This window comes from Pogoniulus pusillus, chromosome 4 (assembly GCF_015220805.1).
Source record: "Pogoniulus pusillus isolate bPogPus1 chromosome 4, bPogPus1.pri, whole genome shotgun sequence".
Classification (NCBI taxonomy): Eukaryota; Metazoa; Chordata; class Aves; order Piciformes; family Lybiidae; genus Pogoniulus; species Pogoniulus pusillus.
This window is the reverse complement of record NC_087267.1, coordinates 35,527,977-35,670,151: the sequence shown is the minus strand read 5'-3', so window position 1 is coordinate 35,670,151 and position 142,175 is coordinate 35,527,977. Positions and strand designations below refer to the sequence as shown.

The 142,175-nt window shown below is 40.4% G+C and overlaps 1 protein-coding gene across 1 annotated transcript; it reads left to right on the top strand.

Annotated features, from left to right (window-relative positions):
• The first annotated feature begins 21,311 nt into the window (after positions 1 to 21,311).
• Positions 21,312 to 88,708, top strand: HGF (hepatocyte growth factor). Its single transcript, XM_064142566.1, has 18 exons — positions 21,312 to 21,587; positions 37,576 to 37,741; positions 44,059 to 44,171; positions 44,781 to 44,895; positions 49,952 to 50,094; positions 52,667 to 52,787; positions 56,370 to 56,488; positions 66,606 to 66,780; positions 68,826 to 68,953; positions 70,523 to 70,625; positions 72,815 to 72,954; positions 75,719 to 75,757; positions 76,208 to 76,304; positions 79,399 to 79,473; positions 80,072 to 80,218; positions 81,833 to 81,939; positions 84,590 to 84,735; positions 88,109 to 88,708. Exons 1-18 carry the CDS (start codon positions 21,512 to 21,514, stop codon positions 88,277 to 88,279), a joined length of 2,181 nt encoding a protein of 726 aa, XP_063998636.1. The 5' UTR covers positions 21,312 to 21,511; the 3' UTR covers positions 88,280 to 88,708.
• The last annotated feature ends 53,467 nt before the right edge of the window (positions 88,709 to 142,175 follow it).

The following is a 142,175-nucleotide window of genomic DNA, read 5'->3' as shown; positions in this document are numbered from 1 at the left end:
AAAAAAATACTTTGAAGAAAGCTTTTTAAAGGCCTAACTGGATAAACAAAGATCTCATAAAAAGAATACTAGAAGTAAACAGGGAGCTTCTCTGGACTGGGAAAAAGTCTGATCATTAAAGGAAGATATACTTTAAAGGTCAGAAAGTGCAAGTACAAAGTGACAATTTCAAAAAGTCAAGCTGGGTCTGACTTTACAAAGGAAAATAAAACAAGTCAGCAAAACCTTTTCTAATAGTGTCTAAAACTTGGAAGTCTGACTTCTGTCCAATGAAAGGTAGAGATAACAGACAATGTTAAGTGGCACCAAGCCCCAACATTCAGCAGAGTAACTACTGTAATGAGAAGATAGACAGGGCTTCAAAAAGTGCCACATGTACAATGGAAGTGAAGCCCAGAAATAAGGTCAGTCAGGGCTGGATGCTCCCTAGGTCAGATGCTGAGAATGTCAGTAACTCTCCAGGGCAGTAGGACTGGGTCTGCTAACCAGGGCAGGGCAAGAGAATGGGCAGCAGAGGCAGTCCCAGCCCCAGGATTTGGCCACTTGCTTGTGGACAGTGACAGGCCAAGACTGAGACAGGACTCTCACCTTCAGGCAGGGGTCAGGATCTAGGTCAGTGAGGAGAACCAGCATCAAACTCAGTCTAGGATGTAGAAAAAGGGATGAATTGAGGACAGGTTGGGACATGAGCCATGGGGTGGGTCCAGCTGAATAGGGTAGCGCTGTGTCACAGTTCCAGACAGCATTCTAAGGCCTCTCTAGGGCAGGCACTACTGGCCCTAGGACTTGAATGGGGTCCTGGGCTGTGGGCAGGGCAGGGGGACCCCCAGGCGTAATCAGGGACACTAGGGCTACTAAGTGCACTCAGGGCCCTGGCAGAGCTTTCCCAGTGTTAAGCGCTTAAAGCAGTCGGAAGCCTGCTTTTCCCACGCTCCTTTAAAATCAATGGATAAAAGCCTCTGTAAACAGCAATTCAAAGCCCATAGATCCAGTCTGGTGTCTGAAAATTCACATCTCACCATCCACTAGTAAAAGGTCTTTCAGGAGTGCCTGTGTTCATGTGTCGTGCAGATAAAAACTTGATTTAGGAGGGCTGGTAAGCATCATCTCAGACCTTTACAAAATCTGACTTATAAGATGCAGTAAGAAGTAATTAATAAATTATCAAGCTCCAGTGTCCTTTATACTTAGAAGTTATACAATGCAGAAACTCTATCTAACAGCAGAATAATGAGATCTTGGGAGGCGGCAGAAAAATTGTTTAACCTTTGTAATGTGGAACACCTGGAGGAAAGAGTAATTGAAGATTTCACAATAAACAGAAAATGATATAATACACAATGAGTTTATCAAAGTTAATTATGCTATGCCAACAGGAACCTTTGGATATCACTGTTTTCTAGGCAGTGTGTATATCCAAAGCACATTTGATAGTATATCACATAGGAATCTATAAATTTTAAGGATACAGACTGTCTCTGAGTTCCTGTAGAGATGAACTTCATAGCCTGATGCCCTTCCTTCAAACACTTTTTTCTTTTATACTGTGTGATGGTTTGGGTGTTCCCCACCCCCCCACACTTTAGAAATACCCAGACTAGACTCAGCTGGCTCTGGGAATATAAATGAAGCTATTTATTTACAGCTAGCACAATATACAAGCAGATGTTTACAGTATATACAGTTATAGACAGAAATATACAAGGTAAAAGGGAATACAGAAACACAACTCCCCTCCCAGAAACCTGAGTCCCCAGGAGAGGCTCTCAACCACCCCTGCACCTTCCCCCTGCCCCTCTCAAGCTTACCTCAGTCCCAAGGAAGAATGGAGGTTCGGCCAAAAGGTTAAGAAGCAAAGATGGGTTAGGCCAAACAGAAGGTGAGGTTAGGGAGATGCAGCTCAGTCAGCAGCCCAAGGCAGAGTGTGAGTGAAAAAATGGCAAGAGTGTTATCTAATGTTTTCATTTCTCCTTCCCAAACTCCTTAGTAAGACTCTGAGGGAAGTAGACATCACCATTGTTTTCCTTTCACAGCCTGTGATCTAGTTCTTCTCACCAAAACATTCTAGCTTGCTTCAAACTAGCACATACTGAAATGGATAGCCTTAGGCTATGCCAAAGGGACCCTCTTGTTTCTTCTTTGTGTAGATCACTTCTTTGAAGAGAGCTATGTCCTTTGTGTTGTCATTTTCACTGTGTTTTGATATTAAAATATCATGTAATGCAAGATTATCTGAAGAGGAAACCTAGATTTTTTTTTTCATTCTTTAAGAGCAGTCTTAGTCCCTGGTAACTCATATTATGGAGCAGGGCTGGGCAGGTGTTCTGATCCATTTCCCTGAGTGCTATTGGCTGCAAACCAGGAGCTGAGAGAAGAGAGGAACATGGTGTGTATCTGTCATAAAATGAATGCTATTGCACTTGTGCTAGTTTGAAGCTAGCAAGAATGATTTGGTGAGAAGAACTAGATTACAGGCTGTGAAAGGGAAATAGTGGTGATGTCTACTTCACTCATAGTCTTGCTGAGATGTATAAGAACAAGAATCCAAACATAGATAAGGCACTTCTGTTTGGGAGCTCTGGGCTGCATTTCTCTCTAGCCTCTCTGCTGACTCCCTGATTAATCCACTCTGCTTCCTAACCCCCTGGACGAATCTCCATTCTTCCTTGGGACTGGGGTAAGGTTGAGAGGGGTGGAAGAAGGTGGAAGGGTGGTTGGTAGCCCCTCCTGGGGACTCAGGTTTCTGGGAGGGGAGTTGTGTTTCTGTATTACATTTTACCTTGTATATTTTCTGTATATAACTGTATATATTGTAAATATCTGCTTGTATCTTGTGCTAGCTGTAAATATAAGCTTCATTCAAATTTCCAGAGCTGGCTGAGTCTAGTCTGGGTGATTTCCAAAGTGTGAGGGGGCAGGTAACACCCAAGCCATCACAGCACTGAAGAAGCAAATCTTGCATTATTTGGCCAGCAGCTAGTTTTATGGATAGTTTCTGAGTCACAGAATCACAGTTCTTTAAGAATTTAAGTTCTTCAAGGTGGAATTTTTAAAAGCTCTTGCAAGTGTGTGCAATAAAATCAATTGGCAGGTTTATCCTAGCAAGGTCTGCTGAGTGGCAGAGAAAACATCACAAAACCAAAGAAAATCTTTCTGGAATGGCCCTCTGTGCAAGCTCAGGATTATCACACATTGCTGAAAATATCGGTGGGAATTTGCTATGATTACAAGGAATTACATTTCCATTTACTGCATATTTCAGCAGCAGTGACCACTCAGATGCTGTATTTTGTGTATTTGCTATCTCCTGTTTTGCAGGTTACTGCCAAATAAAGAAACAGCATATCATAAGGGACTGCATTATCAGTGGTAGCAATAGCAAATAAAACCTGCAAGGTGCTGTGATGTAAATATATTTTTGACTGCAAGATCCCCTGTTTGGATTTAACAAATTAGCTTCTCAGAAATTCCCTCATCTGAGCAGTAGCTGTTTGCCATATGGATCAAAAAAAAAAATCCCATTTGGCAACTGGAATAATTTTCTCATACCATCTGATTTTCATGTGCAGTCATGTAGTTGAATGTTTAATGGAGGGAGGAGTTTGCTGTCTGCTGAGGGTACTTCAGCTGAGAACTGTTTATTTATGGTCTCAGTTTTTCTTGGTTTTTTAGTGTTTTGGTTTGGTTTTCCTTTTTGTTAAAAGTTTCTTCTCCTGGAGAAAACTTTAAGCAAAAATTTCTAACCTCTAAATTTAATAAAACAATCTGAAAAAAAATAAGCTAAGGAAAATGATTTGAGTGAAAGTCTGACTCTGGGGAAGTAAGAAACGTTTTCTATCCTGGGTTTTCTAAGTATTTGACTACTATTAATAAATAATTTAATAAAGGAATAAATGAGAAAGACTTCCACTTTACCGTGTTAGTGTAAGAAAATAGCAAACATAGAATGGTTAGGTTGGAAGGGACCTCAGAGATCATCTACTTCAACCTCCCCAGTGTAGGCAAGGACACCTCTCAACTAGACTTGGCTGCTCAAGGTCTCATCCAACCCAGCCTTGAACACCTACAACCTCTCTGGGCAACCTATTTCAAAGTCTCAACACCCTTGTACTGAGGAACTTCTTCCTAAAATCCAGTGTAAACCTATTCTTCCTCAACTTCAAATCATTTCCCATTGTCCTATTGCTAGACACCCTTATGAAAAGTTCCTCTCCAGCCTTCCCGTAAGATCCCTTCAGGTATTGGAAGGCAGATCTAAGGTCCTAGAATCATAGAATGGTCTGAGTTGAAAGGAACTTCCAGAGGTTATCTAGTCCAGCCCCTGGAATCTTCTCTTTTCTGAACAACCCCAGCTGCCTCAGCCTATCCTCATAGCAGAGGCGCTGCAGTCCTGGGATCATCGTTGTGGCCCTCCTCTGGACTTGCTCTGACATAATAGTTGCAATACTTTAAAATGCTGACAAGGAAGTTCCAATTTACTTAATTATGATTTAAGTCTGTTAAATAGGATTATGCAAATATGAAGAAGTATGATTTCCCTCCATGAGATATAATCTTATGATTATATATCTATTTCAGCTGCAGGATCTAACATGGCTCATATAAAGCTATCACAGCAGATTTCATGGTTTTAGTGAATGAACAGAGCCTCAGAACACCTTCCAGATATTATGGGTAGGAACTGCTGGATCCAGTAACTAAGGTGAATGAGATTAAAAATTTTATTCATGGGCATAATGCATATGTAGATTTACACTTCATGTTTACATGTTCCCAGATGTATTCCTACATAGAACCACAGAATTACAGAATCAACCAGGTTGGAAATAACCTCCAAGATCATCCAGTCCAACCTGTCACCCAGTCCTAGCCAGTCAACTAGACCATAGCACTAAGTGCCCCATCCATTCTTGAACACCTCCAGGGTTGGCAACTCCACCACCTCCCTGGACAGCCCATTCCAATGGCAGATCATTAAAAAACCCCATAAAACCCAGAAATCACAGAACATCAGAGAGATAATAAATACATCAAAATGAAGTAAAGCCTAATTGTGGATTACTTTAGAGCTGTGGTGTGCTGTTATGACCAGAAAGCTGTTTTCTTTAACCTCCTGAGCTCTTGGCTCACAACTTCACTAATCAGAACCATACCTACCCAGGAAATTACTTTTCATTATCATAAGAATTTAATTACTTTTTTGACTTTTCTACTTTTTTTTCCCCCTATTTTTGATGAAATATCAAAACCTGGTGTTTTGGGGAACAGTATTTAAAAAAAAACAAACATACAATTGCAGCAATTAAGGTTTTTTAATTGTAAATTCATTCTGTTCCTATTTTATAATTCTGTCTTATTTTCATTCAAGAAAAGAGTTGATGAGACACTTAGTGCCATGGTCTAGTTGACTGGCTAGGGCTGGGTGCTAGGTTGGACTGGATGATCTTGGAGGTCTCTTCCAACCTGGTTGATTCTATGATTCTATGATATCTAGAAACTTCTTCAAACCAGAAAATGTAATTTAAATTCTGACATCTATCAAATAGTTCTGATTCTTTTGCTACTTCAGAAAGCCTATAAAATAATAATAAAAAAAATTAAAATGGGCTTTATCTTCAGTTTCAGGTCTGACTGGATTCTAGTTTAAAAATATCTGACCTGCAAATCCCCAGTCAGTTTTAATTAATGTTCAGGAATTCTGTGAGTAGTTTGATACAACTTTTGATAGCAGTATGTGTATTAGCAGTAAAGATGATTTATGTAACGATCATATTCTGGGAGTTTAATGCATTCAAAGTAACACTGGCATTTGACCATATCAATGTTTCAATTCTCCTAATACATTTTAAAGGCAAAGGCTGTAGGTTTTTTTGTTTGTTTGCTTTGATTTTTTTTTTTGGGGGGGGGAGAGTTGGGGTGTTTTCTGTTGTTTTTGTTTGTTTGTTTTGATTTTTTTGGGGGGGTGGGGTGTTTTCTGTTGTTTTTATTTGTTTATGTTTTTGATTGGTTGGTTGTTGTGTTTATTTTTTTGGATACTCATCCCCTTAAAGGAATCTATAAACCAGAGCTGGTCACCTGAGCTACTTCAGCTTTAAAAGTTGTGTCATCTTCCAAGTATTCCCTTAGCTCCCCTTGATCATGTTGATGCACTCACAGAACAGAGAAGGATGATTCAGAGGCACTGCCTCTGGCTCCTGAAGATATATCTTCATGTTTGCATAGGAGAATCATTGAATCATAGAATGAACCTGGTTTGAAGAGACCTCCAAGATCATCCAGTCCAACCTAGCACCCAGCCCTAGCCACTCAACTAGACCATGGTACTAAGAGCCTCATCCAGTCCTCTCTTGAACACTTCCAGGGATGGTAACTCCACCACCTCCCTGGGCAGCCCATTCCAATGGCAAATCACTCTCTCTGGGAAGAGCTTCCTCCTAACATCCAGCCTACACTATGCCTGGCAAAACTTGAGGCTGTGTCCCCTTGTTCTATTGCTGGTTGCCTGGGGAGGTGAAACACTAGACATTTAAACTAAACACTAAGGAAAGGTGAGTTAACAGCTCGTTTCCCCCCTCTGCTCCCCCCCCCCCCCCCCAAATTCCTACTGACAAATTTAGACTTAACAATTCTTCATTTCTGCTTGCTGAGTGTTAGGCTGGACTCAAAACTGAGTGCTGTACTAAGCCATTGTGTTATCTGTCTTTAAAGTCAGAATTCTGGCCAGACTGGACTATTCTGTGATTCTGTGTTACATCATAAACATGTGAACAAGGCAATTTCATGTGAGTCCACTGATTTCAGGATGGTTTTCTAATTTATTGAAGCTCTTCTGCTGTACTAGGACAATATAATGTCTGCCCTTTAACTACTTTTTGCCTCACTGAACATAATTGTTTAATTCTTAGCTTTTTTTCCCTACTCTCATCAGTTAATTCTATTATCTCTCCGTAGTCAAAAGTAACGAACTAATTTAATCTGAATGCAATTATGTTGATGCCAACTCAATATAGTAGGCATCTAACTGAGTGGAAGTAAATACCATCCAACTGAAAGCAAATAAATGCTTGCAGGATACTTGAGGGCAACCTGAAAGCTGCCCTAAAATTTTATTCTACTCAGTCATATTAGTTGTGTCCCAAAATGCCTATTTCTAATGATGTTATAGTGAAATAGTGGAGAAGAGAAGGCTCCAGGGAGACCTAATAGCAGCCTTCCAGTACCTGAGAGGAGACTACAAGAAGACTGTAGATGGACAGTTTACAAAGGCCTGCAGTGATAGGATGAGGAGCAATGGTTTGAAATGAGAAAAGAAGAGATTTAGGTTGGATGTTGCGACCAAATTCTTTAGCATGAGGCTAGTGGAACACTGTTGCCAAGGGAGATAGTTGAGACTCCATCCTTGGAAATGTTTAAGGTCAGGTTCAATAAAGCTCTGAGTGACCTGATCTACTGGAGAGTGTCTGCTCACTGAAGGGAAGCTGGACTAGATTGCCTTTGGAGGTTCCCTCCAACCCAAACCAATCTCTGATTCTACGAAAGGACAGCTCAACACAACACACACAGCAAACGTATTATCAATTTGCTGTGGGATGTGCCAGGTAGTTGAAGGCAGCACAAACACTGTGTTGTCAGGAGCAGGCACGTGTACTCAGGAAGGTGGGCTTCCTTTGTTAAGGATGGAAGACTACAAGATAGAAATATGTAGGAAATATGAGATGTAACACAGCAGAAACTCAAGCAGAAATATATTTTCCCAGCTATTTATGATAGAATTGCAGGTATCAATGATTTGTTTTCCTTCTTCTTATGTATTTACAGATTTTATGGACTCTAGAACACATCTGAAAGTTCTTTTATGCTTCTTATTTTCACTGTTGGTTCCCTGGTGTGTACATAAAAATGCCTTTTAAAATGGATTTGTGGGTAGGCAACCTTCCACTCCAAACACAGATGGTACATCTGCATTTATTATTTAGACATGCTAAGTGGAAAAGTTTTTCTACAACCTATTGTAGCTACACTTTTTCCCTCTGACATATTAAATTTGGATATAACACAGTGTCCCCTTTATTTAAAATATAACATATGTGCTCTATTAACTAGTTTAGAATAATGAATAAACAACCTGCTTTATCCCTTAGCTGCAGTTGCTGTTCCACAGCCTTCTCCTTTGCAGAGATTTTTCTCATAAAGGAGGTTGTGTCACTGACACATTGTTCATCTACTATGTGATCTGTCTTGGCTTAAACAGGATGATGCACTGCTGAAAAATGCTTTTCCTTCCTGTTGCAGTTACAGCATCTTTGAGTGAATGATTATACCACCATGGATGCTACTTCACTGGAATTTTTGCTGGCTAGATGACCTAAAATGCTCAGTTTAAATGTAAAGACTGGATGAGGCACTTGGTGCCATGGTCTAGTTGACTGGATAGGGCTGGATGCTAGGTTGGACTGGATGATCTTGGAGGTCTCTTCCAACCTGATTGATTCTATGATTCTATATTTTTCTGTCTTCATTGAATGACATCACAAAAGCCACCTGTTTATTCAGAATTGATTTTACAAAGCTGAGATTTGTATTTAATGAATTTTGTTGTGTTTTACCTGAGGATAAAATTAAACACCTTTTCCACTTCACTCTGATCACTTGATCAGTAGCTAATAAGTTATTTTGAAGTCAAAAGTCCTCACAACTACCTTCTAATAATAAATAAATAAACAATAATAGACTTAATAAATTCTTTCAAATACTTGTCTGAAAGTCCTACAGATAGAAGAAGGACACAGAGCTGCTGGAGTAAGTCCAGATGAGGGCCACAAAGGTGATCCAAGGACTGGAACATCTCTTCTGTGAGGAGAAACTGAGGGAGATGAGGATGTTTAGCATGGAGAAGAGAAGACTCTGGGCAGACCTTAGAGAGTCCTTCCAATGCCTGAAAGGATCCTACGGAAAGGCTGGAGAGGGACTTTTCTGAAGTGTCTAGCGATAGGACAAGGGGCAATGGTTTGAGGAAGAGTAGGTTTAAACTGGATCTTAGGGGGAAGTTCTACAGTGTGGGGGTGGTAAGACTCTGGAATAGGTTGTTCAGGGATGTTGTGGGTGCCTCCTTCCTGAGGATGTTCAAGGCCATGTTGGATAAGGCTTTGAGCAGCCAAGTCTAGTTGAGAGGCATCCCTGAGGTTGAAGTAGATGATCTCCAAGGTCCCTTCCAATTTAAATCTTCCAATTCTATGAAATGAAAGATAAGCAAAGATTTAAATTGTGAATATGTTTTGCTATCTTTTTATATATGTCACACAAAACAACAACTAGTTTACACTACTGATGATGAAAAACTAAGTTTTGGGCAAACCTAATCATTCTTTATGTTATTATACCTGTCCTAAAGCATAGCATTGAACATTCATGAGTATTAGTATGTTGGTTGTAGACAGGTGAGGTTGGTCTCTTCTCCCATGCAACCAGCAACAGAACAAGGGGACACAGTCTCACGTTGTGCCAGGCAAGGTATAGGCTGGATGTCAGGAGGAAGTTCTTCACAGAGAACTGGCATTGGAATGGGCTGCCCAGGGAGATGCTGGAGTCACAGTCCCTGAAAGTGTTTAAGAAAAGACTGGATGGGGCACTTAGTGCAGTGGTCTAGTTGATTGGATAGGGCTGGGTGCTAGGTTGGACTGCATGATCTTGGAGGTCTCTTCCAACCTGGTTGATTCTGTGATTCTATGATTTATATGCTTTTATGAAGCTAAGATTCTGTATAAGAGAGAGAAGCAAAATTTACAAGCAAAATTTTGATAACTCTGGTGTTGCAGTTACTGCTTTTTGGTCTGAAGAATGCTACAGAGCTTATACAATATACCAACTGGGGAGCACATTACTGATTTGGCCCACTGTAAGGCCTGCTACCAACTGTAACAGCCTCAGATGTGATCTTCGTGACTGGTATAAAAGCTGCTCACTGATATTAAACCCTATCTTTTAGGTTACCTGTAACAGGTGATCCTTGGAAATAAAGATTTAGTAGGCTGCTCGCTATTGTGCCATTACTTTACCTGTACTAGATGGACACACAGGAATGACAGAACATTTTGTGCTGTTGTTACTGTTTTACCTCCTTAAAAAGTTTCTTTTAAAATCTACTGCACTTTGAAGAAATACTTTTTCTGGTTCTATTTTCAGTTCATGTTTCAGCATTTGTTCTGATGTCTGCAGAGTCAGAAAAGAAGACAGCATGTTGATAGCCTATCTCCATATGCCACTTAAAACGCTTGCTAGCTGGAGTTGCAGTTGTTAGTTTTTGGGGTTTGTGATGGCTTGGGTGGTCCCCGCCCCCCCACACTTTAGAAATCACACAGACTAGACTCAGCCAGCTCTGGAAATTTGAATGAAGCTTCTATTTACAGCTAGCACAATATACAAGCAGATATTTACAGTATATACAGAAATATACAAGGTAAAAGGGAATACAGAAACACAACTCTCCTCCCAGAAACCTGAGTCCCCTGGAGGGGATCCCAACTGTCCTTCCACCTTCTCCCACTCCCCTACCCTACCCCAGTTGTTGCCTTGTGCCTCAAGGAAGAATAGAGGTTCAGCAGGGCGGGTTAGGAAGCACAGTGGATTAATCAGAGAGACGGAGGGTGAGGTTAGAGAGAAAAATGCCCAGAGCCCAGACAAAGAGTGACTCCCTTATCTATGTTTGGATTCTTGTTCTTATAACTCTCAGCAAGCCTATGAGTGAAGTAGACATCACCCTTGTTTCTCTTTCACAACCTGTGATCTAGTTTTTCTCACCAAAACATTCTATCTAGCTTCAAACTAGCACAGGTTTTATTAAACTTCTGGAAGACAGGAAAGAAAAAGAAAGAAAGAAATAAAATCAGAGAGGCAACAAGAAATTTAAAAGGAGAGGTTGACTGAAAGAGAGAATACAATTTTAAATTCCATGCACAATGTCAGCTACTGACCATGAGGAGGGTAAGTGGTTTACCAGAGTAATTAGTGCTCAAAGATTTTAAAAACGTGATATAGAGCATTAAGAATTTTAGTTAATTATGAGTCCTGTTAAAATTGGAAGATTATTTCCAGAAGCAGAGTCAGATTTTTACAGCAGTCCTTTCGACGGGACTGTATCAGACATCCTTGTCATAAAATACAGATCGTTGATCTGATAGTGTGCTTGCTATTTTAATCTAGGGGCAAAAAATACCACAGTTGGTTTTCTTTCTTTCTTTCTTTCTTTCTTTCTTTCTTTCTTTCTTTCTTTCTTTCTTTCTTTCTTTCTTTCTTTCTTTCTTTCTTTCTCTCTTTCTCTCTTTCTCTCTTTCTCTCTTTCTCTCTTTCTCTCTTTCTCTCTTTCTCTCTTTCTCTCTTTCTCTCTTTCTCTCTTTCTCTCTTTCTCTCTTTCTCTCTTTCTCTCTTTCTCTCTTTCTCTCTTTCTCTCTTTCTCTCTTTCTCTCTTTCTCTCTTTCTCTCTTTCTCTCTTTCTCTCTTTCTCTCTTTCTCTCTTTCTCTCTTTCTCTCTTTCTCTCTCTCTCTTTCTCTCTCTCTCTTTCTCTCTCTCTCTTTCTCTCTCTCTCTTTCCTCTCTCTTTCTCTCTTTCTCTCTTTCTCTCTCTCTGTATCTCTCTCTCTCTTTCTCTCTCTCTTTCTCTCTCTCTCTTTCTCTCTCTCTTTCTCTCTCTCTTTCTCTCTTTCTCTTTCTCTCTCTCTTTCTCTCTCTCTCTCTTTCTCTCTCTCTTTCTCTCTTTCTCCCTTCCTTCCTTCCTTCCTTCCTTCCTTCCTTCCTTCCTTCCTTCCTTCCTTCCTTCCTTCCTTCCTTCCTTCCTTCCTTCCTTCCTTCCTTCCTTCCTTCCTTCCTTCCTTCCTTCCTTCCTTCCTTCCTTCCTTCCTTCCTTCCTTCCTTCCTTCCTTCCTTCCTTCCTTTCTTTCTTCCTTTCTTTCTTCCTTTCTTTCTTCCTTTCCCCTGAAGAAACTGTAAGAAATGTAGTTTGGGTTCTGTTTGTTTCGATCAGAATGACACAGCCTTCCATTTCCTGTGCGTACTTCATGCAGATCCTCAGTGGATTACCTCAAGTACTTCCATAACTGAAGGAGATATGCATTACATAATCTCAGGTAAAAGTGGAGCTAGCTTATTGCCATTGCTCTTTAGTATATGAATTGAAATCACTGCTATTTTATCTACTGGAAATAAATGATGAAATATATTGGATTGGTAGAAATTGCCATGTGAATCTAAGTATTTTCAAATTTAATGGCTTTTATTTTCTTCTTAAAAATTATTTCAAGTGTTTACATGAAAACCATGCAAAGGACAAAGAGGTTCTTGAGTTTCAGATTTTTTATTCACTTTGTGGGGTTTTGTTTGTTTTGGTTTATTTTTTCACCAAATTACAGAATTAACCAGGTTGGAAAAGACCTTCGAGATCATCAGGTCCAACCTATCACCTAACACCTTCTAATTAACTAAACCACATCGCTAAATGCCTCATCCAGTCTCCTTTTAAACACCTCTTCCAACCTGAGTGGTTCTATGATTCTATGATTCTTGTTCACCAGCATCCCCAAGTCCTTTTCTGCAGGGTTGCTCTCAATTTCATCATTGCTCAGCCTGTATTGATATTTAGGATTGCTCTGCCTTAAGTATAGGACCATGCACTTTGCCTTATTGGATATCAAGAAATTCTCCACATCTCAACTCTCCAGTCTGTCCAAGTCCTTCTGGATGGCATCCTGTGATTCAGAAATTTGGTTATGGGGGTCAAGAATGGATTTTTTTTTTTTATTTGAGCAAAACTGATGCACATGAACAAGTAGACAGGTTTAGAAGTGACATTTGAATTATGTTTAAATTTTACATTTGCTTCAGAACTTGGTACCAAAATCCTCAGTACAATATGCTAAGGTAAAAATACACTCAGACACTGTTTAATGTTCAGTGAAGCCTAATCATCCATGCTCAAATTTCACTTACAAGGAAAAAGCTTGGCAACAATTAATCTCTGCGAAAAGTAGGGGCTGGGTGAAAAGGGATGCCATAATGTTGAGGTATGCAACAGTAAAAACAGCACCAAGAAAAAGTGGATGTTTTTATTGGCGTAACAAATGAAGAGCAATCTCACTGTTACCAGTGTCACTTCAGTACCAGCATTGCAATTCCTGTAGTAAGATCCTTAAGGGACAAAAGTTTATGGAGAAAGGTTTCTTTTTAGTATAGAAACTCATGGAAACAGCAAAGAACTATAACTGTTTGCATCAGCCTTCCTTGGAGAGTTCCTGTCTGGGTTCTGTAGCCACATGTCCCATTTCTCTACTGGATTGTTTTCCAGTAGCTGCCTTCCAAAGCTCATATCGCAAACAAAATGAACATTTCAACTAAAGTACCTAAAGCTTGTTCTTGAAAAGAAGTCAGGCTGAGATTCCTCCTCTGATAACATCTTTTCTGATCTTTTGGAAAGCTTTCAGTCTCTAGGATTACAAACCTTAAGCCAGGAAAGATCAAGAATGTTGAGGTTTGGGGTTTTTCGTTATTTGTGTTTTCTCATGTCTGAGCGCTCTAGGAAACTACCTATCCTTATTTAGGTTTCTTTCTAAAATCTTTCACAGCACCCTAGGTAGAAATTCTCTCCTTTGATAGGAAATCCTAGAGAATTTACTCTTGACAAGCAAGTTCTGGAAGTCTTCATTCTCTGGAATTCAAAGGGCTAATGTCTTTGGGTTTTCAAATTACTGAACACAATTCACAATGAGCAGCATACCTTTAGTCTTGGTTACTCTTAAACATATTGAAAATACATTTTTAAATGTCTACTGTCCTGAAAGATATTAAGAGTATTTTTAGAGCAATACCTCATACAGATCACCTGTTTAAAACTGTTCCCAACCTCAAAGCACACACTGAAGTTAAATACAATAATGCATTATCCTGCATCAACATCTCTGAATTATGATTTTTTTGTTTGGGTTGGTTTTTTTTTTTGAGGGGATTGGTTTGTTTGTTTTGTCAATCTTTTCCTGCAAAACCTTTTTTGTCTGTTTATTTATTTTTTCTCCCCCCACATTATTATTTCTTGTAATATATAGATTAAGATGATGATTTGAAATCCTTCAAAAGTGTTTTTTTTTCTAATAGAGGTAATTACTGGGGAGGAGGGGGAAAAAGAGAAGAAGAAGAAAGAAGAGAAAAAGAGTGCTGTGGAAAATCCAAAAACTTGTTCTCCTATTTGGAATTTAACACATGAAAAGATCTTTGCAAAAATAAAAGCAGGGTCTTTTCTTAATGTTTAGCCAGTTAATTGGAAAAAGTATCCAGCCAGATATCTTTGGTGGTTTTACTTAAGTACACTCTTGGTTTCCACCGACTTAAAAAATGCAGAAGGAAGGGTGAATTATCTATACATATAAAAGTTTCAGAGTAAGCACTACCACATTGCCAAAACCACACATATACAAACTTTACTCCAGGCCCTGAAAATTGTTAAACTGCTTTAAAAAGCAGGTGTTTTTTATAATCAATCTGATTTGGAGATTTCCTTAGCTTTTGAACATTTTGGGTTGATATTTTCAAAGTTTTCAACAATAAAAAAGATTAAATATATACACACATACACATACAAATATACAGACAAATGTAGATTTTTATGATAATCTTTGTAGTTAATATAAATATGCAAAAGGATTAAAACTGTCTGAATCAGGGTTCTGCACTTTGACCACAACAACCCCAAGCAGTGCTACAGGCTGGGAACAGAGTGGCTGGAGAGCAGCTAGGAAGAAAGGGACCTGGGGGTACTGGTAAATAGTAGGCTGAATATGAGCCAGCAATGTGCCCAGGTGGCCAAGAGAGCCAGTGGCATCCTGGCCTGTATCAGGAACAGTGTGGCCAGTAGGACAAGGGAGGTTATTCTGCCCCTGTACTCAGCACTGGTCAGGCCACACCTTGAGTACTGTGTCCAGTTGTGGGCCCCTCAATTCAAGAGAGATGTTGAGATACTGGAACGTGTCCAGAGAAGGGCAACAAAGCTGGTGAAGGGCCTTGAACACAAACCCTGTGAGGAGAGGCTGAAGGAGCTGGGGTTGTTTAGCCTGGAGAAGAGGAGGCTCATTGCTATCTACAACTACCTGAAGGGACGTTGTAGCCAGGTGGGAGGTGGTCTCTTCTGCCATGCAACCAGCAACAGAACAAGGGGACACAGTCTCAAGTTGTGCCAGGGGAGGTCTAGGCTGGATGTTAGGAGGAAGTTCTTGCCAGAGAGAGAGTGATTTGCCATTGGAATGGGCTGCCCAGGGAGGTGGTGGAGTCACCATCCCTGGAGGTGTTGAAGAAAAGCCTGGATGAGGCACTTGGTTCACTGGCTAGGGCTGGGTGCTAGGTTGGACTGGATGATCTTGGAGGTCTCTTCCAACCTGGCTGATTCTAAGATTCTATAAAAAAAGGTCAACAGCTGGAAAAAAGGAGATCTGAAGACTGGCTGGTAACCACAGATTGATTTCTCCTAATCTTTGATTTTCAAACTACTTTTTCCTAGAGAAGATACCTTTAAATAAGCATGGGAAAAAAACACCTTTATTTGCTAATCATGGAATACTTATAGAGATGCACAAATTGATGCATACTTGACTGGTTCAATACTACAGAGAGGAACTATCCTCAGAGAAGTAACTCAGTAACTATGGCATGAAAATTAAAGGCTTCAAGGGCTGTTGCTTCATATCAAAGGGATTCAGCTTCTGGTTTGTTTGTTTTTTCCAGTGACCAGTACCATAACTTGATTTAGTAAACTAAAGTCAAAGAGATTTTTTTTTACATTCTTTCACACACACAATAAAGGTAAAATAAAACCTACTGTAAAGATGTTGCAGATCAAATTAGGCCCTAAATAATAAAGACAAAGTACCTTAGAATCTATTTGCCAGTGCTGCCAATGGTCTTTATGCTTTCTAGACTTTTTTGGCACTGCAGAATTTTGGGAGAAACAAACATATGTAAATGTCTTCAGCCAAATATATCTAAATTCTGAGTACATACAAGGAACGATTCCTCCAAGCAGAGCAAAGGGTATTTTGGATTCTCCTTGTGTGGATATCTAAATTTTGATCAGATTAAATTTGGTCAGATATTTCCTACTAATAACAATGTGTTTTATATAGATGTTTGCGTTTTTGTTTTATCCTTGTGTTTCCCAAACTACTTGAAAGAGTAATTTCTGAACTGATCTTGAAGGGCTGCATTATCATCAGCTGCCATTGGGCACCGTGCCACGAACGGCTTTAATAGCTTCCATAACAAAACTTTTTCACCTAGTTAGCATACAACATACATGTGAAAACCAGTTACAACATGTCTGGCATAGGAAAGCCATAAAGAATTTATCTTATTAACTAACTGAAGGGATGGATGCTGGATTACCTGACTAGGGCTTAAAAATCTAGACCTAAGCACTTGGGGGTCCGAGTGCTGCAAAAGTTGTGAATTATGTGTTTAAATACAATAAACATTGCAATGCTTGGAACCAGCATAAACAGGTCAGTTTGGAGCTAGATGAGGCACTTAGTGCCATGGTCTAGTTGACTGAATAGGGCTAGGTGATAGGTTGGACTGGATGATGTTGGAGGTGTCTTCCAACCTGCTTGATTCTATGATTCTGTGTTTCTATGATTATGTTCTCTTTTAATCTCAGAAACTTCAACATCATATTTTTCTTTGCCTAGGACCATGTATCTATGTATAAAGCAATCATAGACTCGTAGATTGGCTTGGGTTGGAAGGGACCTCCAAAGCTCATCTAGTCCCAACTCCCCTGCAATCAGCAGGGACATCCTCCACTACATCAGGCTGCTCAGAGCCTTGTCCAGCCTCGCCTTGAATATCTATGCAGATAAGGCCTCAACTACATCCCTTGGCAAACTGTTTTAGTGCTCCAGCACCCTCATGGTAAAGAATTTGTTCCTAACATCCAATCTAAATCATCTCTAATTTCAAACCACTGTCCCTCATCCTACCCCTGCTGGCCTTTGGAAACAGTCCCTCTGAAGTCATCCTGTAGGCCCCCTTCAGATATTAGAAGGCTTCTATTAGCCCTCCCTGGATCCTTCTCTGATCTAGACAGTTTTGTAATTTCATATGCTGTGCATTATTTTACATGCTTGTGCCTTGAAAGTGTTCATCGAGGTGTGAAACTTTTTGCACAACTCTGTTTTGAGGTAGAGTGCAACTGTATAATTCCAAGCCAAACTGTACCACGCCTTGTGCCTACAAAGCCAGGTAACAGCTCCTGATAAACTCATTTATAAGCTCTGACTTGGGCTGAAGGAATAAGAAGCTTTTTAAAGCTAGACAGTTTAGATTATTAAATACACAGAGAATTTTACTTATAAATGCCATGTTTGCAGAGGTGACTGACTCAGGATTGTAGCTTAGTGCTTACATTGCAGAAGCAAGTGTGGCTCCTTAGGTTTCCCTGGTGGCTAATCAACAAGAAGCCTCTACTCAGAAGCCACACTCTCCTGCTTCACTGCATGGGGCTTCTAAAAACTTGACTGGTGTGGTCAATTTGCCCTCTGGGATTAGCAGTTCAGGTCTGCAGCATTTAGTACGATGACATGCAAAATCCTTTTGGCTGAATCTAAAACAGTGGACTCAGGGGAGTTTCTGAGCTTCTGCTTTCAACTAGACATTAATCCTTGTGCTTGGATCTTGTTATCCCCTTTCTTCCCCCTCTTCCTTTTAGCCTTCCTGCCCTATTTAACTTCTTTCTGCATAAAGGAGGATTGGGCATTGGGTAGGAAAGTTCTTTGTGTCCAGCTGGGCCTCTAGCTGAGGTGCTTCAAGCAAGTATTGAAACCTGGCATGTGCTGTAGCTTTCTTTAAACTCTGCCTTTCCCAGCAGCCTTGAATCTCACAGTCCCTACCTGTCTTTTCTCTTTCTGATCTTAAACTCAGTTTATAAAAACAAAGCAACAAAAAAACCCCCAAACAAACAAACAAACAAAAACAAAAAAACAAGCAACAACAGCAACAGAAATATCCAGACAATGAAAACGTGTCCTGCTTAAACTGTGAAGCACAATTGCTTGATTTAAACTTCTTAGACAGGCTGAGACTTTTTGTTTATCAACTCAGTATTGAACAATAATTACTATATTCACTTGATATTTATTATTATTATTATTATTATTATTATTATTATTATTATTATTATTATTAAAAAATATAAGATCTTGGCAGAGTTATACCTATAGCAGGTAAACCAAGGATTAAGTAGATTTCCTCTGTACATGAGGTAATTTATACAGTAGATGTTGCTTGATCCAGAAAAGCTTTCATAAAGACTAACTATGACAATATTATTTTGCTTGTGTGAACATTCCCACCAGAACTGTGACTATTTAGCATTTCTGAATAGTAAGTTACATCTGAAAAAATGTTCCAGCTGTAGTTATGGTCAGAAAAGGGGATATAAATATAGCAGTTTCTATGTATTTGGTCATGTCTGCTTAGTTTTCCAATCAAAATAAGGTTTTTCACACTGTTTTACTCATGTAAGCAGTCCAGAGCAAATACATCTTGGGTAAAGTGTGCAGTAACATTTTTCTTTCTAGATACTTTCTACAGAAATGTTATGCTACTTACCTAATACAGGGCTACACTGATTTGAAAGTCAGGTTATCAGCACAAGTTTGTACAGCTGCCAGAAAAAATAGGGAAAAAAAAAAAAAAGGAAAAGAAAGAGCCAAAAATCCCTACTCTCAGTTAATCCCCCAAAACATAAGAAGAGAAACAGATTTACAGATCAGAAAACATGCCCTCAAAAGGCCAGAACACATAACAGCATATTCTTGCATAAACCCTACAACTTTTTGTTTATCCTGATTATTAGATCTTTAGTTTCCTATGTGTAGACTGAAATTTAACATGAAATGCTTTTAGAAAACTTACTAATGAAATGCAATTTTGCAGCTTGTCTTCAAATTGAAGTACATCTCAAGGTAAAATTTGATTGACCTGAACTGAAATTCATGCTTCAGTTGAAAAATACATGGGGCATGAAGACAATACGTACTGCATCTCCCAAATCCAGCTGCAAACCTTTGTTTTGACTGCCTAGAACTAGAGCGTCTGAATCTATAGGATCTTTCTCTTTCTGCTCCTCCTTCTGTCCCTGTCCCTTCACTCTGTGTGTCCTAGTTTCTACTAAGAGTAGATATACAAGACTTAAAAGGCAGAGGTGTCTTCCAGCAGGTCTCTAAAACTGGTCAAATAGAGAACCAGAACTATGGAGTGGCACCTGCCCAGCAAAATAGATGCAGCCAAAGGAGCTTGTGGCTATGGCTTGCTCTCTCAAGCAGAACTGCAAGTACATCATGAATAATCTACATGACTATGTATCAATAATAGAAATCCAGATAGTAAAATATTTTCTCCATTAAGAAGCAACCTCAAGAGACACAACAGAAATATTCCTAAAATTCAGGAGAAATCTGACTCCAGGCCAAATATTGTCCCCAAGGAAGGCAGTGGCACAAAAGTCTGCTTGACTTCAATGGTTTGGGATAGAGTAATGGATTTTGTGCTTTACACAAAGAAAATCACTTATCACATGCGTGGACCACGAGTCAAACACATCTGGTTAACAGAGTGTCACTATTTTGGGGTCACCATGGTGCTGTTTATTTTTGTTGCTTATTGTTTATAATTTTGTCTACCTTTAAGCATAGGAAGAAAAACAGAAAACAAACAACAAGTGAGATGTTCATGTTCCATCAGTTACAGAGGACAAGGATTTCACACCAGGTCAGTGGGATGCGTTCCCTTTTCTCAGGTTGTGCATCTCTCAGGAACCCCTGTACATTAATTTTGATTCTTGAGAGAAAAACAAAGACAGAAAATAAACCAAACCAAAGCAACCTAGAAATTATTTTCATGTGCAGATTTCAGAGAGTTGAGTTTCTTTTTTTTTCCCCTTCTTTTTTTTTTTTTTCCTATACAGGTTTTTTTCCCCCCCTGCAACATCAAAAGTTCAAAATATTTTCTTCACAGGCTCTCTCTCAACCCCTTTCTGTCCCACTTATTTCACTTACCAGGACAGCAGTTTCCAAATTGGAATTTCATGTTTTGCTACTAGATATAAATTGGGTTTTAAAAAAAAATATTAATAAGCTGGGACTATGAGGAAAAAAAAAAAGTTAAAAATTAATATTTGTGGCTTGGGAAACAACTAAATTTTAAGGAAAAACTGTTCCACTCCTAGGTGTTTCACAGTATCACAGTATCATCAGGGTTGGAAGAGACCTCACAGATCACAAGTCCAGGAAAGTAAGTCTGGGCAAAGGAGTCTAGGCTGGAGAAGGAGACCTCTTTTCTGACTCACATGGCATGGGACCACATGCAGGTCTCTGCTTTATTTGTGGAAAAGGGAGGGTAACGTTTTCCTGTGTTGTCACATACTTGTGGTGTAGATGGTAGATGAGCACATGGGAGAAAGGAATGGTTTAAAATAAGGCAGAACTTTTCCTGAAATGTTTATTTTCAAACACTCACGTGTCACGAAAGGCCGGTCCCGTGACTTGAAACACAAACCAATGTCATTGCTTCCATCAAGTTAAAATGAGGTGCAGCAGAAGAATTACAACCACTTTGCCTATGACAGAAGGAAGGTCAGGCCTCGCTTTAGAGCGAGGCTCGTCTCCGTGGAATGATGCCAACCAGCTGATATTTGACCTTTAAATTCCCTAGAGTTGCCACAATTTTGAGGAAGTGGCGTTTGTCAGATGGCCAAAGAGGGTGATGAGAAGGTCAGGCTAGTGTTCAGAGGCAGCCATGGGCAGGTTGGAGGAAAATTGTCTCCTTACTGGGAAAATTGGTCTTGCTTTGTCCCTTGCCAGATGATGAGGGAGTCCACAGCTGAAAGGGCTGTGGACCAGGATGCTACCTGTGGGTGGGGCTCAGGGACAGGTGGAGAAACTAGAAGCTTGTGAAAGGAAATGTTTACAGGGAGGGAGAAGTTTGTTCTGGCTGCAGGTGAGAGGGAAAAGGGTTCTGTAGGGCCAGAAAGTACTGGGAGAGGCTCCAGGGCTCTTCACGGCATCAGACGCCAGCCCCAGGGCAAGACCTGAGGGGCTTGGCTGAGCCTGGCTGCGCCTCTTGAGCCTCTGAGGGATAGAGGGAAGGCGGCAGAGGGAAAGGAGAGAGGGAGGGAAGGTTGGAGGGAGGGATGAGGCGGTGGTAGCCCTATCCTTGGGCTGGCCGTGGGGCGGGAGGGGAGGCAGATCCTGGGGAGGGGAGGAGAAGAAGACACAGAGAGGGGATGTTGTTAAACAGTTTCTTACCGTAAGAGGGAGTTGGGACCCAGATCTTTCCAGTTAATCACACAACAAACTTAGATCATCGCAATAAAAAGCAGCTCGGCTCACTCTGCCTCCTCTAGTGACCGGTTGTGCACAGGGTCTTTCCGAGGAGCCATCTCCTCTTCTCCTCCCCGCCAGCCGCCGGGGGAGCCGTCAACACCATGTGGGCCACCCAACTCCTGCCAGCCTTGCTGCTCCATCAGCTGCTGCTGCTTCCCATCACCATCCCTGTGGCAGGTTAGTTTTTCTATCACTTCGCCAGCGACCCCCCTCCACCTCAGGGCTGCATCATTTTCCCTCTCCTTCGCTTTGCAGTGGGGAGGGTGGGTGCTCGGGGCGGTGCAGCGGGAGCACCCCCTCGCAGGTGGAGCAGGCGGGGAGACCCCGCCGCCTCCCAGCGCCTGTCATCTCCTACCTGCTCGGTGGGGCAGGCACCTCGCACCGCAGCCAGCAGCCGGGCGGGGGCTGAGGGGCTGAGGTGCGCCGGTGCCCGCCCAAGCGCCTGCCGCGCCCGGGGAGGGCTGCGGTGCGGAGCGGAGCGGAGCGGTGCGGAGCGCGCAGGGTCAGCGCGGCGGGTCGGGACAAGCGGCGCTCTGCCTGCGGCGGGGTGCCCGCGGTGTGCGGGCAGACGCGGCACCTTTGGGTGCTTTGCGGAGAGATCTCTGCTTCCCGTCGCCTCCTCCCCGGGTGAAGGTGAACTCGGGGCTTGCTCAGGACGGGGACCCCTGGAGACAGTGAAAGCGGGAGGTAGAAATCTCATCGTTGCCCATAGGTGCCCCTGGCTGTTATCAGGCTATGAACGTGTGTCACTCCTTTCCAAGCGGAAGAATTCACGTTAAATAACAGAAGTTGATAAGGAGTCCCCAAACACAAGACAATACCTTGCTGAAGGTGAATGTCCTTGCTGAAGTTCAGCAGCATGAACGTGCTATTTCCAGACTGAAATACTTGTAATTTCATTAGATGTTCCGAATGAAATCCGGGAGATTGGAGAGAGGCCGGGGCGGGGAGGGGGGGGGACGTCGGGGGGTGTGGAGTGGGGGTGGGGTAGGCAGAAACAATAAGTAATCAAGTGCTGGAAGTTCTTAAGCTGAATTTCTTTCCTGAAGTGTCCCCCTTGGACTGGATATCTGAAGAAAAAACTCTGATTCTATTGGTCCTCGGGAGACGTTTTAAAGCCAAGAAAAAAAAAACCCCAAACCAAAAAGTTTGCGAAGGTTTCTACAAACCTCTCCTTCCTTCCTTCCGGCAACATTGTGAGGGTCAGACCTTTGAACAGACAGAAACAAAAGACAGCCACAATTCGGGGGGAAATATGCAAGGAGAACGCAGAGTAACAGCAGACACACGCAGCATCCTGGGGCAAAGGATGAGGGCATCAGGCAACGTGTATGGCAAGTGATGTTGATGGCTTCAGAGACATAGCTTCATTCTCATGCAAAAACCAAAGAAACCTCCAAAAAAACCCAACCCAAACAAAACAACAACAACAAATTCCCAAAACCAAACAACCACCACCACCAAAAAAAATCTTAAAAAGATTTTAAAGTGATTTTTTTTTTTGTCTGAGTGTGCAAGTAAAAAAAAAACCCAACAAAACAAACACAGAAAGATTGGTAGCACCATGTGCAGTACAACCTGTCATTTCCCCCCTACCGTGAGAGTGTTGTTCTGTAGGATGCTGAACATCTCACCAGAGCTCCTATGCTTGTCTACTCAATGCTGACTTTGCCTTTGTGGGCATTCTTAGCAGGTGACACAGAGATGCAGCCATTATGTTACTATACTTTCTAAACTCCTTTTCCATGCACATTGCAATTTTGTTTATATGGACACAACATCTCTCTGGAAGGTGAAGATTGAAGTTGGACAGGAATTTTCTCAGATTTCCTCCCTCTTCCCCCCCCCCCCCCAAAAAAAAAAATGCTGACCTGTCAAAACTTTTCACAAAAATAATTCCTACTGAACAAAACATTTTTTTTTGTTTGTTTTGGTTGCCCAAGTCAAATGAAAGCAGTTTTCTGCGGGAGACACTCACATCAGCTTGTGCTATTTGGTGCTGAGAAACCCTCATGCGTGGCAGAAACCCATCGATTGATGGTCTAGGTTTGGGACAATAGGAAAAAAAAAGGGGGGGGGGGGGGGGTCAGAATAAATGCCCCCCAGCTTTATTCCATAGGCTAAAGATACAAAAACTGGTTTCTAGCCAAGATCATAAGAAGCTAAGCCATGTTTACTTTCTTGATAGTTAGGATGTTTTTCTTGAATGAAAGTCCTTGCTCTCCCTGACTGTTGGCTCTTAGTGTTTGTCTGTAGTTTACCCAGGCTCAATGGATATTTCATCTCTCTAATATTCCAACACAAGAGATTGAGCGACAGCCTCCACACTGCCAGTATCAGTAGGCTGATGGATAGGGTTGTACCATAACCAATGGGAGTGGATGGTTCATCTTGATGTGGATGAAAATTACATGTCCAAAACTTCAGAATTTTTCACAGAGTAGAAGTTGTTTTCTGGCCAACTTTCAAAATGACAGCTTCTTGGCAACTCTCTCTTCCTTAACTTTCCTCCCCCTCCCCCTTGAAGTTAATAAATCCTATTGTTTGCCTTATGGGCAAGGAAGATGACTTTTACCACGCACTGCCAATATGATTACCTTGCTTTTAAAAATACACATCTACAACAAAAGTGTCTGGGCTTTTATAATGTAGGCAAGGGAAAGTTGTGCCATTCCTTTCAGAAAACATTTGTTTGCTTTCTCAATACACACAATATCATTGTATGAGATGCTGACATTTTTTAAACAGGAGATTTTTAAGAAAGATTAATATTTACCTGGATATTTATTTTTATACATAAAGACAAGCTAAATGATGAAATTAGAATTTAAAAATAGGGGGGGTAAAGTCTTTTTCTAACAAGTAGCCATATTTTTTCTATTACTGTCCTGTCAAAGCTGATTTTAAATGCACTGAATGATGAGTGCTATTGCTTCTGTGAATTAGCCTTTTAGGTTTGGAGCCTCATGACCTAAATTTGGTGTGAAGATGATGTCCAGTCCAGGTTGCTGACTTATACATTTAGGTTGTGCTAATGGGTAAAGAAAAACGAGGGTGAAGAAAACACTAAGAAATCTTAATGTCAGCAAGCTGTCCACACTATCATTTTCTGAGTTACTATTTAATATATAAAAGATAAGATGGTGATTGGTGAAAGATAAATATGCAGGGTTCCTGTAGGCTGCTTGCCTAGTCAGTATCAATATCTTCTAAGTCTGTCACTTGCACCAAGAAATTAATCTGTAACTAATAACTTTATCAGAGAGTTCTCTTCCTTGCTCAGATATTATTCAGTATTCTTAGACAGTATCTTTTTAATAATGTTAATCTAGTGAAACTCAAGCTCTCTGTTTAATCAAAACAAAAAGTAGACTGGTAGAGACTGTTCTAGTGGGAGGTGTCCCTGCCTGTGGCAGGGGGTTGGAACTGGATGATCTTTGAGGTCACTTCAAACCTAGACCATTCTATGATTCTATAGTGTGAAAGAGTGAATACTAGAGAGTTATTTAATTTAAAGAGATTTTTTTTTTCTGTGAAGAGACTGTTGGCCAAGTGTGTTTATTCAAATGTGTCAGGGCTTGCTGTAGTCTGGATGATCTGAAGCCACTGCTAATGAAGATGTAGGAGTTGTGCTTAGTTCCTATAAATAACTATTGCTTAAAAAAAAAAAATAACCCCCCATAAAATCCCATCCCCATAATCGATGCATGAATGTTGTGTATTCCTGTGGTCTGCATAGCTAAGTATATTTTAAGAATTTAATATGATTTATACTTCTCCATCCCAGCTGTAGATAATCATTATACTATATACTGTCAACAAAGCGAAATGGTACTCTGCCAGTTGGAAGACTGTATTCCTTCTGTTTAATGGAATCCTTTTGGTGCTCAGTGCCAGGGGCTGCTTGTTTTGCTCTCACATGTAATACAGCACTTACCCTGCTTAACAGATTTTCTATTAATGCCATTTTCATAAGCAACATAGCAGGAGAATATAGAGTTGAAAGATACGAGATTAAAATGTTGCATAAAACTGGAAAATTGTGCACTGAAGTCAAGGAAAGGAAAGCCTCTTATTGGAGGAGCTCATCTGTCATTATTGTAATACTTCAGCTGAGGCCAGGGTTGGAAGGGAAATGTGCAGTCTCCCTTGGAGAGCATAATATCTCCCCTTTGGATCTTTATGCTGAACATTAGTTTGCCACTTAAGCATTTCAAACTTTTCCAAGGAGATTTGAAAGCAAGATAACTGGGCCTCTTGATGGGTAAAAGCTTGATGTGGGGAGGAGAGAGTTGCTGTGAACATTTTGCAGTTACTTGTACTGGATGAGTGTTGGAATTTCACTTTCTCCCTGTCAGCATTGAGGTGGGGTTGAAGGACGGAGGCTAGAAGGCAGAATGGAGGTGAGAAAGGATTGATCACCACATTTGCTTGGGAAGCATGAATAGTAGGAGAAATGGCATGATATGAGCAGTGTTTTTGCCTCCTAGTTGGGAAGTATGGCAACTACAAAGAACTAGGAGTGGGTGAGGACATTTTTGCTGTCACCTCATCTTTTGGTTTTATTTTGTCAGTGCCCCTGGAGGATAGCAGAGCTGTTCCTAAAGTGGTTAGTACCTACGTGTAAAGCATCACTTCAGCAAAGCAGAGCTGGGAACATGCTCCAGATTAGTCAGATATGTTGGCAAAATTTAGCTGCAGGAGTTTTCAATGGCTTGCAGGCCTCCACCCATGTCCTCTCTGATGAGCCCAGCCATGCCTGGCAGTCTTCAGTGCTGCTGGCCCAGCTGGAGACTGGCTGCTCCCTCTGTCTCCCCTCAGCTCCAGCTCTTCCTACACTTCCCAGTCTTGGCCAGCAGCACTACTTTTATGTATACAACATGCAGCAAGGTTTTCTTTACTCCTCCCAAGGGCTGTTTATCTGCCCTCAGCAGCCTGAATCTCTTTGTTTTGCCCAAATCCTTTCCCTACCTGCTTGGGGTTTTCATTTTATCCCCTACTTCCTACTGGGTGTCCTCAGTGGTGGCTGAGACCCCATTTCAAAGAGCACAACATACTGGGTGCTTTGGTGGAGGCAACGAATGCTCATTGTGATTGTGAAATGAAATGTGAGAAGGTGAGGATTTAATTCTTGTGCAAAATGCATAAGAAGACAAATCTCAGAAGAGAAAATCCTCTCAGTAATTTAACCAGAGGTAAGCAAGTCAGAGTATGAACTGCAGAACATTTGTTTCTGTCAATGGGTCCCAGCATCCTGCTAAGCAGATAACCTTTTCTTGGAAGAAAAAGTGCTGTTCTTTTGCATCTGCCATCCATTTTTAGACTATACTATCAGTTGTTAGCATTATCCTTAGCTTCTTGAGCTTTCATGCTGACTACAGGAGAGGGTTACAAAGGCAGGATTTAGCATAAACACAAAGTTGGGTTCCAAGTAGCATGGCAATATTTGAGGCTGCTAACAAGGGGTATGCGTGCGTGGGGGCGTGTGGGTGAGTGGTAATATGCAATGTAAAGCCAAAAAGAAATATCTTCTTGATTTCCTGAAACTGCTCAACAGCTAAGCAGAAAGCCAATGGAAAAATAAGGAAAAAATTATCTCTAAATTATATATATCTATATTTCAAACTGCTTTCTAAAAAATGTAGATTTTATTTTCTCCCCACGATGACTCTTTTTGCTAAGAAAATAAATTCCAGAAGTAATCACATCATCCTCCAGATATCTTTCTGAGAAGCTGTTTAATTGTGACAAGTTAGAGGTGCCTCCATGGACAGCTGGTTTTGTTTTGGTGGATTTCCATCTATACAGTTGACTGCAGTTTTTATGGGTATGGTTGGTAAACTTCTTTCACACCAAATTAGTGTCTTACATAAATTAACCACAATAAACTTAATCTGGCAGCTGAGTCTATTCAATCTACAAAGTTTGTTTCTTGGGCACATTTTAGAATTGTTTCACCTTCTCACTATGTTTGCCTTTCTTGACTTTTTTTTTGTCCCCAAATAAGAAGTCATTTGGAAGAGATTTTCATTTTAGTCAAGAATTTGGATATTTCTGGTACTGAAACAGGCATAAGGAGAAGTAAATGAAAGTAAGTTAAAAGTAAATTGACAGTGCTCAGCATTATTTCTTTTTATCATAGTAACTCTGTTAGGACATGGTTCAAGAAAGAAAATTGTCTTGAATTTAATCATAGAATCATAGAATCAACCAGGTTGGAAGAGACCTCCAAGATCATCCAGTCCAACCTAGCACCCAGCTCTAGCCAGTCAACTACACCAGGGCACCAAGTGCCTCATCCAGTCTTCTCTTGAACACCTCCAGGGACAGTGACTCCACCACCTCCCTGGGAAGCCCATTCCAATACCAATCACTTCCTCCTGACACCCAGCCTATACCTCCCCCAGCACAACTTGAGACTGTGTCCCCTTGTTCTATTGCTGGTTGCCTGGGAGAAGAGACCAACCCCCACCTGGCTACAATGCCCCTTCAGGTAGTTGTAGACAGCAATGAGGTCACCCCTGAGCCTCCTCTTCTCTAGACTGAACAACCCCAGCTCCCTCAGCCTCTCCTCATAGGGTTTGTGTTCCAGGCCCCTCACCAGCTTTGTCTCCCTTCTCTGGACACGATTCAGGATCTCATCATCTCTCTTGAATTGGGGAGCCCAGAACTGGACACAGTACTCAACTTGTGGCTTGACCAGCATTGAATTCAGGGGAGGAATAACCTCCCTCATTCTATTGGCTATACTGTTCCTGATCCAGGCCAGATTGCTATTGGTTCTCTTGGCCACCTGGGCACACTCTTGGCTCATGTTCAGCCTACTATTTACCAATACCCCCAGGTCCCTTTCTTCCTTGCTGCTCTCCAGCCACTCAGTCCCCAGCCTGTAGCGCTCCTTGGGGTTGTTGTGGCCAAAGTGCAGAACCCTGCACTTGGCCTTGTTAAATCTCATCCCAGAATTTATTTGTTTAAGAAATACTTCCTAACTATTCACATAGATAGCAATCCTTTGATGAGCCTATTAATGATTTTAGTGTCAACATTAACCTCTGACATATATATATATATTTTTTTTCTGTTAGTGTGACCATACTGTTAACTTAAGCATGTAGTGTCTGAAATCACTTAGTAACATCTACTTCCACCATCTGGTCAAGTTTTGGCTTTGTGTTGGTTTTTTTTGCTTTGTTTTTTTTCTTAGCAAATCCAGTATATTTATGCTGTCAAAGAGGGTCCTGCACCAACATGAATCTACTCTTGATGTTTTATTTCCTTTGAAAAGCATTGCCTTGAAAATACTTCACTGAATTTGAATTATTCCTAGAACCATGTTTTCTGGGCAAGTTAAACACCTCCTTGCATTTATATGCTGTTTTTTATAACAAGCATGTTGAGAACTGTTGTTTTATTTCAAATTCTACTTATTGATTTTTCTGTCACACAAGCTTTGTCAAATGCAATTTTATGTGTTTAAACATGCTTTATTTTTCATTTTCATCATAAATTGTCACTGTTTATACTGAGATACACATTCAGCTTTGATATCACTCTGTCCAGTTCTGGGCCACTCAATTCAGGAGAGATGTTGAGATACTGGAACGTGTCCAGAGAAGGGCAGCAAAGCTGATGAAAGGCCTGAACACAAACCCTATGAGGAGAGGCTGAGGGAGCTGGGGGTGTTTAGCCTGGAGAAGAGGAGGCTCAGGGGTGACTTCATTGCTGTCTACAACTACCTGAAGGAAGGTTGTAGCCAGGTGGGAGTTGGTCTCTTCTGCCAGGCAACCAGCAACATAACAAGGGAACACAGTCCCAAGTTGTGCTGAGGGAAGTATAGGCTGGATGTTAGGAGGAAGTTCTTCCCAGAGAGAGTGATTTGCCATTAGAATGGGCTGCCCAGGGAGGTGGTGGAGTCACTGTCCCTGAAGGTGTTGAAGCAAAGCCTGGATGAGGCACTTAGTGCCATGGTCTAGTTGACTGGCTAGGGCTGGGTGCTAGGTTGGACTGGATGATCTTGGAGGTCTCTTCCAACCTGGTTGATTCTATGATTCTATAATCTCTTACAAAAAGTGTTGTTTGACACTGTGATAATCCATGGTTTCACAGATATTTGCTTTGTACATTTTATTGGGATCTAGCATTTGTTTCTTTCTTCATTTTCTATTCAGACAGGAATACATTTGCTTGGGAGTTACCATGCAGTTTTTGCCTTGCATGGTGTTCACTGATAATACATTTGCTGTTTGTTGTGTTGAACTCTACTTTCATAGAGTTATAGAATGGTTTGGGTTAAAAGGGGCCTCCAAAGGTCATCTAATCCAGCGTCCCTGCAGTAAGCAGGGACATCCTCCACTAGATCAGGTTGCTCAGAGCTTTGTCAAGCCTCATCTTGAATATCTTCAGGGATGGGGCTTCAACTACCTCCCTGAACAACTTGTTCCAGTGTTCCAGTACCCTCAAGCTAAGGAACTTGTTCCAATCTAAATCTCCACTTCTCTCATTCCAAGCCATTGCCCTTCATCCTATCACTGCAGGCCTTTGGAAACAGCCCCTCTGCAGCCTCCTTGCAGACTCCCTTCAGATACTGGAAGGCTGGTATTAGGTCTCCCCAGAGCCTTCTCTTCTCCAGGCTGAACAACCCCAGCTCCCTCAGCCTGTCCTCATAGTAGAGCTGTTCCAGCTCCCCCATCATTCCCTTGACTTTTCTTTGGACCCACTCCATCAGGTCCATGTCCTTCCTGTGTTAAGTACTTCAGATGAGATCTCACCAGAGCAGGGTAAAGTAGCAGAATCATCTCTCTCAATCTATTGAATGCTTTTAATGTTGAGCATTTTTTTTTTTTTTCCTGAAAGTCTTTCATATGATGACAAATTTCTGTTTTCTCACACCCTTCTTTCCAAGCCTTAAATCACATGAATTACAGCTTTTTTGGTTTTTGTTTTAGTGTGGTTTTTTTTCTTCCTAGCTCATTGGGGAAATCCAGTTTACTCTGGCTTGCAGTGATGATTGTTTGCAAAATTAAGTTAATAACTGATCTCATTTTGACATTCTGACCTGGTTATCAATTTTAATGCATATAATTCCATCTTTAATTAGTCCATCTGTTAAGTGCTCAAGGTCAAATGAGTTCATTTATTAAAACCGTGATGCAAAATATTAAAGAGAGATCTAAAATACTGATTGATAATACTGATTGATACTAAAGAAAACAATTATGCCTGTTTCATATTTCTGAAATAGCTATGTTAATTTATATGACCATTTTTCTTCTCTGAAATATATTTTGGATCTTCCTCTTATCCTCCTACAGCATGGAGACAAATTCTCCTCTGTTTTTTTTTTTTCAACCCAATGACATTTTATTTTGGATTTTTTTTTTTTTGCACTATTCAGAAGGATTTGAGTTGATTCCTGCAGTTCTCTGACATAATTTACCATCCTGAGGAATTTAGACATCTTTAATATCTTTTTTTATCCCAAAGACTTAGTTGAACTCAGGTAGTGTCAAGCAGTGGTGATGCTATGTGGCTGTCTATACATCTTTCAAATCTGAAAATTTAAAAGGGTGGGGTTTTTTTTTCCACTCCACAGTAGGAAGATCTGCATATCCAACTTACTTACATTAGTTAATGAAAGTAGGGAAAAAATGATTTTGATCAGTCCAATTCTGAAGTCTGGCAAGTGTAAACAAATAAGGAAAATCAATCTCTTTACTTAAACACTAAACCTTTAATTTAGATGTATTTATCTTCTCATTTGGAAAATTTGGTGTTGAATTTTGATATCTTTTTTTTTCTATAATATTAAGTGGGATGCAAAACTGGAATAAAACAAAAGGAATGAAGCTCTCTCACATCACAAAACTTCACTCTATGCGTTCCATAGACTACAGGGAAACTTGGAATCCTTGCAAGCTGACATACTGAATGCATCATAGCTCCTGTTTAATAGAAGACTCTTAGACTCTATGACAAGTCCATAAAAGCAGATTTTTCAAGGGGAGACAGAATGTTACAGTTGTACTTTGTAAGACTGTAAGTCTGAAGAGTAAATATACATCTGTATTAGAAAAAGATGGACTGGTGAAGTAAGGAGAAAGGGATTACCAATGAGGTGAAGTCAGATAACTTCATTGTACAGTTTTGCTGTAGACAATGAAAGTAGTGGTTTGATCTCATTATAAAGGACAAAGGTGATCTTTAGGCCTGTTGACATCCTGTATGCTATTTTCATTACCACAACAAAGGCATGTTGGCTATATTAGTTTTCTGCTACTAAAAGTTAATGCACAACTAAATTCTTTCTGTGGTCAAACTAAGAATTGAGAGTCTGAAACCTAACTTGCTTAAGCATTTGAACTCTCAATGGCTTGAAACTACAATTGTACTTAATATCTTGACTCTTGACTATAGCTTGACATCAGACCTATTGTTTTCTGCAAGGTGTGAATTTTTAACTGAGATTGTAGAACATAATCAGGTAGTTTCAGGGCTGAATACTGTGGTGCTGGGGAACCCAAAGCCCTTTTTGATGCAGGGAACAGGCCAGAAGAAAAAAAAATTGAATTACTTTGCTGCCACTTTCCCTTTAGCCCAATGATTAGGAAATATTTTCAGAATGGGTGAGATATGAATACAAACATTTTTACTGAATCAATCTTATTTCTCATGTTAGTTGAGAAAGTATTTCCCTTTCTGGTACTGAATATTGTGGCATCCCTTACTCTCACTGCTTGGTGTTTTTCTGATTCTGTTTTGTATAAATAGAAATAAACCCGTAGTTAAGTATGTTCTAGAATATAGGTATTGCAACCTTCTATTGAATTTTCTCATTAAAATGCCATAGAATTGCAATTTTCATTGTCTCTAATTATTAATTTACCACGGACAGGAACTACTCCAAGAAAAGGTGGTACTGAAAATCTAGATGCTAGATGCTGTGTAGTTTGAGCAGTCTCAGTTAATGCTTCATAGCTGAGAAAATTATCAGAAACCTCATATAAAAATGTAGTAAGGCAGCCTACAGTTGAGTTCTTATAGCCCTCAGGTTGATGACTTTCATTTTTGTGAGGAACTTTTTTTCTTTAGTAAATATCTATTTCAACAAAATAGAAAAGCTCCATCAGAGAGACTGTGGAAATCCCAAATGCAATTGTAGAGTACCTGTCCAAAGCTACATCCTGCAGTTGCGGTAGTTTCAGATTCCTTGGACATTGAGTGAACTCTTCTTTTTCTGCTTAGCCAAGGTTGCTATCGTGTTAGGAAATAAAAAGTGTCAACCCTCTCACCTTTTTGAGGAATGCCTTGGAGTTGACTGAAGAAATATTTTTAGTTAGTGGCTGTTTCTATTGAAGAAAAAAAATGTTTATTCATATTTCCCTAGATTCTTGTGCAATTGAGTCAGCAGCTATTATTTTCAAGTTTAGGTGGAATGCCAGACTTCCTTAGTAACACAGTCTTCAACTAGAAGAAACATTAGAGGATTTGCTACACACACAAAAAAAAATCCCAAGATTCTGGTTAATCAGAGTTTAGGAAACTGGAATGAATGGCAATCACAAATTAGGAACACTAGTTAAAGCATATAGTATGAAAACCTTTAATGTAGAATATTTCTAGGGCATTATTTGATTTGAGATTTTAATAGCAAAGGCACCTAATTTGAAGTTAAAAGGCTCAATTATTTTTATTGATTGTGTTAGATTTGTAAAAGTAATGTTTTGTATTACTCTGATGGTTCTAACAGTCACACCACAGATGCATTTGGCCCTTTGCCTTTTGGATTATAGGCAAGTCGTAGAATGCTGTTGTTTGAAAGCTAAAGTAAATCAGACTGTTATGAATAGCTAAATGCAGAATCAAACCCATAATCCTCTTTGGACGACTGCTAGGAAAGCACAAACCACAGAACTATGAACCATGTTTTTTTTTCAGGCAGAACACAATTTCTTGATTTTTAAAATCATATTCTTGCATGTTATCTGGTGAGCTTAAGAAGCTGTTATAATTGGGAATTAAGATAATGATACTTATCAGTAGATGGGAAATATTATCAGCAGGAACAGAAAGAGACTACTTTGATATTTCTGTACAAATTCTTACCTCCATTTGGATGAGGCAACATGGAACTAAGAAGTATGTCTTGTAAGATAATAGATTGAGAAATTTGCCACAAAAGCTTTTATAGAAGACTTGTTTTGCTGTGGTTGTCTTAAAGGGCAGACATAATCCTTTCTGTAGCACTGTGGCTCTATCACAAGTACAGCAAAAAATAAATCAGTGTAGACACAGTGGTTTCCTGTAACAGGGTTTTGACAGTTAAGGCAAAAGTGTCCTCATAGCATTTCCCTAAACATAATGATCACATTCCTGAAGATATTCAAGGTCAGGCTCAACAAGTCTCTGAACAGCCTGCTCTAGTGGAGATGCCCCTGCTGACTGCAGGGAGAGTTGGACTAGATGACCTATGAAGATCCTTTCCAACCCAAACCATTCTATGATTGTGCCGGGGGAAGTACAGGCTGGATGTTAGGCGGAAGTTCTTCCCAGAGAGAGTGATTTGCCATTGGAGTGGGCTGCCCAGGGAGGTGGTGGAGTCACCATCCCTGGAGGTGTTCAGCAAAAGCCTGGATGAGGCACTTAGTGCCATGGTCTAGTTGATTGGATAGGGCTGGGTGCTAGGTTGAACTGGATGATATTGGAGGTCTCTTCCAACCTGGTTGATTCTATGGTTCTGTGATTCATTTAGTGTGCATGTACACTAAACAACTCTAAGACTGAAAATGCTTAAGAGAACTGATATGAGTCTCTAACACAGCACTAAAATGATTAGCATCTGGTCATTCAATCAAAAAAAGATCCTTCATATAATAATAACATGGATTCGGGGGTCGTGTTCTGTTTTTTTCCCCAAAATGTTTGTAGTTGCAATAAAATTGTGATCTATTAGGTAAAAGGAAATAGCATAGAATCACAGAAATCATGGAATCAATCAACTTGGAAGAGACCTCCAAGATCATCCAGTCCAACCTATCATCCAGCCCTATCCAATCAACTAGACCATGGCACTAAATGAAGTGCAATAGCTCATCAGCAGTTCAAAAAGATGGAGAGTAGGACAAGATGAAGATTATTTTCTAGGGACATCACAGCAGAGATATGCTACTCCTTTGAATTTCTTTCTCTTTTTGGTTTGGTTTTTTTTGAGCCTGAAGCCTGACAAACTCGCACTTGAACGTGTTTGGTGTATTTTTAGGTGTCTTAAGGATAATTCACAAGTGAGAAGTGTGATTGACTTGAATCCAGTAAAAATGTGAGCTTACTTATTGATCAGGATGGAAGTTCTGCAAAGAGGACACCCTTCAAGCCCTCTTTGGCTTTCCAATATGTGGAGTTGTCAGTAAGTCACTCTGAGTCTCCACTGCCTCCATTTACAGTTATTCTGAGCTTCTGCACAGAGTACACCAAGCAAAAGTTAACTAACTTAAGCACACTCTGCAATTGCACGAGGAATTCTCTATTCAGGGTAACAAAACACTTTTTGGAGGTTTCACAGATTTGGAAAAAACTCTGGCTTAATTTAATAAATTGCTCCTGAGTATTCATGTTCTGTCATTGTTGGAGATTGTTGTGGAGGCAGGGAATTAATGCGGCCGAGTCAGGAATTTTATAGAAAAATAGAGTTATTTTATTCTCCCAAAAACTCGCCTGTTGGAGAAATTCTTGTTAGCAGAGCACACAAGAATTGATAAACATGAGCAACCCGTGCTGGGAATGTCCTTGAATCCATCTTGGGAGTTTAGATAGCAGGCACAGGGTAGCTTCCCCCCACATGCAGCTGCAGGGGGTGGAGTGCAGCTGCAGGTGGGCAGAGTTTAGCCAGCCCCAGAGGCTGACCCTCAGATTGTTATGGTATGCTGACCTATTGATGCCTTACAAGTAGCTCTGGACCCTCTGACTGTAACCAATCTTGGTGGAGCAGCCTCTTGCTAGAATGCATATAAGTCACTGCATCACGGAAATAAAGTGGATTTGACCATCTAACCATATTGGTGAACAAAGAGTCATCTTCCCATAGCTCTCCACCAAATGGTTTTTCCAACACCTGCCCCCAAAACTATATACAGAAATTAATTTAGTTTTAATTAGCAGATTCAGTTGATTGAGAAGATCTACAAGGATACCATAGGTAGATTTGACTATTTTGGAAGTCAGAAGTTGGAAAAGGCCGAGCTATTCAATATAGCATCCCCCACTATGAATCAGGCTGAGCCAAAGTTACTCACAGGTGAGCCAGGCTGGCTGAAAGAAGGGCGGTCCAGCTGCTTGTCCCCTAGCTCTCTTTCAGAGGCTGGCTGAGGGTCATTAAGGCCTATTGAGCCTGCATAAATGATGCTTAAAGTGGAAACCCTCCAAAGCAGAGATGGCCCTGTCCCTCAGGAGCTTGTCCTTTGGAGCACCAGGGGACTCTTTCTTGCAGAATCTATCCAGGATGGGGGGAGAACTCGAAGACAAGAACCCCAAGGCAGGAAGTCCCCCAATATTTATACTCTTCCTAGACAAAGAGCAGAGTTAGCACTGCCTGGGCACAAAGAGCACAGCCAATGCCCAGCCCGATCCTAGAGGGCACTGCACGGGCACCCCTCATGCCAGAAGGGCCCCTTGCTGCCCCCCTTCACACCTGCAGGGCAAGGGGGCAAACAGGTCTCTTTGCGCCTTTCCTCTTCCATTCAAACCATAGAGGGAGAGGAATTTAGGGGTATACAGGACTCCAGGACACAGATTCTCTAGAGAAAAAGTAAAAGACAGCTGTAAGAACAGTTATATGGAAAAAAAGTTATTGAAAACCCTATTATCTACTTTGTAAATGAAGGACAGATTCATGCACCTAAGCTTATCTGGATTAGCCATCTATCTGGAACCAGTGAGTGAAACAGGAGGAATGGATCCAAATGGCAATTTGTCCTTCCTATGTTACTCATCTCTCAAAATAAGGAGAATCACTCTCTAGAGATGCTCTTCTTCCCTCATTGACAGTGGAGCAGCCTATGTTGTAAAACTCGTTTCTATGGAAAAAAAAAAGTCAAAACATATATTTATAGTTGGGAAATGGTGTATTTTTCTTGCAAAAATCAAAGGTTTTTTCTCTTGTGCTTTCATCAAACATCTCCAGTCAATCTTCTGTGCCTCATTTTACAGTCTTTCTCCTCTGAGCCTTTCAACAGAGTCCTGGAAATCTGATCAGCATGCTCCTTTTTTTTTTGTAGGTATCTGCAGCAGACTGTTTCTGTGCTATGGCTTCTGCTTCCCTTCATGCTCTTTTCTGTAGGCTAACAACTCTAATTAGGTCACATCTAAACCAGACACAACACTCACACAAAGTCTTCACTGTGGTAGAGGGAGGAGAAATGGTTATTCTCTGTCACTTCCAGGTTCCACTTCTTTTCACAAGTTCACAGTATCACAGTATCATCAGGGTTGGAAGAGACCTCACAGATCATCAAGTCCAACCCTTTACCACAGAGCTCAAGGCTAGACCATGGCACCAAGTGCCACATCCAATCTTGCCTTGAACAGCTCCAGGGACGGCGACTCCACCAAGTTGTGATAGAAAGTTTACTGTTTTAAGGCCAGATTATCACAGTCAAGTTGTGATCCTCTACAACATTTGCATCCTTTTCCTTCTGATTATATATATACTTTGTCTGTCCAAAATAGACCTTTGTTCCTCTTTTTTTCTTTTACCCACTTGAGTTTTTCATGAAAATAGTGTATGGATCTCAGACATTTTGGGGGTTCTGAAATTATATATATATTTACAAAGGTTGACAATTTCCTTTTACCCTTTTCTAGCATCCTTGCATTCATCCTAGTATTCAAATCTTTATTTGAAATTAATTTTGCCATACTTCCTACCATTGCTATTTTAAGAATGGAGATTACTAACCAAAACAATAAAACATACTCAAGTATCTGCTGGTACCTTATTTTTTGGTGAATTTCTCTATGCTTCACATACCAATGTGCCTACAATGCCTAATAAACGTTATTCATATCTAATGCCATATTTAGTGTCAGTGCTCTACTTTACATACTTTACAGTGTTGTGGTTTTATTGTTGTTTGTTTGGTTGGGTTTTTTTCCCCTCTTTTTTGCTCTTTCTTAGAGGCTAAAGGAAGAAGGAGAAATCCTCTTCACGACTTCAAAAAAACAGGAGAGTTGATGCTTATTAAAGTAAACAAAACACTGGAAGTAAAAACCAAGCTGTTAAATACCACTGAGCAATGTGCCAAGAGATGCAGTAGGAACAAAGGCCTTTCATTTACTTGCAAGTAAGTTATGACTCCTTTTTTTTGTGGGGGGGGGCTTCTTTTTGTTTTGGTTTGGTTTTCCAAATGAAAGCTGTAAAACACTCTTTTATTGCAGTTCTCTCTGCAGTTTTCATCAGTGGTAGTTGGTAGAGAGGGCATCTAAAAGACTGCTCTTTGATTTCCAAGATCTTGTTCTACCTGAAGAGTGGGCAAAGCCTTTTCAGAAGCTTTATCTGAGCTGTTTTGTCTTCTTAGCTTGTCCAATCTGTAATCTTTTCCATAACAGCTGAAAAAAAATGGATGTGTTAAGATGTAGATGACTGCACTGTAGTGTTCAGTGAGCATTTCTGAGATTTTTATGTCTCTTATAAAATGGTTATTGTCACACATCACAGCTGCAGTATTTCAGCACCACTTCAGACCATATTCTGTCTTCATTCTTTGCACATTATTCCTGCTGAAGTCAATGGGAGCCTCACACATGGAGCACAGATACATGCACTTCTGGAGTTCACTGGCAAGTACTATGAAGCTGATACAATGGAATCAAACTGCACAATCGCTACAAGTATATGATATTCTTCAGCATCTGCTGTCTCTTAGAAACACATCATACAGTTAATTGCTTGTCTGCCCTGAACATATTCTCTACTATTTTTTGAACAAATCACTATTATTCTTCCCATGTATTAGACTTAAATGATCCCCCTGGCCTCTCTTAGTCTAGACCGTTAGCAGTAAATGAGAGGACATGAGTGCAGGAATATCTTGGAGAGAAGGGATGACCCAGTACTGATTGGTACTGGGCTAACTATGAGCCTGATATTGGCACATAAAAAAGTTTTCACAACTGCTACAAATGGAAGCCAGATCAAATATGATAACAAAAGCTCTTCCTTGGCAGAAAAGGTCCTTGACTGTATAATTTAATTGCCTGTTCAGGCCTTTAATTGCCTGAGAATGTGTTATAATGTCTAATTTTTATTGTTTTGTACTTTGATTATTTATATATGTAAACAATGAGCAGAGTTTACTTAGTTCTGTTAGAAAATATTTTCCAGACACTAATATTTTTCACATGGTACAAGCTACTCCTTTTCCTACTGGCAGAGCTTCCACAGATATCATTGCCAAGTGGATCAGGTTGTATTCAACCAAGCAACATATCCTTGAGTTCTGAGGGTCAGCAGCATGATGTAGTGTAAAATTAGATTTCACAGTATTAAAAAGTTCTGAATTGTGTCAAGCAAGCAACAATTCTCTATTTCAACAGCTGCTTAGAACAATTGTCTGAAGCTAGATGTAGCTGCTGTGGATGATATGTTATGTGTGCTGAAAATAAGAAGTAAGTTAATGTATTTGTTGATTCTGTTTTACACAACCAATGATCTACAATCTCCCTGAATTTTTAAAGCTTCTTCATTTCTGAAGAAATGTTTTCTACTGGGAAAGTGTCTTGCATTCATTAAAGGGAAAATTCTCCCTGCCTAATCACTCAGTAAAACAACACAGAGCCATGAGGGACTTTGAGAACAGAGCTGGGAAGAGTCCTGCTCACAGATAGTATAATTGCAATCAGTCATGCAATTATTTTGCACTGAAGATGAAAAAGAATTACAAATCTGACAACACATGCTCTGAATTTCAGTTTTCCCTAACATATTTTTTATCAAGGAATGCTAGTAGCAGAGATGTACACTGTTAGGTCTTGCCTGTGCTACCACTATGAAGAGGAGCAGGAAGGCTTTTCTGTATCTGGGAACGTTCTTGTGGCTTCCCATCTGGCCCCAGATGAGTCCTATTGTAGTGTGCACAGTTCTTTGATGTTACTGTAAACACATATTTGACATGTGTTCCCTTTTAAAGGAACTAATTCTTTCCAATGCTCCCCTTTTATTCCTAGGGTCCCCAGTCTTTAACTTGATACCAGCATATGGTCACTGCAAGGTGAAATTTGTTGCTAGTTTATATTAAAACCAATTATTTTATTGGCTACTGTGGGAACATTTTAGAATAAAGAGAGAAGTTAGCATAAAATGTCTTCTTTGCAATACAAACTTTGAGTTTTCTTTGTTTATTGACATTGTCATGTCTTGATTCTGATACTCCACACCCACGTAGATGTCTTCTGTTCCTGAGTCACAAGACTGATTTGATTTTTTTTAAAATAAACATTCAATTTAAGTATTAAGATCAGATAAAATAGAAATATTTTTTGATGTAATTGTGCCAATAGCCCTGGAAGGTGCAACACCTGAATCTGTGCCCTGTGCGGCACACAAGCAGGAAGAGGGTTAGGTTTCTTTTCTGCCAGAAAATGGTAAGTAGCATCTCACAGGTACCACGAGCTTACAAAGGGTCAGCCACTCCTTATTTTCTGGAGAGAGAAATAAAACAAACAAACAAAATCTCAACACCAACAGCCCCCTCCCAAAAAGACCACAATCAACCAACTAAACAAAAACAACCTCAAAATAAACATACAAACAAACACCCCCAAAAACTCAAGACAACTTCAATTTACTTACAAAATTCTGTATCTCTGGCAAGTAAATTTTTAGCATTATATTTGGTAATCATTAACCCTTACTGTTTTTAACTCTGGCACATTTTTGCTGGAGCTAACATATATCACTTCTCAGAGTGGACCATTATTCTTCTCTCTTGTTGACATACTTGTCTAGATCTTGATAATTTCCAATGGAGTCAGAAGATTTTAACCTTGATTTCTTTCTTCTTCATGGCACTACTCTTAACCCCCATCCCCCATCAAATTCCTGCTTAGATGCACTTACCTTGTCTTTTTGACTTAGTAACTCTCTGTTCTTAACTCTAAATCACTCTTTTTTCTGCCTCCTCTATCAGCTCTGTTAACCTGCTGCTGAGCTGTTGTTATTCCCTTGTTTCACCATCGTTTGCAGTCCATTACTCCCACTGTTTTCCTTCAGTCATCCTTGCAGTTTCCCTCACTACATTTCTTATGGATGAGAAAAGATAATATAGTTACAATTTTATTTGCTATGCAGATGATTTTTGCAGGCATGTCACTTCCTTAACTGCAAAGCCATTCCTGTCTTATCGTCTGCTATCTGCTTAATTTCTGCAGTGTTTTTGCAGTTACACAGAAAAGGATTCTAATATAGACCACAGGGTTTCAGTGTCTGATCAGAAAATCTACTGACTATCTCAGTACAAACGGTGACAACAGAAATTGTTGTGATCGGCAGTATCAGTAGAAGGCAGCCCAGGAATTTGCTTTAATATGTTGACTTTGGAAGTGTAAAAACCCTCCAGATTTGTGTCCAAGAAAAGATTGTTAGAAACTTTTTTGTGCAGAAGTGGCTGAAGCCAAACTGGAAAGAAACCAAAAGGCAACTGAAAGGCAAAAGCTGAAGGAAATGTTTGTAAACAGTGCACTCTGCATTCTCACTTTAGAAGGGAGAAGGAGGAAAAAAGAATAATGTAATTGGAAAGGCAGAAAAGGTCAAGGATATTTTTGTGAAGATGGAGATAGAGGCACTTGGATATACTCATATTTGAGAATCAGCCAGGAGAGAACAGAAGGCTGAGCAAGGGCACAAGGATGAAGGTTAGCAGGTTGGAAACATTTGGAGTCAACAGAGTAGAGAGAGCAGTTGGATGAAAAATCTGTTTGGTGATGGAAACGATAATGAAGAGGATGTTTGAAAGAGAGGAGTGGGGAGGTTGGATAGAATCTTGTAATATTTTTAACTGAAGTCAGGAAGATTTCACACAGAAAAACTTCTATGATGAATTAAATGAAGATGGAAGAGTTTTGAGTTAAGGGATGCAGCATGCAGGAATATGGCATGGCTGAAGCTTAGGAAATGTATGGATGAAGTGTAGGAAATCTGCATATGCTGGATAACATCAGTAGCGTTAAAACGCGTTCTCAGGTCAGAATAAAATACATGAGAAGGTTTGGGATGACTGACAGAAGGACAAGTGCAGAGTCCTGCATCTAGTGAGAAAAAACACCAGGTACCAGTATAGACTAGGGGTCATCCTGCAGAAAAGCAGCTCCAGGGAGAAAGACCTTGGAGTTCTAGTGGACAGGAAGTTCTCCATGGGGCAGCAATGTGCCTCTTGTGGCTAAGAGGGTCAATGGCATCCCAGGATGGATAAAGAAAAATGTGCATCAGGTCTAGGGAAGCACTAGAGACTTTCAAAACCAGCATGGATGTGTTCCTGTGGGACCTGCCCTAGGTGATCCTGCTTTGGCAGGGGGATTGGACTCAATGATCTCTGGGCATCCCTTCCAACCCCTAACACTCTGCAATTCTGTGAAACGTAGGCTTCATGATGGGCCAAAGACAATAGGATCATATCAGTGATTTGTTATCTGTTTCTAAGGAGAAATTAAGAGGGAAAAAAAGTCTTGGGTTTTTGTTGTTGTTTGTTTTCTGGAGGGAGAAGAGGGCTTTTGGGTTTTGTGTCATGTTTTTTGGGCGTGTTTTTTGTTGTTTATTTATTTATTTATTTATTTATTCTTATTGCAATAACTATTTCTCCCATGTAGGCAGCAATTATGTTTCAAAAATACTTTAAAACATTGTACCTACACTGAAGGGATTTTCTTTCAAAAGAAAGAAGGAAAAAGATCTGCACATTTCATTTAAAATATTCAAAGTATTTTTACTCTTCTGACTTTTGCTTCTCTTCCTTGTCCCACAGGGACAAGGAAGTTTAGCATATGTTGTAGTCTATCCTTGAAAGCAGTGAAAGAAAGAAAGAAAGAAAGAAAGAAAGAAAGAAAGAAAGAAAGAAAGAAAGAAAGAAAGAAAGAAAGAAAGAAAGAAAGAAAGAAAGAAAGAAAGAAGAAGAAGAAGAAGGAAGGAAGAAGGAAGGAAGGAAGGAAGGAAGGAAGGAAGGAAGGAAGGAAGGAAGGAAGGAAGGAAGGAAGGAAGGAAGGAAGGAAGGAAGGAAGGAAGGAAGGAAGGAAGGAAGGAAGGAAGGAAGGAAGGAGAAAGAAAAAAGAAAGAGAAAAGAGAGAAAGAGAGAAAGAGAGAAAGAGAGAGAGAAAGAAAGAAAGAAAGAAAGAAAGAAAGAAAGAAAGAAAGAAAGAAAGAAAGAAAGAAAGAGAGAAAGAGAGAAAGAGAGAAAGAGAGAAAGAGAGAAAGAGAGAAAGAAAGAAAGAAAGAAAGAAAGAAAGAAAGAAAGAAAGAAAGAAAGAAAGAAAGAAAGAAAGAAAGAAAGAAAGAAAGAAAGAGAAGGAAGGGAAGGAAGGAAGGAAGGAAGGAAGGAAGGAAGGAAGGAAGGAAGGAAGGAAGGAAGGAAGGAAGGAAGGAAGGAAGGAAGAAAGGAAGGAGAAAGAAAAAAGAAAGAGAAAAGAGAGAAAGAGAGAAAGAGAGAGAGAAAGAGAGAAAGAAAGAAAGAAAGAAAGAAAGAAAGAAAGAAAGAAAGAAAGAAAGAAAGAAAGAAAGAAAGAGAGAAAGAGAGAAAGAGAGAAAGAAAGAAAGAAAGAGAGAAAGAGAGAAAGAGAGAAAGAAAGAAAGAAAGAGAAAGAAAGAAAGAAAGAAAGAGAAAGAAAGAAAGAAAGAAAGAAAGAAAGAAAGAAAGAAAGAAAGAAAGAAAGAAAGAAAGAAAGAAAGAAAGAAGGAAAGAAGGAAAGAAAGAAAGAAGGAAAGAAGGAAAGAAGGAAAGAAAGAAAGAAAGAAAGAAAGAAAGAAAGAAAGAAAGAAAGAAAGAAAGAAAGAAAGAAAGAAAGAAAGAAAGAAAGAAAGAAAGAAAGAAAGAAAGAAAGAAAGAAAGAAAGAAAGAGGAAAAGAGAAGGAAGGACAAGATGTAGTTACTTTATCACAGTTTAGATATTAATGCAAACAATCTTATTTTTAAACAGCTCTGTTGTTGTAGGCAAGAAGCAGACTCCTTGTCTCTGAATTTTTCAATCTTCCTCAAGCCATCGGTGAGAGGTACTTAGCATTTCAGAGGCATATTGTATGCACAACAAAGAAGTTGTTTTAGCCCTTTTTCTTTTTTCTTCTTCTTTTTTTCCCCAGAAAGCAGCACAACTGGGGACACAAATGCTGTCTCAGTCACATTTATCTCACTTTTAAAACAAGGATCTGTAATGACAAGGGAACTCTTAGATTAGTGTGAACAACCGAGCTTCTATTTAATGTAACGGCCACATCAATTTAATTTCTTTGTTTCTTTGTTCTTGTCAGCACAGTTGTGGCTTTAAAATGTAATTTGGACTGTTTCTCTGACTTTCCCAGTAAAAATAAATCTGATGTCATTGCATGCTCCTTGGCAGGCCATGTGTCATTATTATAAACCACACAGAGATTTTTTTCTCATCCAGATTTTCTTTGCAGGGCCTTTGCTTATGACAGAGTTACAAAACGGTGCCATTGGTTATCCTTCAACAGCTTGACAAATGGTGTGAGAAAGAAGCAAGACCATGCGTTTGATCTGTATGAAAAGAAGGGTAAATGATTTATTTACTCATCTTGTTTTTCCAACTATGGTGGGCAAAAAAAAACTGAGGTCAGCCAGTGACTTTTTGGCTGTAGGAGCATCCTGAGTATGGGATGGTTTTAAGCATTCTCAGAGCTGTATCTAACAGTTTTACTGACTAATATCGTGGGTTGACTGGCATGCAAGCTCACCTACATACTTGTTCTTGCTCTGTTTTCTAACCTGCATATTTGCCTGCCATCATATGCACTGGTCTGAACCCTTACTTTAGTTTACTACTTAAAAAACTCAGCTTTATGAGTCATTGTTACTGATCTAATCTTCTTTTTATTCACTTCATTAATGAAAAGGGGGACCTAAGGCATCAGAGATGGACTTCTGGTCAATCAGACATTTTGGAAACATTTTCAGTAGGTTTCTTTGATAAGTTAGCAATCCATATTTTGGATAAAAAAGAAAAGGAAAAAAAGAAGAGAATTATGTATGTGGAGAATTAAACAGTTTTGAATAATTATTTAAAGGCTATAAAAAATACATTTTAAATGAGAAAACTGATGTTGAGTTCTAATTTTAATTACATTAACCAAACCTCTAATTTTCATCTTTTGTCTTTCAATAGACTATGTCAGGAATTGTATCATTGGAAAAGGAGCAGACTACAAAGGAACAATATCTGTTACCAAAAGTGGTATCCAGTGTCAAGCCTGGAATTCAATGATCCCCCATGAGCACAGGTAAGAGTTCAGGAGCAGAGACAATGGGAATAATGCCCAGACAGCTTCCATAAAGTCAAACTAATTTGACTTATTAGCAGACAAAGAATTTATGAGAATACTGACCTTAAGACAAACAAATCTCATTGGTGATTCTTGCTTTTCCCCAAGGAGATGCCTCTCTCCAGACTCTGGAAAATCCTTACCTTCCTAGAGTTTTTCCAAAAAGATCTTTCCTAGTGCCAGCCCTTCTGTCTGGATCCCTTCCTTTCCTGTTTTCTGTTTGTTTGGGTTTTTTTGTTTGGTTGGGTTTTTTTTTTTAGCTTTTTATATCTTTTTGATCTCCTAGCTACTGGCAGAAAGAAAACATCTGCATAATTTCAGCTTGGAGTCTGGAAGTTTGTCATTGTTTTGTAATCAATTCCCAGGAAATGGGTAATTAAAAAAAAATATTATTTAGAAGTGAGGGATATTAGGGGCATTAGCCTATCTATTTGATCAGTATCTAATTATTGTCACTATCTTTTGCCTACTTACTATTAATTCTCTATTACTTGTATAATATGTTAAACTCTATAAAGTACTTTGGCCAGGAAACAAATACATGGCAAAGACTTAAGAGGTGACTGAAATCCTTCCCTTCAGATCCTGCTAAAGACTTGTGCAACACGTGCAATACTTTTCAGTTTAAGACCTGATATAGTGAGGAATTCAGGACATATCTAAACCTTGATAGTAGGCTTAGGTACAACTATATTGGCTAAGGAAAAAGCCAAGAATTGAAGCCAGAAAGAGTAATAATAAAAAACGATTCAATCACAACTATTGGTCTACTCTTTGTAACATTTGTCATTGAGTCTTTTTGTATTGGTTTTAGCCATTTAGATAATAAACCCTTAAGAGCCAAAACCAAAGTGTGCTCTAACCCAAAAGTTTCTTATCCACATTGCTGCCTTTTCCTCTGGACTCCCAAAATCACCTCTTGATTTAGCAGCAACCAAGCTGGAGATAACTAGTTCTTGAGAAAATCCATCCAGTGTGGAAGATGATATCTTGGAACAACATTAAAAGGCAAAGGATACTTGGATTCTCTGCTCTTATGATGTGTTACAAAGCTGAGCCTCAGGCTTGAACTTGGCTAGACATAGCTGCTTATAATATAGATGGCAGTGTATCTGATTTTCAGTGTCAAGCCCCACTCATTCTTAATTGTGAACCTATGATAAATACCATCAGCTCCCACAGCCATGACCTCTTGAGACTCAGCACCTTGAAGTATGCGATCTTCATCTTTTAGAACTGAAAGAATCCTCAGTAATTACAGCCTAAGTAAGAATGAGCATTTATTCTGTAAAATACACATGTGACTTTAGGTAATCAATGAAAGAGAAATGTTTGCATAGTATATATTATCACTAAATTGCCTTTTAATGTACAGCACACACAGTTTTATCTAATACATTTGGACAGCTGCTCTTCTGTGATGGATTTTATGAGAATGACTTTTCTCCTGCCTTGTGCAATAAGTTTAATTTTTAAAAGGTCACTGGATAAATGAGGTGGCTGCATGCTAATTTTGTTTTTCAACATCAGAAAATATGATTTCATCATCAGAGACATGAGGGAGATGGGAAGAAGCAGACAGTAGTGTGTTTGGAACTTATTAGTATGAAAGGCTTAGATTTTTAGGTCAGTTTTTCTCAACATCTGATTATCACAAAGTCCCATTGGAAAATAAATCCCTTTTTTCATATTCAAGGGAGAAATGTACTTTAGTAGTTTTTCATTATCTTTCTAGACAGAACTGAAATAACTTCAGACTTTAAACTTGTGCTGGGATTTAACAAATTGTATTTTTCTTTATATGTGTTATGGTAGAACCTGGAGACTCCCAGTTGAAATTAGGTTTCCATTATTTTTATCTCCATTCTAGTATAGATTTTATATTTTTTTTTTCACTCTGAATAATTGTGGGTTTTTTTAATCTAATTGCATAAAAACAATGCAAAAAGGGTTCAGATAGAAATGGTCATAGAAGAGATGAGTGCTTCATAGGCTTTTTGCCAGTTTCCATAACTTTTACTGCAGTTGAACATGTTTCTGCTATTACTCTTACTGGATTCAATTTTGGGCTTTTTATTTTATCTTTTACCTAATGCTTGAACTAACTCAGCACACAGTTTAAGGAGTGCCTCTGTCTTCCATTTATGGATGTCTCTTTAGGGCATCTCACCTTTTCCTCCCTCAAGAATGCTGCTTAAGTACCTGTTGAAACCATTTTTATATCTGAGCCAGCTCAATTTTGTAGCGTTATTCATTTAGACTTTACAGTTGTTGTCTTTTTAAGGCTGCATATAGTACATAATTTTAAATGCCTTTTCTCTATATTTTTAATGTCTATGATATCTAAGAAGAGAGCCTTTCCAGCAGGAAAATTAAATGAAATATTCTAATATGCACTGGCAGATTGCTTTAATATATACACAGGTTGCAAGGTCCCAACTGAAAATTTTACCCAGAGCTGTCTTTAGCTAAAAAGAAATTGAAAGGTTTATATTACAAGACTACATAGGAAAAACAATAGCAACAATTTTATAGGCATAAAAAAATAGTCTCTTCAAGCACCAAAAAGTAAGCAAAACACTTTAAATTAGTGCCTCCACATTGTGTTAACTAGAAGCACAATGTGATTAACAGAGGTATTTTCCACTTTGGCTAGTTCAAAGGTTCATTAACTTGAGTGAAATATTGTTAAAATGCCACATGTCAAAATCTTATTTTTCTTTCTGTCTCTTTATCTATCTTTTTTGCTTTTTCATTTTTTAATTTATTCATTTGCAAGATAGAATTTGCCAAAGACAGTAGAAAGCACGCATTTCTCCTCTGCTTTTGTGTATAAATTAAATCAGTGTCTGTGTATAAAGACTGTCCCAAAGGCTTAGTTTTGTTTCCTAAGCTGCAAGAGTCTACTAAAAACCTTCTAAAAGAAATTAGACAAAAGAGGCTCAGGGGTGACTTCATTGCTGTCTACAACTACCTGAAGGGAGGCTCTAGCCAGGTGGGGGTTGGTCTCTTCTGCCAGGCAACCAGCAACAGAACAAGGGGACACAGTCTCAAGTTGTGCTAGGGGAAGTATAGGCTGGATGTTAGGAGGAAGTTCTTCCCAGAGAGAGTGATTGGCATTGGAATGGGCTGCCCAGGGAGGTGGTGGAGTCACCGTCCCTGGAGGTGTTCAAGAAAAGACTGGATGAGGCACTTGGTGCCCTGGTGTAGTTGATAGGGCTGGGTGCTAGGTTGGAGTGGATGATCTTGGAGGTCTCTTCCAACCTGGTTGATTCTATGATTCTATGATTCCTTTTTTAAATTTTTAATAATTAAAAAAAGAAAATCTCTAGAACAGAGAGATCTTTAAATTCCCTTGGTGAAGAAAATAACACACGCTAAAGTAAAGCAACCAAACAAAAAAACAACAAAAAAAGCTCAACCAAACCAAAATTCAACTCCCCAGTTGAAATATAAGGAGTTTTATGAATAAAAGGTGTACTTTTGTTGTCATATTTCTGGTGACATTTAAGCATACAATCTAAAAAAAAAAAGAAACACACTTAAGAAAGCTTCAAAACTAAATTTATTCAGTTGAATTACAAGTTTTGGGTGACCTCCTGTGGATTTTGTCCAGGTATTAATTTACAATAACATTTGATGTGATTTTTATTTTATTAAATTTAGAGATTTAGCTCATCGTTAAGCACCACTGTAATGATGCTAGCATTGAAATGTCAATTAAGTTTGGTCTCCCATGTTCAGCCTGAGTGTGGTCATGAGCTCCTGCAGTGATATTTACCAGAAACAGCTACTGTGGGATTAGCTACTCCCTAGTTTGTGGGAAAAATCACTACTATTTCTTGTATATATATATATATATATATACACCTACATATAACTCTCTGTATTAATGTGCATGTGTAGGGTTCTCTAGAGGTAAGCACATGGTTTTACAGACAGCTAAGAACACAAAATCTTGACCCTGGGGAGTTTATATTTGATGGACCAAGTATAAGCACCAAAGTCTCGTACTGAAAATGTCTGTCAGGCAAAAAAGAAATAGACTAGTAGCTCACATTTCTATCAAATCACTACAGAAAAACAGAGTTTAGCATTGGACTGAGAATTCCTAATCTAAGGGGAAAATCTTAGAGGGTACTGTTACTTAATAGTGCCTTACAGAAAAAAATAGAGAATATAGTGAGAGAGAGAGCACAGTTTAAGGTCAGCTAGGTTGCTGTTAGGTGACCAAATTTGTACAATAGCAATGATGTGTGGGTCTACAAGCAGCAGACCTGAAGGTGACAACAGCAGGACTTTGGGTAGAACATTAACTGAGGCAGGATAGCTAAAGTGGGATTTAGGGAAACTTCTAAAGTTGAAATGCAAGGCATTCCACGGTTTAAGAGAGTGAAAGCTCACCATGGTCTGTCACACAGCTTGGTCACACTCACACGGTCCTGATGCTCAGTTCTTGCTGCTGCCTCACCAGGGATGGGCTGAAGTTTCTCTGCTTGTGGATCTAATGCAAGAGGTGCACACTAAGCCCAGCTGGGCCTGCTGTATGTGCACAACATGTACAGGAAAGGCAGGCATGACATGGCTAAGAATCCAGTGAATTTTATCCCTGTGCACACAATCTATTTTTCCACCTTGTTCAAGAGCCTTACATTGTATGAGTAGTCAGAGCTTGTGGAGAGCACAGTGAGGGCTGGCAGGAACCATGATGCTGCCTCTGGCTGTGCAGCAGATAGTTGGCTCTGGATACCCAAGGGACAGGGGTAAAACTTGCTAGAGCAAGCTATGGGCTAGACAAATTGTCCCAGATTTAGGCCGTTGATTGAGTAATCCTTACTGAAGATGCGTATTTGTGTATGGAGAGATAATTTGGGTGTGTGCATTTGTTTAGCCAGGGTGGAGGGAGAAGGAAGCAGAAATGTGGTTGTTTCTAACTGTTTGTGAAGAAAAATAGTATGATTAACACCAAAGTTTGCATGCTCTTATACTGTAATGATTGTCATTTTAAAACTAGCTTTTTGCCTTCGAGCTATCGGGGTAAAGACCTGCGAGAAAACTACTGCCGAAATCCCCGAGGGGAAGAGGGAGGGCCCTGGTGTTTCACCACCAGCCCGGAGACGCGCCACGAAGTCTGTGACATCCCCCTCTGCTCACAAGGTAAGGCAGCGCAGCTCACATGTAAAGTTCTTTTCTCTGTTGGCAGCTGTGAAAAATAGTACCCGTGTCAGTAAGAGAATGGCAAAGCAGAATAGAAGAATAGAAGAATATGTCAATATGAGGTAGGGACGTTGAAACCTACAAGCGATAACAGAAAGCGCTGCGAAGAGATAGCTACTGTCAGTGGGGGACGTGAACAACGCAGGGGTGTGCCAGAGCTAACTGAGCAAGGCTAGGGAAAAAGGATAACAGAAAGCACCATGAGCATGGTAGATAATTGAATTAATTTAATTTAATAAGAGACTGTAAAGCAGGTGACTGTGAAGACACAAAGAGATGAGTCACAAAGACACCTGAGGAAGACTCGTTACTTCAGCCTCGCAACCACCAGAGAGACCCCCAGGAGGATTAGCAGGCATGCACAACAGTTCCAGGAAAAACCACAAACTCCTTGGGCAGTGTTTGATTATGTATTGAGCTGCTGTCTACAACTACCTGAGGGGTGGTTGTGGCCAGGAGGAGGTTGCTCTCTTCTCTCAGGTGGCCAGCACCAGAACGAGAGGACACAGCCTCAGGCTGTGCCAGGGGAGATTTAGGCTCGAGGTGAGGAGAAAGTTCTTCACTGAGAGAGTCATTGGACACTGGAATGGGCTGCCCGGGGAGGTGGTGGAGTCGCCGTCCCTGGAGCTGTTCAAGGCAGGATTGGACATGGCACTTGGTGCCATGGTGTAGCCTTGAGCTCTGTGGTAAAGGGTTGGACTTGATGATCTGTGAGGTCTCTTCCAACCTTGGTGATACTGTGATACTGTGATACTGTGCTTTGTGAATGTGTATCTGAGTGGGAAATAAAAACCCTGCAACCGCGTGTGCACAGTGTGCAGCTGCGGAGATAAACTCCCCTGCGCCCAGCGCTGCTTCTTGCTTGCCAAAATAAAACTCCCTAAACTCATCTCTAAGTTTTTGGACTCAATTTTCACAGCAGCTTAGAACTTGCAGTAGTTTCAGTGACTCTTGCTGGTGGACTTTGGAGAGCGTGTAGGTGATTTCTTAGTGCGAATAGCCCATGTGGCAAGAAAAGCCGCTGTGACAGCTAGAGATCTTATTATGCCACAGTGCTCCAGAACAAGACTTCAGGCCTAGCAGCTATTTTTCCAGGTCATGCAGAGGCTGGAAAAAAAGAAAGCTGTTCTGATTGCACAAATATGGCCTTTTTTATCCCTCTCTTGTCTAGTCCATGAACAATTTCTGCATTACTATGTGATAAAATCAGCCAGTGCCTTTCCATGGTAAAATTAACTTTTCTTGGTTTTGATGAAAGTAGAGATACTGAATCAGACCCCAGAAGCCCAGTCAAAGAATGCATTTTATTTTTCAAACAACTACTGTAAATAAGTCCAACTTTTTATAAATCCAATGTCATTTGACTTTCAAGTCATAGAATTTGGAAGACACTTCGTTGACACTCTTGCATTTATTGACTTTTGAGTTCAGTTAACCTCCAAATGAAGCTCTTATTTCTTGCTAATCAGCCAATTCAGTTCCAGTCAATCAATCCTTATAAATTCTCAATGTAGGATGCCTTTAATTTTCCTGCTGATGTCTTGTGTACGATAGCTACGCAGTGAAGGGGGAAGAGGAGGGAGAGGAAGGGAAGAGGAGATGGAGGAAGAGAATTATTTACAAGGAGCTTGAAAGTCTATTAAAAGCTAACATTTAAAGATCAATTGGAGTGAACTTCAAATAGGATAATACCTGGAGCTCACTGCAGGATGAAGAATTTGGTATCGGATGTTTTGACTGAAGAGTCTAATTGCATAAATTAGAATTTAGTAAGTGATTCTTCCTAGCATTGCTCTAATTAGGGGACACTTGAGAAATGCAGCTATAGTTAATTATGATGAATTTATTTTGTATTTTAAGACTTCCTATTCTACGTTATCAAATGTATTTCTTAACAGTGATTTTAAATCCCTTTGGTAGCTTCTACCCACTCTCTCTCCACCCCCTATTTTCCCAAACCAGGCCTGAAAATATATCGTAGTTTAAGCTGCCAAAAGGAATTAGTATGGAAAAGAAACAGTATCATATGCAGCTGAAAGTGCTGAGAATTTAAAGAGACAGACTGTACTGTGTGAAATTTCAGCCATTATTCTGGTTGTGATGTTCCTATGATATAGCATAGAGTGATTTAGAACAACAAATGTTGCTTAAGTAGAAAATATCTCTAAGAACTACTTCTTCCTTAGATGCCTGCATCTCTCTGCTGCTAACCATAGGTAAGGCTAAAAAATTAATCTGCCAGGAATGTGAACGTCTCTAGCAGCTCACATCTACCTGCCTCAAAACCATAAGTGGCCTGTTAAGTGATAACAAATTTAAGCATCTGGATTAGATTTAAGAAAGAGATGCAGTTCTATTCCAAAGGGTATTTGCCATACCAACCTCACTAAAAGATAGCACTTTTTTATACCTCTCTAGGTTGGTTTGAATTTATAACAGCAGGGATTTTTTTTCCTGGTGTGCTGTGAGTTATCAGAATAATAAATGACTAGTACTTTTTTTTTTGCCATAGTTGAATGCATGACCTGCAATGGAGAGAGCTACAGAGGGCCAATGGATCACACTGAGTCAGGCAAGGAGTGTCAGCGCTGGGATCTTCAGAGACCACACAAGCACAAATTTCGCCCAGAGAGGTAACCTCTTCTACCCACCCAAGCAAATGCATGTGGTTATGATCTGAATTGCACACGTTCTTGAACCAGTTGGGCAAAATCATCGTTAGCTGAATTGAAATTTATGGGGTTCACCAGTTGTAGCTGCTTGGGCTTCTGGCCCACACTGCGTGCAGGTTGGCTATAATTACAATGGAGGTGCGGGATATGGAGACTAGAGGCTGTTTTGTACTGTCATGGCTACATTCCATTGCTGCATAGCACAGTGATGTACTGCATTAATTGATCAACATTTTTTCCTGACTTCACTGACCCTCTATAACTACCTGAAGGGATGTTGGAGTGAGCAGGGGGCCAGCTTCTTCCCCTTGATGACAAGTGACAAGACTAGAGGAAATGGTTATAAGCTGCACCAGGGAAGGTTTAGGCTGGATGTTCGGAAATATTTCTTCACTGGAAGAGTTCTCAAACATTGGAATGGCTTGCCCAGGGTGGTAGTGGTGTCACCAAACCTGGAGGTGTTCAAGTGGCGTATAGACCTGGCAGTTAGGGTTGATCCTCCAGTACTGGGTTGCAGGTTCCGCTGGAAGATGTTTGAGTTCTCTTCCAACTAGATATATTCTGTGATTCTATGACAGTAAAAAATTACCCTTTGAATATTTCTATATATGTTGTGATGCAAATTCAGCCAGCTTAAAATACCTTAAAGTCATCACAAAGTAAATAGTGACAGAAAGTAAAGGAGTTTTGTTAAAGTTCTTAGCACAATTAGCAAATACAAAGTTGCAATACTATCAAGTCAGAGTCATAGAATCATAGAATCAACCAGGCTGGAACAGACCTCCAAGACCATCCAGTCCAACCTATCACTGTATATTGCTTTTTTAAAAAAACTCTATCACTGTATACTACTTTTTAATAAAACTAAATGGATTTTAAGCTATAGATGGTCTTAGGCTATAGATGGTCTTCTATTGTAATCAGGTTAAATTAGGCAATTAGTCTGACAAAAATATTTAGCAACTACATGGACTTTTTTCCAGCCCAGAAAAGGTTCCATTTTTAGTATTTTTAGTATTTTTGCAAATGCAGATATTTCAGACTTTCTTTTTTTTTTAATGTATTTTTTTTTTTAACATAGCTACACACTGCCAAAAGATGAGTCAGAAATAGCAAGCCCGGGATTTGTCCTAGAGGGTAAAATTTAGCCAACCACAAAGGGTCATCTATATGACACCCTTTTGGAAGGATTTTATGTGGGGTTTAGGCCACACAGGAGGACCTTCATGTTTCTCTTCAGCTAGACTAAAGTTCAGCTTTTACTCTGGATTTTTAATTAACTCCATTTATAAAGTGTATTGAACAGACTTAAACCTCTAGAGGAAGGCTGCAAGAATCAACGATTCTGAATTGATTGAAACCTTCCACTGAAAGGATCTGTATGTGTTGGAGTGTTTCCCTAAATAAATATCACTTTAATACCCAGATGTATGGGCATGGGTATATTTTAGAAAGCTTAATTATTTGGCAAAGCTGGATCTACGTTTTTGGAGTTGATGTGATACAACCTCTTTTTCCTCTTGGCTCAGATGATCTGTTTCATGAATAATAGCAGGCTCTCCCACAGTTCTGCTGCCATAAATATTTTGTATTAGCAGACTGGGGCTGAAGATAATCTGATTCTGAGTTTTGTCATGCACTTGCTGTGCATTCTAGAATAAGTCACAGAAAGAATTTTGCTCCTTGGGAGTTAAACATTTGTAAAACTTCTCGGTACAAACAATAATTAACATTAATTTTGAGTTGCTTGTAAAATGACTTTTCAGCCTCAGTGCAATCCCCTGGAATATTGCCTTCCTCCTTAAGAGATTTTCTTGAGAAAGTGTCTCCTTGAGACCTTTCAGATGGCAATAAAAATACGTTTGATCCAAAAGTGACCCATCCAGATGGCATCCAGATCAGCGTGCACTTTCAGAAGCGTAACACTAATTCACCTAAACAGCTTCCACATGACCTGTGTTTAGCTCTTGGTGGATGCAGAATTGTATTCTGAAGCTCCAGTTCTCTTGTGTACTTCTCATAAACAGGATTATGCATCAGCATGGAGGGAAAAAGCATTGAGAACAATAACTTAGGCAAAAAGAAGTAACAGTTTTCTCCTTTTCTGCTCACATCTTCTGCTGAAAATCAAATATGCTGTGAAAATAGGTGCTTACTACACAGAGTAGTCAGGTTGAAGTATTATATGAAACCTGACTAACTGCAGGCATCCTTTCATTAAAATGCTTGTTTGCGTTTCTTGTACACTTCATTTCTATTTGGTCACTGAACTACAGGTACTGCAGTTTCAAGTAAGAAATAAGTTGGGTTCTGCAAGATCACGGAAACCACAGGCTCTTTTCTGGACCTGAGCAAGAGGTCTCTGCCCGAGCTTAGTGGGGAAGGAAAAGTGTGCAGAAGAATGGGATGAGCTCTTAATGAATCGTCTGCAATCCCCTTTTTGTATGGTGTGGAAGAGTTTGAAGCCTTATTAGTATCTCATCAGTAATATTTGTGTATTAGAGGTGTTAGACGGTCTTTGCTACAGGAACTGAGGAGGTCTTGTTTAGTGGAAATGAATAACAGCAAAAGAATGCCTGAATTTTGTGGGAAGAACTGGTGACTGGAAAGTCTCCTGCCTCTGTCCATTACAGGAATGAAGGAATCTGTTTTTTCCCAAAGAATGACAGACCAAGTTGCAAATGCATGAGTCAAAATTAGGATGATAATTTGATAGAAAAAACATCCTAGCAAAAGCACAGACTTGTAAATCACATTTTCCTCTGAATGAAACACATCTGCTTGTCACTGTCAATAGATTCAGGTTCCCAGGTAGTTAACTTTATTCTTCTCTTGTAGACTTTTCAACAACAACGACGATGACAAAAATCAACCCTCTCCTTGTCTTGACTATCTGCCTGATTGTTCAGTGGTGGCTGTAGGAATATGGAAACAATTAAATGGCACAATAGTTCCAAATCTTAATGAGATAAAGTGAGACGGAAGTTAATTCCTTACTTTTCCCTTTTTTTTCTCCCCCCTAATGCTTGAAATGAGGGCATGACCTAGAATAAGCTCTATTGCAAAAATGGAGCTATCATTAGTAACATAACTATTCAAAATAGCTCCCAGTTTGAACTCAGGGCTGTTGCACTGAAGAACCTGTTTTGCTAATGAGTCCAGCATGCCAGGCAGTGTTTATATAATCCACATTTAATTGGGCTGTTTTAAAAACCCGTGTGGCTTTAGCATTTGGTCATCAGTTGACAGACACAAGAGCAAAAGTTTAACAATTAGTGGAGCTACCCCATCCGGTATGCTGTGCATTAGCACAGCAGGGAATCCCCTCAGTGTGGGTCTGATTCTGCTGCATATTTGGAAGGAGATTTTATGTTATGAACTTTCTAACAGTGTTAAAAGACATCATCCATCTCACAGACTCAAGGTTGGTGGTAACTGGCTCTTGTTTGCCTTTGCTGAAGGCTGTCCTTTAAATACCTTGTACAAGCTTGCGTAGTGTTGCCAGGAAGACTTTCTTGACACAATTCTTGTTGTGGTTTGCAGATATCCTGACAAGGGCTTTGATGATAATTACTGCCGCAATCCTGATGGCAAGCTGAGACCCTGGTGCTACACTCTTGACCCTAACACCCCATGGGAGTTCTGTGCAATTAAAACGTGTGGTGAGTTCAAGCAAAATTTATTACTTCCTCTTCCTTTCCAAAAAAATCAGGACACAGATAATTCAAGCAATATAGGACCACAGCTACTTCATTCATTTCACTTCATTGACTTTAAAACATAGCTTTCAAAGATAATCATATTATAATCTGGACATTATGTTTAATCTGGACTGGAAGCAAAAGAGCTACTTAGCACCAAAATATGTGTTTACTTAGCACTGGAATGTATATTTGTCTTGTGTATAGGAAATTGCATTAGAACATAAGGAAATAAAGAACTAATAAAGTGAGGCAACTTCATCATGAGGATCTCATGAACAGTATTATTCTGGCCATGCTGCGCAGCTGCCTTAAAATCTGGGAGTAGCTGCATGCCCATCTTCATCCCTATGCAGTGCTCTGTGTCTGCCAATGTTCATGGCTTTGTTTTCCTCTTACACCTTGTGTGGTTCTAGGCCTTGGTTCCTGCACAGTATTCAGACTCGTGCTGAAGGCAGAATTATCAATTGTCTCCTGGCTTTCTCTGTGATATCCATCACTCCAGTATCAAAGCACTCCACAGGCAATTAATTTCCTTTCATCTGTCAGCTACAAGATGGTGGCTTTCCTTACCCTCACTTTACAGACAAGGAAATCAAAGATAACATTAAGGTATACAGATATTGGATGCCCACTTTGAGACACTCGAGTTCAGAATTTTTAGAGCATTCACTGCCATGTTTGATCTTCAAAGTCCAGACCCTTCTAACGCTGGTGGTAGGTCTGACATAGCTGTTCTACTGATAAGTAAATGTCTTAAATGAGAAGTACAGGACCAACAAGGAAGGTAAAACTATGGGATGCTCCTTGAAAAGTTGGATAATGATTTTTTTCTACATTTTAATGGTAATATTGAGGCTGAGGCAGATGGTACAATTAAGTTTTCTTGAGACATATTTTAATTAAGAAACTCAGATCTGCATCCTTAAAATTCCTTACCTCATTCACAGCTTGTGGGATTTACAGGTGATAGTCTCCTCTCTTAACTCCTATGCTTCTCATTGCCAGATTTGCAGTCCAATTTTTGCCTTTGGTGAGCTGACAACACGTGCAATAATCCATGTAGAAGCATGCTGTTAAAAGCAATCTCATAATACCCAGGCAGATAATTTTTCCCCTGAAAATATGCTGTGTAGAACATTTTGAGAGTAAAGGCAATTTCTGAGAACAAGGCATGACTTTAGCTGAATCTGTACTCTGAAACCCTGCCAACTTCATAGAATCATAGAAAGGTTTGCATTGGAAGGGACCTCCAAAGTTCATCTAGGCTGACCCCCTGCAGTCAGCAGGAACATCCTAAACTATATCAGGTTGCTCCAAGCCTCGGAGCCTGGAGCCTGGCCTTGGATATCTCAAGGGGTGGGACCTCAACTACCTCCCCAGGTAACCTGTTCCAGAGTTCCACCGTCCTCAGGCTAAATAGCTTGTTCCTAACATCCAATCTAAATCTCCTCTTCTCTAATTTCAAACCATCATCCTTCATTCTATCACTGCAGGCCTTTGGAAACAATCCCTCTGCAGCATTCTTGTAGGCTCTCTTTAGATACCGGAGGGCTTCTATTAGGTCTTCCAAGAGACACTTCTCCAGGATGAGTAACCCCAAATCCCTCAGCCTGTCCTGGCAGAAGTGTTCCAGCCTCCTTATCCTTTTTGTCTGGACCCACTTGATCAGGTCCATGTCCTCCCTGTGTTGAGGGCTCCAGAACTGGAAGTAGTATTGTAGATGAGGTCTCACCAAAGCAGAGTCAAGTGTCAGAATCACTTATCTTCATGTCCTGGCCACACTTCTTTTGGTGCAGCCTATCATGCAAGTGCACACTGTTGGCTCACATTCATCTGCTCATCCACCAACACTTTCAAGCTCTTTCCTAAAAGGCTGCTCTCAGTCTCATCATGTCCCAGCCTGTACTGATATCTAGGATTGCCCTGATCTAGGTGCAGGACCTTGCACTTTGCCTTATTGAACTTCGTGAGATTGTCCTCAGCCCACCTCTCCAGCCTGTCCTGATTCCCCTGGATGGCACCCATCCTGTCCTTCAGACTTGTCATGCACATCACTCAGCTTGATATCATCTGCACATTTTCTGAAGGTGTAATCAAACTCTTCATGTGTCCTAGCCTGGTGGAGGAGTTCTCATCAATACAGGCAGAAAAGGGACAAAAACATTTTTGGCTTTTCTGTGAAGTAGAGGTATAGGAAAGCTTCTAAAACTACTAAGGGAAACTCAGTCTCATGTCAGCTCATGGGAAAGTAAATTTCTTTCAGATGTGCAGTTTTGGAAACAATAATTTTCTTTGTTGACCTGCTTCAAATTTGACCATAATTAAGTGTTAAAAAAAAAAAATCTTTGAAACCAGACACTTTGCTTTTCATCTATCTGTAAGTGTCACTTCAGTAGGCTTCTGTCATTGGAAAATTAGTTTGGTCCTCTTGGGAGGAGGATAGAAGAGAATAGATCCAATAAAGCTCACCTGGAACTAGACTTATTGACAAAAGCAGAAAAGAGAAACTATGACAAGCATAAAATGAGTGATTTTTAATGACTGTTTAAGTTTAAAGATTCTCTGTATTTTGTTGATTTTGTTATATGAAAGGTGATAAATCATTATCAGGATATCTGAAATCCAGAAAACAGAGAGACAGTAGTGGATATTACAAAAAACTTTGTTTCCATAGTGTAATTCTGTTTTTCTTCCTATAATGTTAACATAGATTCTGGGCAGAGGGGAAGAGAAGAGAAACTGGCATGCTCATGGGCAGTTGCTACCTAAAAAGGAGTGCATGGAATTCTCCATCTTCACTTGGAATTCTTAATAAAGCAAATTATGCCACACTTTCTACTCCCACCTCCACCAATTCAGCATATTCTCTCCTTGCTTGTTCTTGGCTCTGACCAATGTAATTCCTCGCTGTGGCAGTCATGTCTTACCAATTGCTCTCAATGCACATCTTACGTGCACTATTCTGCAACTTACTCTGCACTACCATATATCATTGACAATCCAGTATAAGGTAGCTAAAATTAGGAAAATTATTCCCCAGTAAAAATGTGAGGTTGCTTTGCTACTTTGAGCAATGTTTGCAATCAGGTTCGGTTCTCCAGAGACAGAAGAAATTCTGTTGTTTTGTGTAAGGCTCCCATGAAGTCACACCCATGTTGAAAGCCTGGCCTGTGAACTGCAGTACCAATTCATCTAATTACAGAATCACAGAATGTCAAGGGCTGGAAGGGACCTCAAAAGCTCACCCAGTCCAACACCCTTGCCAGAGCAGGATCACTTATACCAGATCACACAAGAACATGCCCAGGCAGGTTTTGAATATCTCCAGAGAGGGAGACTCCACAATCTCCCTGGGCAGCCTGTTCCAGTGTCCTGTCACCCTCACAGTGAAAAAAATCCTCCTCATGTTTATATGAAACTTCCCATGTCTCAACTTCCACCCACTGCCCCTAGTACTGTCATCAGGCATCACCAAGAAGAGCCTGACTCCATCCTCCATGCACTCACCCTCACCACTCACATATTTCTAAACACTGATGAAATCACTTCTCAGTCTCCTCCAAGCTAAAGACCCCCAGCTCCCTCAGTCTCTCCTTGTAAGAGAGATGTTCCGTTCCCTTAATCATCCTTGTGGCTCTGTGCTGGACTCTGTCAAGCAGTTCTATGTCTCTCTTGAACTGAGGGATCCAGAACTGGACACAGTACTCCAGATGCAGCCTTGCCAAGGCAGAGTAGAGGGGCAAGAGAACTTCTCTCGACCTGCTAGCCACAGCCCTTCTAAGACACCCCAGAATGGCATTGGCCCTCCTGGCCACAAAAACACATTGCATCTAGAGCTATTGATTAGCTTTGATAATGGGGGAAGTTTGGTCTTTCCCCAGTGGGAACACAAGTCTTGCTTGGCTCCAAAACTGAATCATCTTTCCAATTTTTTTAGGGAATTCATTGTTAGAGATTGTTGGATTAGACTTTTGGTTTGTGGGTTTCACTTGGTTTGGGTTTGGGTGCATTTTTAACCTAGACTGCATTTCCTATGTCTCTCTAATTATTACATAATCCATGAATCATATGTAGATGTGTTTTCTTCCTCTAGTAGAAATGTTTTTATTATGAAAAGAAAGAAATATTCTGAAGTTACAGCTGACTGTTTCACAAATGCAACTTTTATAAACCTTTATCCTTTGGCATTTCCTGAGCTGATGTGTCAGTGTTCTGAGGATTCACATCTGGTTTTGCTGGTCACGTAAACTTACAGTCCATGCAACATTCAGTATCTAGAGTCCAGCTAAGGCTTTATAAAACACATGGGTAGGAAATATTCTGCAAATCACTGTAATGTCACTTTTGTCTACCCAAGTCACATTGAGATTCCTGAAGAAAAGGTAATCATCAAACCAATTTTTTTTCAACTCACAATATAGAATCATATCATGATTTTAATGTGGTCCTTAGAGATTTGTGACTCATTTCCAAGCAAAAGCTGACAGCACTATCTAGAAATTAGCTCTTTTTTCTTCAATTAGAAAGCATATTAAGACCAGTGGAAATTTCACACACAAAACTGTCTTTTCACAGCAGAAAGCTAGATCTTTGGAAATTACTAAAGCAACTTATATGAGCAAGAATACAAAAGTAGGGATCTTAAAAGTGATCAGTCCAAAGGATCTTAAAAGTGATCACTCTCTCTGTGAAGAACTTCTTCCTAGGCTGGATATTAGGAAGAAGTTCTTCACAGAGAGAGTGATTTCCCATTGGAATGGGCTGCCCAGGGAGGTGGTGGAGGCACCGTCCCTGGGGGTCTTCAAGAAAAGAGTGGATGAGGCACTTAGTGCCATGGTCTAGTTGATTGGTTAGGGCTGGGTGCTAGGTTGGAGTGGATGATCTTGGAGGTCTCTTCCAACCTGGTTGATTCTATGATTCTATGATTCTATGATGTTTAACACAGACATGCAGCATTTCCCTCTATGTAAGATGTAGTGCTGCTCAGTCCTTTATAATCCAGAGAGAGAATTTGTTGCTGCCACTACTGTTGTGTCACCAGCTCTGGTACTGGAATACCAACACAAAATATCAAAGCCTTGTTTTCAGTTTTCTGTCCTTCTTGAGGCACATAGGAAAACTGTTTTCCCACCTCCCAGTAGGGAGCCCAAAACTCCAAACCATTCTGGGTTGCAGTGGCTGTTCCATTTTCTGAAGCTGTGACTGTGCAATCTCAGTACACTAAAAAGAGAGCATCATGAGTTATGGGCCTTTATAGCTTTGTGGTTTGGATTCTCACACAGGTTTTTAATTTTTCTGTTGAGTACTGTTTATATATTTTACAAGAAATACTAATTAGAAAAAATGCTTTGCAAATCCAAGTCCTTGGACCATATACAAATACGTAGGTGTCCTCTCTTTGGGAGAGTGACCACAAGGCAGCCTGCTGCTTGTGGCTTTTGCTACATGACATGAGTGCTAGTATGCTCTATAGCCAAAATGCTGACAACAGCTCATATACAAAATTTTCAGCAAAAGAATCAATGGAAGGAAGAATTCAGGAAAAAAAATATGTTTTTAAGACTGAAGAGACAGGAGGGCATTGTAACTTTATTTCCAAGCACAGAAGGCAGAATAAAACATTGTGGCTTACAGCCAGGGCTGTGAGAAAGAGATGACAAGAGCAATTAGGGATTAGAGATGGCTCAAGCTGCAAAAATTGGATCTGGATTAAGACTTCAGGGACCCCAGGACCAGTTTGAAGTTGCTTACATATGTGTCTGTGGTTTTGGCTTCAGACAATTTTTAGTTAGAAGACAGGATAAAAGGACAACTATCACAGCAATAAAGAACCCTAGGATGAAATAAAGAAATGGAAGCAGTGACAGCAAATATGAAAAAGAAAATAACCATTACTTCAGCATGAATGAGGACATGGGCTACAGGGAAGACAGGAAAGGGGAGCTAATGCTGATTTTTAAACAAGAAAAGTGATAGCCATACTTGTTCGAGTGAGCCACAGGACTACCACTGAGGTCCAGAAATGAAGATAGTGTTTTGGGGGGGTTGATTCAAATGTCATTCATTTGAAAGCTGCAGAGCTATATGGAATTATTATTGTAAGGGCAGTGTTTGGTTGCTACCCACCCGATGTCTAATCCACCCAACTGGCCTGATCATGAATTTGGACTTTGATGTCAGTACTCTTAGGAAATATGTAGAAGTGACTGTAGCCCAAAAAGACCTGAGAGAGCTCAGTAAGGTTCTGAGTTTGATGGGAAGGAGCAAGTAATGAAAAAAATGAAACTGAGATTCTAGGTGTGCACTGAGCTGTTACGCTGTGCCTACAACCTTTGGGAAGACAAAGAATTACCAAGATGAAATAAATCCTTCTTTAGAAGCAGAGATTTCAACTGCCCATTTGAATGTGAATTTCTAATTTAAGTGTTACTTGTTGAATTACAATATGTAAACAAATAAAAATGCCTCTCAGTTTAAGGTTAATATTTGTGTCAGATAAAGATGTTTGTAGAAAGAGAGACAGAGAAAAAAATACTGATATTTAGTAGCTGGGAAAATGTTACCTTCCACTTTGTAGCATACATTACTTTAAAATTAATTCAAGCTAGAAGTTGTTTTGGTTTAAAGTCTAGTTGTAGATACTGGAAAAACCTGGAAGCCTGAAGGGAGTCTGTATGCAGGTGGGGGTTGGTCTCTTCTCCCAGGCAACCAGCCATAGAACAAGGGGACACAGTCTCAAGTTGTGCTGGGGAAGGTATAGGCTGGATGTTAGGAGGAAGTTCTTGCCAGAGAGAGTGATTGGCATTGGAATGGGCTGCCCAGGAAGGTGGTGGAGTCACCATCCCTGGAGGTGTTCAAGAAAAGCCTGAATGAGGCACTTAGTGCCATGGTCTAGTTGAGTGGCTAGGGCTGGGTGCTAGGTTGGACTGGATGATCTTGGAGGTCTCTTTCAATCTGATTGATTCCATGACCTCTTTGTGGTCAAGGACAAATGAACTGTATGTGTGCAGTTTGTGGGTGGTAATGAGTTCTTCAGTACTGTGATTCCAAAGGTTGAGTCTAATTTGTTCTTCACTTTCTTGTATTTTTTTACTGAGAAACCCCCCAAAACACTAGAAATCAGTGGGCTGTGGTCTTTTTCTATGTTTCATGAACAGTGAGATAGCCCACTGAAGGAACTACATGGAAAGCAAAGAGTTGCCACTATCATACTTCCCAGAACTGTAGATGCCTCAGGCAGGGATGCCTTGAAGCAATGTAACTCAGAAGGAGCAGCATCTCCCCATAATGCCACTCAAGTTTCTTACTGACATTTGCAAGATGAATTGCATGGATGATATTTAATGAGGGCTTTGCCTTTGGAGCACTTTCTTTACTGCATTAGGTGTTTCTTCTCTTTCAGAATCTACTTTTTAAGAATCCATTGCTGCAAATGGGAGCACATTTTCCTTTGGTGGCTGACACACTAGGAAAGATAGTGCAACACTCTAAGCAAAAGAAGGAATTTTGCTGATGAAGTAGCTTAGGGCTCATTTCTTTTTCATCCATCTCCTTCAAAAACTGCATAGATAGCATTACCACGAAAGAACATAAATGCTTCATCAAAATCTCTACCTTCTTGTAAGTCAGCAGAAGTTTCACCACTGACCTAAAATTTTTGAAGTGTTTTCTTCTTTAAAGCCAGAAATAGTACTCTAACTAGTTACTTCAGCTGTAGAATGACTCAAGGCCCCTGCTGATTCCCTCATGCTGACATTACTGTGAGAACCAGAGCAAGGGAGACTATCTGTGGCTTTGCACATGAAGTTCTGGAGTATGTTTCATCTCTTTACTTAAGCATCTATGAATGCATGAGCTGGCCCATATTAGTAAAGTTATGGATTTTGCAATATCTAAATAGAGAGGGGTTTGTGGAAAACAGGAAACCTTTACATTATCATTCTTTGGTTAGGGACTTCAGAGTGAACATGTGAAGGTGGAAATACTACTTGCAGGAAATCCTCAAGCAACTGTCTGATTTACGTGGTTAATTCGAGTCATTAAAGGGGGGGTGGGGAAATGCAACAAATTTCAAACGTAGTAAAATTCTGCTAGACAATGACTAAATTCTTCTGTTAATAAAGTTGAATGCAAAAATAAAAAGTGATGTGTAATTATTAAAACATAAATAGTATCATGGAATCATAGAATGGCTTTGGTTGGAACTGACCTCAGAGGTCATCTGTTCCAACCTACCCACCATGGGCAGGAACACTCTTAACTAGACTCAGCTGCTCAAGATCTTTTATGAGATTGTATTTTGTTTGAGCTTTGTTTCATGGTGTAGAAACTGGTCTGCAGCAATAACAACAAGGTACTTCTAGTATGAAATCAGAGTATTTTTCTACATAGTGAGTATTTAGGATGTTCAGAAGAAGTTCTTTACCATGAGGACCACCAGTGCATGTTGCCCAAGGAGGGAGATGAGTCCCCATCCCTGGAGATATTCAAGATCAGGCTCAAGAGAGCTCTGAGCAACCTGATACAGTTACTATCTACAAGCCTGCTTGACAAATCCACTGGAAAGGGTGCATTTGTCAGCCTTCAGAAGGCTGCTTATAATACTTGCAGTCAAAAAACTTTGGAAAGAAGTTGGAACTCACAGTCCTATTGTAAGAGGACAACCTTTGCAGACAAAGTGCCTTGGGCAAGAAGAACAGGAAATTAATTTGACCACGGAATACTGATGTAAAAACATCAACCAGATGAAGAGAAAAGGGGAAATTTTCTCCAGCATAGATAAATGTATAATTCAACTGCACAAGTTGATGTTGTCATCTGACAGAGAAGTGATCTTTAACATGAAGATTAGACAGCAAATCAGCCAGACCCATCTGTTACAACATTTGGCTTCCTTAAGATCCATATTCTCTGCAAGTTCGCAGAACTGGCTCAAATTACCAGGAATAAGCTGCATTGTGGGTAACACACAGATACTGTTCTAGTCATGGGACCATTTGAAGACAACTAAGTGTACAGCTTTACTAACATCCTTAATGCTGGCAGCTAATACTGTTAAGACAATGACTAAAATGACTCTTGTGAACAATAGCACTTACTAAAAGTCGGACGGTTACTTACAAAAAAGCCTACGTTGGGATCTTTTTGGAGCATTGTAGAAATGTTGCTTTTTACTACTTTGTATATATCTGATGCAATATCTGTGCCATTAATTTGCAATTATGAAAATTGCCTAAGAAATAAAAAGGGACTTTCAAGCTATGTGAATGAGTCATTTCAAAAACCACTGTTGTTCTGAATTTAGTTCAAGACAGCCCACACCAGGGTGAATGCAGAGTATATCAACATCTGTAAAAGATCTTGAGTCTGATGAATTTGTTAGGCTTTAAAACATTTCTCTCTCCATAGAGAATACTGATCTTTGATTTCCAAGAGCTGGGGTTTTGTTGTTTTGGGTTTTTTTGTCTCCCCTCCCCCCCAGCTATATGAGGCATATAAAAAGAGAAACTTCAAGGAGGTTTGGGAGGATTTAGCACATTACTTTATAATAGGATTTATCTTCTATCTCTCTCTCTTTTTCCATTTCATTTTCTTTTATCTGCATCATTTTTTTTTCCCAGTGACTTGATATTTTCTTGGAATTCTTTGGAGAAAAGTGGATTTTAATCCTGCAGAGCTGTATGAACATGTTTAACCGTGCACATGCGTGGTCAGTCCATTTTGTAAAACTAAGCAAGTGAGAAATATTAGCTAAACTGCAGAGAGTAACCGAGAGGATCTCCTGACCTTCAGTGATAGATCATAGGCCAGGTGTCTCACTAAAGAAAAGCTCTTAAATGTTGCAAACTCATTGCTTGCAAGTGGATAAACTAGCATAAGGTCTAATACCTATTTTGATTTCATGAATGTGAGTGCATAGAGGAGGAAATTATTCTGTAAAAGGTATCTGATTGGTAATTTCACAAAAGGACTCCAATCACCATGATTTGAACTGGAACATAGAGTTTGGACCTGACATCCTGAGCTAGACTCAGTCTTAAGAGAATTAAACAGCTTTTCTTCTCTGGATCTGCAGATGAAAGCATCGTGAACAGCACAGAGGCAACAGCTGAGACGACAACGTGCATTCAGGGGCAGGGTGAGGGTTACCGTGGCACAGTCAACACCATATGGAGTGGAATTCAGTGCCAGAGGTGGGACTCACAGTTTCCTCACCAGCACAACATCACTCCTGAGAACTTCAAGTGCAAGTGAGTATTACTGCAGTGTGAAGATGGCTTGTATTCAAATGCTTAGAAATTCATGCCACCAAAGTAGACCACAGGATCTCTGTCTCTGTGCTGCAACATGATTCAGTCACTTAACTTGCTAATGCTGAAAACCATTTGAATATAGACAAAGTTCTTCAGATATTAAAATAGTCATGCTAGAAGAATCTGTATAGAAGTGTATGGCTTTTCATGAACTTTATCTTCAAGTATGTATTCACCAGAATGGGACTTGAATCCTAATAGCACTGGTATATTACCACTGCTTTTACTTCAAGGAGGTAATTGCTTGTTTGCAGATTGGATACTGACTTTAATATGTTCTAAATGTGACCTGAGTGTAATCTCCTTACAACACTCAACATTTGGGATACTTGATGTTTCTTTTATTTTTCATCATTTTAATCCTTTTCCTGCCTCATTACGAAATGCATTTGCATGAATAGGAGTGCTTTTGCCTGAAGGACCACTGGTCATTTAACCTTTCTGTACAGTACATAAACTTTCAGGATGTGAGCAATCTCCTTGTTCAAGACAGATACCTTAGTCATGTTCCTTCAGTCTTTTTTTTTTCACTCAGAACAGAGGAAACCTTGTTGACCATCATGGACCCAAAGCCTCACTTGTATTAGGACTCTTTATTGATGTCTAAATATCAGTGTGGGCTTGTGCTGGAATTTAATAGTCTGGGTCTCTCAAAGTAAGGAAAAGATGCCAGTCTGAATCATAGAATCATGGAATCAACCAGGTTGGAAGAGACCTCCAAGATCATCCACTCCAACCTAGCACCCAGCCCTAACCAATCAACTAGACCATGGCACTAAGTGCCTCATCCAGTCTTTTCTTGAAGACCCTCAGGGAGTTTGGGTTGTCACTCTGACAATGACTTGTTTCAGCAAAACAGTTAGGTTTGTGGTCTTACTCCCTTCACTCCTGATGACCAGTTTACTGATCAAATGCTGTGCATTGTAACATATCTATTTAAAACCTAACAGTCATCAGTGTAACAGAAAATAAAACTGATCCTGATCTTCCTTTGTGCATCTCAGGATCAGCTTGAATTTAATGCTTTCACCTGGTCCCTGAGGTTTTTCCTCAGACAAACCACCCTTAAATCAGTTTGTGCTGTATCTGTGTAACCCTGCTCCAGGATTAGGACCTAGAGCAGTTTTAGCTATTTTCCTATCCGTTTGGAGGGGCTTACAATATTAGGAATTCAGCCCATGCTTGAGAGTGTAGCAGCTGCTCAGGCAAATAGCTTGAGTAAAATCAATAGAACCACTGTCCAAAGCTCACATGAGTAAGAATTACAGTGTTAGGCCCATTTTCTTTCCATCTTCTATTATCAGTAAATGCTGCAGCCAGAAAAATGTGGTGAAAAATGGAGATGCACAGAATATAGCAACAACTGTCAGGAGATGGAAAAATAAAACTTACATTTAAGAGGTTAGACTATTTCATGCAAGCTGTGAGAGACATTTAAAGATGCTCCCTTGTGACCAGCTTTTACTGTAAAGGTAACAGCTGTATAGAATTTCAACGTACATTTATTTTATATCCAAAGGTTCAGTTTCTTAAATGATTTGCTGACAGTCTACAGGACTCTGTTTCTCTAAACTCAGCAGAATCATTTAAAGTACAAGGAATTTTAAGCACTTTGGTAATGTTTGTGTTTAAAAGCACTTGTAATGGATTGCAGGTGTATCAAATGTCAGCTCGCATGCAAATTTTGATTGAGAATCTTGATTAAAATTAAGATATATTGACAATACTGTTAATCATCAAATCAAATCTTATAGCCAGTCAAAACACAATCCACTGGAAATTAAACCTATAACCATATTATCATTGCAATTACTCTTTTTCTGGACATTGTATTCTTACTGGCTCCTCTTGCACTTGACACTGGTCGGTTACATACCGACTTTATGAAGCCTGTATTATTGTTAATTCATAATAAAAAGCAATAGAATGCATCAGTGCTTTTAAGTCATCCCTGCTGTGAGCTAACATATTTATTTTTATAGAGATTTAAGGGAGAACTACTGCCGAAATCCAGATGGATCTGAATCACCCTGGTGTTTTACCACTGACCCAAACATCCGTATTGGTTATTGCTCCCAGATTCCTAAATGCGACGTATCAAATGAACAAGGTAACAGGGGGGAGGGTGATAATGTGACTTTAAGTGAGTGCTGTACTGGTCCAAAGCAGATAAGCAGGCTGGAAAACTGGAGATGTTAGTCTCAGTACATCTGGATTACACCTGTGTAGTTCCTCTTTGGCTTTATTTGCATACTTGAAATTCACTGTGGTGTAAATGAGTATCTATCTCAGTTCGTGTTTTAATCCCAGCAGGGAAAGTTGCATCAAAGATCTGCAATTGGATCTGATTTTCAGTCCAGGTGAATCATGTGTGTCACATTATATTAACTGGAGATCTGCTCCATTGTCTTACCTTTCTTGATTTGAAAGGTGTTTTTCCAGAGCTGAGCTGACGGTTCACAGTCTTTTTTCTAAGTACATAGGAGAGCACTGAAATGTTGTTGTTGTTTTCTTCATTGTTGTTTTTTTGGTGGTTTGAGGTTTGGGGTTTTTTTGTTGGTTGGTTGGTTTGGGGTTGTTTGTTTGTTTGTTTGTTTGTTTTTTATATATTCTCTTGTCTAAGAGGAATTAAGCTGTAAAAAACACGTGAGACTTTCCCTCATAGACTTTTAGTTTCAGGTTGTTGCCTCTGTCTCTAAAGTCCAAAGTGAGTCTTCAGGAAAATGTTGGTTTTCCCATGAGGTCTTGGTATAAATCTATTATTGCATCCTGAGAACTGACACCAGCCAAAGCATAAACTGAAGAATAGAGACCAATGATCCAACACAGGACTACATTAAGGACTCCATCTCTAAGTTTTAGCCCTTTTGTCTTTTAAAATTTGAAAGTGTGACAGCTGCAAGAGTTATGTCAGAGAAAGGATAAAACTCTGACTTTCATTCTATGTTATTCTGTAAAGGAGTAATTATCAAAAAAGTAAAAATACTGATGAATATGAAATTAAATACTTCATACAAAAGGTCTTCTAGTAGTGATGATTTTAAATAATCCTCTTGAAAAGTCTCAAGAAGATTTGTGATGAAAGCTTATGAATGAAACATGACTTCTGCTGGAGCAAACAGGCAGAGTTTTGAATTACATTTAAATGAAAGTCACATTGATTTTTTTATTTGCCAAAGGATAACTTAAGCCTAGAATTATAGACTGCTGCCAGTATCCAGAACTTGCACAAAGGTAAGTTGCTTCAAACAGGCTAAAAGTGTCTGGATTTTGAGGAGGGAGCAATAAAAGGGCAATTTTGCTTTATTTTGTGCAAAGCAGCTCCAGACAACTCTAAGAATATTCTGTGTGATCCTTCTAAATCAACCATAAACTGCCTACTTATGGAAGAGATTTTCCCACTTTATCTAAGTAAGAAAACATTTTAAATGCTACTGTGTTGAGAATGAGAGCCTCAAGCAAGAGATTGTGTATCTAAATTTTAAAACACTCTGCTATTTGGTTTCTGATTTGATGTACGCAGTTGTCTGATTTATACTGTATAGTGTTTGCTGAATAAATCAGTTGTTTTTAATTGGATTACTGATAAAGAGGAAGAGTTTTCTTTTCAATGTTGCACAATCACCCTTTTTTTTTGTTTGTTTTGTTTTTTTTTTTTGTTTCAACATTCTTTATTCAGATTGTTATCGTGGCAATGGCAAGAGTTACACAGGGAATTTATCCAAAACAAGATTTGGGCTAACTTGCTCCACATGGGACAAGAATATTGAAGACTTACGTAGGTGTGTTTATACAAAAGAAAAAGAGATGGTTGAGTGAGTCCTGAATAAATACTGCCTCCAGATGGCATCTCTTTCTGCTACAGCAATTCTAATTTTAATATCTGATGGAGTTTTTTTTCTCTCTCTTTTTTTCCCTTGTTTAAATATATTACACAACATGTTTTTGTTCGGGCTAACCACTAATTGCAGGCTTTGGGGTGTTTCTAAGTGCTTAGTTTACTGGCCTGCTTTACCCCATCTTTGTGCTTGAAAGTTTTGTTGTATGACATGATAGCAGGAATGAAGTCAGCAATGGTTCTCTTATGAATCTGATCACAGTATCACAGTATCACAGTATCACCAAGGTTGGAAGAGACCTCACAGATCATCAAGTCCAACCCTTTACCACAGAGCTCAAGGCTAGACTATGGCACCAAGTGCCACGTCCAATCCTGCCTTGAACAGCCCCAGGGACGGCGACTCCACCACCTCCCCAGGCAGCCCATTCCAGTGTCCAATGACTCTCTCAGTGAAGTGATCTCATAGATCATAGCGCTTCAAGCAGAAGGTTGCACTTGAAACCAGCTAAAATCTCTTAATAGCCTGAAACTGAATCTTAAGTCTGTGATCTAGTAACACTAACACCAAATATCATGACTTACAATTTCTGCTATTGTTACTTTGGCTTCGTATTCAAGCAGTAGAAATGCAATTTATTTGTTAAAGAAAGAATGAATCAGTAGTAAGCCCAAAGGAAGTTGTGAGTTTCCAAGTGTTGTCTCTGCTGGTTCAGAAGAGTTGATTAATAAATCTCAGGAGTGACAAAAGCAATGACTTTTAGGTGCTGCACAAGAACAAAGATTTGCCCAAAACATTGCCATGTTTAGTGGCCCAGATGGAAACAGTTTTCCCTCCATTTTCTTTTAGTTTCTGAAGTCAAGGTGGTTATGTCTGTATTACCTTTGGTACTTCTCGCTGTGCTAGTGCTCATGATCACAGTCATAATGCCTAACATATCAGCCATTGCCCTTTGGAATTTAGCTGTCCCTGACTCCTGTTGATGGTCAGTCGTGTAAAAATGTGTATGTAAGCCTCCAGGGAAGCTGTATTGCAAAAGACAGTTTTCAGTAACACTCTCTGGAATCACCAACCAGACTTAAAGGAACATGTTTCCCAGGGAGGTAGTTGAGGCCCCATGACTGGAGTTATTCAAGTTCAGGCTGAACAAGGCTCTGAGCAACTAGATCTAATGAAGGATGTCCCTGCTGACTGCAGGAGAATGGGTCTAGATGTCCTTTGGAAGTCCCTTCCGGCCATTCTATGATTCTACATCTTTTTTCTCCACAAAGGGTCAGAGATAGCATACACATTCCAGTGTGCTGTCCATGTAAGAGAGGCAGAGACTCAAGATCATGACATCTGAGTTTCTGATAAGTGTTGATTTAGCTGTGAATAAAACCTAGTGGATGCCTAACACATCTGTGTTCATATAATCTTGAATATGGATAAGCCTTTCTTCTTTCTACCACAAATGTTCCACCTGGGAACTCTTTGTGGGTGTTATCTGTCTCATTCTGGTTATGGATATGCTAGAAGCAGCATGCACAGTTGGTTTTGAACTGAAAGAGCAGAACAGGTGTTAACTTAGAAAACCTGTATGCTTCTGTTTAACAGGACAGAAATAAACAGCTTTCTCTGCTTCAGATTTTCACTCCAAAATTTCACCTTCAAAGTGTCTCATTTAGGCTTGCCATTCATCCTTTTCCTTGCCTTCTGCTGAGTGTTTCTGTTTCCTTTGCCTAAGTTTCAGCTTTTTTAGCAGATTCAGTGCTGCATTCTGTTAATTTTCAGGGAGAAGATACCTCTGTTCCCAGAGAAGCCTATGGATTTGCTGGAGAGAACACAGACACCCTTCTAGTTAGTGTAGCTCCTGAGGGTGTCCAGGGATTTTAGCTCCAGTGCAAGAAAATCCCCCTTCTGTCCAGTGGATACACTGATTAAAAAAGCCAATCAGAGGAAACTTGGCCCCAGATCCAGCAAAATATTTGGGTCTCATCTTCCCTTTGATTTTAACCAGCCCTAAACCCTGACCTGTAGGCTTCTCAATCAGCTAATATTACAATGTGGAGCAAAGCAACATTTAACCTCTGAAAATTTGGGCTATAGTATAAAGCTTTTCAGCACTTTGAATTTTTTTTTCCCCCCTGTAGGCATATACAAATATTCAGAGAACCAGATGTTAGTAAACTGAAGAGAAACTATTGCCGCAACCCAGACGACGATTTTCATGGTCCCTGGTGTTACACAGATGATGCTCTCGTTCCCTGGGATTACTGTCCTATTTCTCGATGTGAGTACTTGGTGTGCCTCAGGCATTGTCAGCTGTGCACTCCCAGTGAAGCCATGGTGTCACACACATGAGCTTACCTTTCTCTTGTTACTTGTGGCAGCAGAAAATGTGTGATCGATCAAGAGTCAGTTGTGCATGACTTGAGAAGGAGCAGACAGAAGCTGCTTGTGCAATACATGAACAAGGGGTCTTTTCCCTTGATCAGCTTGGAGATTTCAAGGCTTATTTATGCAGTAGGAGCATAAAAGGGCTATTGCAGATGGTCAAACATTTTCCGACAGATCTGACTATTGACTGAGGGCTGGACGGAGACAAAGAATTGTCTGGTGGTCAGAATGCTGGCTGTGGCCTCAAGACACCCAGGGACAGTTATCTTCTGTGCTACAAGCTTCACAGTCTCTTTGTGTGACTTTGTTTAGCAAGTTAGGAAAACTCACTATATGTATTCTGAAGTATGTATGTGCCATATAGATAAAATCCTGCTTTCAGGTGTTTATGGGGTGATTTAACTCCTGGCAAGAATGAGGAACATCACTCCTCCAAAGCTGCATGTTCAAATCTAAACAGATTAAATAAACAGATAGAAAAATCCTAGGGAGTTCAGTAGAACGTGTTGTTAAGTAGAAAAAGAGAGATCTATGCTGAAAAAAAAATGTGCAATTCAAATTGTTTCACTTCAGTTCTTATTTCTAAATCATTGTCCTCTATCTCCCGGGAGAACATTCAAGAGGAACATCAGGGTTTTGAGTGCATGTCTGTCATCTCAAGAGCCTGGGAATAATGTTACATTCATTCCTAGCAGAAATCTGCTGTATTTTCTCATAGTCTGAAGTGCAGCATTTCCACAAGGAGAGATGTGAAGTCTCAGGTGATACTTTGGCATCTGTGTGAAAAGTAAACAAACTGTGCTAAAGGTTATTTCTGTCAATGCAGATAAGAAACAGCAGCTGAAGAAACACAAATTTTATTTGCTCTGAGTTCATTATCTGGATCTATGGAAATATTCAGAGCAAACATTTGTAGGTTATATGGCAACAGTGAGTATTACAACTTCTAGAAGCAAACTCCAGACATGCAATATGTCTGGGTTTCAGTTGTAACTCATATTAAACTGTCAACAATTCACTCAGGTGGTGCCAACCAGCTTAATCAGTACACAAACAGTGCTGGCACTCCCTAAGTGTACTTACTTGATGCTTTTGACTGCTTTCTTCAAACTGCATTATAGAATCATAGAATGGTTTAGGTTGGAAGGGACCTCAAGGATCATCGAGTTCCAACCCCCTGCCATAGGCAGGGACATCACCCACTAGAACAGGTCACTCGAGGCCTCATCCAACCTAGCCTTGAACACATCCAGGGAGGGAGCATCCACAGCCTCCCTGAGCAACCTGTTCCAGTGTAAAGACCTTCTTCCTAACATCTAGTTTAAATCTCCTCTCTGCCAGTTTAAACCCATTACCTCTCATCCTGTCATTACAAGACTTTGTAAATAGTTCCTCCCCAGCCCTCCTGCAGGCACCCTTTAGATACTGGAAGGCTACTAAAAGGCCTCCTTGAAGCCTTCAATACTATACTATACTAATCTATATAAATATATAACTATAACTACATCTATCTGTCTATCTAAAATTAAGTTCATCAAGTATAAGTGTAGAGTCCTGCATCTGTGGAGGACCAGGACCATTCACCAGTAGAGGTGAGGGGCTGACTTCTGATGGAAAGCAGGTCCATGGAGAAGGACTTTGGAGTCCTGATGGACAATAAGTTATCCATGAAACATCAATGTACCATTATGGCCAAGAAGGTCAGTTGTATCTTGGGATGCATTAAGAAAAGTGTGTCCAGCAGTCCCAGGGAGGTTCTCCTCCTCCTCCTCTCTACCCTGCTGAGACCACACCTGGAATATTATGTCCAGTTTTGAGCTCCCCAATTCAAGAGAGACAGGAATCTGCTGGAGAGAGTCCAGTGGAAGGCTACAAGGATGATTAAGGCAGTGGAACATCTGTCTTATGAGGAAAGCCTGAAAAATCTGGGGCTTTTTAGCCTGGGCAAGAGTGAGAGAAGATCTTATTAATGTTCATAAATATCTGAAGGGTAGCTGTCAAGACAAAGGTGCCAGTGTCTTTCCAGTGGTGCCCTGTGATAGGAAAACACCTATGCCTCAAGCTCCTAATGCTATGTCACTGTGCAGACTTAACTGAAGGCAACAATTTAGAGTCAAGCTTAAGCACTTTGTTGTAACTGTCATGGCCTCAATGGAAGAACCAAACCAGATTTTGAGGAACAAATTTTGATGGGGATAACTTTTTGCTGCTAGCAACATAAAAGGACTGTTGAAGTTTCAGAGATTTTTAAGGAAATGAAAAAAAAAATCATCAAATCTTATCTGGATGTAATCATTTGACTTCTGTGCCTCCTGAAAGATTATAGAAAAGCCATAACTTAATTTTTCAGCACTTGCTGGTTTGAATGAAACACAGAAATTGAACGTGACAGATAGCCTGATGTAATCAGGATTCAGCCAAGAAGAAAAATACTTGAAACTCCTGTTAATTCTTACTTCATTCTCTTGGAACGAATTTTTCTCTTCTTGTGAATCCTTTCCAAATTGTGCTCTTGCAAAATATTGAAGAAATCATGGAAGTTCAAAATTTGGGAACTACTAAAGTTATCAATATGCCATTTTCAGTTTATTTTTGGTCTATTACATTTTCAGTTGTGTTTCAATTTTGCATTATGGTTGTCTTCTGTGTCTCTCTAGGTGAAGGTGATACAACTCCTACTACAACCAGCTTGGATGGTAAGTTTGCAGAGCATGTGTTGCATACTCTAAGACCAGTCATTTATTTCCAGTTGGGAAACAAGAGAAAGATCAGTTAAAGATTAAAAAAGCCCTACAACTTGGTAACAAAATTGCTTTTACAAGAAGTAAACATGGAATAGCTTTATTATACTTCTTTATCTATTTGCACTTTGTGATCTTGCCAGTAGTGAGATATGTGAATTATTTTCAATGTTTGCTTTATAACCACATAGATTTCTGCAAACTTTAGCTATATGCATTTTAAACTCCCCATGAGTGTTTATATAGGCTGACCCAGCTTCACTGAAGTAGTTTTGATGCTCTAGAAATGTATTTCAGTAAAGTTAATCTTTATTAAATATTGACCTTCTTGTGGTCCTTATGTGCAACTGTACAGGTTTCCTACCGCTGTTTTTAGTAAAATGTGATCTCTGGACCTGCTTTCAGATACTGTCATTCCTTGTGCCTCCACAAAGCATTTGAGAGTGGTAAATGGAATCCCAACACAAACTAATGAAGGATGGGTGGTTAGTTTGACATACAGGTAACTATCACTTTGATTAGAAGGACAATGTCTGCTAGGATATTTGTTTTGGAACTGCAAAGAATGTCAGCCATGATAAGAATACTTTTAGACTGCAGAAAATGATCATTCCTGAAACATCATAGTATTCATTCTATACTCATAATATTAATTCTAAGCCACTCATAGTATTCTAAGCCATTCATAGTATTTATTCTAAACCACTGACTTACAGACATGAGCTTGTAAGACATTCATAGTGTTCTGCTCTTTCTGTTATCTACTGCAGACTTTTTTATTACATTAGCTTAGGATCCAGCATTAAATTGTTTATTTTAGAGACTGTTACATACAAATTGAGTTTAGTAACTGTACTTTAACAGCAGTTCATTTAATCATGAAGGGTTGGATTGAGGACTTATATCTGTGTCAAATTTAGTTTTCAACTCATATCACTGCATACAATTAAAATCTATTCTGGATAGACAATTAAATACTGTCTATAAGGAAATCTTTTCCAATCTCTAAAACAAGATCCTAACATGTACAGCTGGAAATGTGCTTTACATTATGGCTGATCCTCACTTTGCTACTGTGTAAAAGGCAGAATATGGAATTACTCTTTCCTATTTTGATTACACTGGATTGTAACTCAGCAGCTGGAAGTAAATCATTACTGTTGAACAGGAGATAAATCTCACTCATTGGCCCTGTATCTTTTATCACAAAAAAAAAAAAAAAAGTTGTTGTAAAAAAATCTTTTTGTCTTCTTTTACAGACTGAGATACATCTCAGTTATATTAGCTTATGGTTCATCATCTCTTATAAAACTTTATTATAAAGTAGGTATTACATGAGAAATTGGAGTAAAGGTAAGATAAGCCTATTTTCCACATTGCTTCTTTGCTAGATAAATTTTGGGGTTCCTTCCCATCCTTGGCAATCTTTGCATCTTGTGAGATCAAATCAGAAGTAGAACTTCTTGGGAGTCCAGCAAATGGTCCAGAAATGTATTTCTAGAGGAACATTGCTCCGTTCCTAGAGCTACTTAGACAACTTAAATAGTGAGATAGGTGGGCTGAGTGACTCCCTGGAAAAGTTTGGGTTTGCACCATTTTTAAAGCAGCCTTGATGTTTGAGGAACTTCAAGACAGGTATGGCTAGTTACATCTGGATGCCTAAAATTTAGATAGATAACATTAAGGTGGTTGAACATAGATTTTGTGCTATTCAACCAAGTTTCATGAAGTAGATGAGTGCTTAAAGAATTGCAGATTCCTTTATGAAAAAAAAAATAATCCTGGAACACTCTTGCAGCAGATTATATTTTTAAGTATTACATGTGAGCATAAATATGTAGTTTTATTTTGCACTGTTACCAAATAAGCAAATTAATCATCTGAAAAACGATTCTTTAGGACTTCAGGATGTTCTGCAAAAAAAAACTAACTCTCCATCTCAAAATGGATTTGTCATGTCTGAATGGTAAAGGTTTAGTGATACTTATGCTTATATTGTGCAGCCAATGTCCACATCCAAATGTTTAGAGATTCACAGTTTCATAGAATGGTTTGGGTTGGAAGGGACCTTCAAGATCATTTAATTCCAACTCCCTGCTTTAGACAGGGACACCTTCCACTAGACAAGGTTCCTCAAGGCCTCATCCAACCTGGTCTTGAACATCTTCAGGGAAGGGATATCCATGACATCCTTGGAAAACCTGTTGCAGTGTCTTACCACCCTTACTGTAAATAATTCTATCCTAATCTCCAACTTAAATCTCCCCCATTCCAACTCAAAGCCATTGCCCCTCATCCTCTCACTTCAAGACTTTGTAAAAAGTCCCTCCCAGCTCTTTTGTAGCCTGCTTTGGGTACTGAACACCTGCTCTAAGTTGTCCCTGGAGCCTTCTTTTTTCCAGGCAGAACAGCCTTAACATGGTAAATTAATTAATGACATATCTCCTCATATCTCTGGTCCAGAATGTCTTATAGGTATATTTAAGTATATTTATATCAATTTCTTCTATTTTGTGGAATCAGCTTTGGGTTTATCTCCCATGAAAAGAGGAAGTTTACCCTTCCTGTGTGTACTAATCAATCCTCTAAAGCAGATGATGCAATCTTATCAAGTCCCTTTGCTAATTAGTGATGCAAAGATAACATGGAAGAACACATTATACTCCTGATTGTGACATTTTTACAATAAAACTGGGCAGAATCTATATTTTAAAAAATAATCCAGCCTTTTGGATCAGATATTTTATCTCTCAACCAAAATACTATTAAGAATAAAAAGGCAAGCATCTGTGTTTTTGTGCTGTCTTTGGACTCCATAGAGAGTCTGGGTTCCTTCCAGAAGTTCTTTGCAAAGCTTTGAACATTTGTGTGATTTGAATTTATAAATTGTGAGATTTTTAAGCTTTTCCCAAATTGCTGACAATTCTAATTCACTTTCCAAAGAGCTGCAGAAGATAAATGTGATTTGGGGGGCATAAAGAAGGAAACTAATTAATCTACATTCCACAGTTGTCTTTAATTTTGAAAGGACTGTCATGCTTAATTGCCTTATTTTTACTTGATGTATTATGCTGCAGGTTTTCTGTAATCACGTGTAGGATGACATACATTGCAGATTGTTTCCAACTGAAGTATGTGGGGACAGAAATCTCACAGGGTTTGCAATCAAATAGGAACTCTCCACCTTGAGGTCAATGCTTTGAATAATACCTACATGAATAATGACCAAATGTCATTTACATCTGGTGGCAGTTTGGGGACTTACTTGAAGGTTTTGGTCCAGTCCCTATTGTAAAGAACTAGCTTTTTTCTCCTGTTTTTTACTCACTGGAGTAATTCTTTGCAAAGAATTATTGTGACTGTTGAAATTGTACAAGAAAGAGACAGAGAGAAGTTTTTGCAGGTTGCCAGTCATTCACCTTTCACAGGAAAAAAAATATATGGAGAGAAAAATCACTCTCTATATTTTTTGATTATGTAGGAAAAAAACCCCACTATTGCATTGTTTGTTTGGTTGGGTTTTTTTTACCTTTTTAGATGTATTTACATTATTATAATTATTGTTATTGTTATTATTATTATTATTTTCTTCACAGGAATAAGCATATCTGTGGAGGCACTTTGATAAAGGAAGAGTGGGTTCTGACAGCAAGGCAGTGTTTCCCTTCTCGGTACAGTAGTCTGCAGTTTTGCAGTATTGAAATGCATCTATATTCCAGAACTTATCAGCAGCTCATCATTTCAACTTAAACACAGCAGTTTCCCCTCCTGTTTGGCTTTAACAATGGTTTTCTGATATAAAAGTCCTGTGGGACCTTGATATTTTCTGTTGTTATTGTTGTTAATATAAAAGAGCTCTGGTTATTTTACATAGAAGTATAAATATGTTTTCCAAGTGTAATGGTTGGACAATTGCCTCTTTATGAAAAGAAGCTCATGTTTCTGCTTCACTGGAGAGAATAAAGTAGGAAACTTGAGCAAATCACAACAAGTTCAAAGGTTCATAGCATCTGAGGATCTAAATGTTTTGGAACTATTAGGAAATAAAAAATTAGATTTTAGTAACCGTTAAAGATTAAATTATGCAATGGCTTCAGACCAAAAACTTAGATCTGAGCATGCTGATTTTGGAAAAGGAGTTGGCAGCATAAACTCATTTCTGGTGAAGAGCGCTAGTTAACATCTTCTAGCATAATCATATTAAGCAGAGATTTTTTTCAGTGATTTCATTATACACAGCAATATCCTAACCCACTTTGCTTCATTTAGGTACAAAGATTTGAAAGACTACAAAGCCTGGCTTGGAGTCCATAATATCAAAGGAAAAGGAGAGGAGAAGCACAGACAAGTCCTGAACATCTCGCAGTTGGTATATGGCCCCACAGGGTCAGATTTGGTTTTACTGAAACTTAGCAGGTTAGTAGCTGCTCCTGCAGATTCCAGGATTTTCGGCTGATTAATGAAATTCCTCCTAAAGGAGACTTACAAATTCAGTTCTTTGATGTCTTTGATACTGCAGATGATGTCTGCATGGGATAATCTTCAAATGATAAGAAATTTTACTTCATATATGCAGAAAACAGATGTTATCTCTGAAAAACCGTGCCTATTTTCTTTCTTCTTGATAAGCAAGCTTAGGTTTATTAGGAGGTGTTTTGCTTTTATTGTTTTACTTGTTTTGTTGGTTTGTGGTTTGGGGTTTTTGGTTGGTTTGTTGCCTTTTATTCTTGTTTGGTTGGTTTGGGTTTTCTTTTTTTGCCTTTTTTTTTTTTTCTGTTGGGTTTCTATTTTAAACCTTTACAGTCTATGGTTTTAATGTATAGAATAAGCATCATAGAATCATAGAATCAACCAGGTTGGAAGAGACCTCCAAGATCATCCAGTCCAACTTATCACCCAGCCCTATCCAATCAACTAGACCATGGCACTAAGTGCCTCATCCAGGCTTTTCTTGAAGACCCCCAGGGACGGTGCCTCCACCACCTCCCTGGGCAGCCCATTCCAATGGGAAATCACTCTCTCTGTGAAGAACTTCTTCCTAATATCCAGCCTATACCTACCCTGGCACAACTTGAGATTATATCTTTATATATCAGATTATATCTTTGTGTGTGTATATATATATGAGCTTTCAAACTTCTCCATATTAGCTGAACATGAGCCAGCAGTGTGCCCAGTGGCATCCTGGCCTGCATCAGGAATGGTGTGGTCAGCAGGAGCAGGGAGGTCATTCTGCCCCTGTACTCTGCACTGGTTAGACCACACCTTGAGTACTATGTTCAGTTCTGGGCCCCCCAGTTTAGGAGGGACATTGAGATGCTTGAGCGTGTCCAGAGAAGGGCGACGAGGCTGGTGAGAGGCCTTGAGCACAGCCCTACGAGGAGAGGCTGAGGGAGCTGGGATTGTTTAGCCTGGAGAAGAGGAGGCTCAGGGGTGACCTTATTGCTGTCTACAACTACCTGAGGGGTGGTTGTGGCCAGGAGGAGGTTGCTCTCTTCTCTCGGGTGGCCAGCGCCAGAACAAGAGGACACAGCCTCAGGCTGAGCCAGGGGAAATTTAGGCTGGAGGTGAGGAGAAAGTTCTTCACTGAGAGAGTCATTGGACACTGGAATGGGCTGCCCGGGGAGGTGGTGGAGTCGCTGTCCCTGGGGCAGTTCAAGGCAAGGTTGGACGTGGCACTTGGTGCCATGGTCTAGCCTTGAGCTCTGTGGTAAAGGGTTGGACTTGATGATCTGTGAGGTCTCTTCCAACCCTGATAATACTGTGATACTGTAATAACTCCAGCGACCTCAGTCTGTCTTCACAGCAGAGGTGTTCCATCTCTTGGATCATCTCGGTGGACTCCAAGAGCTCTCTGTCCTTTTTATGATAGGGAGACCAGAACTGGTTGAAGAACCCATCATATTCTTCAAAAATGGAAAAGAATTGGCACAGCTTTTAATGGCTGTGGTCTATAATAGATTTAAGGTCACTTTGAAGATATATTTTAGAAGGTCAATCAAATATCTATGATTTGCTTTCTCTTTTCAGACCTGCCATACTGACAAACTTTGTGGAGATAATCCGCTTGCCCATTTCTGGGTGTACCATTCCAGAGAAGACCAGTTGCAGTGTTTATGGCTGGGGATACACTGGATGTAAGAAACTATTTTTAAAAACTAAATGAGTACCTTGACAGCTTACTTCCTCTTGTCACCATAGGTGAGGCTGCTGGCATTGCCTGAGGCCACAGTGTCCAACGCTTGTTGTAAAATGTGGTTACTTTGGTTTCCCAGCTTTTAAGATCTTTTGGTTTCCCAGCTTTTAAGATCTTTGAGCATTTTATCTAAGGGCAGAATCATAGAATTGTTTGGATGAAAAACATCTTTAAGAACATCGAGTCCAACTATTACCTACCTACAAATCTGGTGCTACGTCATGACCCTTAACACTACATCTATGAGTCTTTTTAAATGCCTCTTGGTATGGTAATTCAATCACCTCCCTGGGGAGCCTATTTCAGACTTTTATAAGCCTTTCAGGGCAGAAGTTTCTTGTACCCAATCTAAATCTTGCTGGCACAACTTGAGTCCATTTCCTCTCATCCCATCTCTTTTTACCAGGGAAAAGAGACCGTCACCTCCCTCACTTCTGTCACTTCCCTTAAGGTAGTTGTAGCTAGCAATAAGCTCTCACCTCCAGCCTCCTTTTCTCCAGACTGCTCACTTAAGACCTGTTCTCCAGACCCTTCACCAGCCTTATGGCTCTTTTCTGAACCTGCATCAGGATCTCCATATTTTTTCTTGGAGTAAAGGCCCCAAAACTGAAAATAGTAATCCAGGCATGGCCTCACCAGTGCCAAGTACAGAGGCACTGCAAAAGCTAATACAGAGTTATGTGATCAGAGAATAATTAGCACACATGAAAACAGTGCCCCAAGTCTGGCGTTTCCTAACTTCTGAGTACTTGACTTTGCAACCCTATTAATGTTTATTAAACACAATTTTTGTGTGAAGTAAATACAAATATTTGAGAGAGCAGACATTTATTTAGTCTGGTAAATACTATATCTGGCTAATTATGTGTTGGTAATAAAGTTAATAGCTGCCAGTTGACAATAATTACTCCGATAATTACTGTGCTCAAATGTCATTCTGCCACAGACCCTAAGTAAGCATCAGCAACATATTCATGCCATCCTGGAAGCAGAAGTAAAAATAAGGCTGCAGTTCTAAGACTCTCTTCCTTGCAACCATCACTCTGCATTTCTTTGTGGGTGGCAAGCAATCTGTACCAGCCTTCTCCCAGATGACTGCCTTTGATGTCCTCAGAATGGCCATATTAGCCACCCTTTGCTGGGAATGGTTGTCTAGGTGACAGGGAAGTCAGGCTGGAACACAGTGCAGCATCACAGGAGACCTTAGCTTAAGAGAACTGATAAGAAATGTGCAATGTTGTGGAGTTATGTAATGCACTAAACACATAACATCTGCCATCCAAAGACTTTGTACTAGATTTTATGCACTGCTTATTATAATCCTCACGGCATCCCAGCCAGGGAAGGAAGAAGTGTTACAGCCATCTTTCAAAAAGGAAAACAGAATAATAAGTCAGCAAAGGGCAAGCTTGGCATTTTCTTTTGATGGCTGTGCAAAGAACAGGCAGGTCCAGGCTATTTATTTATCTTCACAGCTTGTACAGGCTTGTCTTTTGACATGTAGAACAAGAGCAAGCTCCCCAGGACTCCTGCTTCCTGACCTTCACACTGATGAATGGAGATTGCACAAGACTCTTGCTCTGCCCTTGCAGGCATAAAGTCATTCAGTGTAGCTGAGCCAGCACAGAATGAGAAAAACTCTGTTCTGCTACAGTATTTTTCAAGTCACATGTCCTTCCCAAGACCGTGGCAGGCACAGTAACACCTTAACTCATGTTTAAGGTAGGCAGCAAAATCCTCACTCCGTTCTTAGGCTCACTTCTGATCTCTGTGGACAATCTTCTGGTGAACTGTAGTGTAAACCTGGTTACTTAGCCCTTTTGCTAGTCCAAAAAACTTCGCCAGATGTTCTCAGAGGACTGAACAGACATGCACACTGTGATGGTTTGGAATCAGCCAGACTAGACTCAGCTGGCTTTGGAAATATGAATGAAGCTTATATTTTCAGCTAGCACAACATACAAGCAGATATTTACAGTATATACAGAAATATACAAGGTAAAAGGTAATACAGAAACACAACTCCCCTCCCAGAAACCTGAGTCCCCAGGAGGGGCTCTCAACCACCCCTGCACCTTCCCCCTGCCCCTCTCAACCTTACCCCAGTCCCAAGGAAGAATGGAGGTTTGGCCAAGAGGTTAGGAAGCAAAGTGGGTTAGCCCAAAATGAAGGGTGTGGTTAGAGAGTAAGATGTAGCTCAGCCAGCAGCCCCGGCGAGAGTGAAAATGGTGCCGCGTGTGTGTTATCAAATGGCTTTGTTTCTTGTTCCCATACTTCTCAGCAAGGCTGTGAGCAAAGTAGACACCACCATTGTTTTGCTTTTACAGCCTGTAATTTAGTTCTTCTCACCAAAACGTTCTATCCTGCTTCAAACTAGCACACACACCAAACAAATTTCTTGCAAAGCTCGTTTCTAGCAAACACAAGAAATCCAAAGACAGATTCATAGTAACAGTAGGGATAGGCAAAAAATGCGAGTACTGGCGAGAAAGTGCAATAACTAAAGTAACATCATTTTATCCAGATTGCTTCTCCAATTATTCTTTTCCCCCTAAAATGGAATAAAGTTTTCTTTCTCCTTTTAACCCTAGTAATCAACTATGATGGCCTGCTCCGGGTAGCAAACCTGTTAATTTTGGGGAATGAGAAATGCAACCAATATCTCAAAGGGAAGATCACTGTGAATGAGTCAGAAATCTGTGCTGTGGCTGAGACCATTGGTGCTGGGCCTTGTGAGGTAAATATCACATTTCCTAATGCACTCTTATTTGTAGTTTCATAGAATGCTTTAGGTTGGAAGGAGCCTTGGAGATCATCTAGCTCCAGTCATCCTTGCTGTGGACAGGGACACATTCCATTAGACCAGGTTGCTCAAAGCCTCATTCAACCTCACCTTGAATACCTTCAGGGAGAGGGCATCCACAACCTCCCTGCACAGCCTGTTCCAGTGTCCCCTCACTCTCATTCTTGGGAGTCAGGACCATAATTATTCTGCCTGAATTAAACTTGTGCACAGAAAAAAAATAATCTTTTGAGTTGGAAAACAATTTATGTTTCTAGTGACCTATATTCTGCCAGAGTGCAGAGAGAGGTTCCTTTGCTTCCTTTGCACCACACCAACACACCAGTAAAGGGTTTACATGGATTCTAAATACATTCATATGATTAAATGCTTCATTAGACTGTGACAAATTGGTGTTCTCTATAATAAGGGCTAAACTGGGCTGTGTCTCTGTTTTGGTCGAGTACAAAGCAAAGATTGGGGTAAATCTAACTACTTAGATAAAGCCTTGCATGCAAAGCACAGTGAGGTCACTGCATGACAGAGCTGAAAAATTATGAGAGAAGAAAGATCAAAAAAACCCCTGTGGCTTAGTATTAGTCAGAAGATTGGAGCATTTGATCTCCCTAATGGACCTGATGGAACAGGTCCAGAAGAGGGCCACAAAAATGATCAGGGGAATGGAACACCTCTCTTACAAGGACAAGCTGAGGGAGATGGGATTTTCAGCCTGGAGAAGAGAAAGGTCTGAAGAAACCTAATAGTTCAGTACCTGCAGGGAGTCTACATGAAGGCTGCAGAGGGACTGTTTCCAAAGCCCTGCAATAAACGAGACAAGGGGCAATGGTTTGAAATTAGAGAAGGGAAGATTTAGATTGGATTTCAGGAAGAAGTTCTTCAGCATGAGAATGGTGGAACACTGGAAGAGGTTGCCCAGGGAGGTAGTTGAGGCTCCATACCTGGAGATATTCAAGGTGAGGCTTGGCAAGGCTCTGATCAACCTGATCTAGCAAAGGATGTCCCTGCTGACTGCAGGGAGCTGGCCTAGGTGACCTTTGGATGTACCTTCTAACCTAAACCAGTCTACAATTCTATGATTTTTTAAAGTAGTTTGATACACTTTTGCTTGGTACTACTTTTGATGACAGAGAAAAGACGTCTGAGGAGAAATGCTGTAAAACATTTGTTAGAGGAAGACATGATTTTTTTGTGTGGAAAATCTGCCTTATGAGGTGATGTCTAGAAGGAAGGCAACTTTGAATAGTGATGTATTTAATAGCTGGGGTAGAATGCATGATTCTTAAACAAGTAGTGGAATTTTCCCTACACAAGCATACCACTGAGCCATGGGGAAACGATGTCTTCATCAGACTGAATCCTCTTCCACTTAGCATTAATATTGCAGAGGATCATGTTGTCATTGGAAAGCATTTTATCCAAAATCAAATATTTGATCACAAACCATCTCTAAAATATATCAAGGCTTACAAATGAAACAACTGCTTGGAGGTCTGCTGGGGATCCTTCACTTTGTTTTCTCCTGTAAAAAATAAATTGACTAAATTAACATTAGAATCATTGAATCATAGAATCAACCAGGTTGGAAGAGACCTCCAAGATCATCCAGTCCAACCTATCACCCAGCCCTATCCAGTCAACTAGACCATGGCACCGAGTGCCTCATCCAGGCTTTTCTTGAAGACCTCCAGGGATGGTGCCTCCACCACCTCCCCGGGCAATCAGTCTTAATCATAGCACGATATCCTGCTCCTTGAGTTCCTCTTTGAAGCTGCTTTTTCTCAGCAGAAAACAAACAGAGAAACAAAATCAGCTTGGCAGGTGAAACTCCCCTCCTGAAAGTGTTTTATGAGCTGCTTTGAAGGCACTGCCACAGTTCATTGTCCACGCAACTAATTTGCAGTCAGAAAAAAAAAAGGAAAAAACCAAACACAAACAACTAAACCAAGTAAAGGTCAAGCACTGTTGTTTCTCTGTTGATCTGGAGACAATACAGTGCTGATTCAGCTTTTAATTTTTGAAACAACATCTCACTGTCTGATATGAGCATTTACACTCTAGTTTTGTAGATTGCTAGATTTTCCCTTAAGTATCAATGTTCATGTCCTAAATCTATGTAAATGCATCTCAATTACAGTTTCACCCTAATTTCAGCTGGATGTATTTTTAGTGCTAATTAAGACTGTAGTCTGAGTTAATCACAGTGGAGATTTTCACTGAATGCATGTACTGATGCATAGATGTCTTATTCATTAAAAACAATGACAAAGAGCATTTTAACAAGTTAGGTCTCAAATTTATGTCTACAAAATACTACTTTTTCTCATGTTTGGGTTTCTCTCCCTTTTACCTTTAGGTACAGTTAGATTCTCATCCTAGAGCCCTGCAAGTTGATTGACCAATAGCAGAATATTAACCTGTCTTTCTCTGTAGTGTTTGATGCAAAGCCTGTTACAACAAAGATATTTATCAGTCAGCTCACTTTCTGCTCATCTGATTTATATGCACATAACCAAAAAAAGATGCTTACAGGTGGTGAGTGAGATCTGGCAGTTTGAATTACATGAAAAATGGATCATAGGGTTTAGTTTGCATGGAAACTTTACAAAGATCAAAGGTCAACATCCAAGATCAAAGGTCAGCAGTGGCATTGGTGCTCATAAATTTTGGTTGTGAAAAAGATATTGGAAGTTGGGTTTTTTTTTGTCCTGTGGCAAGAATAACTCTATGGCCTGTTCTTGAGCTAGTCATTCCCAAAGAAATCAGTCAGTAGGACATAGAAGCTGCGTCTTGAAGCGCTTTGAGAAGTGATGAAGTGGGTCCAGAGGAGAGACACAAAAAATGATCAGGGAGCTGAAGCATTTGTACTATGAGGACAGGCTGAGGCAGTTGGGGTTGTTCAGCCTGGAGAAGAGAAGGCTCCAGGGAGACCTAGTAACACCTTCCAGTGCCTGAAGAGGGTCTACAAAAACAATGGAGAGAGACTGCTTCCACAATGGCCTGTAGTGATAAGACAAGGGACAATGGTTTCAAATTACAGAAGAGTAGTTTTATATTGGGTGTTAGGAACAAATTCATTTACCTTGAGTGTAGTGGAACACTGGAACACAGTAGCCCAGAAAGGTAGTTGAGGCTTCATCCCTGCAGATATTCAAGGTGAGGCTCAATGAGTCTCTGAGTAACCTGATCTAGTTGAGGACATCCCTGCTGACTGTGGAGGGGTTTGGCCTAGATGACCTTTGGAGGTCTCTTCCAAGCCAAAGCATTCTATGATTCTACATGACATTCTTTGTGTTTCTTTATTTCCCAGAGAGATTATGGTGGTCCCTTGGTTTGTGAACAGAACAGGCTGAAGATAGTGGTTGGTGTCATTGTTCCTGGCCGTGGATGTGCCATTCAAAATCGTCCTGGGATTTTTGTCCGGGTCTCATATTATTCCCGGTGGATACACAAGATTATGATGACCTATAGGAAACCCTGAAAAACTCAACAACTTCTATTCCAAGACAGATTTTGGACAGCATGGAATTAATGTGTAATGTAAAGATCAACAATATTTTTTTTTTAAACTACTTGATAGTCAAGTTTGTTGAGCTTCTTTTTAATATTTATGGGTGGTTTTGGTGTTTTTGTCTCTCAGTGTTGTTTTATAAATGTTGGAGTGACTTACAGCATATGCAAGTATGATGACATATCTCCTGAAGATACTTGAATGGGTAAAAAAAAAATTGCAAGGATGATATTACTGGATGATATATGGTTTTGTAGAAATAGATCATATGACCTCTTTTTTGCTGCTCTTCAGATTATCTTAGAAGGAGAAACAAATGATAGTTTTATTTAACACATCTGATTCTTTCTATGAGCCATATATTTCTCTTCATCTATGACAAAAGACCCAATGAGAGATACATGCATCTGTCAATGACAGCATATGTGATCATATTTCTCTTCTCTCTTTTAAGAGGTTAAATATTTCAATATTTCATTTAAAAAAAATCAAACTATTTAGAAATTAATCTTTTTATTTTTGATGGACTTTGACAAGTCTGCCATAAGCAGAATTCTCATAGAAGTCACTATCACTTCCTTTTACACAGTACTTATAGACTCCAGTCCTGCACTCGATTCCTTCAGTATTTAAGTGTCCCTTAACATATATCAAAACTCCTCTTGGATGATATGAGACACAGAAGTGGGTTTTTGAGTGATTTATTTAAAGTTACTGCCAACAATGACTGTGAAATTGCAATGCTAAAGAGAGGCTTTCATACAGGTTGAAAAATTAATCCTAAACAGCTACTGGCAGACTTTGGCCGTTAAAAGAAATTTCAATCAAGTATTCCCAAATCTTTTTCAACAGATAAGTGTTAAAAAAAATCATCTGATTCTAGTTATTTCATGAAAGTTACTCCATATTTACAGCAGGACAAAAATAGTTGAATCTGGCACCTGGCTGAGAGATTTAATACTGGGGAAAAAAAGAAACATACATTAATGATCTGTCAGAGACCTAAGAGCTTTAATAAAACCCTACCTAGACTGGGACAAAATTATACCCTCTGTATAATTCCTTTCAGAGTAATAAAATGTTAGCAGTGATCGATATGATCTTGCATGTAATATGGAAAATATCACCAATAATTTAATAACTTCTTTTCCTGCCTGTATGTGGAATCACCATTTTCCTTTATGTTAACATGGGAAGGGAACAGATAATCAGCACCTGTGAAAAATCACTTTTCTGGTTCAGGCATCTAGTTATATGGCTGGAGGTATTATACAAATAGGTCATTATAGGTGGCATCTATTACCCTGTAATCTTTGCAAAATTCATGCATCTTATATCCAATTATTAGTTTTACTGCTGTACATGTAATTGCCTAAGTAACTGCACTGTTACTTGACTTGTGACTGTGTAATTGTAAATGTTTCCAGTAGCCAATTGTATGGCCTGTGTATCATTCCCAACTCTATAGCCACTAAGCTGATGCTATGGTGTAGGTCTGGGAGACACAGGGTTGAATTCTGCCCTGGTAGAAAGTAACCACTTCAGGGGAGCTGTCTTGGGAGGCAGCCCTAATACTGACTCACAAAACTGTTGTCTCCAGCAGTGCACTTTGACTTCAGTGAGGACTCAAATATGCTTACATCTTCTGGTGAACTGGGATGAGTTTTGGCCGATGCTTAAGTGGCTTGGCTTGCTGAGATTTGTGTCAAGCATCCAGCAGATTCTACTGGCACATAGGATGAAGTCTTTCAGCAAGCTGAGCTTCTGAAATACCTCCTGATGTAAATAGTGTCTTTGGACAAAATGTGACTTCTCTGTACAGCGTATCCGAGGTTGTGGATGCTACACAAATAGTCTGTCCCAGTCTATTCTGGCTGCCTCTGAAGGCCTTATGCTCCTTTTGGGGTCTCCTGCTTACCAGGCCAAAAGAGGGCAGGATTTAGCCAGTTGTATTCACAGTTAATTATTGCCATGTATGTGAAGAGTGTATTCTTACTAAGTATATACAGACCATATCTTATTGAAAGGATTAACTTTTGAAGAGACACTTTTAAATAACTCCAGTGACTTTGGTTTTCAGTCACAAGCAGAACGTGGACAAAAAAGATGTAATTCCATGTTCACTCTTTGTATTTTAAGAACTGTTATGTGCTCACTGTATTATATTTGCAGGTGTTTTTGTTTTGTCTATTGGAAACAATCAAATCCTAAAATATTTTAGTTATAAGCTTCTGCTGTGCAGAAGGCTGTGATTTTTTATACACACACACACACACACACACATATATATGTATATATATATAAATGATAAAAATACTGGGTTTTGTTAGACAACGTGTAAGGATTTTTACCTGTTTGTTCTGGACAGTGCCTCAGTAAAATAAATTCTGCAGAGTTGATGCTCCAGAACTTAACATGTTCATATGCACTTGCTCATCAGTGTTCTTGCTCTGCCTATCTCGGTATGGAGAGCAAGTGAGACTGATGAGCAAGCGAAGAGAAAAATAATGATATGAGGTAATGAATTTGTACTTCATTTATTCCTGTGAATATTTCTTGTTGGTACCAATGGTACCGTACCAGGCAACTGTTATAACTACAGGATTCTCTTAAGAAAGAACACTCTTATAGGTATTTTTTCACTGTTTTAATGTTTTTATCTCTGTAATAACAAGGGAACTTCACTTAGTGCCCGTCTAAATTGCTGGAAAGCCTCTCACAAACTTCAGTGGGGTCAGTACTTCATTCCTATTACAATGAAAGGGTACAGAACTTAGATTCTTATCTAAGGACATTCTTAAACTCCATTGAATTTCATCTTCATTTTCCTTGCTGTAACCTCTCCTTGGTCTCTAAAAAGTGTATTAACAGGATATAAATTTTGGAGTTAAAAGGTAAGAGCGGATCTTGTGCCACTGAGGTTAGTTTGATTTAACAACTGCTTTTCTTCGGGTGTTAGAACTGGCTGATGCTTCTTTTTCCCTTAAAAAAAAAAAAGCTTTTCCCTATCTCTTTTTCTCTCATAAACCTCATGACCCTCAGAGAAACTGTAGCTGTCATTGGGAATGTATCGATATAGATTTTTGCTGCTATTGCTGAAATCTTCTTTTCCAGTTTAAAACTCTTTGAGGCACTCTGCGAACTCTTGCTGCAGGTAGCGCCACTGTACTTGACAGAGCTACTCACTTGAGTTAGTGCTTTTCAGACAAGGGTCCAAATACATCTCTGAGGGTCAAAGTCTACTCAGGCAAAACGTCCCTTGAAATCAGTGAATGTGATTGTTAAAAGAATAAGGGCTGGAAGTTGCTCAGTGCTTTTTCCCCAGGGCCGTGCGCTGAACTGCGTGCATCCCTGTACACTGAAAAGCACACAGATAGTCAACTCCATGGCAACTTCAGCAGGAGGTGAGACTGTATCACCGCTCTTCTGGACGGCTGGCTGAAAGCTAATTAACCCCCAAACCTGCGTGAAACCTATTGGATTGGTTGTTTAGCCTTGTTTCCTTGTCAATTCTTTTCTTCCTCCCTCACATGCACTGGTGTATTGATGTTTAATGAATGTTGGGGCTGCTGGCAGGAACTAACATGGCTCTTCACCCTAAACTTTTGCAGTGTTCCTTTTTAAACATACTCTTGGGCATTTATGATGTTTCCTTACTTAGGGCCAAACTCCAGGGAGCTTCCTGTAGAATTCAGTGTATAATAAGAGTATTTTTTCATATTTAAGTGGGAAAAAATAATGCTCCCATGGAATACAGCTAGCTGAATGCCTAACGAAAAGGGAACACTGTGATTATGACTTGTATTACAAATCTCCTGTAATTAATGGCATCATTAGTTAATAAAGTTGGTATTTTTGTAACCTTGTTTACTCTTATTATTCTTAATAAAATATTTTATAAAAAACCACTACTTAATTAGCATTATATTTCTTATTTAAAGAAGAATGTTTGGAAACCCATTGCTAGGCTTCCAGCTCTAATTTCAGTGGAAGAATATCTTAAATATCTTCATGTGTGCAATAGCAGAATTGCACATAAGCAGAAAGAAACAGCTGAATCCATGCTGTGATCCCACTGAGTCTCCTAAGAGCTTCCTGGTGGAATTCTGCACTGAGAAAGGCCTGAGCATGCTATGGAGAGATTACATTTGCAGTGGAAAGGAAGTGCTTAATCTAAACATGAATATTGATCAGAGTTTTGTTATTCCTTACAATTTCAGAATGAGAGGCTTGGAATTTTAAGTCTTTTAATATACTTCACACTTCAGGAAAGGGCTCCCATCACTATATCCATTACTACTGATGCTACAGGAGACAATGCAGAGGTGACCCATAGCTTGCACGAGCCTCGGTACTGTTGTTGTACTCAATGTCAAAACCATCCAACAGCAATAGCTACCATAAAAGGAAACAAGCAACACCCTTACTGGTCCCAGCTGATTAATTTCTCTGTCCATCTGACTGTTTTTAGGCTGCTATAGCATCATAGCATTCTGGTTCTGTAAGCTTAAGTAAGGGACAGTAAGTTTATTACTTCCTTTTCATTATCCATCTGGGATGTCAAAGTTCCAAGCACTTTTGGTGACGATGATTTAAACATAAATTTGCCAGCAACTCCAGCTAAATAACAGAGTACATGTACAGACTACTGACGTACAGAGTGTTTGAAGCCAGGTTCTGTATTTTCTATGGGAAACATCACTTTTTGTTTGCAGTTCAAAAAGGGGATTTTTCTAATTGATTCATAAAGTCAGTGTTATCAGGAACTCCTGAAATCAATAGGAAGCTTGGCAACAACTTCAAGCATACAGAATGATTTCAAAGCTATACAAATCTAGAAATAGTCCATATGTCAAAACCACATCTTGCAAAGTGTTAGAGATGTTCAGGTGACCTGCCATGAGATTTAACTACTTGTTCAGCTATTTACACACATACAAAAACCAACCAACCAGCCAAACAAACAAAAAACCCCTGTAAAGAATATTATATTGCTCTTATATTCTGCTGTGGGTTTATCTTTCATTGCAAGAGCTCTATAATCTGCAGATGATAAATGATAAAAATCCACATCTATGCTCAGTACTTTCTGCTCTTTCCTATTTATTGTTTTGTGCAAACAGAGCAGGCTGTTTAGCAGAATTCAGTTGTGTGTCTTCCTTGCCTTCAAAAGCACTGACTTCTGGACAGCTATGTTCTGGTAAAACCCATGTGCAATAAAAGGGAAAGAAAACAGCTGGAAGCTTAAAAGGCAAACCATAAAAATGTTAATACCAATGTAAGCCCTCAAATGAACATTTGATTCCTTTTTTTCTTGTCTCGGTTTTTAGGGCATAGAATATATGGTGTGAAAAGCTGCAACAGAATAGTGCAATAACCTTAACTTTCCTAAAGCTGTTTTGCCTTGGTTTGGAACACATAAGAAGGTGCAAAGGCCTCTCCATATGATCACAGAAGATATAGTGCAAGTTGTGCTTCTCTGCCTGAGATCCTGCTTGCATTGAACTCATTGTCCAAAGTCCATATAGTGTTGATAGGTAGGTCCTAAGTGCTCCCCTTGAACCCTATGGATCACATAATGAGACTATTTCAGATCCTTAGTCAACCACTTAGGACATTCATCAGATAGATACTGAGTTGCAGAGAAAATTGTATGTTTTACTTCAAACCTACTCTTCCTCAACTTCAAACCGTCCCCCCTTGTTCTGTTGCAAGACACCCTTATGGAAAGTCCCTCTGCAGCCTTCCTGTAGAATGTCTTCAGGTATTGGAAGGTAGCTCTAAGGTCCTTCCAGAGCCTTCTCTTCTCTAGATTGAACAACCCCACCTCCCTTAGCCTGTCCTCATGCAGAGGTGCTCCTATGCTTGGATCATGTCTGTGTCCCTCTTCTGGACTTACTACTACAGTTCTGTGTCCTTCTTACGCTGGGACATCAGAACCGAATGCAATATTTGAGGTGTGGTCTCACCAAAGCAAATGGGCAGTGTCACCTCTCTTACCCTGCTGGCCACACTCCCCTTGATGCAGCCCAGCACACAATTAGCCTTCTGGGCCACATGAAGGCATTGCTGGCTCATGGTGAGCTTCTCATCAATCGACACTCCCAAGCCTCTTTCTTCAGAGCTGCTCTGAACACAGCCTGTACTTGTGCTCAGTTAGAGTCTATATAATTATAAAGATTGGTTTATTTACTTACTATTAAAATATTTTAATTAGAATAATAATAATTATTATAAACCCAAGCAGTTGTTACTAATGTAGTTTTTATACAATAATAATATATTGTGATGGTTTGGGTGCTACCCCTCCCCCACTTTGGAAAATCACCCAAACTAGACTCAGTGGCTCTGGAAATTGAATGAAGCTTTATATTTACAGCTTAGCACAATATACAAGCAGACATTTACAGTATATACAGTTATATACAGAAATATACAAGGTAAAAAGTAATACACAAACACAACTCCCCTCCCAGAAACCAAAAACACAACACCTCTCCCAGGAGGGGCTCACAACCACCCTTCCACCTTCCTCCCACCCTCTCCCTTAGCCCAGATCTTGCCTTATATTCAAGGAAAGTTTGGAGGGTCAGCCAGGGGGGTTAGGAAGCAAATGGATTAGTCACACAGACGGCTGGTTAGGATAGAGAGAGAAGTTCAGCCCAAAGTCCATGCAGCGACTCTGTTATCTGTGCTTGGATTCTTGTTCTTATACATCTCAGCAAGCCTATGAGTGAAGAAGACATCACCATTGTTTTCTTTTCACAGCCTGTAATCTAGTTCTCAACAAAACATTCTAGCTAGGCTCAAACTAGCACATATATTCCTTCGGGTAAAACTCTCCACTAGAATAAAACAGCCTTCCACTTCAGAGACCAAGAGATGAGATATCTCAAGTTGTGCCTGTTTAACCTAGTCATGTCCTCAATCGAGTTATTTGATATTTTCTACTGGGAAAAAAATAAATACACACAGACACACACACACACACAGACACACACATATATATAGGAGAGTTCAATGCATTGCAACTTACTAAAATAGGGCAGGAAATATGGCATTCGAAGCACACATTGAATCAAGTGAAGCTAGCGTAAAAGAAAGGCTATAGCCCTTTTCTCCACTTGGGAGAAGTTTTATCTTGCATAGTATGAGTTCATAGCATTTATTTTACTTTATTTTCCAGATAGTTTTCTTTCATTGAGGATTAATGTCAGAGTGCTTCACAGACTGAGCAAATACACATTGACATCAACCATGTCAACAATTGTCTTGTGTCTTGGGTGTAAATATGCCATCTGCTGTTCAGCCTTGTGTTTAACAGCTCTATAACTCCAAATTGCTGTTACAAAACTGCCATCACATTCTTTCTCCTCTTCTGTTGTGCTGTTGATTTTGTTGGTTTGTTTGTTTTTCATTTTTTTTAATTAAATGAAAGCTCAAAGAATTTGCTATTCGTAGCAGTGTAAATTGTGGAAGCTTCACATTAAGCCTCTGTTTCTCATTGCTGTGTACCCTCCTGTTCAACATCTTTATTGATCATCTGGATGAGGGGATGGAGTCCAGCATCAGTAAGTTTGCAAGCTAGGAGCAGGTGTTGATATGTTGGAAGGTAGGAGAGCCCTGCAGAGGAACCTAGACAGGATGGATGGGTGAGCAGAGGCCAATGGGATGAGATTTAACAAGGCCAAGTGTAGGGTTCTGCACTTTGGTCACAACAACCCCAAGCAGCACTACAGGCTGGGGACAGAGTGGCTGGAGAGCAGCCAGGCAGAGAGGGACCTGGGGGTACTGGTAGATAGTAGGCTGAAGATGAGCCAGCAGTGTGCCCAGGTGGCCAAGAGAGCCAATGGCATCCTGGCCTGTATCAGGAACAGTGTGGCCAATAGGACAAGGGAGGTTACTCTTCCCCTGTACTCAACACTGGTCAGGCCACACCTTGAGTACTGTGTCCAGTTCTGGACCCCTCAATTCAAGAGAGATGTTGAGGTGCTGGAAAGTGTCCACAGAAGAGCAACGAAGCTGGTGAGGGGCCTGGAACACAAACCCTATGAGGAGAGGCTGAAGGAGCTGGGATTGTTTAGCCTGCAGAAGAGGAGTCTCAGGGGCAACCTCATTGCTGTCTACAACTACCTGAAGGGAGGTTGTAGCCAGGTAGGGGTTGGTCTCTTCTGCCAGGCAACAAGCAAGAGGAAAAGGGGACACAGTCCCAAGCTGTGCTGGGGGAAGTCTAAGCTGGATGTTAGGAGGAAGTTCTTGCCAAAGAGAGAGCTTGCCATTGGAATGGGCTGCCCAGGGAGGTGGTGGAGTCACCATCCCTGGAGGTGTTCAAGAAAAGACTGGATAAGGCACTTGGTGCCATGGTCTAGTTGACTGGCTAGGGCTGGGTGCTAGGTTGGACTAGATGATCTTGGAGGTCTCTTCCAACCTGGCTGATTCTGTGCTTTTAAGATTCTATGATTCTCACAAGGCAGTTGAGTCCCAGTTTTTGCCTGATCCTGTACTTCTGTGAAGTCTATGTTTCTGTTGGCATAATATCTGATTATTTGTCTTTAAGAAAATCTGTAGGAGGTGAAAATCCACTGTAATCCTGAAATATTCAGATACCAGCCTTCAACTCTCCACACTGATGTTCCCACCTTATCATCAAGTACATTACCACAGGAAAAGGCTTTGGCTAGTGGACTAACTGGCTTCTACTCATCCCACATCAGCAAAGCTTGGCTATCCCTGGGGAAAAACTCCACCGCCCTCTATACAAAACCATCCATACATAGCCAGAGGCTCAGTGTGACTGAGCACTAAAGCACAAAATTACACTTGGACACACAAATGCACATCACTCCCACACAAACACACACAGATGCCTTCACAATGGTATCCAGATGAAGCTTCATAACGTCTTAGTCTATACAGATGCTTCAGGAGAAAAAAAAATCTATGTCTTGGATTTCCTCTGTCTCCCAGAGGTGTGCTAACAGAAGTGCCTTAGTATAGGAAAAGGACAACCCAAGAAGACAAGTCTCACTGTAAGGAGCACTTACCTCATTTTGACTAATGATGAAGAATAACAAAGGGAAACTTAATGGTGATGGCCAGGAGCAGGAATTTTTCACACCCTGAATTTGCACTTCTGTGATGGCAAACTTTTCTGGTGTAAGTCTGAGCTGTGGGAAAATGTCTTATGTGCCTCAGCTCCTTTGTCCATCCAAATCAATACAATGAGCTCTTCAGAGATCCCATGCTGACATATGTTTGTCTGTGCGTGTGTCCATGTGTGCATATACACATGCTTTTGTTCTGCCTGCCTGGAGCAGTGTAGAAGCTCTGGCATTGGTGTTTATTGTCCTGGAAGCAAACAAGTAGATCTCATTGTTGTTCAGTCAGCTGTGTGCCAGTTTGGACCCTTCAGTAGAATTGCAGTCTACATAGGAAGGCCTCAAAAGTTAGGAATTAAAAAAGCTCAGCCTTAACGTGTCCAGAGAAAGGTGACAAAGCTGGTGAGGGGCCTGGAACAAAAACCCTGTGAGGAGAGGCTGAAGGAGCTGGGGTTGTTTAGCCTGGAGAAGAGGAGGCTCAGGGCAGATCTCATTGCTGTCTACAACTACCTGAAGGGAGATTGTAGCCAGGTGGGGGGTGGCCTCTTCTCCCAGGCAACCAGTAACAGAACAAGGGGACACAGTCTCAAGTTGTGCTGGGGGAAGTCTAGGCTGGATGTTAGGAGGAAGTTCTTCCCAGAGAGAGAGCTTGCCATTGGAATGGGCTGCCCAGGGAGGTGGTGGAGGCACCGTCCCTGGAGGTGTTCAAGAAAAGACTGGATAAGGCACTTAGTGCCATGGTCTAGTTGACTGGATAGGGCTGGGTGCTAGGTTGGACTGGATGATCTTGGAGGTCTCTTCCAACCGGGTTGATTCTATGATTCTATGTCAAACCTTCTAGGGAATCAGTGTTAGCCATTTCATAGAATCATAGAATCAAGCAGGTTGGAAGAGACCTCCAAGATCATCCAGTCCAACCTAGCACCCAGCCCTATCCAATCAACTAGACCATGGCACCAAGTGCCTCATCCAGGCTTTTCTTGAACACCTCCAGGGACGGTGACTCCACCACCTCCCTGGGCAGCTCATTCCAAGCCAGTCACTCTCTCTGTGAAGAACTTCCTCCTAACATTCAGCCTAGACCTCCCCCGGCACAACTTGAGACTGTGTCCCCTTGCTCTATTGCTGGTTGCCTGGCAGAAGAGGTCACCCCCCACCTGGCTACAATGTCCCTTCAGGTAGTTGTAGACAGTAATAAGATCACCCCTGAGCCTCCTCTTCTGCAGGCTAAACAGGCCCAGCTCCCTCAGCCTCTCCTCATAGGGTTTGTGTTCCAGGCCCCTCACCAGCTTTGTTGCCCTTCTCTGGACATGTTCCAGCACCTCAACATCCTTCTTGAATTGAGGGGCTCAGAACTGGACACAGTACTCAAGGTGTGACACAGTACTCAAGGTATTTGCATCTATACTGCTAATTGAAACGATGCATAGGCATTTGGAGGCACCTCTGAATGTTTGGGGCTTTGGGGTTTTTTTTGGCTTATTGGACTTTAATGTTAAGGTTGGCCTTAATGTGAAAGCTGTCTTAAAAGCAAATATTTTTCCTGTAGAAGCTTGCTTCCTTACCGGACCTCTTTCTGTCCTTAATTTGGATAGGACTCTCTTCTGAAGGTCTAGATGGGTTTTTGAGGCTGACTTCTTGCTTTATCTTAGCAAAGCCATGAAACTGTTTTTGTATGCATGGTGTTCTTTAATCCCAGCTGATGCCACTTAGTGCTAACAAGTTTTTAGTTAATGTAACTCCCTGACACTAATCCCTGAGCATGAATTCTTTTAACTTTCTACTGAAGTGTTTTATTTGGCTTTACCTTCCTGTCTGATTTATACACATGCCAGAGGGGAAAAGAAAAAAACAAACCCCAAAAAACAAATGAAAAGAGGTGTGTGTGTGTCAGTGTATGTGTGTGTGTGTGTGTGTGTGTGTGTGTTCAGGTTTATCTAGTTGGCCTTTGCATTATCACTACTAAATTCTCTTATCAGTACTTTTTCCCATCATGACACCAGATCTTACTAACTCAGTCTGCAGGAACATGTCAGTTTTATTGGTATGTTTGACAGAGACCAGGCTCCTTTCCAGCTGAAATTCGTTTGCTTTCCCTCCAGCATGCTCGCTTACCTCCTGAGGCTCCCACTCTCAGTGGTTTCCTCCAAAGGAGGCATTTCCCTCACTATTTGGGTATGAACTGTGCATTCCCTTTCAAAATTCACGGGAGAGATTCCAATCTTTCCAACTCCAAGCTGGGAAGGATGGACATTTAGCCCCATCTCCCTGAAAAATTCTTCAGGAGTAGCCCTTACCTCTAAAGAAATGCAGAATGCAGTCTGTGAAGCTGATGTGAGCTGGGGCAGCCGAGCCTCACAGGAAGACATCTCACTTCTTTTGGATGTGCTTCCTTCTTAAATATTTGAATGCAGCCTTGGATTTCCCATATTGCTCTCAGTAGTTATTTCAGACACTTGAGAAGAGTTTGTGAATTTCTTTCTTGGGTAAGACATGGTGAGGCAGTGTTGTCTGTACAGGCTGCAGCACAGTGTGAGCCAGGAAACTCCTCAACACTGATGACAGACCAGGACTCGAATTCTTTTCTTCTCTACTGGATTCTCTTACTTACTTTTTTGTTTGTGTGTTTAGTACTTTATTATTCTATTATAATGCTGACAGGAAAACAAACAGGGAGGAGTAGGGCTGGGGCAAGTGATGCCTTTGAACTGTCTGCTGGGTAAGATTTATGGTCTGCTAAGGACAGCTTTGTGGAATGTTCTTCTGTTCGCTCCTCTCTTGGCAGTTTTCTTGGCCTCCTTAGCTGTCTGAAGATACTTCACCTTCTCTGGGAAGTGCTCTCCTTTTCTGAAGAGATGGAAGTGATGAAGTCACATTGTCTCTCTTTTCCACTCCCCCACACTGCCACCTATGTCCCTCTGCGCAGATTCAGCAGCCAGACTGAGCACTTCGCTGCAGGACATTTACTTTCCACAGAATACAAAGCAAAGGACGACTTGGGCATAGATGTGTTGAAGAAGAAAATAAAGCCAAGGCCCTGAGTGGAGTGGTATTTCTCCAACATTTGCCTTATTCTCTTCTGTGGCCGTTTGAGCTGATCCTCTAGCTCAGACATAGGGGAGAGATGAACATTCCAGGGATAGGCCACATAAATGGCAACAATAGATAAATTAATATAATTTCATTGGAGCATCAAGAGCTTAATGTCTAGAAGCACAGCTTGTTCTGCCCCTTCTCCCGCTGGCTTCTGCTGCTGCAGCTTCGCCTATCTTCCCCGGCTGCTGTTTTGGCTACTGCTGCTTCTGCTGCTTTGCCACCGCTTGACCCCCTCCCCATCTCCCTTAAGGTTATTGTATTGTTTTCTTTGTTTCCTTCCTTCCTTCTCTAGTTATTATTTCTCTGTACATTGTTATACTTATATTATAAGAAAATACAATTTCATCTTTCCCTGACTTTCAAAAAGAATGGGTTTTGTGTTGTGCTGAGTCGACTTCTCCCCGGGGGGCACCTCCCCCAACCCGGGACATCTTCAGAGACCTTGCCTATAAAGACAGAGCTCTATGGTGTGTGAGAACAGAAAAAAGAAAACTCACTCTGGAAAAGAGAAGAACTGTCAGAAAAGACTTCTGCTCGTACAGTGGATTCTGATTGCTCTTCAAGATGAGCTGCTGCCTGCACATGAGTAGCGAATGTATGTTTGGCTTGAGGGAGAGAAGTCCTGTAGAGACAAATGAAAAGTTAGGAGGCACGCTCAGAATTTCAAGTGTGAAAGAGTAGGGCAGCAATTTAAGGTCCAGCTCATATGAGTGACTGCTGAGGAGATTAGGAGCCACACAGTTTCTGATCACAGCTCAAGACCCCTATTGTTAGGTCTCTTTCTTTGGAAGATTGACCTATGAGAAGAACTTCAAGGGAGAGATTTCATCAAGCTCTGCTGAAAGCAACCAGCAGCATGTCACTGACTTCCCTGAGGTCAGCCCATTGTACATTGAGCTGGTTTGCTTTGGCTTGGTTTTGTCCTCTCTGTTATAGGCAGATTGAAAAAAAAAAAAGACCTGAACCAAACTGTCTGAATTTAATCAGTCCTTTTACTCCAGCTTGAATGTGAAGATGAAGGGAAAATAAGATTTAAAAAAAACCAAAACAACCCAAAAAACCAAACCAACAACACCAAAAAAACCCACAAAACAAACAAAAAAACCACACACACACACACAAAAAAAACCAACACCCAAACAAACACAACAACAAAAAACTCCAAACCCAAAAACCAAGTTCCCCTTCAGGCCAATCCTTGATATCATTATGCCAATTTCACACATTCATTTAAAGGGGAAATGTACTGCATGCAGAAAGCAAACCAGGCAGTCCAAGTGAGAACTTGTAGCAATTTTATTCAGTTATGCTCCTTTTGAGGCATGGAGTCTATAAAAAACACAGCAAGAGAATACTGTGCTCTGTGGTCATTTGTTAATAAAGCTGACAGGAAATCAAAACTGAAAGGATTCTTCTGTAACTGCCAACTTGTGGTAATGGAAGCCAGGGGAAATACATTTATCTGTTTACTTGAGTAAGAAGAAAGAAACCAAAACATATTTTCCTCCAATACAAGAGGGAGATTAGACTGTTACTAGTCACTTGTGTCCTATACTTCCCTCCAGGCCTTTGCTAATGCTTTGTCTAACATTAAAAACAAATAAACATCAGCTCTTAGGAAAAGACAATATTTTGTAGACTATAGAAGCTAAAGAGATTTTTATCTAACATTTCACCTCTGCAGCATTAAAGGATATTGTCCTTTACATCACTTGGAATTAGCTTTTCACAGGTGATTTTTTGCACAACAGAGATTGTCTTTCTTGTAACCTAGAACAAAACTGCAGCTGCAAAGATGGACAGCCCATTTAGAGATGTAACTCACTGGACTTGATTTTCTCTCCAAAATTATGGTTTATTGCATTGAGAGAAATAACATGAACGAGAATGGATCTGATTACAGGAGATTCTGTCACTTAGGACTTATAATAGATGGAAACTGCTATTCATGACACTAGATGTGATCTCTATAGTTAGGATCTCTATGAGAAAGTTACCTGATGACTTGAAGAATTAATCTGAAATATTCCAAGGTCAGGCTCAGCAGTGGATTTTGTCTTTGCTGCATTGATCTGATGATGTAGAACTGCCACAGACTCCCTCAATTGCTGTATTTAGAGAAGTTTTTTACTGCCATGTGTTTGTCAAATATCGCCAAAGATATTACATTGGATTAATTCTTTTGTCTGCGCAGATGCGGTGCAGTTTGTCAAGCCATGAAAATAAAATACAACCTTTTTAAAAGGATGCATTTCCTAGAGACTTCTAGATGGATAAAGTTTTGTAGCTGGGAAAGGGAAAGAATCAAAAGTGGATGCTATTCCTAACAGTTTATCTTTGATATGAATCTTAACATAGCTGTTTTCAAGGATGTTGCATGAGAGAAAGCAGTCAGTTTATAGTCTGCAAGATAGATGAAGCAGATAAGTTTTGTCCAACTGAAAAATTCTGCAGCAGGAACCATCACACTTGTAACAAGAGATAAACTTGTATGTGCTGTCATCATGCAGTGGGGTTTTATGCTTTTCAAGTTCTGTCATAATGTTCAAAGCGCTGAGAAAGAAACTCGTGCATAAACTTTATGACATTGTTCCTATGTATTTAATGTACCTATAGGAATTCAGCCAGAGCAGATAGACTGCCACATCTCACATATTTAGCAACATAATATAAACATGAATAGATTATGCTGTAAGAAACCACTTAGGTCCTCATTTGAAACCATAATTAAGCATATGTTTAACTTCAAGCATAAACTTAAGTCCCATTGACAAGTGCCTTCCTTTGAAGACAGAAATAATCTAGTGCATTTAAAAAGCACTGTGACTTCAGATGAATGTGTGTAAGGATTCTAGCTGGGGATGGGAGTTGTTTATACAGTACCTAAGCCAGGAACACCATAAACATAAGAAAAGACTTCCAAAGCTGACATTAAAAATGTTAATGGCTCCCTTTCATTCCTCTTTTTAAAACAACAGCTTAAAATGACATTCAAAGGCTCAACAACTGCAACTATATAGGAGAGGAAACATTCAGAATTATTACATGAATCACAGTTCATGTAACCCCTGTGAAAATAAGATGTGATGCTGTGGTTTAGTCTTCAGAGTCTTATTAGATGCCTTATTTTATGTCTTGGTGTAGTTGAAAGGTAATGCATGGAACATTTTAATGCGGTTGTATTTTAATGGCATTCAGAGTCTATGGGGAGCACCTATAAATGACCTGTGCACTGGAGCTGAATTTAGAGCAGCATCTCTATTACTTGTCTAGACACATCTCTTAGGATTCACAATTACAAATGACAGATTGTATACCAGGCCTGACACTTATTTGATAGAGTACAGAGATATACTTATAACGATGGTAACTGTTTCTGATACGTGCTTCATCTAAGATTAAAATGAAGCTCAAAACATTCACGTGGCAGCATCAACCCCCCTGTATGATTACATTATAGAATAGAAGTGTGTACATGCATGTATGAAAGCCCCAGATCATTGCTTTCCAACCTTTTTTTTCCTATAAATGAAACTCTGATCCATCCGCAGGAAGAGTTCTGGAGATTAAAATAAGACTTGAAAAGTACATATGAAAAGTACATTACAAACATCTAAGTTAGATGGATTATTTGATTGAACCAATTAAATTACATTCAAGAAATAATGCTATGCCATTTAGCAGAGCTCAGTTGCACATCTCTACAAGTGCTTTCAGATTAGCATGAAGAGTCATGGATTAAAAGAAATGTTTCATGGATTAAAAGAAATGTTGATGCCAAGTGAGGATTCATACGGGAGAACCTGAGGACGTGCTTCTCCCTAGAAGTTCTTAAGTAGTCTTTTGCAATCAATGTATGTATCAGTTCTTTGATACCATTGTTCTCACCTCTGCCTCTGGTGTGGCAAGGGTTACTTTGTCTCTGTCTGTCCAGACCCTCTGTCCATAAAGGGGCCCTAATGTCCTTGTGCATCTCAAGGGCTCCCCTTGCCCTGATCCAGCCCCCAGTCCATCAATCACTGCCCAGTAATGCAACATATCCACCTGTCCATAGACCATCCCAGAATCAGCTTGTTCTCATTGTGAAAGGTTTCTACAATGAGAACTGTCAGGCACTGGAATCACCTCCTAAGAGAAGTAGTGGACTTCCCTACTCTGGACAGCTTTAAGACTCAGCTGGGCCATCTTGTTTTCACTACACAACCAACTAGCATGCAATCACAAACACTTAACCATTTCTGTTGCTGCTGCCTCATTGTTCACACCTTTCTTTCCCCTTGCTCAGTGATTATCAGGCAAGAAGACAATAATTGTAAGCATCTTTAAGTGTACTATCACTACTTTCTTATTTATTTTTCATGAATTATCTTTGACAGTGACTACAACACCTATTCAATGTGTTCAAATCATGATAGTGGAGGTCCTGTAGAATTTTCATTTCCCACCAGGCTATTTTTACACAACGATTTTCAAACCAATTTCCATATTATTGAATTAACTAAACCTAATAGCTGCTGTACCCACCCCAAGATGAAATGCACATGGTTTGCACAGCAGCTGTTCACAAAAGTTTGGTAGATGGTTAATATATCCAAGCCGAATTGAAAGCGCAAGGGAAATTCTAAAGAGGTAGAGCGCCACTAACATTGAAAGCTGGCAAAGAAGTGACACAATTTAACACAAGCTGTTCCTCTCCAATATCATAGTGACAGTTTCATATAAATGACATTTCGTGAGTAATAAAATGACAAATACATCATTAAAATTGGAGACAGATTGCTAAATGGATTAGACTGCAAGTATCTTTCTTCTTCCACATGCATATTTCATCTTGCTGAAAATTACATGCCAATGTTGTTCGTATTGCCAGGTCTTAAAATGAGCTTTAAAATTCATTCAGTTCCACCACGCAACAGCTTTTTGAGAAGAGGAAATTCAGCACTGACTTTTTTTAGTATGCTTGAACAAACCACCCCAAACTGTTCTGCAGACTCTTCCATGGAGGAAGTCTCAGGCATGTGTAGGGCTGTGAAAGGGCTATAAAGCAGACGTAGAACAATAGAAAGGTCTCTCTTTTCAGATGATCTTTCAAAACCAAAGGTTCTTTGAAGGCTCAGATTAGAGCACCAAAGGTATTTATCTCAGTATGTAAATAACTAGAATATTTAGAGGTTAGAAAAGAAAACAGTCAATCTACAAATATTTTTCAAGGTACAATTAAGAAAACTCAATAAAATAGATTTGTCTAAGAAAATGGTGAAACATATTTAAAGCCAAAATTAATCACATAGCTGTCTAGAAGAATTTCTAAAGTAATACATAAAGAGAAGCACACAGCAAGTTTTAAAAGAGGCATAAGAGGCTATCAGTTTTATATAGCATGCAAATGGAGTTTGAGTTCATAGAATCATAGAACATCAGGGGCTGGAAAGGACCTCAAAAGATCATCTGGTCCAGCCCCCCTGCCGGAGCAGGATCACCTAGAGCAGATCACACTGGAGCACATCCAGGCAGTTCTTGAATATCTCTAGAGAGAGAGACTCCACAACCTCCCTGAGCAACTGATTCCAGTTCTCTGTCACCCTCACAGTGAAAAAAATCTTCCTCAGGTTCATATGGAACCTCCTATACCTCAACTTCCACCCATTGCCCCTTCATTAAGATGAAGTTCATTAAGTATAAGGAATAACATTCACTATAGAATATTTTAAGAGTACTTTCCTTATTAGCTCGTTTAGATTCCCCAGCAGTCTACTAGTTTTAAGGCGTATTTTCATACATGATTTGATTGCAGACTTGAGCAACTTGTCAATCGTGGCTGTAGTATGCCTGTAGCTTGCACAATTACAATGAACAAGCTGCCTTTCTTTTAACAGAAGAAATAAGGGAGTTTGATTTCCTGTGAATGCATCTCCCTTTAATATCTTTGGATGTGGTAGTACAAAATCTGCCTCACCAAACAACAAGGAGCAGTATTATGAGTTGTCCAGGGCTCTGTGTGTGACAAAAATGTAGTTATTTTGTGGATTTCTACCCTTCTTTGAAAGTGAAGCTATTCAGAGGATTCAAAAGTAGTTGAAGAAGGATGGGGCCAGTGGGCACCTCAACAGTGGGCATTTGACCAGGAGCCAGCAAGGCACCATCACAGCAAAGCTGTCCAATAGCTATCTGTGTTGCAGAGTCACAAACATTTTTAAGGTCTTGGAAGCTCAGGAGAAGGTAAGACTGTTCAGCCTTATGAAGGAGTGTCTTACTGGGGGGTTGGACTAGATGACCTCTAGAGAACCCTTTCACCCCGGTGCATTCTATGGTTCTCTGAGTATAAGCACCTCATGGGGGAGCACAAAGGGGATGGAAGCAGACTCTTTCCAATTGTATCCAGTGACAGGACAAGAGACAACAGGTATACACTGAAATACAGGAAATTACATTGGAAAACAACTTTAAAAAACCACTGTGATGGTATTTGAACACTGGAACAGAGGTCCAGAGAAGGGCAACAATGCTGGTGAAGGGTCTGGAACACAAATCCTATGAGGAGAGGCTGAGGGAGCTGGGGTTGTTTAGCCTGCAGAAGAGGAGGCTCAGGGGTGATCTTATTACTGTCTACAACTACCTGAAGGGACATTGTAGCCAGGTGGGGGGTGGCCTCTTCTCCCAGGTAACCAGCAACAGAACAAGGGGACACAGTCTCAAGTTGTGCCAGGGTAGGTATAGGCTGGATGTTAGGAGGAAGTTCTTCACAGAGAGAGTGATTGGTATTGGAATGGGCTGCCCAGGGAGGTGGTGGAGGCACCGTCCCTGGAGGTGTTCAAGAAAGGATTGGATGAGGCACTTAGTGCCATGGTCTAGTTGACTGGCTAGGGCTGGGTGCTAGGTTGGAGTGGATGATCTTGGAGGTCTCTTCCAACCTGGTTGATTCTACGACTCTATGATTCTATGATTGCCAGTTACACAGATATTTACATCACCTGGACATAGTCCTGAGCAATCAAGAGATGGTGATTCTACTTTGAGAGAGAGGGTTGGACAAGATCACCTCCAAAGCTCCCCTCCAAACTCAAGCATTCTGTGATCCTGTTTCCTTAGGAAACCCATCTAAACACACACATATATAATCTTCAAAATACCCCTGAAAATGGTTATTCTTAATTCATTCTCATAGAATAAGTAATTTGTTCACTGGAGGCTACTCATATATTCTGCAAACCCCATCATTCTTAGAATATACAGAGATGGCAAAATCTCAGCTTGTCAGAAACCAACAGATTTGTGAGAAATGCCACCAAGTTTTTGGTCAGTGCTTTGTAACTGAAATCCTCTTGTATGCTAATACTAAAATACTGTAGGGGAAAATGATGAGCATCTCATCAGGCAACCTTTTCTACACTGTTCCATTGGAATCAATCAGTGAATCATTTTAGAATTATTAAGCACAGGGGAAAGGAATCCAGTTGGGTTTGGTCTTGTTTATTATTATTATTATTGTTGTTGTTGTTGTTGTTGTTGTTGTTGCTGTTTTTTGCTGTTGCTTTTTTGTTTGCTTGTGGGTTTTTTTCTTTTCTTTTCTTTTTTTTTTTTTTACTCCTTCTGTGTCAAAACCTTACTTCAAAGACTAGAATTTGTGTGCTCATATATTCTGATGATAATGATAGCCTGGAAGAGTAATCAACTTCCTTTGAAACTGCTTCTATCTTTGATGAATTTGCAAGTAATCAAAAAGGAAGTGAAGATTCCATCAAATTTGCCATAAAGAAATGAAGGGACCCTAATGTCCTTGTGCATCTCAAGGGCTCCCCCTGCCCTGGTCCAGCCCCCAGTCCATCAATCACTGCCCAGTAAAGCTATAATACACCATGTCCACCTGTCCATAGACCATCCCAGAATCAGCTTGTTCTCATTGTGAAAGGTTTCTACAATGAGAACTGTCAGGCACTGGAATCACCTCCTAAGAGAAGTAGTGGACTTCCCTACTCTGGACAGCTTTAAAGCTCAGCTGAGCCATCTTATTTTCACTACACTATCAACTAGCATGCAATCACAAACACTTAACCATTTCTGTTGCTGCTGCCTCATTGTTCACACCTTTCTTTCCCCTAGCTCAGTGATTATCAGGCAGGAAGACAATAATTGTAAGCATCTTTAAGTGTACTATCACTGCTTTCTTATTTATTTTTCATGAATTATCTTTGACAGTGACTACAACACCTATTCAATGTGTTCAAATCATGATAGTGGAGGTCCTGTAGAATTTTCATTTCCCACCAGGCTATTTTTACACAATGATTTTCAAAACAATTTCCGTATTGTTGAATTAACTAAACCTAATAGCTGCAAGTAATCAAAAAGGAAGCGTGTCCAGAGAAGGGCAACGAGGCTTGTGAGAGGCCTTGAGCACAGCCCTATGAGGAGAGAGGGATTGTTTAGCCTGGAGAAGAGGAGGCTCAGGGGTGACCTTATTGCTGTCTACAGCTACCTGAGGGGTGGTTGTGGCCAGGAGGAGGTTGGTCTCTTCTCTCAGGTGGCCAGCGCTAGAACAGGAGGACACAGCCTCAGGCTGTGCCAGGGGAAATTTAGGCTGGAGGTGAGGAGAAAGTTCTTCACTGAGAGAGTCATTGGACACTGGAATGGGCTGCCCGGGGAGGTGGTGGAGTTGCCGTCCCTGGAGCTGTTCAAGGCAGGATTGGACGTGGCACTTGGTGCCATGGTCTAGCCTTGAGCTCTGTGGTAAAGGGTTGGACTTGATGATCTGTGAGGTCTCTTCCAACCCTGATGAAACTGTGATACTGTGATACTGTGATCATATTTGTCATTAAGAAAATATGTACATCTTATACAATCCATAGCTGCTGGGTAGATTCTATTTTCTCTTAATTGAGTATGGAAATGAAAAGTTGTCAGATTGCTTAGGTCCTGGATCTAGCTGTACAAAACTGTCTTATGCCAAGGCGGAAGTGGGAGAAGCTGCACTGAAAGAACTTACATGGCCTTAATATGGAATATATTAAATGACCCTGGCAAAGGGCTGAGGGCTCTTGGCTTCAACCAAAGCAAAAAACTGTGCAGAATGAGGACCTAACTCTGTGAAATAATCTTCTGATTAAGCATGTGCTATTTTTTCCTCTTCTGAAATGAGTGTGTGCACACTAGCATCTGTAAATGTCGGGCAAGTGATCTGCTCTATTGAGCAGTCTCAGTTTAAATCTGTCTAATGCATGCCTTGTCTTAGCAAAGATATAGATGCTTTCTGTGGCCCTATAAAAATGTGCATTTTAATGATGAATGGGACAGTTTATAGCTCCGATTACTCTGGTCTGCTTTGAAGCAGGAAAACTGGCAAACCCTTATCTAGACTTTAGCAGGTTGAGATAAACCTCGATAGCGAAAACTATCTGGATTGTCAGAGCTTTTAGCTACAGTAAGCTAAAACTAAAAGCAGCTGTTAGTCAAAAAGGAACAATACCCATTCATTTGCAAGATGTTCTGTAGGGGCTCAGATGCTGTTTAATGTGTTTTTTCTTGGGATGAGACTATTGTAGAAAAATCTAAGTTACACACATGGACACTCACATGCACTCATTGCAGAGTGATATGAAACATTTAAAGAAATCTTGTTTGGCTAACACACAGTAGTCATTTGGAAGAAATGACCCATGGTGACCACAAAACTATAGTTCAGTTCCAACAACAGAGAAGTGAGCTTGCACTCAATGTTATGAAATATTGTTGTCTCTTATTCCCATGTGATGTCTGAAATAGTAAAATTACCCTGACTGAGAAGTACTACTCTGACTGCTTCTTTTTTTTTTTGTTTTGGTTTAGGTTTAGTTTTGTTTTCCTCCTTCCCTCTTAAATATATTGAAATTACATGGACGGTGCAGACTTCTGTCTGAATCATTACCATTTTGTTGTATAATGTAAGACAATGATTCTGACTCCCTCTGGGTTCGGTACTGTGTTTGTGCCAAGTTTCTGTGAAGTTTTCTGGTGTGAATTTAAGTCTCTGTTTTAGTTAGTATGACAAACAGGGGAAAATACTTAATTCAATTTGTAGTGTGTTCACTTTGTTTATAAAACACTGTGTAGCAGGTTAGAAAGCTCTGAACCTGTTTGGTCAAGAATTAAGCCTCCTGTATTTATAAACTATTTCCCTGAGGTCTCTGAAAATGTCTATATCATGCACATTCTATTCCTACTTTCCCAAGCCATTTTCCTGGGAATACAAATAATCAAGTCTACAAGACCGAGGCAACATAATTCCAACTGATTTATGAAGAGCAAAAATTTACATCCATTAAAAACCTCCCTTCTGACTGCAAGAGTCTCAGCTCTGCTTGATTTTTCTGTGTTTTCTGTGAAAAACCAACTTCTGGATGCAAATCTCAATCAGCTTTGCTTGGATTACAGCACAATTTCCCTTGAAAATCAGTTTGGACACTCGTGAAACTCAGCCCCTGTTCAGGCTGCACTTCCTACAGCCTACTCTAACACTTTCTATATTAGTTTACTCTTGTCTGCAAGACAGGAGTGAGGATCTACTGTGGAATATTAGGCTGGCAAAGGAGAGGAGTTTTGTTATTATAGTGTAATCTCCCCACAATTTATCTGCACACATCTACCAAATGCTCACCATTGAGTGAAGCACAATTTTTCCTCTGATTTGTTTCTCTGACAGCATCAAACTCTCAAACCGAATCTTAAAGCAAATATTTCTTCTAACAGAGAAAGAGGAATCTGTAGTCTGTGGAAAGCTGAGAGTTACCTGTATCCTTCTCCTTCTGTTTTATCTTAATCAAACCTGCAGAGCTGATTTCTAGTCAGATTCTCCAATTTTCATATGGATATTCTTGCCAAGGTTTATGCTGAAACTTGGAAGATTGATAGAGAGTTGTGAGTTTTCTTCCCAGACAAGGACCTTGATCCTCTCATGTGAACCAAAGATGTGAGTTCCTTTGTTCAGGATTTCCTGTTTAATACTATAATACGATGGTGTCTAGTACGTTCAGTTTAATCGCTGGTTCATGTCCAGTTTAAAGTGCCTGGCCCCAGATAGGGAAAGAAAGAGTATCTGACTTTCTCTGATGTAGCTTCCTGCATCCCTTCACAGTATCACAGTATCACAGTATTATTAGGATTGGAAGAGACCTCACAGATCATCAAGTCCAACCCTTTACCACAGAGCTCAAGGCTAGACCATGGCACCAAGTGCCACGTCCAATCCTGCCTTGAACAGCCCCAGGGACGGCGACTCCACCACCTCCCCAGGCAGCCCATTCCAGTGTCCAATGACTCTCTCAGTGAAGAACTTTCTCCTCACCTCGAGCCTAAATTTCCCCTGACATAGCTTGAGGCTGTGTCCCTTTGTTCTGGTGCTGGCCACCTGAGAGAAGAGACCAACCTCCTCCTGGCGACAACCACCCCTCAGGTAGTTGTAGACAGCAATAAGGTCACCCCTGAGCCTCCTCTTCTCCAGGCTAAACAATCCCAGCTCCCTCAGCCTCTCCTTGTAGGGCTGTGCTCAAGGCCTCCCCCAGCCTCGTCGCCCTTCTCTGGACACTCTCAAGCATCTCAGTGTCCTTCCTAAACTGGGGAGCCCAGAACTGAACACAGGACTCAAGGTGTGGTCTAACCAGTGCAGAGGACAGGGGCAGAATGACCTCCCTGCTCCTGCTGACCACACCATTCCTGATGCAGGCCAGGATGCCACTGGCTCTCTTGGCCACCTGGGCACACTGCTGGCTCATGTTCAGGCGGGTATCAATCAGCACCCCCAGATCCCTCTCTGTCTGGCTGCTCTCCAGCCACTCCGACCCCAGCCTGTATCTCTCATGGGGTTGTTGTGGCCAAAGTGCAGCACCCTGCACTTGGAGCTATTGAACCCCATCCCATTGGACTCTGCCCTTGAACAGTTTTGAAAAAAGGTTGATGCTTCTGAGATCTGCAGATAGATTTCCAGGCTGTTGAATTCTGATGTCTGCTCTGTGGTCTGTATATGCACAGCTGATTGTCCTTTTCCACTGAGAACACAGTGAAATAACAGGAAATGTTCATCTCCTCCATCCCCTTGGGATGCACCCTACTGATTTTCACTCTGCAAAAGTGGAAACCTCCAAATCTGCAAATTAAAGATGATTTCAAAGCTGCAGGATGCTAGGCTCATTTTAGGATATAATCCAATATCCCAACAGTTTTTCTTCCCCTGAGGCCACGGTCTGCTGGCCTGAATCACCATGCAGGCACTGATCCCAATTCAAGACAGACAGGGATCTGCTGGAGAGAGTCCAACGAAGAGCTACGAGGATGGCTGGGGAACTTGAAAATCTCTGCTGCAAAGAGACAGTCTGGAAAAGAGAAGGCTGAGAGGGAATCTTATTGACATCTATAAATATCTGAGGGGTGGGTGTCAAGATGAAGGTGCTAGACTCTTTTCAGTGGTGCCCAATGATGGGACAAGGAACAACAGGTAAAAGGAGGCTCCACCTCAGCATAAGGGGACATATCTTCACTGTGAGGGTGACGGAGCACTGGAACAGGATGCCCAGAGAGGCTGTGGAGTCTCCTTCTCTAGAGACTTTCCAAACCTGCCTGGATGCATTCCTGTGTGACCTGCCCTAGGTGATCCTGCTTTGGTAGGGTGGTTGGACTCAATGTTCTCTGGAGGTCCCTTCCAATCCTTCTATGACCTGAGGCAGTCAACATTCTTATGCAAATTACCTAATCTACACAGAGGTACCCATGTATTTTCAAAACTAGCTTCATATATGACAATATCAGTCTGTCAGGGTTTGTCCAGAACATTTAGACAGATTTCTAATGTGATTGCTCATAAAGTTGGATTGCAGAAGAGCTTTGGGCAGTATTTAAAAGGCTACTATCATCTCATCAGAAGTTTCTGTGATCAACATGAGGTGAGTGTTAAGGCTGTGAAATAACAAATGCAGGATTAGGTTGTCCTGGAGAAAAGAGTTGCTGTTTTGGATGTCATACTCTCTAGAGTCCCATCTGATATGATATTTCTGACATCAGAATTTAATTTGCTTTTGTTTGACCTCTATTTCCAGTATATAGCATTCTGATGTTTGTATGGGAGAGGAAACAGAAATACTTCTTTGCTCTCCTCATCAGAAACTTGATGTTGGGTGATAGAAACAATTCTTATTAGTTAGGTCTGAATATTGAGTACAGGTGCATCAACTTGTCTTATTAAGTAAAATTGAACTTTCTGGATTTTATACTTCCTGTAATTAAACCAAATGATTTATTTAGTTGTCTATTTACCAGTGAAACATTCTCACATATCAGGATTTCTGAGAGAGAGACATCCAGTTTTAGAAAATATAGATAAAAAGCACATGGTAAAAAAAAAAAGGCAGACAAACCTGTTACTTCTAGCCTAAATATGAATTAAAATCCTGTCTTAAAAAATCAAGTAGACTTTTTTTATTACTTATAATGCCAGATATTCTGATCCTGACAGAGCCAATCAGATTTCATGAGAACATTAACCTGATTTGGAGCCAAGAAATAGGTGTAAACATCAGACCTCATTAGATTTTCCTGAACTGTATTGAAAATGAGGTTTATTTCATGCCATTTATAATTAGTGACTGTAATTATTCCAATTTATTTCACTTCAAGACTCTTGCAATGAATCCTTTTAAGATAAAAATTGAAATCTCCTGTACCCCAAGGCAGATCAAACCAAAATTTGTCATGTCTTATGAATCTAGATCAAATCAACATTTGTATCTGTCCTCCAGTAACAGCCAGCTCCTGATGCCTCAAAGGATGATAGAATTTCAGGAGAATAGAGAATGCTTGCAGATGACATCTGTACATGAGAAAGGAAGAATCTGCATTTTCTAAAGGATTATTTAAAACAATAACAATTCATTCAGTTCTAAACTGCTGAGTCAGTCTCAGATATGTCCTCATGAAAAATGTGATTGAATTATTTGGGCACAAATTAGCTTAACACAGTTGAAAGCTTATATCTGAATTAAGTCTGACTTGGGACATTAAAGGGAACAAAAAGAACTTCTACAGGTGTATTAGTGAGAAAAGGAGGACTAGGGAGAATGTAGGACTCTTCCAGAAGGGAAATGGAGAGCTGGTGACAAAGGGTATGGATAAGGCTGAGGTGCTCAATGACTTCTTCGCCTCAATCTTCAACAGCAAGGGCTCTAACCACAATGTCCAAGTCCCAGATGGCAAAAGTAAGGACTGGGAGAAGGAAGATCTGCCCATTAGAATTGAAGATCATGTTCATGAGCACCTAAGGAATCTGAACATGCACAAGTCCATGGGACTTGATGAGATCCACCCACGGGTCCTAAGGCAAATGAAATTGTTAAACCACTGTCCATCATATTTGAAAGGTCATGGCAGACTGGTGAAGTTCCTGCTGACTGGAAAAGGGCAAACATAACTCCTATCTTCAAGAAGGGAAAAAAGGAAGACCCTGGGAACTACAGAGCAGTCAGTCTCACCTTTGTGCCTGGCAAGACCATGGAGCAGATAGAATCATAGAATCATAGAATCAACCAGGTTGGAAGAGACCTCCAAAATCATCCAGTCCAACCTAGCACCCAGCCCTATCCAGTCAACTAGACCATGGCACTAAGTGCCTCATCCAGTCCTTTCTTGAAGACCTCCAGGGACGGTGCCTCCACCACCTGAAGGATCTGCTAAGGCAAATGGAAAGCAAAGCAGAGGTGACTGGTGGCAACCAGCAATGGCTTCACCAAGGGTAAATCATGCCTGACAAATTTGGTGGCTTTTTGTGATGAAGTCACAGCAACAGTGGACAAGGGAAGGGCAACTGACATCATCTGCCTGGACCTGAGTAAGGCATTTTACTCTGTCCCACATGACATCCTGGTCACCAAACTGGAAAAACACAAACTTGATGGGTGGAGCACTGCTGTATCAGGAACTGGCTGGATGGTGGCACGTGGAGAGTGGTGAAGTGATGATCAATGGCACAATGTCCACCTGGAGACCAGTGACAAGTGGCATCCCTCAGGGGTCAGTGTTGGGACCACTGCTGTTTAACATTTTTGTCAGTGATACAGACAGAGGAATCGAGTGCATCCTCAGCAAGTCTGCAGATGACACTAAGATGTGTGGCACAGTCAACTTGCTAGAGGGCAGGGATGCCATCCAGAGGGACCTGGACAGACTGGAGAGCTGGGCCCAGGCCAACTTCATGACATTCAACAAGGCCAAGTGTAAGGTCCTGCATCTGGATTGGCACAATTCCAAGCACAAATCCCAGCTGGATGGCAAAAGGCTGGAGAGCAGCCCTGAGGAAATGCACCTGGAGGTCTGGGTTGATGAAAAGCTCAACATGAGCCATCAGTGTGTGTGAACAGCCCAGACAGCAACCATGTGTTGGGCTGCATCAAGAGAAGCATGGCCAGCAGGGCAAGGGAGGGGATTCTGCACCTTTCCTCTGCTCTCATCAGACCCCATCTGGAGTACTGTGTACAATTCTGCTGCCTCCAACACAAGAGGGAGATGGAACTGTTGGAGTGAGCCCAGAGGAGGGCCACGAAGATAATCAGAGGGCTGCAGCAGTTCTGCTCTGAAAACAGGCTGAGAAAGTTGAGGCTCTTCAGCCTGGAGAAGGGAAGGCTTCGAGGAGACCTTATAGTGGTCTTCCAATATCTGAAGGGAGCCTACAGGAGAGCTGGGGAGAGACTATTTACAAGGACTTGTAATGACAGGATGAAGGGCAATGGGTTTAGATTGGCAGAGGGGAGATTTTAAACTAGATGTTAAGAAGAAGTTCCTTGCAGTGAGGGTGGTGAGACACTGGCACAAGCTGCTCAGGGAGGTTGTTGATGCTTGCTCCCTGGAGGTGTTCAAAGCCAGGCTGGATGAGGCCTTGAGCAACCTGTTCTAGTGGCAGGGGGTTGGAACTGGATGATCTTTGAGGTCCCTTCCAACCTAAACCATTCTATGATTCTATGATCTGCCTTCCTTGCACAAACAGCCTGCTTTCTGGAAGGATTTTTGACAGCCTTAAGCTGTTTGGGTTTGTGTATTTAATGTAGCTGTACACAACCATTAGGGTGCAACATCTAACAGACAGCATCAGAACTCTGAGGTCAGTGGATCAGAAAAGGATAATAAAAATACTGATTTCCTAGCAAAATCAGGTAAACTCAATGAAGGCTTACACTTTGAGAAAGCAGAGATTATTTCCTCATTTAGACTGCTTTCCACTTAAAATCTTGTGTTTGATGTCCATCAGGCCCTCCTCAGGGAATTCTAGACCAAAATCTTCCTCTTCCCAGGTTTTGACTGTGGTCTGGCTGCACCAGTCTTGAAGTTAATTAGAATTGGATTACATTTTAGATATATTTTCACACCTGTGAAATATTTCAGGATGAAAGAGTCTCACTCTCTTCCTAGCTTAGCCCTACTTAATGGTTTGAAAATTAGACCAACCTGAGTAAAAAACTGAAGAGAGAAAATCTGTGCATTCTCTCTATTTCTTCTCCATCTCCAAAGAGTTTACCACCTAACATACTACTACTTGCTAGTCCTAATGTAATGTGAAGGTGTGGTGGAGGGGCAGCAGCCACAAAACTGAGGCTTCTCTATGCCTCTACATGCCTGGACATGTTCTTCTGCCAGGACCCACAAGGCAGCAAACAGGTTGTGTAACACACACACGCCCAGCCCACGTGCCCCTGGGGTCCGCCTAGGTGATCCCTATAGGGAGGGTCCAGGCAAACATCTACTGCCTATTGGGGTAAGGTTTGGCTCACTGCCAGCCTGATTGGTCACTGTGGATGTCCAAATGAGCCACGAATCTCGACCCAGAGCTTATAAAGAGGGGTGCACAGCAGCACCACGTGGTCAGACCGTTCAGACTGTTCAGAAGGCCAGAGCATTCAGAGCGTTCAGGCTCAGCTCTGATCCACAGCAGCACCCTGCTGCCCTGACCTGCTTGCATGGCCTAGACACAGGATCAGGCCTTACTCACTTGCAAGCATTACTGAGGCTCAGCCCTCTTGCATTGATCTCAAGGCACAGTTAAGCTGTCTGCGAGCCCTTTGAGAAGCAAAGCGCATGCACGCCTGCACCATACATATATGGGGAGCCGAGAACCCCCTGCTTAAGCTCAAGAGCAGCCGAACATACTGGCTTGCTGCCTTGCATTTATCTATGGAGCTTGTCTCCCTGAAGCACGGCACAGACCCTGCTTGCCAGCTGTTCTGTAAGTCTGGAAAGATCCAGGCCCAGCAGACCTTCAGTCTGCAAACCTGCAAACGCAGCCTGCTAGGTGTGAGACCGTGTTAGAAGCTGCACGGACAGATCCCTCTCCTGCACCAGGAAGTCCTGCCAGCTGATCATCCCTGGACTCGCACAGCATCCAGAAGCTGCAGCACCAAGGCAGAGACCACATCAGGAGAGAAGGTTAGAGAAATCCTATTTAACCCAGAGACTGGGGACTCTTATCATTCCCTGCAAGCCGGGACAGACTCCAGCCTTTGCCAAGACCCCAAATACTGGGCACACGCTGTGACAATCCTGGGAGGGTGATTAATGATTAATACTTAAGAGCAACACATCTAAGCAAGCTTTAATTCCTTTGTAATATAAGTTATCTCTATCTTCAGAGCACACACAGTTTCAGCCCTTGCTAGGCAAACAGTGTAGTTGTTAAGAGGCATTAAGCCTAAGGGAATCTTTCTCTCTGTCTATAGTTGTTCGTAATTTGGTATTTCCATTTAATAATCAATCCCTGTAAATATATCCCAAGCTGTTTTCATAAACTTGGAAACGAACCCTGATTTCATAGTGGTTGGGGGTGGTACAAATTTGTAAATATTAATTTTAATTTAAAAAATTATAAAAAATTAATATGGCCTCAAATTAATTTCTCACCTCCCCCTAACAGAGGAGGAATAGAGAAATCCCCTCCATGAGAGAAGGAAGTGCACCCATGCGGTATCATCTGACAGTGAAATAAAAGGCTGAGTGTTCCATCATCTGAGCAATCAAATTGGGAAAAGTTTGCAGAGAGGAAGGGCATCACTTCATCCTCCTTTATCTCTGTGAGGTTTTGAATGTACTCAGAACTTACTGGCCAACAGATGTCAAAGGCTGCAAAACTGTCTTGCGAGTCCAAAAGGAGTAAATATGAAATAGCTTTTAAGATAATTGGTGATGTTTTACTGAAAATGAGCACATGCCTTAGAGTAGAATTCTAAGGACTTCACGAGGAACTCACAAACTGAAACCTCTACTTAGGAGTTTATGTGGGGGCGTTGGAAAGTGACTAGTTTAGACTAGGCATCTCTATTTAAGCTGGCTAAAGATAAGTGAGATGAATCTAAACCACTAACCATTTTAAGTAGGAGTTGAATTTACGTACTAGTCTAGTTCGTGAGTGAGGCCAAAGTGCTTGTTATGACTAAGGAAGTTATTTGAGTCTTTCTAGAGGCAGATCACTGGAGTCTTACTCAAATGGCTGAGTCCTCACATTCTCATCTAGCTGATGTCAAAGGCACTTCAGAGAAAGGTCAGAAACTTCACTGATTCTTTCCAGCTTATCGGCTCCACACTGCTTTCATATTATCATAGCAGTATAAGAGGAGGATTCTTCATCGGTTAAATTGTCTTGGATAAAGGTTAGTTGTGGAAGGAAGGTCCATCATCAGCTAATTTGTTTGTCTGCATAGCAAGCTATTATTTTGCTGTGGAAAAACCTTAAGCCACAGTATAATGGCATTACTGTCTGGTATTCGTAATTCTAGCCACACAGTTGTCTCTCTTCAAAATTCATCTGCTCATTATTTGCTGCAGCCAACTTAACTTTTCTTTTTTATTTTTTATACAAGATGCAACAATAAGTAAACAACATATGTTGTTGATTCAAAGAATTAACAAAAGAGTGGGTTTTCTTCATGCTCAAAAATCCTGCCTGTTGAACGTGTGCAATGTATTTTCTGCTTTTGCTAATTTCTCGTGCTTCTAAGTGTTTGGATTCAGGAGCTGAAAAGGACTTAGATGTGAGTTACACATGTGTTTTGAGTCATGGATTTATCCTTCTAAATAGATCATTTATATACTCACACAAAACCCTTTTCTTCTTTTTTTTTTTTTTTTCTTAATTTATCAGCCATTGTACAAACACTATGAGCACAAACATTTGTCTTGATCCTTAGGAAACTATTGTATATGGCTGAGGAAGATGAAGTTCCTATTTTTCGCACTGGAGCATGATTTCATCCCTGGCTTAGTGACACTATGTTTAGTATACATGACTTATATGTGCTTTAATAGTAGCCAGCAGCTTAAGCCTGCTGTTGCTGACATTTATGGGTTTTTTTTAGTAGTAGTACAGAACTGTTGCACAAATGTCATCATATTTACCTGCATATTATAAATGTGAGTTGCAGCAAAAGAGCTTCCGCCTCAACACATGGGGGAACTTGTAAGGGTCACAGAGCACTGGAACAGGCTCCCCACAGAGGTTGTGAGGTCTCCTTCTATGGAGACTTTCAAGGCCTTTCTGGATGTGTTCCTCTGTGATCTGTGTTAGTATTGTCCTGCTCTGGCAGGGGGGTTGGACTCGATGATCTCTTTGGGTCCCTTCCAACCCCTAACATCCTTGTGACCCTGTGATAATGGAAACAAACTTTTGTATTAAGCCCAAACTCATATTGAAAATCTTGCCATTAAAAGCAATAAAGAACATTTAGCTAAAAGACATTGGTGGGAAAAAGAAGTTGTTGGTTTTTTTTTTATGGCCCTTTTCACAGAATCACAAAATCATTCAGATTGCAAAAGACCAACTATTGACCCTACTTTACAAAGTTCACCCCTAAAGCATATCCCCAGGCACCACATCTAAATGACCTTTAAACACATCCAGGGATGTTGACTCACCCACCTCCCTGGGCAGCCCATTCCAATGCCTGACCACTCTTTCTCTTTCTATGATAAAAATTTTCCTAATGTCCAACATAAACATACCCTGGTGCAGTTTGAGGCAATTTTCTCTTGTTCTATCACCAATTACCTGTGAGAAGAGACCTTGCCACAACGTCAAGTAAGGAAAAGTAAAGATATTTATTTATTTATTTAAAATATGCTTAATTATATTTACTTTATATTTACTTATTTAAAGTATATAAAGTACTTATAAATATCATAGAATCATAGAATCAACCAGGTTGGAAGAGACCTCCAAGATCATCCACTCCAACCTAGCACCCAGCCCTATCCAGTCATCTAGACCATGGCACCAAGTGCCTCATCCAGGCTTTTCTTGAACACCTCCAGGGACGGTGCCTCCACCACCTCCCTGGGCAGCCCATTCCAATGCCAAATCACTCTCTCTGGCAAGAACTTCCTCATAACGTCCAGTCTATACCTACCCCCAGCACAACTTGAGACTGTGTTCCCTTGTTTTATTGCTGGTTGTCTGGGAGAAGAGACCAACCCCCACCTGGCTGCAACCTCCCTTCAGGTAGTTGTAGACAGCAATGAGGTCACCCCTCAGACTCCTCTTCTGCAGGCTAAACAACCCCAGCTCCCTCAGCCTCTCCTCATAGGGTTTGTGTTCCAGGCCCCTCACCAGCTTTGTCGCCCTTCTCTGGACATGTTCCAGCACCTCAACATCTCTCTTGAATTGAGGGGCCCAGAATTGGACACAGGACTCAAGGTGTGGCCTGACCATTGTTGAGTACAGGGGAAGAATAACCCACCTCATCCTACTGGCCACACTGTTCCTGATGCAGGCCAGGATGCCATTGGCTCTCTTGACCACCTGAGCACACTGCTGGCTCATCTTCAGCCTACTATCTACCAGTGCCCCCAGGTCCTTTTCTTCCTGGATGCTCTCCAGCCACTCTGTCCCCAGCCTGTAGTGCTGCCTGGAGTTGTTGTGGCCAAAGTGCAGAACCCTGTACTTGGCCTTGTTAAATCTCATCCCATTGGCCTCTGCTCACCCATCCAGCCTGTCTAGGTTCCTCTGCAGGGCTCTCCTACCTTCCAACATATCAACACCTGCTCCTAGTTTGGTGTCATCTGCAAACTTACTGATGCAGAACTCAATCCCCTCGTCCAGATTATTTATTTATTTATTTATTGTATGATCAATCCTTTCCCACCATCCTACTTTCCAGGGAAGTCTCTGACTCATGTTTTTACTAATATTCTCCAACTCTTACCTTTATCTAAATTGTCCTTTGGCTTAGACTAACGTTGACAACAGTACAGTGTTTGTGTTCCCTTAAATCTCAACTCACAGGAGTATTTGTATATGGAATTATAATTAAATATCAGCAAATATCATTTGTTTGTTAAATAGTCATCCAGGCAGGAGATGGAGCTGGCCAGTCAAAAAGGGAGTAAGATGTAATGAGTCGAACTGAAAAGCTGGCAAACAACTGGAGACTGAAACTCACCTAATCAAAGGCAGGAAAGAACAAAAGACTGAAGAATTGTAAAAATATCCCATTTGGTAAAATTACCTGTAATTTGGTGAAATCTCTGAGTTATCTGAATGCCAAGCTTCTTTTCTCATTGCTCCCTGTCATTCTTAATATTGACAAAGTATTCTCATGGCTTCATAGAGTGAGTGTGCATTACTGTCATATTCTCATGGCTTCATAGAGTGTGTATTACTGTCTTCTGCTAGCACTAGGAATCCTTCATATGCAAAACATATCCATCCAAATACACTTTAGAATATGCTCTGTGTTCTGCATTAATTCAAACCTGTGTCATACAACACAAAATTGATGATATTTAGTTCTCTGTGCCTATGAATAAGGCAGTAGTAGGAGGAGTTGTTATGTTTGGTATTTCTTTGAAGTACTGATGAAGACCCAGATCTATGTTCAGTACCTCTAAACTAGGAAAATAAATTGCAAGCGTTACTAGAAGAGAAAAAAAATATGCTGCCCCACTACATATCTCCTAAATTCTTTATTAGGCACTGGAACACATTCTACATATGACCTATAAAATTAAAACATGAAACTGCAGTAAACTCTTCAAAAGAAAACAAAGACAGTGAGATAATAAACACCACAACAAATTGGTTTTGCAGTTATTCAGTGATTTTAACTGATATTCACTGTTAGGAACATTTTGAACTGCAAATGTACTGTTTAGAATTGGTTTAGGATGAATATAAAACCAAATAATCCTCAAAAGTGTGTTTTTAGTCTATAAATTACTAACAAATGCTTGATTCTAACCTGCAGAAAATCAGAGATTGGGAATATCATCTCTTACGTCCAATTTAATCCACTATTCATTTTAATCAAGCATTTTCACTATTCCTTTACACATGATGTGCATGCCAAATATTATTTATTTAAATTGCAACATCATCAAAAAGAAAGAAATTCAGCCTTTGTTTGACATATTCTCTATAAGATTTATTAAAGATCTGCATACCTACTTGTATAAAATTCTGTTTGTACTACAATGCAATCTGCGTTTCATTGTCTTCATCTACTCAATTGTTTCTAATATTTTTTGACTTCTTGTCCATGAAGACCTGTCTGGAATCAGGCATCTGCTTCTGATTAGGATCAGTTGTGATTTACACATATCAACTTCTAATCTTGCTTTAGTCACTGGACCTTCGTGTGGTCACTAGTCCCTGCTGGCTGAATGATTTCTAATTTGATTATCCTGCATTAGTCACCATCTACCAGATGCAGACATGAAAAATTTCCCAGTAGGTTTATAAAGTCATTTATGACAGGAAGCAATTTTTCAGTGCATTCATCACTTCTGTCTCCATCACGCCATTTCTTTCAGCAAACACTTTTTAAAACATAATACCACAAAAAAAAAAAGGTGAACTCGTACAGCTCCATCTATAATTGCAATGATGATGCATCCAAGATTGTGATATAGCCCGAGCTCAGCTGAATTGTTCAGTGAAAAGGTAGTATTTTATTCTTTAAATTATTGATGTTAGCTTCTATATACTTCTGGGTTTACTTGTAATTAGCAATGCTCATTATATGCTTTAAATTTCTGTGCTTATTCGCAAAGTCATGAATTATTTATTCTTAGTGGTCTGTGATTAATTGCCAGTCATATTGTGCTAACCATATTATATTAGCATTATACTAGTTGCTGGCCACATTTCATCTCTTTTTTTATGATTGAGTTAAAAAATAAAATGCTAATGCAGATAATATACGCTAATACGTAACTAATACGTAAGAAAATACAAATGTTTGTATTAGTGCTTTCTAGCAGCAAGAAAATAGACAAATAGTAAAACTGTGACCAAGTGGATTGCTCAAAGAAATGTGAAGTCAAGAACATGACAGAAATGGCCAGTTTAGCTATCATCCAGTTACTCAAAGGTATAGCTTTGCAGCTAGGACAGTGTGTATTAAACTGTCTATCCCTTGAAGATCCAGCAGGCATTTTACTTTGCCTGATTTTTGTTAAGTTAGTGTCGTGGAGGGGATTTCTCTGTTCCTCCCCTGTTGGGGGGGGGTGTGTGTGTGTGTGAGAAATTAATTTGAGGTGGTTTTGATTTTTTATAAAATTATTTATTAAAATTAATATTTACAAATTTACACCACCTCCAACCACTATGAAATCAAGCTTCGTTTGCAAGTTTATGAAAATAGCTTTGGGATATATTTACAGGGATTGATTATTAAATGGGAATATCAAATTATTAACAATTATTGACAGAGAGAAATATTTCTTAGGCTTAATGCCTCTTAACCACTCTAGTGTTTGCCCAGCAAGGGCTGTAATTGTGTATGCTCTTCAGGTAGAGATAACTTATATTATAGAGGTTTAAAGCTTACATAGGTGTGATGCTCTTGAGTATTAATCATTAATCACCCTCCCGGGAATCTGTCTCAGCATGTGCCCAGTACTTGGGGTCTTGGTATATCTGGAGTCTGTTCCCGGCTTGCAAGGGGTGATAAAGGTTTTCCCAGTCTTCCCAGTTTCTGGGCTAAATAGAGTTTTTCTAACCTTCTCTCCTGGGGTGAAGTGGGCTCTGCCTCGGTGCTGCGGCTTCTGGATGCTGTGCGTGTCCAGGCATGGTCAGCTGGCAGGATTCCAGGTGCAGGAGAAGGATTTGTCCGTGTAGCCTCTGACACGGTCTCACAGCTAGCAGGCTGCGTTTGCAGGTTTGCAGACCATCTGGAGAGCGATCTGCTGGCTCTGGGTCTTTCCAGAGTTACAGAATAGCTGGCAAGCAGTATTTATGCCGGGCAAGCAGGGTCTATGCCGTGCTGCATGGAGACGAGCTCCGTAGATGAATCAAGATAGCTCTAGGCTTTGGCAGGAGGTTCTTGGCTCCCCATATATGTATGGTGCAGGCATGAATGTGCTCTGCTTCTCAAAGGGCTCGCAGGTAGCTTGACTGCACCTTGAGATCAATGCAAGAGGTCTGGGCCTCTGTAATGCTTGCAGGTGAGTGAGGCCTGATCCTTTGTCTAGGCCAATGCAAGCAGGTCAGGGCAGCAGGGTGCTGCTGTGGATCAGAGCTGAGTCTAAATGCTCTAAGCTTCTGAACTGGTAAACAGTCTGTAACCGTCTGAACAGACTGACCATGTGGTGCTCCTGTGCACCCCACTTTATAGCCTCTGGGGCCAAGATTCATGGCTCGTTGGACATCTGAAATGACCAATCAGGCTGGCAGTAAGCCAAACCTTGCCCCAATAGGCAGTAGAGACATGCCTGGACCCTCCCAATGGGGATTACCTGCCCGGACCTCAGGGGCATATGGGCTGGGCGTGTGTGTGTTATGCAACTTGTTTGCTGCCTCGTGGGTCCTGGCAGAAAAACATGTCTGGGCACGTAGAGGCATGGTGAAGCCTCAGTTTTGGGTCTGCTGCCCCTCCACCACAGTCAGTTTCACCAGAAATCATAGAATCATAGAATCAACCAGGTTAGAAGAGACCTCCAAGGTCATCCAGTCCAACCTAGCACCCAGCCCGAGCCAATCAACTAGACCATGGCACTAAGTGCCTCATCCAGGCTTTTCTTGAACACCTCCAGAGACGGTGACTCAACCACCTCCCTGGGCAGCCCATTCCAATGGATAAAATAAAAATTTGTAAGGGATGGATTTTTTCAGTTGGTTGGTTTTGTGTTTCTTTTCAAAAGAGTACCACAAATAATAGAATTGTTGTTACTTCCATTATAGATTATAATCCAAAAATCCACTGCAATTTCTTTGCACTGAAGTGTGTGGATTTAAGTCTTCCGATTATAGAAGAACTCCCTAGAAACTGTTCAACTACTTCATCTGAGAACAGAACATTTGATGACCTACTAAGCTCTATGTAATTTCCTCATGACTGGATCATGGATCAAAAGAAATGAATATTTTAGAAAGATATTAATTTTTTATCCAAGAAGGATAAGATGTACCTTACAGTCAGAACATTACAAGTATCAGACCTGAAGCCCTGTCAGCCATTCAAGACTTCATTTTCTCATATCAGGAAAGTTAGTTCACCTGTTTTTTCTGGAATACTTTATTCCCCAGTGTGTATGTAAGGAATTACACTAAAGCAGGATGACCTGAATGTAATCATTGTGTAGAAGATTTTGTTGAATATCTGAGTCAAGAGAGAGTTATGTTTTATAGAGTTGAGAATGGAGTACGATTAAGGGGCAGTAAAAGAAAGATAGGGGAGTTATAAAGAGTAATAGTATCACAGTATCACAGTATCATCAAGGTTGGAAGAGACCTCATAGATCATCAAGTCCAACCCTTTACCACAGAGCTCAAGGTTAGACCATGGCACCAAGTGCCACGTCCAATCCTGCCTTGAACAGCTCCAGGGACAGCGACTCCACCACCTCCCCGGGCAGCCCATTCCAGTGTCCAATGACTCTCTCAGTGAAGAACTTTCTCCTCACCTCCAGCCTAAATTTCCCCTGGCGTAGCTTGAGGCTGTGTCCTCTCGTTCTGGTGCTGACCACCTGAGAGAAGGGAGCAACCTCCTCCTGGCCACAACCACCCCTCAGGTAGTGTTTCTCCTCAGATTTTCCTTCCTGGTAGACAGGTAATTTTACCCAAATTTGTTAATGTACATATTTCTGAAAAAAAATAATCTTTTTTCTTTTGTTGAAATAGTGCAGGACTAAGAAAAAAAATCCATCAGAAAAATCCTAAACACTTCAATGTTGCTTTTTGTGGGAATGAAGTCAATCTGAATGGATGCTGCGGAGGAGTTTGTCTGCGTTTTGGGGAATGAAATGCGAGGCCTATTTTTATAAAAAGTTTAAAGGATTTAATGTTATATGCAGTAGGAATCCCCCCCCCCCCCCCCCCCAAACTTATTTACAACTATCCCACGTAAGTCCTTTGTATGGGGATGCGAATTAAATTACAGAATGACTATATATAAGAAATCAGGAATTTAGCAACAGTTTGAAAGAATTTAGGAAGAGAGTCTGTAACTTGAGAGAGTTTCATTGGAAGGCTTTGAGAGATCGTTCTGGCTTTGGATGAAGTTTTCTCAGTTACTCACTGTCCCAATTCAGTTCTGAAAAGTTCTAAATATCGTGGATTGGAGCGCACTGTCTGAGCTTCCGTGGGTCCGAGCCAAGCTGGGTGCCGGCGTCTGTCCGGATGCTGGCGCAGACCAAAGCGCTGACAGGTTGGTTCTGTAGCCGAGCCGTGCCCTGCATGTGTGAGAGCGGTGTGAGCAAGGGTAAGAGCAAGCAAGCAAGGGCTACTTTTTAAGGCAAACGCAGCATCTTTTATAATGTCCAGAAGAGGTGTACCCAGCCAAACTCGGGCAAACATACATGAACAATACAGATTGGTTCAAAGTTATGAGTAAGGCATACATAGGCTGTTCTTTACCAAAACAACCTGTGGCACCACCCTAGGGGTCAGCCCCCATCAGGTGTGCGTAGGGTGCTCACAATGTCTGAGAACCAAGGTCCCTTTCTCAAAACAATGGCCCCTCTGGGGGAGAAATCTTCTCACAGCCTGTAACAGCCGCAGTCAGCTCCCAAGCAGATGGGTGATCGGGGCGGGGGGGGAAGTAAGGTTTCAACTCCTCGATTGATGCTTCATTTGAGTCACAATTTTGTATAAATGAGGGCTTTGCAAGAGGGCTTTGTAACCCTCCACCACAATGGACTAAACTGAATGCTAAGTATATTGTTTATCTCCCTCGTCTGCCTAATTAAAGGATTAAGAAAGTTAATCACTTGTAACAGGGAATTCCTTTATTCCTTTTTTTTTTTTTAATATATATTTTTAATTGGTTAAATAGAGATCCTGAGAACTCTGCTCAGCTGCAGAAACGTAAATTAGTTATGTTTTGCTGAACATTATGGCAAGCTTCAGTTCTTGGTGGGTTTTATAGCCAGCAACACAGAATATCCTGAGAATTCACTGTATATGTGCGGCCTTGAATTGCACAGCTTATTTTTATAGAAGGTAATTAAGCATTGCCTAAGGCAAAGAGATGTGTGCATCCTTCCCTTTCAGGGGTACACTAGTAAAAGTATGAGATGGTTTTTCCATTTATTCTCATAGTCAGCGCTGGCTCATATTTCTGTTTGTTTCTCTATGGGCCACTTTGTGCAAAGCAGATATGAATGTACTCCATGAGCCACAGCTAAGGCATATTTCCTTAGTTGAGAGGTGGCTGAATCTGAGCTGAAATCTGACATGTGGTTTATTTTAATGGGAAATTTCTTTTGTTTCATCATGGCAAAGTAACTGCAAGCTGTACTCGTATATTTCTTCTCCCTTGGGTGGGATTTCCCTTGTGAAGGGAAAAACCCAGCAGAATCTGATGAAATTTGAGTACTGAAAGGGAACACCTTTCCTCAGCCTCCAACTCTTAAACACCAAGTAATAGCATCTCAGCAACAAGACAAGCAGGCTATTATCAAAGTATATAGGTGGTTTTTGAAACTTTGGTACAGTAGAAGTACAGTGTCTTATGTTCTCCTGCAGGAAAGAATAAAACAATCAAACCAATAAAACCCCAAGCAACCAACAACAAACAAAGCAAGCCTTAAATTATGCTAACATTTTCAAAAATAGCTATTTTTTTACTTATTTAGGAAAATTGTGGAATGCTTCCTCTACCTAAAGAATCTTCAATCTTAAATGCTTTTTTCCCTAGAAAACTGTTACAGGCTTATTGTACAGGAGTTGTGAAAATAAATATGTGTTCCTGTAAATAAACTTTTTAAACCAAAGTTTAAAACTATAGCCAGACATTAAGTAATTTGAGATATTGCCTGGCTTATGAGTGACAATATTTTAGGCTTCAGGGACCTAAAAAGACTTAAAAGGCCTGAAACATAAGTGGTAAATTGATGTGAATATTCAAAGTCTATGCATGACTTCATTATTTTATTGAGTTGTTTCAAATGAAGCTAGACTTGCCTATGAAGCAGGTATGGAAGCACATTCTTCAAAAGCTGATGCCTCTCACGTTTCCTTGCAATAATATCAAGATGTAAATGTATCTCTTAGTGAGGAAAATTAATATTTTCTAATATGCCAATCATAGGATCATAGGAATCATAGGATATTAGGGGTTGGAAGGGACCCAAAGAGATCATCAAGTCCAACGCCCCTGCTGGAGCAGGACAATACTGTCTAACACAGATCACAGAGAAACACACTCAGACAGGCCTTGAAAGGCTCCAGAGAAGGAGACTCCACAACCTCCCTGGGGAGCCTGTTCCAGTGCTCTGTGACCCTTACAGTAAAGAAGTCCCCCCTTGTGTTGAGGAGGAACCTCTTTTGCTGCAACTTACACCCATTGCTCCTTGTCCTACCACAGGGAGCAAGTGAGCAGAGCCTGTCCCACTTCTCCTGGCCAGCCTTCAGATACTTATGAACATCTATCAAATTCCCCTCTAAGTCTTCTTTTCTCCAGACTAAAAAGCCCCAGGTCCCTCAGCCTCTCCTCATAAGGCATGCCCTCCTGCGCCCTAATCATCCTCATTGCCCTCTGCTGGACTCTCTCCAGCAGATCCCTGTCCCTGTTAAACTGGGGAGCCCAAAAGTGAACACAGTGATCAAGATGAGGTCTCACCAGGGCAGAGTAGAGGGGGAGAAGAACCTCAGTTGTTCATTATTTCCCTGAGATGACTTAGAGGTGGAATTAGCAGAGTCCTCCTCAGAATGCTAACAATGAGCTAGAGAGTATAATGCAGAGGAAATCTCTGTTTGGCTGATCCTTTGTACCCATATCTGGAGACAATCCTGAGCTACTATGCAGAATTGGCTCAGTATTGGGGCTAGTTCTCTTTAGTACCTTTATCAATGATCTGGACACAGGGATTGAATGCACCCTCAGTAAGTTTGCAGATGAGACCCAGCTGGGAGGGAATGTTGATTTGATCAAGGGTATGAAGGGCTGAATCATCATCCCCAGAGGTGTTTAAAAGATGTATAGATGTGGTGCTAAGTGACATGGTGTAATACTAGACTTGGTAGAGTTAGATGATGGCTGGATTCAATGACCTTAGAAGTCTTTTCCAAGATAAACTAATCTATGATTCCACAATTCTATGATTCTATTCATATATAATAAGTACTGCTACTTGGCCTTTTCCATTTGTCAGCTGTCCATATCAAATTACTGTATGCAGATATGACAACAGAAGAGATAAACAAATGAATAATTTTTAGTGTTTTATTTTTATTACCAAAATAGAGCAAGCTGAAGCATCTGAAAGTATTTCAACTATCTAATTTTAAAACATAGGTGGTCAAGGGAAAGAGACATAATTCCAGAGAAAGAAGTATCATCCTGGTTGAGCTGATTTGACCTAAAAAGAATGTTGTTTTCTTTTCATGGGTATAATCCAAGTGTGGAAGATGCATGAAAATATGAATGTGCAGCATATAAGCCCAAATAAAGTCATATTAAGACAGTCACTAAAGAATGAGTGCAGGAGTAATGTACCTCAGGAATTGTGCTCAGGGTAATGGGAAATCACTGGAAACTGTGACAAAAGTTAAGACTATAAAAACATCTGTTTTTAATCGGATTGGAAACTCATCTGTACTGATATCATGTCATGGAGAGTGGTCAGCAAAATCTTTGGTAACTGCACAGACATGCAGCTCCCAGTCATTTCTTGATGCAGCTTTCTCAAACTGAACATTGCACCACATTAGTTTTGATGAATCTTCCAATTCTTAATTTATTTAATGTGTTTCTGAACTGATTTACTCTTCTGGCAATGGAAGTGATCTGTGTCATTGAGTTCCATAGTATAATGAGGTGTTGTGTGGAAAAATACTTCTTTTATTTCCTTTAAATCTACTGTCTGATAATTCTACTTGGTACTTCTCACCCTTGTGTTATAAAATACAGAGAATGATTATTCCCTAGTCACCTTCTCCAGCCTATTCGTGATTTTACAACCTATCAAATCACTCTCAGTTCCTTCTTTATATTCTGAGAAAAGTTCTAGTCTATTTAAAACCTGCTCATATGGGAAGCATTCCCTACTTCTCATCATCCTAGTCACAGATCTCTTTACTTTTGCAAGTTTTACTATATGCACTCCAAGAGAGGCATGGTGAGGAATGCTTTGCATAGGATAGACAGCCTGTGTTTGCCACAGATTCCTACAGTGATGCAAGCTTTCTTATTCTTTACTAGCATTCTATTTTCCTTCAGTTATTGATGTCATTGAACTGGTGATTCTAAAGAGATAACTGATCCAAACATGCCCTTCCTCATTGAAAGAAGTTTATTTAAAATCCCTCCTGACATATGAGTAACTAGACTTTCTTTTAACTGTTTTTCACCTGACCTTTTAATATGTAAGCATCCCCTATCAGATTGTATCTTCAACTCTCTAAAGTCAATTTCTGTCATGACTGCCTTGAAAATATGTACTCCTCTTCACACCAGGCCATTTATGTTTAGCCATATGCATTAAAATACAGATCTTCACAGGTTACCACTTGTATCATTCCACATTATTTGCCCTTATTGCTTGTTTCCCAGGTTGTAGTTGACCATTGTATTTGTCCTCATTACTTGTTTCCTAGCTTGCAGTTGACCATTGTATTTGTCCTCATTACTTGTTTCCTAGCTTATAGTTGACCATTGATCTGTAAGGGTAACTTTCCTATTAGGTTAAGAGCTTTGAAAAGGACCTTTTTGAAAGTTCTTTCAAAATCCTGGTGTAGTGTAGTGTGTTAGGTAGCTTGCCTTTAATGCTTGTTTCTTTCAGCCAGTGTGTGGTGAAGTAGAATTTATCCCAGTGAAACTTATGCTGAATATTGCTTTTTATGTAGTATTAATTCACGTGGTTCATTATGCAGCTCAATCAGCTGGCCCAAGACAAAGAGAATACCAGTCTGTATTTTTCTGGGTATCTTTTCACAGATTCTTAGAAAGAACACCTTCAGACTTTCATCATTCAAGCCGATTTGAGCAATTCCAACAATCTCAAATGTAACCTGATTTTGAATTTTCAATGAAAAAATACTTTGCTTTCTTCATAGAATCCTAGAATCAACCAGGTTGGAAGAGACCTCCAAGATCATCCACTCCAACCTAGCACCCAGCCCTATTCAGTCAACTAGACCATGGCACTAAGTGCCTCATCCAGGCTTTTCTTGAACACCTCCAGAGACTGTGCCTCCATCACCTCCCTGGGCAGCCCATTTCAATGGCAAATCACTCTCTCTGGCAAGAACTTCCTCCTAACATCCAGCCTATACTTCCCCCGGCACAACTTGAGACTGTGTCCCCTTGTTCTATTGCTGGTTGCCTGGGAGAAGAGACTAACCCCCACCTGGCTATAACCTCCCTTCAGGGAGTTGTAGACAGTAATAAGATCACCCCTGAGCCTCCTCTTCTGCAGGCTAAACAACCCCAGCTCCCTCAGCCTCTCCTCACAGGGTTTGTGCTCCAGGCCCCTCACCAGCTTTGTTGCCCTTCTCTGGACATGTTCCAGCACCTCAACATCTCTCTTGAATTGAGGAGCCCAGAACTGGACACAGTACTCAATGTGTGTCCTGACCAGTGTTGAGTACAGGGGAAGAATAACCTCCCTTGTCCTACTGGCCACACTGTTTGTCAGAATTCTGAATCTCTTCTAAAGCACCTCTCAGTTTGGGTTATTTCCTTGGATTTGTCTGCCATAAGGAAAAGCTCAGTGTTAGAGCTTACCTACATTCCTCTGTAGTGCACACCAATGCAAATAATTCACTTGCTGTTTCTGCTATGACTACATATTAGTGAAGAAATTATTTTTTACCTTATATCATCTAGCAACCCTCAAGACAAACTGGCATGCTTCCTGCTATTGGTGTGTTTTAAAAAGTTTGATTTGTATTTCTAATCCCTCCTTAAATTATTTTACTAAGTGATTTTGGGGCTATAATTATTATAGACTTGCCAGGGTTTCTGCTTAATTTCACTTCTTTGTCTTGAAAGTACATTCCACTTCTTGAAGAACACACTTCTGTTCTGAATACCCTGTGTTATTCTTCTGTGATGACTTTCTGAGGATCTTCTAATGTCTCTGTGGATAGGTGGTACCAGCTTACTTCGAGTCTTCGTTAAACTGTTTTAAAACAATTTCTTTGCCACTGTTAAGCAGTTTGCAGAATGTGCAGGAGGCAGACATCTGTTAATCACATACTTGAAGAAAAGAAGGATTTTATTATTACAGATGCTCATATATTTCACTGTATTTGAAGACTCCTTAAACAGTTCTTTTCAAAACAAATAAGACAACCGTTACCGGTGTAACTGATGATCTTAAAGGTCTTTTCCATCCTAAATGATTCTATGTTTCCATGATTAAAAGAGTCATTAACAAAACAACAGTTGGAACATTGTTCCAGGCCATATGAAATGTTAGTTCAGTGTTTTTCCTGCTACTGAGAGCATCAACATGTTGTCTTCTATTTTTCAGGAAATAAGAAGTTATCAAAGAAAAGAATAAGAATTCCCACATCAGCAGAGGACTGCAAATATTAGTTCCTTCTCCTGGGCTGTTTATGCTTATTATACAAGGAGGAGTCATGTTCAAAACATTGAAACACCAGTGGAGATAAAAGCTTTTCTCAGGCATACAGTGTGCTCACAGATTAGAGGTTTCTTTGTTCCAAAGCTCTATCAGAAAGAGCAGGCAACATCTTAAGAGTTTGGTATTTGGAGCCCTCCTCTTGGAAGAGGAAAATGTCTAGTAGAGTTCACTTTTAAAGAACTTTGAATGCAGCTTTTTTGCCTGTGATCTGGCACAAAGGCAGACATCAATAAAAGAGCATAACTCTTCTTCTCTGACAGCTGTCCTGAATGGATGCCATGCATTTGCAGAAGTCAGCACTCTCAGCTCAAGAAATGGCACTCGCAGGATACAAGCTTTTACAACAGTTATGAGAAATGTTTGACACAATCTCTTGTCTATCAGTTGGCACTTAAAGGTATCAAAACCATGTAATGAATACTTGACATGTAAGATGGGGGGAGGGTAGTTCTTCAGATTGTAGGGATATTTTCAGCGTAACAGGGAAACATAACTCAGCTCTGGGTAGCTCATCTTCCTTTTATTAAACAAAATGAAATTACTTTTATCATGAAGATGACTGCTACAAACCACTGTTCCTATCCTGTGTCTTCAGACTAACACTTCTCAGTACATTATTCACTTTCTTTAAATATCTTCTTCAGGATGAACCTAAATGAAGTCAGATCCTGTTTTATGCAAAAGCTGCTTTTGACTTAGTGATATTGTTTGAACTAGGAAAGTGACTAATATTTGGGCACATGGTAGACAGGAAATATCATAGAATATCATTTAGGCTGAAAAAGACTACTTGTTTTGATCAACAAATGACAAAAGTATTTATATAGTAACTAACTCATTGCATTTTATAAGGGGGGAAAGCATTAAACACAAAAAAATAGAGTTAGGGGGAGCTGCTTTGTAATTAAACCAGAATGATTTTGCCTTCTTCACTATCATAAGCCAAAAATAAACCAAACCCAAAACATTTTCCATCTTTCATTTTGCACAGCACATCAGGACTCCAGTATGAACTGGCTTCAAAAGACTGAAACAGTAAAGTCCTAAAATTAGTATGGAGAGATGCAAGGGACAAATACTAACTTTATTGATCTCTTGTTCCCCATGTGGGCCTATGCCTTCAAGAAGAACAATGGGTTTTATAAATTTCAGCTGTTAAGCTTATGATTTACTTTTGTTTTGGAGATCTTTTCCACTTCATAAAGATCTTCTCCACTTTATTGTTTTGCAAGTAGGAATTTAGATCTTCCTGCTAAAAAAGTGTTAAGCATAAAATTAACAGACAAATAATTTTTCTTCTGGATCCTTCAGAAGCTTTAAGAACTATTGTTCAGACATCTGACTCCATCCATTGTCCATTTTTATGAAGTCTAGGTCAGCCTGCTAGTTGAGCAATGCAGACTAAAGCTCCTGATCCTATTCTACTGTCTCATATTGATTGATGCTACAGAATCACAGAATCATGGAATTGTCAGGCTTGGAATGGACATCAGGGATCACCTAGTTCCAACCTTCTTGCCAATGGACACAGGCTCTTTCCACTAGATCAGGTTACCCAGAGCTACATTCAACCTGGCCTTAAAATTATCCAGGGATGGGGCTTCCACCACCTCCCTGGGCCACCTGTTCCACTGTCTCACTACCCATGGTGAAGAACTTCTTCCTAACATCTAATCTAAATCTACCCTCTTCTAGCTTCGATCCATTCCTTCTAGTTCTGCACTACCCAACATCCTAAAAAGTCCTTCACTACCTTTCTTGTGGGATTTCAGATATTGGAAGTCCACAATAAGGTCTCCTCAGAGTCTTCTTTTCTCCAAGCTGAACAATCCCAACTCTCTCTTACGCTGTTCTGATAGGAGAGATGCTCTCCATCCCTCTCATCATCCTCATGGCCCTTGTCTGGACACATTCCAGCATGTCCATATCTTTCTTGTAATAGAGGTTGCAGAACTGGACACAATACTTCAGGTGGGGTCTAATGAGAGCATTATAGAGGGGCACAATCACCTCTTTCAACATGCTGGCCATATTTCTCTTGACACGATTGACTCTCTGGGCTGCAAGTGTACACAGGCAGCTCATGTTCAGTTTCTTGTCCACCAGCATCCCCAGGTCCTTTTCTTCAGGGCTGCTCTCAAACCAGTCACCACCTGGCCTATATCATTGCTTGGGATTGACCCAACCCAATTGCAGGACCCTGTACTTCGTATTGATTATTGATTCTCCTGAAATAATCCCACACAACATATCTGAAAGTAAAATCAAATGTTCCACATTTGAAAAATGTAGATGCTGTTTTACTAAGAAATTGTCTCTGTGTTCAGAACCCTGAGTTGTTATTGTAAACAAAAGGCAGCTTTCAACCTCTTCCTTTTTTCTGCCTCATGTTCAAAGCAGCACAACTCTATAGAGGGCAGTTCAGGTTACGAACCAGAGAGAAGCTTTTACTGGTGTTATGGTGCATGGAAGCTGTTCAAAACTAATCTGGATTCACTCTATGAGAGGGTAGCCAGTTATCTTTCTCCATTTACTCCCCTGTCACCTGCACAGTCAGGCAAGCAGTACTGCCAGCTTTTCATTGTGCATTACTGTCTGCATTTCAGGAGGCTGCTGAAGGAATCGTGTACAGGGGGTAAATGTCTCTCTTATACTAAGTAGTTAATACATTAAGCTTCCAACTTATGTTTTGAAGGCTTTATGTTTATATTTCAATATATGTTTTAAGAAACAGAGCTCTTTTTCTTGCTTGTACTTGTAATCTTCTGGTCTATGAGCCTGTTACATAATAGTAGATTTAATTTACCAGTTGTACTGCCCTGCTTTAAAGCTTTCTCAACCAAGACATTATGAGAAGTCAGAGTACTGAGATAAAACAGCTCTCCCTGATATCCCCTGTACACAAAGTGTGATTAGTTTCACAGCTGTGAATCAGACCTGGCCTTAGTGTGCACAGTCTATAAATGCATATACATGCTTATACACAATGAAACAAAGGAAGCAGCACAGAGTCTACTTGGTTAAGAACAAATATTGCATCAGTCTAATATACGAAAACCCTCAGAGACAGGATGAGTCTCCCAGCTTCACAGAATGGTGCTCTAATAGGTTTTTATGTTGATGTTATAACAGTATGCAGATGTCTAATTCACATGTATCCTATAGCACTGAAAGCATGTATCTTTGCAATGCAACTATCACCAAGATACTTAGGCTTTTAATCAGGAAGCTCTGGTTTCAAATAGTGTAATATTTTGCAAACTGACATGTAAAATAAGAATACAAGGGTTTGGTTTGGGGTTTTGTGGGTTTTGTTTGGTTGGTTTGGTTTTGCTTGTTTGTTTTGTTGTTTTAATCAGCTTAAATCATAGAATCATAGAATGGTTTTGGTTTAAAGGGACTTGAAAGATCATCTGTTCCAACCTCCTGGCCATGGGCAAGGACATCTCTGAACTAGAATCATCTCTCCAAGGCCTCCTCCATTCTGACCTTGAACACCGCTATGGGGCAAACATCCCCAATCTCCCCTCAGAGTGAAGAACTCCTTCCTAAATTCCAGTCTAAATCTACTCTCCCTCAGTTTAATACCATTCCCCAATCTGGAGTCCATGTAGGATGCCTGAAAATAGCTTAGATGGCACTGGACACCCCAAAATAAGGGCAGCTGAATGGAGCTTATGCAATGTAGTCAGTGACAACTATTCAGTTCATTCTGAAGGGAATATCTTTGAAGTAAACACCTGTTTGGGGCAAGATTGTGTTGACTAAACATGCACTCCTAATGCTATAAGTAGTTTAGATGCATAGAGCTGGCAACATACCTATCCTTCTAGAAGCTGGAGGCAATGTGGGCTATCTCAGACTATATCCAATGGCATTACTTCCCTATGCCACGAACATGTCTCATCTCACGTAGCTATCCAGATTCCAATGAGTAGGTCTTTATTTTTCTCTTTCTCATATTAGCATTTAAATCTAGGTGTCTCCAAGGTGAATGCCAGCCTCTTGTTTCCTCTGCCTGTCTGCACTCGTGACTGTCATGTATCACACAGAGCCATAGAATCATAGAATGGTCTCGGCTGGAAGGGACTTCCAAAGGTCATCTAGTCCAGTCCCCTCTGCAGTAAGCAGGGACACCCTCAACTAGATCAGGCTGCCTACAGCCCTGTCAAGCCTCACATTGAATAGCTAGAGGGATGGGGCTCCAATCACCATCCTGGGCAACCTGTTCCAGTGTTCCACCACTCTCATAGTAAAGAACTTGTTCCTAACATCCAAACTAAATTTGCTCTTCTGTAATGTGAACCATTGCCCCTTGTCCTATTACTGTAAGCCTTTGTAAACAGTTGCTCTCCATCCTTCTTGTAGGCCCCCTTCAGGTACTGGGTGGTACACTTGATCCCACTATCTATGTCATTGATAAAAATATTGAACAGCACAGGTCCCAGTACAGACACCTGAGAGACACCACTTGTCATTACTCTCCATCTGGACTTCAAAACATTGAGCACCACCCTCTGAATGCAACCATCCAGCCAATTCCTTATCCACTGTAAAGTCTACCTGTCAAATCCATATCTCTTCAACTTGGCCAGTAGGGTGTGGTGGGGGCCATGTTAAAGGCCTTGCAGAAGTCCAGATACATCATATCCATAGGTCATCTCTTATATACTGACATAGTCACTAGGTTTGTCAAGCAAGATTTAGCCCTAGTAAAGCCATGTTGGCTGTCTTGAATCACCTTCCTGTTCTCTGTGTGCCTTAGCATGGCATCTAGGAGGATCTGTTCCATGACCTTCCCAGGCACAGAGGTGAAGCTGACAGGTTGGTAGCTCCCAGAGTCCTCCTTTCTATCCTTTTTTAAAATGGGGGTAATATTTCCTTTCTTCCACTCACCAGGGACTTCACCTGACTGCCAGGAATTTTCAAGTATCCTGAAGAATGACTTGACATCTACATCCGCTAATTCCCTGAGAACTCTGGGATGCATTTTGACAGGTCAAATGGATCTGTATATCTTTAGGTTCCTCAGATGATCATGCACCTTGTCTTCACTTATGGTTGGAGGGACTTTGCCTCCCTGGTCTCCAGTTTGTGGGCCATCAACACCAAGAGCCACAAGGAGGGGGTTGCCAGTGAAGGCTGAGGCAAAATATTTGTGAGAATCTCAGCTTTCGCATTGTCCATTGCTACTGTTGCTCAGCAGCAGGGGTAGCCTTTCTTTAACCTTCCATTTCAGGTTCACCAACCTGTAGAAGCCTTTCTTATTTTTCTTTACATCCCTTGTCAAGTTCAGTTCCAGATGTGTCTTGGCTTTCCTGGCTTCATCCCTACACAACCACACAACATCCCTATGCACTTCCTAGGAGCGTGTGTTCCTTCTTCCATTTCCCGTGTAGTCCCAGCTTGCCATTTTTAGATGAGCAGACCATGACTCAGACACATATGTGAATAACTCCAGCTCATGTACATCAAATAATGTTCTTTATATCTCTTCCTCTTTTAGAGAACAGATATTTTAAAGTGTTCTGTGAAACACAGCACACATAATGTTTCTCTTCCATCAATCTTGAAGTCAATTCAAAGGATATAAGTAAACTGTCAGCAATAGAAGTGGCTAGTCAATACTAATCCAGTGGATCAGTGACTGAGTCGATAGCTGCTAAGTCTCTAGAATCCTCAGCACCTCCTAATGAATGTAGCAAGGAGTTTAGTCACTTTCAATGTCTTTAATTTCTGTGTTATCTCAGGTTAAGTCTGCATTTATTTCGTTCAGCATGAAATTTCACCTTTGTGTTTGTGAAAACCACTGAATTTCTTCCCTTTTTCTTGCTCCAGGTGAATTTTACACTATCTTGATAGACGACTATGTGGTTCACAGAGAAATTGTTGGGTCGAATGAATCTCATAAGTATTGCTTGTTTTGATTATCTCGGGGGGAAATATAAAGAAACTGAAAGTTCTTATCTCTTTGGGATACTTCACTTAGCTGTCCAGAAAATCTTTGGTTGTTCATGATAAATCTGAACTTTTGTTCAGAGGGAAAAAAAAAAAAAGATTCCACTGATTCAATTAGAGCTCTTTTCATTTCTCCCTCTCCCTCACTCCCTCCTCATTATTCTCCTCCTCTCCTCTCATGCACCTGTGGCCCTCTTAAATTATTTCTTTTCTTTTGAAAGTTGAAATTAAATGATTGATAGCAGAGAGCTACTTGGCTGCTGTTTCTTGCTTGTCTTCCCTTGGTAACTAAATCGTTCCTGTTTTCAGCTGTTCTGAGGAAGTCTGAGACACGCATGTGTTGGTGAGTGCTGTCTGGACCAGTCACTCCACATCTGTGAGTTATAGTCCTGGAAAAGCACAGCCACCCTGGGGCTAGACTCTTTGTAGCTGCAGAATAAAGGGCAACTGCACTTCTGCCACACATTAGCCATCTAGTACCTGACTTTGCAACTTCACATAATTTTAACACAAGTAAGTTTTTAAATGACAATGTCGCACGCAAAACTGTGTTGAAATCTGCTGGCCTCATTTGAGGGTGTGCCTGATTGCTTTTCAACAAGGCCTGAAGTCAAAATTCCCACCTCTAGGCAAGTATTTCAAACTTTATTCACACTGGATTACGCCCTGCTCTTTGAATGGCTTCAGTGATTTTATACTTATCTGACATGAACAAAGGAGAGAGAATTTGATCCTAAACAAATGTGTGTAAGTGTGAGACAGAGAGAGGCTGGAATAGTTTTTTCTGAAGCTAGAGTTTTAAATGATTATGTTTCTAGCATTCCTATCTACAGTGGAAATCCTTTCCTGACAGTTAATCCAAAGTCTATTCAAGTCAATGTTGGATCTCTGTCATTTGCAGCTATGGAAGACAAACAAAACAAACTGCTATCAGCTGTAACATGACCTAAGTATTTGCAGCCCCTCAGCAAAAAAAAAAAAACCCAACCAAAAACCAAAAAGGAAAATGTTGGCTTTGGGTCATTTCATGGAGTTTACTGAAGTATTTGTCTCCACTGTGTTCTGTTTCTAAGCAATTGCATAGCAAGGAATCAGTAGAATATATAAATTCATATTTGGTTGTTCTGAGTGTCTTATGCTGGAGCAGGTTTGCAACATATATTTCTTTTCCTGCCCTTCTGATGTTAGTAGGCTAGTTTAAGTTCACTTTGAGGCTAGAAAATCTATGCATAAAACATGAATTATGCTTTAAAATTGCCAAAGGAAATATTACATCTTGAGTTGTCATAAACTAGTGAAAGACTGGTTAGGACGTGACTCCATGGGCTTCATTTTGTCCAAGTGCTTTATACCTACAACATGATATCAATATATCTATATCTATATAACTACAACATTAACATGTTTAAGAAAATGTAGATATCCTGAGAATGAAAGAAAAAAAACACCAAAACAAACCCTTGGAGACAACAGTTTGCCAGCCTCAGATTTTTTTGGTTGGTTGATTGGGGTTTTTTTGCTTTGGCTTGGTTTGATTTTGGTTTTGTATGGGTTTTTTTGTTTTGTTTTGATTTGATTTTTGTTTTGTTTGGTGTTTTCCTTTCTCCTCTACAAATTACTAGTGTGTCTCTTCTGTTTAAGTGAGACTGGTTAAGCAGTTAACATCTTGAGAGGCGAATGAGAGGATGCATGCATCACAACCTTGTCCCTGGTTCTCATAAAGTACACATTGAATTTTCCAGGATATACAGACTGGGTCGTTGTGAATTTTCTGATTGTTGTATCAGAGGGAGTATCTCTGCATAAATTGTATTGGAAATCTCCTGTCTCATGAGTTATTCTGACTCTTTTTGGTGAAAATTGCAATCAAGACTGATATCTTATGTACCAAGAGGAACAAGACAGAAAAATGGAATGTTAAAAAATTGGATTAACAATAAGAGTCACTAAGAAGAACAAGACTAAAATCTTTGTTGATCTAGCTGTGGTGGTTGAAGATAGTTTTTAACCTTACCACATAACTGGACAACCTGAAAATAGGTGACAGAATGTGTTTGCACCTCTGAAGATAAAAGAGATGAAGTTGCTCCAGTAAAAGTGTAGTGAGGAAGAAACACAATTTCTTCAATTGCTTCAGTCCCACTGTATAACTTCTGGCAGGAAAACAAAACAGGAAGATGAGGGGTTTATGCCTTAAACTGATGCAGCTGTTTGGTCTGGTGCATAGAAGTCAATGCCTAAATAAGATGTTCAGCTAAGAGACTCAGTGCTAGAGGGAAGGACTTCTAAGATCAATACAGTTGTTATGTTACAAAGGGGTTGTTATCTTTCTCTGCCTTTGGGAGGGTTCTCACTTGCTCCAGTCTCTTTTTTCCTCTTGGTTTCTAGGATTACACTTGATCTTGTATGCATTACTGACTCACTGAATCTCAGTAAGATCAAACCTGTTGCCACAGAGCTAAGCTGAACTTGTGTTCCTGTTGCTGCTGGCAGGAAAATTCTTATCAAACTGCTGGCAGCTTGCAAGAATTCAGCACTGACTTGAATGAGTTCCCAATTTCTCTCTACTCAATCATTTAAGTACATTTTTGATTAGCATCTTCTCTGGACAGAATCAAATTTGGAACCTGCGTTCATTCCATGGATGTAGCTTCCAAAACATTTTCTTTTTACAAAAGACATTCCACAGGCAT

Bases quoted from the DNA above. Each gene is read 5' to 3' on its own strand.
- HGF (XM_064142566.1), top strand. From the start codon at position 21,512: ATGTGGGCCACCCAACTCCTGCCAGCCTTGCTGCTCCATCAGCTGCTG. The intron at 37,742-44,058 runs GTAAGTTATGAC...TTTTCTTTGCAG, and splicing joins GGCCTTTCATTTACTTGCAA to GGCCTTTGCTTATGACAGAG. The intron at 68,954-70,522 runs GTAACAGGGGGG...TTCTTTATTCAG, and splicing joins CGACGTATCAAATGAACAAG to ATTGTTATCGTGGCAATGGC.